The 144,179-nt window shown below is 38.1% G+C and overlaps 4 protein-coding genes across 6 annotated transcripts; 2 read left to right on the top strand and 2 right to left on the bottom strand.

Moving 5' to 3' along the window:
• Positions 1–23,059: 23,059 nt before the first annotated feature.
• Positions 23,060–63,212, top strand: LOC134535865 (adenosine receptor A2b-like). 2 transcript variants are annotated; one of them, XM_063375206.1, is made up of 5 exons: positions 23,060–23,517; positions 26,700–26,952; positions 28,977–31,227; positions 57,557–57,674; positions 62,130–63,212. In XM_063375206.1, exons 1-3 carry the CDS (start codon positions 23,075–23,077, stop codon positions 29,334–29,336), a joined length of 1,056 nt encoding a protein of 351 aa, XP_063231276.1. In that variant the 5' UTR covers positions 23,060–23,074; the 3' UTR covers positions 29,337–31,227; positions 57,557–57,674; positions 62,130–63,212. The 2 variants fall into 2 exon arrangements, with proteins under 2 accessions (XP_063231276.1, XP_063231275.1); XM_063375205.1 differs by lacking the exons at positions 57,557–57,674; positions 62,130–63,212 and having other exon boundaries at positions 28,947–30,155.
• LOC134535864 (SWI/SNF-related matrix-associated actin-dependent regulator of chromatin subfamily B member 1) lies at positions 51,556–72,602 on the bottom strand. The gene is made up of 9 exons (XM_063375204.1): positions 72,484–72,602; positions 69,788–69,893; positions 67,807–67,936; positions 58,971–59,105; positions 57,537–57,664; positions 55,815–55,981; positions 54,312–54,502; positions 53,445–53,576; positions 51,556–52,350 (listed from the first exon to the last, which is right to left on the bottom strand). Exons 1-9 carry the CDS (start codon positions 72,562–72,564, stop codon positions 52,311–52,313), a joined length of 1,110 nt encoding a protein of 369 aa, XP_063231274.1. The 5' UTR covers positions 72,565–72,602; the 3' UTR covers positions 51,556–52,310.
• An 11,251-nt stretch (positions 72,603–83,853) lies between these two features.
• Positions 83,854–118,411, top strand: LOC134535863 (ribosome quality control complex subunit NEMF homolog). Its single transcript, XM_063375203.1, has 17 exons — positions 83,854–84,164; positions 89,862–90,033; positions 91,022–91,224; positions 93,522–93,658; positions 94,368–94,531; positions 96,075–96,278; positions 97,923–98,209; positions 99,973–100,062; positions 100,940–101,136; positions 102,070–102,250; positions 104,869–105,063; positions 108,665–108,804; positions 112,294–112,501; positions 114,346–114,518; positions 114,677–114,822; positions 116,899–117,185; positions 118,053–118,411. Exons 1-17 carry the CDS (start codon positions 84,109–84,111, stop codon positions 118,249–118,251), a joined length of 3,039 nt encoding a protein of 1,012 aa, XP_063231273.1. The 5' UTR covers positions 83,854–84,108; the 3' UTR covers positions 118,252–118,411.
• Positions 118,412–120,836: 2,425 nt separating this feature from the next.
• Positions 120,837–133,269, bottom strand: LOC134535862 (uncharacterized). Of its 2 annotated transcripts, XM_063375201.1 has the most exons (7): positions 132,979–133,269; positions 130,900–130,997; positions 129,725–129,884; positions 126,402–126,576; positions 124,151–124,177; positions 122,233–122,431; positions 120,837–121,226 (listed from the first exon to the last, which is right to left on the bottom strand). In XM_063375201.1, the coding sequence occupies exons 2-7, from the start codon at positions 130,992–130,994 to the stop codon at positions 121,073–121,075; spliced, it is 810 nt and encodes a 269-aa protein (XP_063231271.1). In that variant the 5' UTR covers positions 130,995–130,997; positions 132,979–133,269; the 3' UTR covers positions 120,837–121,072. The 2 variants fall into 2 exon arrangements, with proteins under 2 accessions (XP_063231271.1, XP_063231272.1); XM_063375202.1 differs by lacking the exon at positions 124,151–124,177.
• Positions 133,270–144,179: the final 10,910 nt, after the last annotated feature.

Here is a 144,179-nt window from a genome sequence, read left to right as displayed (position 1 = left end):
TCCGTAACGAGAAAAATTCATGTGTTCTCATGATGCATATCAACCCTTATAATACGAAAATCAAACACGAAATTTAACGTAGAATTATTTAATATAATTCAACTAAGCAGTCATACTTCTCGGGTGTACATTTGTTTTGTATAAAAAGTCAGATATTTTAAGACTATTATGTGAAGGTCATATTGAAAATAAAGAGCATTTGAGCATACTGCAGTTGATATTACCAGTAAAGAGCGCCACGATGCAATAAGCTCAAGTTTGCCAACTTATATTTATTTTCAGAAAGTAAGTGGCTTTTTATTCTAGGTTTTACTCTAAATGACTACGTCATTGCTGGGTCTCCAAAGAGAATAAGATCGATAGTTGTAGCCAGGAGTGACCACGTCTGCATAGCACGGTAACCAGTTGAAGCCGATTTTTTTTCCAACTTGTTTCCTGCGCTTTGTTGATAAAGACGACCAAAAACATTAAATGAACTGTAGTATTTGCATCTAGGAAACCGTTTTAAATGACTTGTTTTATTATATGAAAGTGCCTGTTTAAAGACGGAGATTCAAATTCATGCTCACTAACCATCATCAGACGATATCGAGCACAGTTTCCGCGAGGTTTTGAGCGTCACAATATGGCGATGTCTAGGTTAGAAAGTTACTTCAACTACGTCACAGCATGCCATCTCCTGACAACTCCTTATCCCATGGTTATAGCGTTCAGTCGCGACTCTTCACCTTCTTTTCTAAGGTGTTTGGAACGAGAAGCCAAAGATGTACATCAAGTTCTGTCCCTGCCCGAACACGCCCGAATATTCACCTTCGGCCAACCTCGGGATTTGTTTTATTTTTGCGCAGGAAAAATGAATTCAAATATTAAAAGTGATCGGTTAGGTTAGCTACATTAAAACACTTTAAAACACTATGGACGGTTAGTTAAGTTAGTATAGCTACATTAAAATAAACAGAGAAATATAAATATATATAAATAAACCCGAGGTTGGCCGAAGGTGAATATTCGGGCGTGTTCGGGCAAGGACAGAACTCGATGTACATATAAAGCTGGGTTCACAATTAAAAAAATTAAGCGAGTGCATAGCAAGCCATGCACACGACCTGTGCACACGACCTGTGCGAACTGCGAAATCGGTTCATAATTGAATTATTACCGTTAATTTCAGCCAATGAAATTTCGCGAACTATGCGACATCTATCAGCAGTGTTAGTATATAAACATATTAACTTTCAAAATAACGGTAATACTATTATTATCTCGACATTTTCTTACCACAATATGGATAATAAATATAAACATATTTCTAGTCCCGCCAAAAAGCACCCTGCTCTTCTCTCATTGGCTGTTGTGCCATGCGTACGCGACCGAAATAAAATATATTCATTTCACTCCTATGCGCACGACCTCGCTCCCATGCACACGACCAACTTTCTGCTATTGTGAATCGTTAGGTTAGGAAACATGGCGTTCATATCCTATGCACACGACCTACTGTTACTGTTACTGTTATTTTTTCAATTGTGAACCCAGCCTAAGGCTTCCCGTTTGGAACCGTAACAGATTTTCAGTACCCGGAATTTCGGTGCTGTCTTCAACGGAACCGATAATTCCCGGCAACTTCGGTACTAGGTAGTTTTTTTTTTTTTTTATTAATGGGGCAGCAGTCGGTGATTGAACTAGTACTGTAGTAGTTCGTTTTGTAAGTTTAAACAAGTTTTGAAGTAAAAAAAGATATACTTTGTCATAATATATTTTTATTGCAAAATAAATTATTTACTAACGTGAACAAATCACTGTATTCTCAGCCTTGCTTTGGAAAGAAGAAAAAAACATTCAAACAAATGACCGTTTTAATGCATGCAAAATCACAGGAACATTAACTTAAAATAACATTTCTTCTTTTAATAACAAACTTGAAATAAAAAAATCAAGGAATATTAGCGCAACAACCACACGCACCACACACACACACGGCAGTCCGGACACCGACTGCTGACAGAAAAAGCGTTTGCCCGCAAAGATTACCCCGTCACATGAGAGAAGCAAATGAAAGTAACCTTAACGTGCAATAGAAAACGATTTTTTTTTTTTTTTTTGCTTTCGATGTCGAGTTCCTTCCGGGAATCGATTTTAAATCGATTTTTAACCGTATCTGAAGTCCCGGTCCTGAGCCCTGTTCCTTTGCCGTGCGGAGCGCTGTATCACGGACACCCCCCCCCCACCCCCCTCCAGGCACGCGCAGCCCTGCAGCCCCCCCCCCCCCCCCCACCCTCCCAGGTCTGTGGAGGACGCCGGGGCCTTTCGGAACACGGTCCTTTCGTTTGGCGGGGGAGGGCTGGCAGGCCTGCGGGACGGTTGACGCCGGATATCGGAACTCGCGGTCGATAGAGGACAGGGGACGCGGCTGGTCCTCGCTGGCCCGGCGCGTGAATATTCATGCGCGGCGACGTTATTAGCGGCGACTTGGACCTCCCTCCGACCGTGGCGACTAGGCACGGAAAATTATACAAAAATTTGATGATCCACAAACACCGCACTTAGCGGTGTAACATCCTAAATTATTATGCTTCCAATATTTATTGAGTTTGCACTTTTATTTAAAACAATCATTATATAACCACATTTAATGTTTAAAAAAAATGTTGTCTATCTCTCAATTCTTTATTTTCCTTATTTAATTATTTTTATGAACTTAAAAAAACAAAGTTTTATGTCAGTCCTAGCCTGTACTGAAATCACTAAATCACGCGGTATTCAGTTTTGTACTAATCGCGCGTATGTGTCAAAACTCTTTATATTTTTTTTGTAAATCGTTTTTAAAAATATAAAAAAATTATGTTCCCAGTTTTCCAGACCAATGAAATATTCAGGCTCTTGTTGTTTTGGGAAACCTGACATTTTATTGATTTAATAAATGCTGTACCAGAAATAAAGAAATTTAAGGCAATTGTTGCATTCGAATGGTTCATCCAAAACTGTACACGCCATGATTTAATGCTTTCAGTGTATGCTAGGGCTGAAATTAAAATTTGTTTTAAGTTAATAAAAAATTACATTTTGTAAAAAAAATCACATTCAATAAACAATTAAATATGGTATTATTATGAATTTATTTCAAACCATGTGCAAAAATACAAAAAAAAATTTGAAGCAAAATATTTTTTACTCGATCACACATAAGATGTTGGTCAATTCATTTCTTTGTAATTGCTATTATTTGAGGTTTTTTCCCGTAAATCTATCACGATAACTCACATACAATTTATGCTTCGTCTCAAATTATCTTCAAAAATGTATACTAATTAATTTCTGATAACGGTAAAATACTATGCAAGTGTTTATAATTCTGATCAATTGCGAGATCCTTGTACGGTTACACAAATAAAGTTTAACAAACACCAGGGGGAGAAAATTTGTTACCCAACAACTAATGCAAGAGAGCTGTAAAAATAAATTTTCAGGATTAAAAATCTTTTAGCTGAAGTTGATAGCAACCAACTCGGTGAAACAGTCTGAGCAAGCTTACAGGGATAAAAGTGGCAGACCTGCGGTGTTCGAAGAAAAACTTAGCGATGGTCGAGTCAGTAATTTGTTTGTAGAAGCAGGTTTTGCTGCAGTGCCAACAACACGGCAAACGTCCAAATAATTTTTTTAATTTCATGTTGGTAACGGGGCAAAGCTCGTGCTGTACGTATCTCCGACGGCGCTTTTGCAAAAGAAGGCTCAACAGTATTTAGGTTATGTTTATCTTTCAAGTTGGATAGCAATTATGATTTAAAGTCATAACACAGATCTCGATAGAGCGAGCGAAGTGACGTTCTGGTGAAACACTGGAGTCGCTGTCGGTAGGACCTGGGTTTGAATCCCGGGCCAGATAGCCTGATTATTTTTTTTAAATTTATCCGTGGTTTTCCGAAATCACGCAAGGAAAAAAATCCGGGATAGTGTGTATCAATAGGACGTTGGTTCTTTGAACTACGACGTACAGTGTATTCGTCTGTGTTGACTTTGTTGTTGACGAAACTCAAAACAAATCAGCAATGTGTTTTTTTTATCTATTTAGTTGTAAAAAAAATTATTTGTTGTGTTGATTCTTATGAATTTAATTTTGTAAGTAGTATCAAGTGTATTAGACGGGGAGGGGAGTAAAAAAAGGAGGAAATTGTAAGGAGGGGACAGCAAAGTGATGCATTCTACAGTTGTGTGTGTGTGATTTGTAAAGACCTGCAAAATTCGCGGATTCATTCGGTGATAGGCTAGAATTTAAACACATATACCTCTTAGATAATTTTGCTATTGGCTTACAGTTCATCTGGACGAATCTCAACCAGTTATAAACCCTCAACCAAAGAAGGATCGAATCACAGACAAACCAGCTGAGACGACTTCCAAGTCGGCAGCCAATGAACTTGCGTTATTATCCCGAGTGTACAGGGGTATGTGCAGTCTATCCTGAAGGCCATCGAAACCGCGAATTTTGCAGGTCTCTAGTGATTTGGTATGGGAGAGGGAGCTACCCGTAAAATACAAGCAAGTGTTGTACAATACTTACTATATGTCCATAGTCTTTTATGGAGCAGAGACGCTGGGAAGATCAGAGCAATAGGTATGAAGTGTATGAGGAGCGAGCTGGCAGTTACGAGCCGAGACAGGATCAGGAATGAGATGGTACAAGCAAGAGCAGGAGTACAGGATCATTGGATGGGATCATTAAAAAAGCAAGAATGAGATGGTATGGCCATGTACAGAGAATGTGCAAAGAAAGGCTGCCTAGGAAAATGATGGAGTTGAATTACACTGAAAGATGGCCCCTAAAGAAGACCAAGGAGAAGGTGGGAAGAGCAGACAGTTAAAGGAGTGTAGAAGAGAGGAGAAGATTGGAATAAATTTAAGGATGAGTAACGTTGGAGGGATGGAGGAAGATAATCCGGCCGCAGATGGAAGCAGTTGGTAATGATGATGATTAATGTTGTTCACATGTTACTAGTGTCGTGTTTTAATATAAATATGTGGTATCTTCAGGGGTCATTCTAAAAGTAAGTAACTTTTTCATGTGAGGAGCCAGGCAGTTCTATTCCCCCCCCTCCCCCTTCACGGTCGTATCATGGACCACACTGTTCCTTCGCGCCAGTCTGACGCTAACAGAGAGCCGCATCCGTCGTTTACTGTCCATAGTGGGACTCTGAAATGTGTGACAAAATTTTAAGATTCCGCCAGGTGTGATGTTCGTAGTGTAATGCGCTGTTTTTGAATGCGAAAAAAAAAATCGTCCTCTCCATCGAAATTTACAGACAGACAACCGAGGTTTGTGGTATTTGCAATGAATGAAGCTTCAGTGCGATCATGGCGCATCATGTTTAATGGCGGGATAATGGATATTCGTGATGAACAACACTCGATTCAACCTTCAGTTGTAAGTGACCATTTCAAATCAAGGATTGATGTAAATAAATTCAACTGGATAGACGTTTCACTGTGGATGCGCTCAGTTCGTTCTTTCCTGGAATTTCAATAACAGTTCAAACACGGTGACTTGATACTCAGAAAGCAAAGCAAATGTGGTGATACCTGATACGCTATAGCAAATGTTTAGCTTTGTATGGTGACTATGTAGAAAAACTTTTTGTTTTCGAATGACGCTCGTATATCATTTTATGTTTTAAAACAATAAACGCTTTTTTAATTGGAACTTCTAAACATAGATACTTTATCAGTGGAAAAAAAAATTTATTTATCGTGTGGTTTTAATTTTTTTCTAGTGCTGACATAGTTTCAATTTAAATTTTACGTTTGGTCACTTTCTGTTTTTACAATCCTTTAACATGAATAATAATAATAATTGCAATGTCGAAATCCCATGTTTCTCTGAAGAACTTTAGCTACATCAATATGATAGTATATGATGATGTTTTTATTTACTTAACGTTTTATAAAACTTTTCTTTGCATTTTTAAAACTTTTCCAATATACTTGGAAAGAATTCATACACTGAAAACAAAAATAAATTATTGTTTTACATAATACAAAGCCTATGAATTATAATAGTACCGTGAATACTAGAAAGCCTCAACTTAGGATTAGTGAATTGTACTTTATATTGTAATAGACATAATTGTGTACTATTTGGGTGCATTGCGCTGCATTTCGTGTCGTGCCTTGCATGTCGTTGTAAAAAAAAATGTGGTGCATAGAGTTCCTTCCGGTGCAATTTATATTTTATCGCTATTCACGCTATTTATCATGTCTCTAGTGCTAAGTAACGAAAATATCGAACTATAGAAACCCTAAAAAAAAAAAAAATTAAAAAAAATGGAATGAGGCAAACGCCAGCATCAAGGTCGTTAGAACGATAAAAGGTGGTGATATGTTACTGGAGCATTGAACGGTATGAACTAGCGGGAGAGCTCACGTGTCTCGGCAAAGTCAGCCACGTTTTGCTACTTGCGCAACATTCCTGTCAGGAACCATGTCCGGATTGCCTTGATGGTAGGCTGGTGATCTGAACATTTTTTTTTCTTTTTTGGTTTCATTAATTATGCTTGACTCGTTGCTAAACTATTTTACATTTGTTGACGTTTCCTTTTTTGAAGTGAAACATATTTAGGTGCGATGACAGTAAAATTTCAAGGCCGAATTTTAATGCAAATTTTTCGTGAAACATTGTTGTGAAGCGTTTCTGGCACGAAAAGATCAGAGAGTAGCTACTTGGCCAAAGAGATATAAAGCGAGCACTATGATATATACGTTGCTGGGCTCGTTTTCGTTCTCCTCTTTGTGCGATGATTCGCCCCCCCCTCCCCCCCAATAGAACCAGTTTCACTTCTATCGCGTGTATTGAGTTACGCGCGTTTTTTGTAGGTGTGCAACGTATTTCGGACTATACGAATTCACACCCGCGCGTTTACCCTGGAATCGAACCCAGAACCCTTCACACCGAAAGCTGACGTGCGTCTGATTGGTCGGCTCCCCCACAGACCCTAAGGCGCGTTCTACAATTTCACCGAAACTGAGACGGATCACGTAAACGGAGAGTAATCTCCCGGAACTATCGCGTCTGCTGCTTCCACAATGCACTGAAACGTAACAAGCGGCAACCAATAATATTGTATTTCATGGTTACGAAATATTAGTTTCACTATAAAATATATAATGATTCGAGATCATAGCACGGGAAGAATTTACATACATAATAAAAATAAACGACATATTTCTAATAGAACACTAGTTATTCTTGTACATGAAACAATTTTTAACGTATTTAAATCACAAACAAACATGGCTACCGTCGCAGCCAAGTGCTCTGCTTCTATTGGTCGCACGGAGCTACGTAAACGGAAGAGCTGAGCTCCGCCGAGCTAATCCGTACGGTTCCGTCTCCGTCTGCGTGCTATTGTAGAACGGGCCTGAGAATATTAACAGAGATCATAGAGGACAAAAAACCATTGTAAAAATTACCGGAATAAACAAAAAAAAAGTCAATCTAAAAAAAGGAATACACCCAAACAATTCACGTTGTTGTAAGAAGGCAATGTTCCGTTAAGTGCACGCATGTATGCATGCCCGCAACAATATTTCCGTTGTTCCGTAAGTTGTTTTTGAAACCGTGAGGGAAATTGCTACGGTGCACTCGTTCGGCGGTTATTTGTTTTTATTCCAAGTCACCTAACTACACACTTGCACTTGTTGAGTACACATTTGACTATTTATTAACGAACTAACATATCACCACATTTAGGCTACCTAACACAAACAATGATTTTTTTTCTCGCGTCTTTTAAGGGTTTTATTTCTGTACATTTTAACACTTTCGTTTGTTGTTCTGTTACAAATAGTTTCAATACAATTTTACTAAGTGTAAAATGTCACGCAAGTAATATGAATTAAAACACCCGTTATATTGCACTCGGTGAATATTTTTGTTTTACGTGTTTTTGGCCCAACAACCAATTCAAGGGAGGTATGGTGTTGAAATAAACAGAATTAGATCCTGGATGATAGTAGTGATGAGGAAAATGAAAAACCAACACGGCGTTCGAGATGGATATCCTTCAGAAGCACGTGGTTGGCTGGAAGCCGAATGACGTGGCGCTCACACTTGGGGTTGCGGAACTCCCGTCTGCGGCGCACCGTGCGCGCGAACGCACGAACGCGGTGAACGGAACCCGGCGAGAATATGCCTGCGCTGCAGATACACGCCGGGATATATACGCGACGTTCTGCACGGACTCTCTGTCCGACGATAAGGGAGGCGGTCCGCGGGCCCAGCGTCTGCTATAGCGCGGCGCGATACGTCAGTCTCGTCTATCCGGCCCTCCTCCCCCTCCAATCCGCTCTTCTGAATGATGGTTCGTGATGTCACCAAGTAGTCTCTCTTCCCTCCCTCCATTCCATTGCGTCAGCACGAGGATAGAGAGTCCCGCTGCACGCATATCTGCAGTGTATAACGACACAATGCGTGCAAATTTGTGTGACTCTATGTTCAGCACCAGGAAGAAATTAAAACCCTGGCTTTGGACGCGATTTGCGTCAAATAATTTTATTAAAAATACTGCCCCTTTTTCGTTTAAATTTATTAAACATCGAATACTGTAAATTTTCCCTTTGGCTTTGTGAATTTTGGTTAGCACCATCCGCTACAGATGGCGGTACCGTGATCACGCATTTCCGTTCCACGCGACTTCCGTTGCATTCACGAAATTACTCCCCACCAAAGTCACCTGGAAAAAAAAAACCGACTGCCACTTTATTTATTTGTCGATTCACCAGGTTGTTTTGGCATCGAAAGATTTCGCAAATCCTTTCACGAGTAATCTTACTGAAATCCTTTTAAAAAAAGTTGTTGAATCCAAAGGTCAGGAAATTGAACATGATTAATTTACATTATGAGTTACGTAAGGCGCTTTTACCATTTTCTTGGAAGATCTGCCACAAAGTGAAAGGGGGAAAAAACGGGTAAATTTGGTTTGATGATAAAGAATCTTATCTCTGAACCAAATCAAGAGGGAGGTAAGAAACGAAAATTTAAATCAAATTATCCTTTAGTAAAAGCTGCATCGCTAAAGGACATATCCTTACTGTTCGAAAACAGCCAATAGTTATTTGTAAGCATTTATTTCATTTACTGTGGAGATACTTCAGCTGTGTGAGGGAATATTCACTACTGACATAATTTGTGTTAAGGCAATTAATACTACAGTATCAATCGCTTGGATAAAAAAATTTCTTTTTTTCTATACTACCTAATGGCTGGCATACGTTACAATGCCTAAATATATTTTTTTGTAATTTGTTTGAAGTAGATACACATAACAAGCAGCTATCTCTCTCTAATTCTCTATCTAAATCTCTATGTATATCTCTATCTGTATACATACCTCTCTCTAACTCTCTTTATCTCTCTCTTTATATATACACACTTCTCTATATCTATATCTCCCTATATCTCTCTCCTCTACATAGCTATATTTATCTATATATTTCTATACCTCTATATATGTCATCAAAATATTAATAATCTATTTTTTTTACCTATCTAAATTTTATTTTTATTTTTACAAGTCACAGGTGTAACATAGGTATATAAAACCACGCGCGTATTCGAATGCAACATTGTGTCAAAATTTCAAAGCTATCGGTGAAGAACTTTCGGAGATGTAAGATTTTGAACGAACAAACATTATATATGGTGTCCTGCAAGTTAGAGCGGCGCAACCTATGGGCTCTATGGAGTCGTCATTCTCGATGTAATAATTTGACGCAGGAAGGTTTAGGGTGGGGTATCACTTCCGCGCTTGTTTCCATGGTTACGACACGCCTTCGTATTATGTTTACTTATTCCTGCCTCCGTGTGCGGCATAAATTACCCCGACGCGACGCTGAGTAAACTCTCTCCTCGCGCCTTTTGTTTTATTAGCCATCCAAACGAAGTTGAGTTCGGTGCACCTACAATATAGCAGTGCGGTGTCGGCGGTAACTTTTCCATTTCCTATCCGAACAGAGATGTTCCTATGAAATAACAGCTACAGTATTTGTGAAATTTGTACATTTACAATAAAACAACTGTACCACTACAAAAATAGTGCTCGCAGCAATACTGGGTTCGGATGTACGATTTGTGTTGTCCCAGTACCTCCAATAGTTAAAAGTTATTTGTGAAACTTTCTCTGAATAGTTTTCCCGCATAATAAAACAAAATAAAGTCAAAATTACTGAATATCCGATTATCTTTTACATGGTTTGAAAAAATTATGCTCGAATAAAAATCAATCGAAATATAAAAAAATATATGCGCCAGTTTTCGATAGAAATACTCAGTATTATCTCGAAAAATGCATTTTATACGTGCAAAATTTATCATAGCCATGAATTGTACAATGTTACAATATCTATATTCTAGTATTACAAACTATTTCTTGGTAACTGGTTTCCAAAATAAATATTTTGTTAAAGCACATACATTTTTTTTCTGTGCAGGTTATTTATATAGAAAAGACGGACAGTCTGCAGGCATAACACTCTCGCACAGCTCATAATTCATGCCCCTCCTCATGAGTACGCCATTGCCGCACCTCGAATAAAAAATAATAATTTTTAATATTAACTTAGATAAAACCAAACTACTAACCGGTTCAACTAATATTAACGGGAATAAATACAAACCAAAGACACTATCTTTGATTGAACAGTTTTATAGGACCTTTAAAATAGAATATATATATATTTTTTAAAAAAAAACCAATACCGCGTCAGTATAATGGCAAAGATGAATAAAGAAACACTGGATTAAGACCCGAAAGTGAACGGAAGCGTCAATAATGCAGCAGCCGTTGCCTTCAATATTATCGGGAAAACGTGGTCGCAAATCACTTAAAAAAAAGGTCTTGATTCAAAAACCAAAATCGTGTTTCGAACAATCCTGTTCGAGTTGCGAAACGTACAAAATTTCTCATCCCCGCGCTACGCGATCTAGGGACAGACAAACTTATCTATTTTATTAATTTCCTATTTTGGAAATTATTTTTCTCTTTGGGTATAGTTTGGTACCGTTTGAGATAATCACATAAAATAGACTAAATTAATTCTCGCGTTACTTTCTAAATATTTCTAAATATTGTTTTGATCAGCTAATTTTGAGTCGAATTATTTCGTCAGATAAACATATTTTTTATGTTTAATTTTCTTTACATATATAATTTTATAACGGCATAAATATATAATATGTGATTATTTTAAAATACCAGACGGACACTTCAGTGTTATTTATTTACTATTTTAATTTACCGCTATGTCAGGAGATGGGTCGTGGCTTAGACATCAGTTTAAACACAAAATTGTCATAAACTACATCCGGATTGGTTTATCTTAAAACTTTACGGGATTATGTCGTCACAGTGTAGTTCAGTCGTCAGTGCACGAAAAGAAATAAAAATTTACATTTTTTGTTTTTATTTTGTGTCTATTTTTGCGTCATTTACACATATGCAGCAAGTTTTTCAAGATGTAAGAATACTGCAGTTTTTGTGTTATATTTACAACATATATCATTACAAAAATCACACAAAATTTTCAGCTTTTTATTTTTAATGCAAAATATCTGCAAAATAAGAGTAATGTTTGTGTAATATAAAGCGATACATTAATTCAAAGTATATAGACTTTTTAATTCATATTTAAATCTATATAAGCTAATAGAGATAAAAATAATACTAAATATTAGAGAAAACTCATTTGAATGATCCAGCCATTGATTAAATTCACACTAAATGTATTCAAGGTTCGATGTTAACATACATTTACAAGAAGTTTTAAATTCTGTCACCGTCAATGAAATTAATTCCAACTACATAGCTATTTTCATCATGAAGGTATTAAGTTACTATTTACACTGATGCAATTTATTTTTACTATTCTGATATTCAGAATGTTTTGAAGACGAAAAATTACTATACCAAAAAATAATTATATGCTTAGCTATCATGGGCAATGATTTTTTATTAAAAATAAATAAATATGTATGTATGCAATATTTTTTAACGCAGTCTGGGGCCCAATGGTGTCCATTACCCATGCACTTGAATTTTTTTGTTCTCGATGGATGAGCAAATTTAGACCCACGCCGTATAATTGGATTATGGACTTGAGCAGCGGCCGTGGTCAAATGCGCCTGCAATTAAACTGCTGTGCTTCCAGTTAGCTGGGAGCCTGCGGTGAACTGCAGATGTAGCGAACATCCGCGCGGCCGACAACAAATGCTAATTGCGTGATTATCGGGAGGTAACTTTGGCGAATAAATAAAAGTTTCGTTAAGCCTCGTTTGCTTCACTGTTTGCGTTCGGCAGCGCACAGGTAACAGTTACCCAGGTAACAGCGCCGCAACTGAGATATCTCGTTAAGCCCAGAAAATTATTTTGTAGCGTTCCTTAAAAGGGGGGGAGGGAGGGAGATAAGAACTGAAAGACACCGTATTAGTTTCAGCGGCATTTTATCTTTCAACAGCTTTTGTTATATGCAAAAATAAATTAAATATTGAACACCAATTTCTTCACAAGGAAAACTATTTGTAGTAGCCGGACACCTTTAGGTTATAAACTATGCTTTAACGAAGCCAAAATTACACATCTGATCGATACAAAACTTTTATGGCCTTAAAACTGTTGACACAAAGATAGCGTATCTCTCTTAAAATTTAATGTAATTAATGACCTGTTCATTATCTGGAAAATTTTCCCTCTCGTTTTCTAACAGCTCTTATGAACTTAATATATGTATATATATACATAGCAAAAGCACCAAAGATTCTAGAGGAGTATATACACAATTCATTATTATATTCATGCGTCAGTATGATAAATGTTCGAACAATTTCTCACAGTAAACCTTTATGCACTTTGACCAGCGAGATGAGTAGTCAAATGCACGGTTTTTAATTTCTGCTGTTTCTTTAATTGATACACAGAAAAGTGAATAAATGCGTACGTTTGAAAAAGTTATTTCTATAGAATGTAATGAAATTGCTCTCTTGAATTTTTGAACAACTATCTCTGAAGCAAATAAATGTTTCACTTGTTATTTGTTGAAACTATCCCTCCAAAAATAATCAATAATCGCGCACAAGCAAATTTTGTGTGACCCCGAAAAAAACAGCTAAGGATCCCGCCCGTATTTTTGAGGCGAGGTGATAAGGTCGAAGCTCACTGGTGCCTCTAGCGCGTTTATCACCTCTAAGTGCAAGACTGTTTACTGGCGCGCACTCTTCTCATCGTGCAAAGGTGAGCTATGAGTAGAGACCCGGAAAATTCGCGGGTTCATTTCGTGTTATGCTAAAATTCAAATAATTATACCTTAGTGCTGCTTATGTCATTGGTTCACTGTTAATCTGGAGGACTGAGGGCCAATTAGAGACCCTCACTCATAGAAGTGTCGAATCACAGGCCACCCAGTCGAGACGACTCGTAAGTCAGCAGCCAATGAACAGTTGGCATTTGCCCGAGTGTGTAGAGGATATTGGAGTCCATCCTGGAGGTCATTGAACCCGCGAATTTTCCGGGTCTCTAGCTATGAGTTAGGAAATTATATGGCGGGGAAATGAAAATGAGGTTGTAATGCGATTCCCTTGAGTGCTTTCAAGAACATAGTATGGGTGTTTCATGACTAAACATTAGCCAGTTTCACTATTCTCAAACAACAGTTTAAAAACTAAACATGATAACAGAACTACTCATTCGCCCTCAGCGTATTCTTAAATGCTTTTTTCGTAAACAGGCACCACTCTGATATCTTCAACAGTTTTAAAATCGCTTGGCTTCTTCTGAAGCTCCGCATACCGTGAGTGTGCCAACGTAGGCACAATTGAATCCACCAGTTTTCGATTCGTAAGCCAATGTTTCAACCATGAGCAGAAGACTAAAGTAGGAGTATACCATTATTAGTCTACGGCTCGAGCAGCGCGAACAGCTGAACGTGAATGCTGGAACCCTAGCCTCTAGGAGCGTATGTTGTCCGCCTTGCGTGACCGACACGCTGGTTGCGTGTCTGTTTTGCGTCAGGGGAATAGCGACGCGACGCGCCATTTCCCGTCAGGAAGGCAGTACTCACACTCCAGCACTTCGTAATGTAGTGTCAGTGGACAGTATGTGTGTTGGTTGGGGGGTCGTGAACGTCGGTTTACAATAAAAAAAGATATATTCCTTTTATTTAAATTTTTCTTCAACTGAATGACACAATCCATTGTGAATCAAGATCCACACCAGTCATATTCGGTAGAAACTTTCCCTCCTACGTTTATTCCCACGTAAGAAACGCTACGAATAAAACCACACTATCACGCCCATTTTAGTTGCGGTGCGGTTCATCCTAACACCGTTTCAGCTAGTGAGAAGTCCGCGTGTCTTTACAGCATTGGAGCGCGTACATGACTCTGGAGATGGTTCATTCGCACGTGGCGATCCGAATTCACGCCTGAATTTATGATCTGCAATTGCTCGCACGAATATGAATGCGAGCGATCACCAACCCCCGTTAGCACAGTCGGATGTGCGCCGGCTTACTGTGCGAAGGGTTTCTGAGTTCGGGTCTCGGGTAAGACTTGGGCGTGAATTTGCATCGCCTAAATTCGTTGCATGAATATGTGTCTAATTCAGTAAAACTGTCATATTAAAAAAAAAATTAAGTATCAATAGAAAAGTAAGAGTATCGTTGAATTTTTGATAATGAGAATTTATAAAAAGAAGTCACACATTTAAAAATAAGTTTGTAATTATTTAAAAAAATGCTAAGTGGCGCAGTGGTGGGACTGGACTTGCATTCCAGGTTCGCTTCCCGCTCCGGCCACCCTGTGTTCCGTTTCCCGTGATTGGTTTCCCGATATGACTTCCGGCAAATGGTGGTGGTGTTCTCTAACGACCTCAATGTTGGCGAGACGTAAACAAAAAATGAGTTTAGTGGAGGGTATGGCCAATAATATCACAGCCGGAGGGGTAAATAAGGCAGGTGACAGATGTGAATAGGGTAGGAGAGAGAGAGTGTAGGTGGTGTGTCCTATGTCTCGGCGAAAGTGGTGGGATTCAGTAAGCTGGTAGCCCCCCTTAAAGGAGGGACCTGTCGCCATTTATAATCGATTGACCTCACCGGGTTCGAAACGAAAAACTCCAATGTACATAAAGTAAGTGTGCTTTTAAATTATTTTTTTTTTAATTTAGGTATAACAAAAATATAATTTTATAAATTTTAAATTTTTCTGATTTTCATGCTGCTATTTACTTCTTCACGTAGCATTTCGTCCATTTGTTAATATTCACGCAATTACACACGTACACGCGAAGATGCACTGCACTACCTCTCTTCCGCGAATCGAACCTGTGAGTGCAGAGACCTTTTTCACACGAATATTCCGAATATGTATATATATATATATATATATATATATATATATATATATATATATATATATAAACTAAATTAATTAACTGAAAATTATTTCAGCCTCAAAATGTCATTTCTATTGACTTTTAAATAAATCTAATTAAGTTTTATTTTTAAGTTTTTAGGCTTAAAGATTATTTCTAAGATATTATTTACAATTAAAAATAATTTTTCTAGATGTCAGGGCTTTAATATAAATAGTATTTTTAACGCATCCCACTGATTAAACTCCATTTTGAAAACGACTGTTTTTATTGAAATACAATTTTTTATCCTCGTGTGAACACTATGCGGATGAACTCAAGCGGTTGCCAGTTTATACTCGAAGGGGTTTTTTCTCGACCAGTTGTTTAGATGTTAGATTTCGAATAATTTACTTAGTTCATTATTAAGACAAGCTTAGCACTCCGAGAAAAGCAATCGAAAGAATAATTAGTCAAAAAAAGGTGCTGAAGTCTAGCCGCGGTGGCAGAAACCCACAATGTGACACCAACATTTCAGGCGTTTTTTTTTTTTTTTGTACTTTGGTACCAGGACAAATGTCACACATATACACTCAAACAAGTGGGTATCTATTGCGCATTGGCTGATAAAACATCCGGATAGCATGTGGTCGGGTCATTTGAACGTAATGTTTTTTATTGGGTTTCTTGTTGTTTTTTTTTCAGGGCGTATCAAAAACCCCTGCGGTCCAATGAGAACGCACAATTTAGCGTACAGTGGTGTGTATCACAGCCCCTTTCCAAATAATAACGCAAAAATTTGCTTCATCTCTGATTTTGAGTTAAGTGGTCACGTGTTTTCATGGCTGCACCAAAGAAAGCTACGCGCGCGAGGCAAGTGGAGGTTGTAGATCCACCTTTAACCCCGGAGTCTAAAGCTCATTTCTAAGTTCAATCACATATATTTTTTTTTATATGTGAAAACCTATCTCACTTTAGAAACAACAGCCTCCGTGCCATCCGGTGTTGCTCGGGGTCGGTGGACTGCAACGCTCGTAAGGGGAGAGCTGATTGGTTCTTCCTCCCTTCTCCCTTCGATCGCCGTCCAACCGTTCCGCTTCATACATATGTAATGGCGTCTGTGGTGGCCTGCGCGCTTGTTTGGCGCTGAGCTTGGGCTTGTTTGTTTGTTTGTGGCAACATGTTGGGCGTGGGGGGCTATCACCCATCCCTCTCTTATATGTATACGGGGGGAGGGGGGAAACGGGAGTGATACTAAAAAATAAATTACTCCAGGTCATAAGCTGCCATTGAAGACGACCCGATATTTTTTTTGTATGAACGTTTAATTATTTTTTTTTGCATATTTGAGTTATACTCTCTGATATAAATTATATTGGTATGACGTCAGATATGCGTTCAGATAGCCTTTCACTTGGCTATGAACATATATGAATGTCTTACCATTTACCTGGCAGGTATTCCATATCACTTGAAACCACTTCCCCTCCTCACAACAGGAATAGCAATTCGAACCTGGGTCCACCACTGGGCCAGCGCTGGACTGAAACTTGGCCAGGCTACGATGTCCCCCGCTGGTGGCAACAGTGACAGATGTATGTACGTGTACCTGTACACACGTATAGCCCAGTGATTAGGAATGCATACAGATGGAGCATGAATCACTTTTTCCTCCCTTTTTTTCTGATTTTCACATACCAATTAGCCGGACTTTTTTAAAAATATTTGTATCATCTGTTCTAGCCTGCTTTTATAAACGACGGTAGTTAAGCTGTTCGGAAGAAAATTAGATCAAAATACTACTAGTTATTATGTTTTTTTTATATATTTCAAAGTAAAAAAAAATAATAATACAAATATGAATTGATATTTCCCTCCACTTTAACCTCCTGGTACAGCTTATACATTTGTAAACAAACGGCCGCCATATTGGTGCGTTTAGTACGCCTAAGTCCCCCTCCCCTTTTTTCCTTCACCCCCGCCCTCATCAATAATCAGACCTTATATTCCATCTGCATGTTTCACTCATCTCTGGTGTAGCCTCGCGTCACGTACATGCGTGCCCCTGACATAGAGATTGGCCCCACGGGGGGGGGGGGGGGGTGAGATGAGAACCCCCGGATGTTCCCTGCTTGCGGCCAACGTGGTGGTACGCTGCCGTGGGAAGATGTGTTTTCTCGGAGTGTTCCCGCCGAAAAATGTCATTGCAGGACTGCCACAAAGGTTAGGTTAGGTAATGTTAGCACACAAATTCATTCAGTTGTTTTTTTTCATTTTACTCCTGTGGCCCCTCCCAGCAGCAACATTTTTCGGCGTCACTGTATTTCGTCGTTGTGGTACACAGCAGTTTTCTAGCTGTCAGCGTTGCGGTCAATTTGGCATTCGGCGTTATTGTACGTTCGGCGTTGTGGTATTTCGGCGTTGTGGTAACGACCCTTCCCGTCTACCCTTGACCCAAGTGAGTCCGTCAATGCCCCGGTCACCTCTCCGCACCCCTCGCCGATGTCAGCGAGAAGAGCCCTTGTTCAATCATTCAATCATTCAATCATTCGTCTAGCGTTTCCCCTTCTCAAAAGGAAGCCGCCTGGCCGGGACCACGAGATCTAAAAGCGCCAAGGGCGACATTGGCTCGCGTATCACCCGCCTTTTAGCCTCTATGCGCCACGCGCCGAACAAGCCTGCCGTCTTCGCGTATCAGCGGGGACCCTTCCTTCGGAACATTTCACATTAACGCTCCCTGTAATTCCCTGTACTGTTTACAATGCCGTTTACAGAAGTTTTCATACCTAAAACCTGTCCGTTCAAACTTCCGAATAATCATAAAATAAAAAATATATATATAAAACCCAACTCTTATACACAAACGTAACGCGCACGTATGCATTCAGTAAACAGACACCGACAGTGCCCGCAAGAAAATTAAATAATCAGCTCATGTTGTGGTACCGAGCCTTAAGGTGGACTAGGCATCTTTTTTTGTTATAATTATATTTTTTAACTATTTATTCCAGTTTTATTTTGCATGTAAATGCGTAAGTTATGTCTTCGAGACATTTTACACATTGTTAGAAACACATATTTACTAACAGGCTATAGCCTTCAAGGATCCGCGAGGAAAAAAACTTATAAATATAAAAATAAAATAATATAAATTATTTCACGTGGGCGACTACAACTATCGTGATAGTCACACCAGTTCACGAGTCTTGACTTCAACAAGTAGCCAAAGCTAAGAAATATGTCATATTGAGCAATTTTTTATATATTTATTTATTTAACTCTGAAGCTTTTTTTTTTGCAAGCGGTATCAATTTCTTTGAAGTTACAATATGGCGAGGCCTGATTCCCCTTAAATCCCCTTAAAAGCAGCTCGGCCAGTTGCGACGCTTGGACGTACCACGCAGGAAGCTGTGCGGGGAAGCGGAAGAGTAAACAAAGGATGAAAAGCGCCATCAAATAACGCCGTTAACGCACAGTTCCATTATCCTCGAGGGAGCCGAGACCACTGCCTTGGAGGAGAAGGGGAGGGGGGGGGAGGAGAGTCGCTCGTGTTCGCGGCGCCCACGCCTGCTCTGTTGCGACACTGCGACGCTCGGGACATCCGACAGCCATCCAATCCGAGTCAGCCGCCCGAACAAAGCTGGTTTCACAATCACGGAACAACACCTCGTGAGCGCGACCTTGTACGGCATCGGTCCACGGGTCAATTCTTAGGCACGGATATGTCAGTGGAGAAATATATTATGGTTGTCGTTTCCCCGAACAGCTGACCAAGCAGCCTGTGATCACTTTTTCGGCATATTGTTGCGAACGCAGACAGGACCGCGACGCGCGCCAGGTTCGGAGCTGGCTGGCGGCCCCGCACGGCCGCTGACGTCACGCGCCGTGTCACGTGCGGTCCACTGACGTGAGGCATGCCACGCGCGCCTCGCCGGATTATAAGGGTCTCGATACCCCCCCCCCTCCTCCCCAAAGCTCCCCACGCATCGTCCTTCCTCGGCGCTGTTATCTATCGCTGAGCGGCCTGGGGAATTCCGCGGGCCGCCGCGCGAAGTGGCACGAATAAAATCCGCCTTTCTGGACTTTTCGGGCGTCGGGTCGGCCCGGGATGATGCGACTAGTCACAGCTGCTCTCGTTGGTTCTGGAAAGACGACCCACTGGTATCAAAGGGTGACGCGTGGGTTCCGAGCGATATCCGAGAGTTCCGGAGGGTTTCGCGAGTGAAGGGGAGTGCGCCATCGCGGCGAACAGGTTGAGAGACCCCACTAGGTGAGTGGCGCGATGCGGAGCGACGGGATATAGAGAGTGCGACTGAGTGGCGCGAGACTGTGTGTGTGGACAGGTGCGAGGTAAGGGGCAAACCACTGTTGAGCATAGCTTCAGTGAGGAGTGTGAACTGCGGAACTTGACCGACATCGAGGGACTTGTGAATAAACATTCGTGATGGGACATTATTTATGTACAATTATTTATTAGTACTGTAAATATTAGTAATATATATAACTGTAATAAAATTTAATTGAGTTATCCCTTAACGAACCCAGCTCTCCCCGCATAGACCGAAACAATATTAATTAATTTGACTCATGATGGAATTGTTCACTAAAAACTGTACATAAACTTACCTTGAAATCTACATTTCAGTATTTTTGTTTACATTTTTCGTGTGTCCCTTTTTGCACATTAATTCCAATAAGTTTTTATTTAAGCAGGAATTAACTTCTCAGCATATTATTTCGACAATTTCTTGCCATCCTTTATGATAAATGAATATAGAAATTTCTGAACCCCTGCTAAAATTGTGATTACTCTGCTACCTCCGCCTGTTTTGTCGTGCTTCCTTATTATAAATAATATATATATATATATTCATATCTCTCCCACGCACATGACCGTTACTATGCATAGCTGTGAACCAGCAGGTTCAAAATGTAATAAAAAAATATGACAGCCATGACGTCACAACCCTACACCAAAAAGCGGACCCGACACCTAGCCCTGCACCCAGGACTCAGTACCAGGAGAGGCTATTTTATACTACTTACACAAGGAATGTAACAACGTAGTTCGTGATTTTTTGTTTAATTTTATATGTACAGAATATTATAGGGTCTACATATTTTGTTCCGCCAACGACTATAAACTCAATAGTTTGATCAATACTCTTTATCATATCTTATCACAGAATTTTCTATCAAATTTACACCCATGCCTTTGGGACCACCGCAAACTGGTGTATATTTTACTACGTCGTCGACGACGACTCGTAACAAACGTAAGAAACTGACGGTCGTGCAAGTCGCAAGACGTCACCAACCCTACAACTTGAAATATAAAAAAAAAAATTAAAAAACATAGAAAACAAATTTCTTACCGTGGCTTCTTTTGTAAATTAATTCGTGTCTATCAAGAAAACATATTAAATAGTAAATAATTTGAAATATAGTGATATATTGTTTCACTGTTGGAAAGTTTAACAAGTTGAAACCTAATATGTATAATAGAAACACCTCCGTGGCCTTCAAAGCACATAACGTCTTTAAAGGTTTCCGGAACACATTTCTCTTCAAATATGAAACGCGAAAACGCAAGCCAAAATGCAAGAAATAGATAATTGCTTTGCTTTTTTTTTTGTCTTGCGTAGTTTATAAACAACTGAAATGAGAAATATTCAATTTTAAAATGTTTTCATGTTTACAATAAAGACACACTGATTGTACGGCTGCCTAGCACTGATTCCTTGAACTCGCTTTAACATTCAAGTTCTCAAAACAAACAAAGCTGAATTTATGGCAGCAATCTCTAAATTACACAGGTAAATACTTTAGCCTTACAAGAAATACCTTTTAACGACAATAGTATTGTAAGACTATCAAAAGTGTACAGAAAATTAAATATCAATAGGTACATAAATTATGCTTACGCATAGCCAACAGCAACGTATCATAATATTACAAAATTACTATTTAGGGTCAATGCTAGGCTGCTCTAACAAAATAAAATTTTAGTACAGATTATTACTGGCGAGCTACATTGCTACTGTACGTTACCCCCGCCGACCATGCTCTTTAGAGAACTTGGTAGCTCGCCTCTGGCTTGTGCTGGATGCTCAGGACTACCGGAGACTTAGAGTAGGGGGCGCGAGTTGTCTCTGCTGCTATCCCGACGGACTGGGGTACTCGCGGGTGTCGCTGGCGGCGGCAAGCTAGCTGGCCAGCTAGCCTGGTGTGTCCTGGGGCCGACTCGCTCTCTAGCTCCCAGGTCGCCTCGATACCCGGGTCTTAGCAGCGGCTCCCTTGGCACAGTTGCCGCAGCTTCCTCTTAGGTCAACACTGCCGTACCACTCGTTGCACAGTTACTCGTTACTCACTGCCGGAAGGGGGGGGGGGTAACCTCAACCTCGGTTCCGGGAATGTCTGTTTGCCGCCACACAAGTCCAACACCGCCACTGCCTTCTTCTGCCCTCGCTGCTTCTTGCCTTCTCCTTTTGCTTATAGCGAACACCACTCTCCCTTATTGACACGAGGAATTTCCAGTCACCCCTTGCGTGTTCTTGCGTGCTCATGTAAGCCGTGCGTTTACCGCGCGAAAGGTATCGTCCAGCGGACTACCTTGGTAATTGTTTTTAACAAGACCCGTGCCTAGCCTGTGTTTAATCCTCGACGTTGCTGACGTCGGACAGGCTGGCAGCGACGGAGTCGGGTCTTGTCTTTCTGAGCGAAAGTTCCTTCCACGCGTTTGATTTCAAACTCACAGTTTCCGGGGATTTTTCTTTTTCGACGTTTTTATTTTGTGAGTGCCGCGTGGGTCACATATGCATCAAGCTTCGTGACTGGAACCAGGCACTTTGACATGAGCGCGTCTTCCGCGCTGCTGTTAACCTTACGTCTGCTAACAAAAGTAACAAGGGGAGAAGGAACACTATAACATTTCTTGCATAGTTTATACAACCGGTCGTAGTATCGGAATAAAGAGGTGTAATAGTGAAGCGAATGTATGTTGACACCTCAGTGGGCAGGCAGTGTCTGCATTACCCAGCGAGGTCTAACTTATGTTCGTTATGACTCATTCTCTAAAGAATTAAGGGGTGGAGCGAGATAAATAAATCCAAATAAACCTTATTTAATTCAACACATTGCCATCGATTGGACATAGGATACATAAGACGATAATGGATTACATGAGACTGCAAAAATATGAATATTTAAATGAATGTTATGTAGATATATAATACTATTATTCCTTCAATTAATATTAGGAATAAGATAAATGATAATCATAAGGATTTTAGTTTTAGTCATTCTTAAAAATAAACAGAATTCTGGAAACCCAAGCGATTACACAGGGATATATCCAGAAGCTTTTGAATTTGAGGGGAGGAAAACTCTCATGCTCAGAAACAAAGGCTTTTCCTGTTTTCCCAGCCAATCAATGTTAACCTCGAACGTGTACGTACTTTGCTTTAAGAAGATCAACATTTGAAGACTATGTTGTTATAGTTAAAGCACGGCCCGCGGTGGGTGTGTAGGTGTGTAGGTGCTGTGTCTGTGCGCAGAGGCGGAGAGGCGAGGCGGCCCACGTGCGGCGGAGATGCGGCGATGAGCGCATGGCGAGCAACGCCACGGCGGCGGGGGCGGCGGTGACGCGCCCCGGCGCCGACCCCCACCAGCCGGAGGCGGCGCCCATGGCGACGGCCGGCGCCGTGCTGCTCGTGTTCGTGCTGGCGCCCGTCATCCTGTGCGGCAACGCGCTGGTGCTCGCCGCCGTGTACCGCTACAAGCGGCTGCGCACGCCCTCCAACTACCTGCTGTCGTCGCTGGCCGCGTCCGACCTGGGCACCGGGGTGTTCCTGCCGCTCGGCATGTACCTGGAGCTGTCCGGCGGCCCGGGCGCCGCCACCTCGCTGTGCCTGGCGCCCTACTGCGTCGCCATCTGCCTCTGCAGCGCCTCCGTGCTCGTCATGGCAGCCATCGCGGTGGACCGCTTCACCTCGCTGGCGCAGCCGCTGCGCTACAACAACCTCATCACGCACACGTCCGTCGAGCGCTACCTGGTCGCCTTCTGGCTGTACGCCCTGGCCGTCGGCTTCTCGCCCCTCGTCTACAACGAGTGCTTCGCGCAGCCCAGGTGCGTGCCGCCAGCGACCCTGGGTGTGTGGAGTGTACCTTCGTTTAGTAGCATCTAGCGGCGTGGAGTGTAAAATAGCTCGAGAGCAATGCAGGAGATGGTCTCGCGCTTCGCCAGTACTAATTAGCCAGAGTTTCCCTACACTTACTATTTGGAATCACTTCCACCTCGATCCCACATGCTCATAATACCAGAGAGGACACGCCCTAATTTTACTTTACAGCATCATTCATAAATCACTCCAGGCAATTGCCGGTGTTTCAGCAGATGGTATGTTGGGACGTAGTTGAAGTCATTTTTTTTTAACCTCGCCACCGCCATATTATCACACCCTAAACATTGCAAAAAATAGGTTTGACTACGTCTGATGATGGTTAGTAAGTATGAATTAGAATGTCAGTCGTCAGGCACAGTGGCATTCTTAAAATACAGTTATTTAAAACTGTTTTTCCAATGCTACCAATACACTTTGGTCGATGTTCTGGACGTCTGAAGCACGTAGCGCAGACCAAAGAGGTTCACCCAGTTTCCATGCGATATTGCAGACACGGCCAGAGACATAACTAGAGGGAGGAGGACAGGGTTTGTGATCCGAGCGCCGCATTTTAGGGGTGCGATAAACTGGCAATATAATATTTACTATAAATATTTTACTTCAACATTGTGGTGTTATAACACAAAATAATAAGGGTGGCAGATTAACTGAATTATTTATATTGAAAAATACATACATTTATGTGTCGTATATTTAAAAACTGGTATTTTTTGCGAACTATACAACTATCAATGAATTCAAAATGAAATGACTGCAAATAAATGTATTTTAATAACTTCTTAGTTGATCACAAATATATTTGTAATAGTGTAGTGGAATTAATATATGGTAGGTAGCTATAGGAGGTGTTGTGGTAAAGGTTTTGGTTTGAGTCGTTGATTTGATTTAAACAAAGGATGCCAAGATGAGTTCTTGCCCCGTGTAGAAACTAGTATAGTTACGTCCCTGGACACTGCATCCTGCTGATTTTAGATAGTTTTTGGGTGCATCATCAACATCAGCTTGATAGCATCAAAACACATAATGGTCTAACGTCAAGCTAGATTAAGTTGATGCAGGTCGTACTCCGCCAGAAGTGTGTGGAAACGTGACGGATGTTACCCAGCAGGTTTTGATGGTGGTGGTGATTGCCCAGCGCAGAGCCAGCTCACATGACAGAGCATCCTCACACACACAGTGAGGCAGCCCTCAGGAAATAGCAGCCTTTTACTTACAGAGAGAGCCCTCAGGAAAGAGCAGCCTCACACTTACAGTGAGGCTTCCCTTTTGCGGAAGGCATCCTTACACACAGTGAGGCTTCTCTCAGGGGAGAACAGCCTCACACACAGAGAGGCAGTCCTCTTGGGAGAGGCACTGGTCCAGCACCCGGTGGCAACTAGAATTTTACCTCTGAAAAACCTGAGTCGACCGTTTACGTACAGTGTGTTGATTTGTGCATGGATTTTTTTTTGTGGGAGGGGGGGGGGGGTGTTCAGCACCCTCTAACAGCCAACGAGGGAGATAGAGTTCGAGAAGAATTTACGTAGCTTTAAAATAGATTTCCAAAAAAACTATTACCGTGAAATCAATTTAAACAAAAATAATTATGGAAGCTCTGTGAGACGGTGTTTGCTCTCGACGGTGGAACCTTAACCGATTTTCAGAACCAGGAATTTCGGTAATAGTCTTCAACGTAACCGAGAGTTTCCTGTAATTTCGGTACTAAGTTTTGTTTTATAAATGGATCAGCAGTCGGTGATGTATAGTAGTAACCGTTATTTTTGAACTATTAAACAATTTTTAATTACCAAAAGTAAAATGTTAAACATTTGTGTTTAAAAATTTGGGTAAGGGGAGAGGAAATTAAACAAATAATTGTTTCGACACATGCAAAATTACTGAATTATTTTTTTCTTAGAATGACATTAACTCTTTTCATTACAAACTTATAAGAAAAAAAAATGTCGTTATTTAAAGGATATTAGCGCAACAACCACAGGTGTAAACGCAGCAGTCCGAATACGGGCTGGTGCCTGAGCTCCGCCCGCAAAGATCGCCTCGCCATAGGAGAGTAGCAAATAAAAGTAACCTCGGAGCACAATCCCGGCACTCTGGTTCTGAGCCCTAGTCAGGACTGGCGTCAGAGTTTACGTGGAGTCATTCCCGTCCAAAAAAAATAAATAAACCTGTGGATGCCAGTATTTCTGAAAAGTACCAAGAAATGGCATATAATATGTCCTTGCATTTAATCGAGTCTGTCTCGAGTAATACAGTCTTTCAAAACAAATGTAAACAATGCACTATGGGACAGCGGTTGACCTCAGTATGTGACGTCACCGGGTGCGCTCCGACAGCTGCAGCGAGCAGCGGATGGTACTAGGACTTGAGCTTCGGTACGGGTCAGGGCAGTATGATATCAATGTTATGCTACAGCAGCTTGTATGGTTCGTTATTATTGCCCATGACTGATTCCTTGCTAAATCTTTCTGCGGTTGAATGCATGCATTTCTAAAGATATCACTATCCACAAAACTGTAAACACAGAAAAGCTGGTTATATTGGTAAATAAATATGCCATTAATTACAGGATTTCATTATTGTGTCATTCACATCCTGACCCCTATATTCAGGGCATAGTGTGAGTGTATGCCGCCAAAACAACCATACAGGGGGGAGCATATATCAGTATTATTTTCTAAGTAGTGGTAAAGCCAGGAGAAGAGGAGAATACTGCAGTTACGACATAGTAAAAATAACATTTTACCCAACATTTTTGCCCCTTCTTTTTTGCTGGCACATGCTCCATATCTGGCATGGAGATAGGGAATTGTTAGAAGACAGCATGATGTGACGTAGTAGAAGTCACTTTTAAACCTCGCCAATGTCATAATGTATCCGACCAAAACATTGCGGAAGTGGTGCTTGATAACGTCTGAAGATGATTAGTATATGCGAATTAGAATCTCCGTCGTTAAACGGTCACTTTTATATTTTAAAAAACTTTCCAATGTAAACACTACATTTCAGCCATATGTTTTTGGTCGTCAAACTGATATATCTAAAGGGGGAAGGGTAGGAAGGAATGCTTGCCACACATAGCGTGTGAGCGTGCAGACGCGGCCTCCCCCTGACACGTGGACTCCGCCAGGAATCACGGCTGCTCGTTCCTGTCGCTGGTCGACGCGCCGGTGCAGCTGTTCCTGTTCTGCACGGTGTACGGCCCGAGCGCCGTGGTGCTGCTCGCCTGCTACTGCTACGTGTACGTGGTGGCGCGCAGCCACGCGCGCGCCATCTACTCGGTGGAGCTGTCACTGCGCCAGCACCACGACTCTCACTCGCGCTACGGCCTCACGCTCGCCATCACCGTGGGGCTCTTCCTCTGTCTCTGGCTGCCCTTCCAGGTGAGAGACAGTTCCCAGACCGACGACCATCCACTTGAACCATTAAACTAAACATTCAGTAATTATATCCTTCACCAATAAAACTAAACAACATACTTTACGAAATGTGCAGCTGGGATATGGCATGCCCGAGAGTGATGGAGTGGAGGTCTCACTACAGTATGTCCATAAAAGAATGTCCCAGTTATTAATTTTAATGGAGTCAACTGTAAGCATTGTAGTTTTTTTTTTTTTGTTTGTGTGTTCAAGTTTACAATTAAAGAGTAACCCAAAATGTTTTACATGAGCGCATGCGCGGGTATATGCTTTGTTGTTTTCTCGCTCTCGGTGCCACCTTCGCAAAATGGCGACTCCTGAGCGTAAAGCATTTTGTGTTGCTGCAGTTTCCTAATGGTGAATCTGTAATTTCAGCCCTCCCCATTGGAATCTCTTTGTACGATAGTGGTTGAACGTCGAAGTTCCTGACCGTTGGATTGGTCTTAATGGTCGAAATGCCAGAGCTCTTTTTCGCTGGCCTCCACGTTCACCTGACATAACACCATGTGATTTTTTTTCATATGTGGCTTTATAAAAGATTGTATCTAAGTTACATCGCTACCTAATGATTTTCCAGAGTTGAGACATAGAGTTAAAGAGGTTGTTGTTTACATTACTCTAGACGTGTTAATTAAAGAGTGGGAAGAATCGTACTTTAGGTTGGATGTAGGTACATATTGAACATTTGTAAGAAAAAAGTAAAAAACTATGTTAGTTTACCTTCAATTTTGATGTATGATTTGTTGTAAATAGTCTCAATTAAACTGTTATAATATACTATTGTAACTTTGAAAAAAGATATCTTATATACATATATATTTTTTATGTCTCTCCTTGCTTGTAGTCTGTTATCATAACTTTCTTCCGGGTAGATCTTCTTGTACAAAGTTACAGTTGCCACGACTGTAAACATGATATGAGCATGTCGCATAACTTAAGGTTTCCAGACTTGTAATTTTAGTCCTGCTATCAGTGTAAATCCACGCATCAAAAAGTCTTTAAATGTAACCTCTGTTTCCCGATATCTGCTCAGCACTCTTCTCAAAGATAGGTAACCTTTGCTGGTGGGTTTTTGTGAAGTAGGTAACAATAATTATTTCCTTGCCGATGTATGCATTACATACAGATCTCATTTAGGAACTTCTTTGCCAGCTATTATTCCAAAATATAAAAATTAATGTTAGAATAAAGGATCTTCTTAATTAGGGGTTGATGTCTCATCAACATCAAGGTCATTAGAGACTGACAGAGGCCATGATATGATAATGGTGCATAAACAGAATGACTGAGATGGGGCAAAGAGAATACCCAAAGAAACCCACTTGCTCATGGAAACATTTCCCACAACTCCTACTAGCAAACGTTTTTGGAGCAACTTTCATTTCGTTCAGCATGTATCTCAGAACTAACTATACAGATTGTTAGAAAATTGCTGGACATTTATGGGTGGCAGGGAATGCACAATACAATCTAGTTTTTGTTAAAGTATGTACTTATGTCCGGAAATGCAACCCTGCAAAATTATAGGCATAAACAGTAGAATGCAAATTTGTATTTGGCAGGCTTCAGGGGACTACTCCACTAGATGAGAGGATGCATGATCACAGCACCATGAAGATTAAAACCCTTCAGTGGAAAACTGGCATAAATATTTAGGGTTAGCCATACACAATATAGCAACCAGCTGTCTGGTGTACACAACTCTTCATGGATTAAAACTCTTGAGTATTAGGCAGTTGCTGGTTTAAACGTATGGAGGTCTTCCTATTCGGTTAAAGCACACTGCTACTGCTGCAATTCCTTTCGCCTCCCCATACACCATTTTCACATCGACCATCTCTGTGAATGTAAATTCTGCCATGTTATTGCTGTTTGCCATATGTTTAATTGTAGCAAGTACATACTAAAAATCAAAATAATGCTAATTGCCTAAAGCCAAACCATCCATGGCCAAACAGGCGCTGACTGTTGGCCATGCGTGCCCCCAGGTGTGCATGCTGCTCGACGTGTTCCGCGGCTCGAACCTCCTGCGCAGCTGGTCGGGCATCTACCTGTCGCTGCCCATCTTCGCGAGCAGCGCCCTCAACCCCTGGGTGTACGGCTACCGCAACTCGGAGGTGCGGCTGTCGGTGCAGCGGCTGCTCGACGACCTGCTGTCCCGCCTGGGGTTCGCCTCGCCGCGTTACAACTGCCCGGACCTGCTCACCACCAACTACGACCACGCCGAGATGAACAGCTTCGCGTCCAACGTCCGCCTGTGCGCCGTCTCGCCCAACAGGACTACCCTGCTGCTGTTGCCGTCGAGGAACGAGACGGCCGAAGGCGAGCACACCCAGGAGTTGGACTGATCTCTCGGCCACGACCTTGTGTTGTGGCCAGGGCTATTCGTAACACCACGCAAGATTCAGAAACATTTTGCTGTTTCTGTGGCTACTAATGAAGACATTAGTGTTGAACCTCCTTCTTTGCCATCGAGGAACGAGATGGTGAAGGTGAGTAGTAGGAATGAACCTCATTCCCCTTCATCATCTGAATGCCCAGCCACTACCTTGTGTCGTGCCAAAGACTCCTCACACAACACATTTGACTTTCAGTAATATTTTCCAAAATTTAACTTTACTTTAGTGAAACATTGTAATGAATCTTCAATGTTACAGTAACACATCTGAAAGATAAGTGCTGTATGGGGCTTAGTTTGATAGTGAACAGCTTAGTATTGAACCTCTTGCTGTCCGTCTAGGACAAGTAGTAGACAGAAATCAATTGTCGCTATATTTCTGATCGGTTTTATACACAGCTGTAAGCTACTTTTCAATAATATCTTTTCATCCAAAATCCTACAAATTACTTTGAAGATTGGCATACACGTGTTACAACTCCAGGTCTTCCAAACATAACCTTACATCACACCAAGGACTTCTGGTTGTTGGTTGGTTTGTAGGATAGGTACTAGACTTTTCAATGAACACGTATACAGCCAAATGCCAGTAACGTAAGAGGGTGATCATTGCAATTGTGGTTAAAATGTAAGCCAGTATTCTAAAATGGAAATGGTTTTAAATCAACAGAGCACCCTAAAAAAAACTAAGGTGTTAAATTTACTTAAAATCACCTAATTATAATTTATCTTGAATATTTTACAGCAATAAATAGGAAGAAATCTGTATGGAGCGTGAAATACAGTACTATTTTATTGCTTTAGAGTTAAAACATTGCTTGTACCCGATAAACAGAGGTAAGGTATGGCGATTGACCAATAAAACAATGTCATCTAATATATTGCATGTAACCTTTATGAATCATAAAGAAAGATACTCAGTTTTAGATTTAGTTGTTCTGACAACTAATTTATTGTTCACAATTCTGAATCATCCCCACACCCTCTACTTCCTTTAATCCAAAATGCATCAATCACATCAATCAGCCAGTCTTCCACTGCTTTCACTAGTGATTGCCACTTTACCACTCACACATGCTGGTTAATTCTTTCATTGCTAACTAGCATGTAATTTGAATTATTTTGACATGTCAGTCAGAAAGTCAGGAGTTTGCTATGCTCCCACAGATGCTCAGCTGCTATTGTCACCAACAAGTCACGCTTTTTTGGGAAGGGTCATGGGTTAAACCAAAGCTCCACGACACAACCCAAATTTATGAGCATTGAGTATGTACCCAACTGTTTCACAACTCACTATAACAGGTTATAAGTCCTGTAGCCTTATGGCTGTTCACATAACCTTATGGCATAAAACCCTGCTGAATTATAATAGTTGGAACCCCGCCATCTCCGTGGAGAGATAAAGCAGACTGATCAGCGCACACTTGACAGAATGATTCTCTGATGACAGCAATCAGGGTACAGAAGCAGCACAGAACTCAAAATTCAAACCCTAAAAATTTTTTTCCTGTCTGGGGAACTCTTCGACCCAGTTGGGAATTGTACCGAGAAATTGGGTGAATATAGTCTAAGAGGTCATGAGGGACAAAATATTTCCAAAACATTAAATGTACAGCTGTACTTTTTAATATAGAGATATCATAACAGTATTTTTTTATTTCTGTAAATGTTTAAGTCTTTTAAACTATATAGACAACGTAATTATTTATGTTTAGGTTGGCAACAAAAGAATCAGCTCTTTATAGTAGCCATTTGTATAACTTGAACATTGTTTGTTAATTTGAGCAGGTGGTTTAGCACATCTTTTTGATGAATGCATTGTAGATTTTATTTATTGTTTGGTAAGTAAATTTAAATCTTAAATTTGTGTCACATTGATAATTTTCATAGCAGCGTTTAGAAAAACTTGCATTTTTTGTACTTACAGAGGGGTGAATGGGGACAGTGTAAAACTATAAAATTTCGAAGTTGGAATGGAATGTCTTTAGTTTAATCGCGTTAAATAAGCTTGTATGTAGTAGTAACAAATTTTTAAATACAGTTAATTGCTTAACAGTACAATTTTTATTTATTTTTGTAAAGTTATTCTAGTTTAGAAACAACATACAACAATGGGTCGGACATACAGGAGTGAACCCACGTAAAAAAAACATGCACCGATTGACCATGACCGAGTGACACATGCTGTTTCGGCAGTAAAAGAAGGCATGTCAGTAAGGGCAGCTGCTAAGGCTGATGGTTTATCAAAGTCTGCCCTTCAATGGTACTGTGCAAAGCTAAGAAATCTACAGATTCGAACAAAAGGTGGCCAGACAGCCTCACCTTCAGGTATGGAAAAAGATATTGTCAAAGTAATTGTAAAATGTTCGGTTAGGGGTAGGTATCCACTAAGTACTTTTGATACCAGTTGTTTTATAAAGATTCATCTGGATCGAGAAGAGAAGAATATTCCAAAATTTAGAACCAACCTTCCAAGTTGTGATTGGGTTCTGAGCTTTTTGAAAAGGAACAAAGAGGTACTCTCCCAAAGAATTTTAATGAATGGTGCTCTGCGTAAGGCTATAAACTGATTTCAACGCATTCCAGCTTACAATTCACGACCATCAATACAATTGTTACTGTGAAAATACTAGAGATAGCAGCACCATCACAAATATTGAACCACACTTCTTATTTTCTTAAATATTTTTTAAATTGTGATTATTTCTTTTGACTATTAATGTGCACAAAAAGTATTCCAAGATAGTTTCACTATCGTAAAGTTTCATTTGACTCGCCAACACGCTTTGTACATGCCCCAGTGATCATAAAAGTGACTATATACGAGTTAATGTCACCAAACGCAGGTCTGCCATCTGCACAAAATCAACGAAAAAGTGAGCTCTGCACATGTGCAGAATTTGGGCAACAGGGAATAAAGATAACCAATACATTTGTTTGATAAAACTTTGAAATAATACATAACTGTTATTAAATTAAGACTAGGTCTAAAAATATTTGATTCTTCTTAACATTAATACACAGTAAGTTGTTTGTATTCATTACACTTAATTAATGACAGTGAAAATCAGAATACTAACAACAAATTAATAAATGTTGAAAATACATTGGTTTAAGACATTAAGATTATGTGTACTTAGTATGAAAAAAATTTCTGATACTGTTTTGTACTTACATAGGTAGTGACAATTTCCCTGTCTTTTCCAGGATTTTGCAGACACTTTTACTATTCCCTGAGTTATCCCTGATCTAGATTTTTCCTGTTTGTTGGAGACCTGAAGTGTTTGCAATCTAAAATGCTAAAATGTCATGAAAGTATTCATATTAATTATGGTCACTTAAATGATATTTTACAGCTTGAAAAAAATATTTAGTACATATCTGATGGCAATCAAGCAACAAATTCAAAAAAGCCATAGTAATACAGTAGAACCTCGTTAATCCGTGACGTGCTAATTCGGGAATCAGATAATTCGGGATGATTTAAAAGTGCAGAAAAAAGCATAGAGAAGTATAAATTGTCAGCACTTAAAATTAATGTCAAGCGGGCCGGCAAACTCTGCAAGCCATCCCGTGGGCCGCCTAACTCTGCAGGATGGCACATGTACCGGTAGTTGGAAGTATGGAACAAATAATAATGGACAGTGTGTTGAAAGAATGTCATGAGAGATTAAAGAAAAATCAAGGGCGGCCGGGGTGGGAGGAGACGGAAGAAGAGCGTCCAGGGAGGGAGGGGACGGTAGAAGTGCGGCCGGGATGGGTGGGGAAGGTAGTGGGTGTGTGAAGGACTGGTAGGGCCGCAGCCAATCAGACTTTGTGGGAGAAGGGGTTTTCCCTCGGAAGGCCGCCCACCACCCGGGCAGAGTGATCACAAGAAGGGGAGAGGGATCAGTTTGCCGAGCGGATTGTGTGCATGGTCGGCTAATTTGTGTTTTGTCTACAGCCGGATATGTTTTCGCAGTTGTTCACCGTGTTCAAAAAGAAATAGTGTTCAGTAGTGAAGTGTATTTTTTTCAACAATGAGCGGTAGAAAACGTCTTGTTAATGATAGTGCAGGCCCTAGCACAAAACAGCGGCATAAAACTTTATATATCCAAGAAAAAATTGAGGTGCTAAAAAAACTAGATGCAGGATCAACTGCCAAACAGTTGAGTGAAATGTACGATGATTGTACACAGACAATTTATGACATCCGTAAAAACAAACAAAGCCTTTGTAAATTTTTTCGGAAGCCAATTCAAAGGACAGCATGAATGTTCGAAAAACAATGAAAACAGGCAAAGTGACAGATTTTGAAACAGCTCTTATGCTGTGATTTCGGCTACGGAGGAGTGAGGGCATCAGTATTACGGGTCAAATGCTTATTGAACAAGCCAAAATTTTTAATAGTGAACTTGATATGCCTACTGACTGTGACTTTTCCCAAGGCTGGCTTCAAAGATTTAAACACAGGCATGGCATTTCACAATATAGTGTATGCAGGGAAAAACTTTCGGCTGACCAGGAAGCAGCTGATAAGTTTGTAATCGACTTCAATAAATTAATTACATAATCAAAACTGACACCTGAACAGGTGTACAACGCTGATGAAACAGCATTGTACTGGAGGTGTATGCCTAAGAATACACTGGCTACTGCTTGCTGAAGACGCCTGTTGGGGAATTAAAGAATCTAAAGATCGTTTTACTCTACTCACATGTTCAAACGCTGTAGGAACACACAAACTGAAGTTGTTTGTTGTTGGCAAAAGTAATAAGCAGAGATCATTTAAAGGAATGAAGGTGTTTCCAGTTGATTACAGAGCAAGTAATAAAGCTTGAGTTAAAACAACTTTAACCACAGAATGGTTTGACAGCTTTGTAAGGCAGGCACGTCAGCACTGTAACAGCATAGGGCTGGAAAAAAACTGTAAAATTCTTCTCCTCTTGGACAACTGCTCTGCCCATTCGTGTGCTCAGACGTTAGAGAAAGATGTGTCAGTGTTGTACCTTCCGCCAAACTGCACGTCTCTAATCCAACCTCAAGATCAGGGCATTCCGAGATTACTGAAATGCAAATATTGTACAGAGTTTCTGCAAAATTTCTTAAACAGTGTAAATTCTGGGACATCTGTTCTTGAAATCATGAAGTCATACAACCTGAAAGATGTTATTTGGGCATTGGCACGAGCATGGGACAGCATACCACTCTCAACTTTAAACAATGCTTGGCACAAAAATTGGCCATCCATTGTATTTCATGAGAATGATTGTAGTGAACAAACAGAATTTAGAGGATTTAAAATCTCGCAAGAAAAAAAAATGGTTAACAATTTGTTAGAGTATGCCAAAAGTGTTGTAAACCCAGCATTTTACTAATTTACTAAGACTGTATCACACTCACGGGACGTCTTATTTCCAGCCTTGAAAGATGAAGCTTTATCACGCCACAACAAATAATGAATTTGTATGTGTTGCAAAGCCATCTTATTCAAGAGAATACCAAAACACTCGAATTAGAGGCGTATCACAGACATGTTTGCAGCGATGAACGTGCCGTCATGTTCTGGTAAGCTGACAGTGTGTGAACCTGCTCGCAGTGAAAATTCAACAGTGAAACCTGATGCAAGCACAAGTAACGTTTAATTACTATTTTATTGCATTTAATGTCAGTACATATACTTTGCGCAATGACTAACCTTGTTTTTCAAGATGCCATGCTTTTGCGTTTAGTGCAAGACAACAAGCCGAGCGAAACAAGCTGCGGACTGAAACAGAAACATCGGTGTGCGAGTGCGTTTACCTACTATGTATTGGAGAGAGATCGTGCACGAGGATAGATGGGACGCAGAGATAAGGAACCACAAGACAGCTGTGGATGGCCGTGGATGCTTGCTGACTTGATGAGTCATGTAGATAAGAATGTCGCCAGATTGTGGCGTACAGGATTGCCACACATCGGCAAGCGCGACAGCAGTGCAACAACAAAGTTGTATGTACATACAAATATAGAGCATGCGCCTGTTTTCTAGGGACAATTGCATATGAATGCACTCTTTAAGTTTGGCTAATGTCATAATCACAAACATTTGTAAATACATATTTTTTTATCCATCTGCTGCATTTGTTTTATAACTGTGCGCCAAGGCGCAGTAAGCCTAGGGAGATGTTACGTCACACGACCTTGGCCTTCAACCCAGCTGCATGCCGGTGTCTGAGAAGCTTGACTAGACCTTCCGGGCTTATAATCGCTAGTCCGTGAAATTCGGTAATCCGTGATTATCTCGGTCCCGACCATCACGAATTAACGAGGTTCTACTGTACTAAGGGTAAAGCCCTTAAGGGGCACGCCTAGTCAGGAATGTATTTATGTTAGTGATTTGCTATGATACGAGTGATGCTCACTGGTGCTTCTAGTACGGTATCACCTCAGCGCAGTGTATGAACTGGTGCAGTCTTCCTGTTGTGCAAAGGACAAATATGAAAAAGAAGCGGTAAATAGTGGAGAATTGAAGATAAAGGTGTAATACAAGGCCCTTGGGTGCTTTCAAGAATCTGTACCAGTCGTTTCATGTCAAAAAATAACTCTGCAAACATGGTTCACTCTCCTTAAAATACAGTTTAAAAATGAAATACGGAAAGAGAACTACCCATCCCACCCTCAGCGTGCTCTTAAATGCTTTTCGTAGACACCACACTGATATCTTGAGCAGTTTTTAAACCATGTGTTTATTTCTGAAGGCGGGCCCCTTAAGCCAAAGTCCGTAATGTCATAAAACTGAAATAATCAACTTGGCATGTGAGACAGAGCCTTGGCAAACGTCACCTGCCATTCAATGTTTTTCTTCTTCTTCTTTTGACTGCAAATTTTTATGTACAAATGTATTGAAAATGAAATTAGAGAAGCTTATTTGTATGTTTTATGTAAAGCGAAAACTCAAAAAAAAAAAAAAAAAAACTTATACATAGTTACTAGAGACAAGATTTTAAGGTATTGTTTTCAGACCGATTTTGTTTTCAAAACAGGCAATTTCAGTGTTAATGGTTTCATTTTTCATGAAGTCTGTTTATTGAAAAAAGTTAGAATATTACTGAACAAATATGACAAATGTTCCATTATACTAATTTCTCCAAAGATGTCATTTTGACGGATATTTGATGGACTTTTACAACATAATGACATGTAATTAACATATTCAGAACAAATCAAATATATGTTAATTATTTTCATGTTTGGAAAATGTACTATCATCATAATGTAAAAATGAGTAACAGTTGCAAGATTGAAAAGAAGTAAATGTTCTCCAATTTATTTGTACAATTTGTTGTACAAATTTTATGCTAAAACTTTAGTTGAATTTAATTTTTAAATAATATGTATATTTGTGTTTATAGTTCGGTTTTTATTGAAATTGCTGATTAGTTTCATGATTTTAATTGCAATTTGGTGCTTTGTTGGTGAATTAAGATTAATTTCGGTGTTATATGGTGTTCTCCTATATGCTTTTGGTGTTATTTCAGTTTTATTGTCATTCACCATATAATCTTGTCTCTAGTAATTAATTACCATGACTCAATGAGAAGGCTCTGGAAAATAGTACAGTAGGCAAAATATTTTGAAGTTTTGAGTTATTATACATAGCTATTCTCTGACACTTTCAAATAATTATTTGGAATTGCAAACTCAAAACTGAAAATTTCTTTACGTACACCTCAATGTTTCACAGCCCCTAAATTATTCAAGAAATAATTTTAATTACGTATATACATAGGATATGTTAAAAAAGAAACCAAATTTTGGTTATAACATTATTGCTCATTGTACAAAATGTTAAGCACTGTTCCCCTCAACATAGTCTCCTCCACATGCAATACAAGGTTCCCAACATTTCTCCCATTTTTTGAAAGCCTCCTGAAACACACTCTTTGGGATGGAGTGCAGTTCTCTTTTCGCATTGTTCTGAATCCTTCTCTATGGTTTGGAAACGACATACTTTCAATGTGGTTTTAAGTTTGGTAAACAGGGTTAAGGTCTTCTGAGACTAGGTCTGGAAGAAAAGGGGCACGACGGGAGAGCGATGTTTTGCCAGATAGTTGTGGACAAGGAGTGTGCATTGTCATGATGCAACATCCAAGTCTGGTTACCCCACAATTCAGGTCTCTTCCTGCGCACAGCATGCCTCTAACGCACTAGAATTCACTAGTAGTCTTCCTTGTTTACCATCTGACCATGTGGTACAAAGTCCTGATGAACAATGCCTCTGCAGTCAAAAATCACTACCCACATCACCTTCACCTTTGACTGGCTCATGCGCGCCTTTTTTGGACTAGGAGACCCTTTGCCCACCAACTGCAACGACTGCGCCTTCGTTTCAACAACATAGCCATAAACCCACATCTCATCACCTGTTGATCTTAAGGAAGTTTTCATTGGCAGTGTCAATTAGTTCCTGGCCGATTTCAACACGGGTCTGTTTCTGATAGTTAGTCAACAAATGTGGCACCAATTTTGCACTTAAACGATGCATGTCAAGTTTTGTCACGCAAAATTTGATGGCATGATCCTACGCTGATGCCCACTTCGTCCGCAACTTCTCGAACAGATAAGCGACGATTTCCACGAATAGCAGTACGAACTCTCTCGACATGGTGTTGATTTGGAAGGTCTTCTAGTCTTGGAATTGTCACTGACCGACATTCTGCCGAGTTCAAAACGCTTAAATCACTCATAGCACTGTGTGTGACTCATACAGTCCTTCACGTATGCTTGGCTAAGTAATTGAAATGTCTCTGAAAATTTTTTGCCAAGTTTGTAGCAAAATTTTACACACACAAATTCACATTGTTCTTCACACTCTTTCATTGTCACTTTGGCACTAATCCGACAAACGACTTGTGTACGTGCTCACTTCAGCGTAACTCGCCAACTAATGGTCATAGCGAAATGCAGCAAATAGTAGTTTGTGTTAACCTGCCAATAGGTACGCTCAGTAACTGCAGTGCTCTCCCTCTGCCAGTTGGCGCCCTGTTTCAAATTTTTTTTAAAAAACACATTTCATACTCATCTGACTTTGATAAATATAAGATAACAAGCAGCATACATCCCATGACAAAATTTGCCACAGAAGACAAAATTCAATGCTAATTTATTAAAAAATTCAAAGAAAAAAAATCATCCTTAAAAAAAATAGCATGAAAATGCAATAACCCAACAATAGTCTTAAATAGCTACCATATTTTTTCATGTAAACATTGAAACCTTCATAAACACACAGCATTTTCCAACTATGCTACCATGGCACAAAAAAAATTCAATTTTGACTTTCGTAGCACGATTCTTGCATAGCTAAAACAACATGTTAACATCGCATTGCCACCAACGATACTAGCAGCAGAACCAACAACACTGCCCACCTACGACCATAGTTTCATAAACAGCAAGAGCATTGTGACAGTTACATGCAATATATGCCATATGATGCAAGGATGATCAAATTATTTGTTAGGTATTCATAAACCATTATTTCCAAATTCATGTTTGCATACACATAATCCATCTAAAAAAAAAGATTTCTACAAAGATAAAAGTTTCATATCACGTATACAAGTTAATCCCTTGATCCTGAATGCATGATCCTGTGTAAATTGATCCTGTGGTACATGATGCTTGCTGTTTTAATTAAACGTGTCAAAAGATCCTGAACATAATGAAAACTTGTGATGTAAAAATCAGGGTTGGCACGTTAAAAATTAATGTTTAAAACAATATGTTCAAAATTGTTTTAAACAATACACTCTGAATAAAACAAGTTTAAAACACAATGTTTAAAACATTCTGTTCTAAACATGTTTTTTATATGTATTTTAAAAGTTTAATTTCTTACGAAAACGAAAACTGCACATTGACATTTTCATCGCAAGCATCACTGTCTCATTGTAAGTCACCAATTGTGATAAATATCCAGACTAGGATGAGAAGTTTTGAAGTGAAACACATTCCTCACGTAAACATAAAATACCAGCACTGCTTGGGGTCAAACCAGTCATACCTTTTAGGGTACCAGTTCCACTAAGTTCATCTAACCTAATTAAAATTTGTTTTTGTTAGTTAAGTGCACTGAAAACAGTTACAAGTTTGGCAGCCTTCTCTGTTCCTAGCCGGTTCCTTACAGTACTATGCACAAACCCGAATGTGGAGAAAAAAAGTTCAGTACCAGCTGACGAAGCCACTGCACTGTGTAACTGATGTGCCAGGTTCAGAGTTGCATGATGAGTACTTTTCTCCAAAGCCATCCACCATACTAGAGGTTTAATCTTTTTTAATGTTACAGGACTGAATAAGTAGCCTACTCCTTGAAAGGTGAACTTTTTGCCTTGTACGTACTTAATAATATCCGGAATGGCTACAGTCAGGGAAAACCGGGCAATGTCTGGGAATTCCATATTCAAAAATGTGTAGCAATATACCTTACACCTGATGGGACTTCTGCTGAAACCATATGTGCAAAACATATTGTGGTGGTTTTGATTAAAATTAATATTAAAAACAAAACAAAAGTTTAAAATTTAAAAACTCTTTAAAACATGACAAACTGTTTAAAACAAAAAAAAAACAGTTTAAAACAATAAAAAACATGTTTTTTGATTTTTTTAAAAAAAACTGTTTTTTTCCCAACCCTTGTAAAAATGTATTACACAATCATAAGTTGAATGCAAAAATAAATTCCGCAAACTTTTCACGATTAGTTTGTATTGTGATATTTTTGTTTTGTCCCGGATCTCTCAACGTACTCAATTAAAACAGCACGAAATGTATCACAAGATAAATTATACAGGATCATGCCATCAGGATCAAGGAATTAACTTGGATTTGTGATGCAGAACAATTACCCCTAAAAATAATTTTCAAAATGTTTGAACAACAAAAAATTTATCTTACAGGAAAATGTTGAAATGATTATTCCCATATAGTATTAACAGTTGTTTAAATTAAATTAAAAATCTGAATGGGGAACTTATAGGTAAGTCACTATGTTACAATTGCATAAATACCAAATCATAACAAACATTTTATCATTAAGAACCTTATATTACTGTAGTGATATGTAACTGAACTCTTTGTCACAGAAATAACTATTTCTAATGATAGTTAAAACTATTGTGGGCTAAGTGAAAAAAAAAATGCATCTTCACAAATGGAAAGTTCAAGTTTGGTGATTACACACCTACATACATGTTAATTAGACACAGTTTATGTAAGAATTAAGTAATGCATTAATGAAAAACTATAGAACTATCATTTTAAATGTATGACTGAAAAGTATTTTGCTACGTTGAAACTGTCAAAAAAGTTGATCTCATAAATGTGATTATTAAATTTTCTTATCTGAATTGTACTATGTAGTGATTTATATTCATGTGTGTAAAAGACAATAATCCATACCTAAGTGAAATGCAACTAGCTTTTAGCTATACAATTATAGAATAATATGAAACACTTGCTCTTGAATATAAATACTTTTTTTGAGAACTCAAAACAAAATACTTTTATATACAAAACCACATGTCACATCAATAATTTTCAACCAAAGTATAGAATAAAAATATGCACCAAAATTGTAATCAACATTTATATTGGAATGCAAAATACTGACTGATAATGTTACAGAAAAACAAAATATTTTCTATAGTGAAGTTGTGCGAATTATTCAAACAGTAAATGTTAAGCAAGTTCTTATTTATAATCCTAAAATACAAAATTAGTAATTGTATAAAATGTAGCAACATAACACAAATTGGGCAGGATATAACCTTTTTTACTTTTTTAGTAAACAAAATATGTCTATGCTTAGCATGTTTCTGCCAGTTTGAAGCATCACTGTAAAGTAAATTTATGTTATGGAGTATCTCAAGGTTCTTAGAAATGTATCTTTACTAAGAAAAATTTATTAAAGGGTAAAATTCTATGTATTAAGTCAGGTGCTAAATTTTTAAACTTATTATGTAAGAGGGTTTTACTATACTTATATGAATATAAGATGCTCTAAATTCTAAGAATCACCACTATTTTATTGCTTTGTTTCTGTAAAAAAAAAAAAATGTAAATGCACTTCAATTGAAACACAATTTTTTTAAGAGATTGAGTGTTATTTTTGGTGCATTTGTTCCCCTACATAGTATTTCATTAGCCCCACATTGCTGCCAATCAGATTTTGGTTAGAATTTCAATGGCCAACCATGTTTTTCCTGAAACACACAAATCCCCCCCCCCCCCCCTCCTCTTTTCTCAAACAAAAAGTAATTCCTATATCTGTCCCTACACATTATTATTTTGTTATCTTGTTGTAAAACACAATGATCACTCTCAGCATTTCTATAACGCCTGGAATAAATAGTATTAGGAAATAAATTCAAATAAATCTAAGCATTTAACTTTAAAATATGCATGAAAGACATGAAACTAAAACCACATCATGCTTAAGGAAGTACAAACCAAACATGTCATTAGTTAATGAAATTTTAGTTATAGTAAAAAAAACACTGGTGTTAATAGACTGTTTTTTTTTTTTTGTGATAATCAAAGCTGTTATAAATAGCAACCATTCTAGTCATTGTACTACCTCGGCTAATGATGTTGATATTGACTACATAATAGTTGTATTAGAAGTAACTTACATGCATGTTGCAGTCCTAGACATCTGTAGTAAAAAATACATTTTACATTTTTATTTTATTAAATAAAAAATATTTTATTTCAAAACGTGGAAAATATAATACTGCCCAGTTTGCATCTCTGTGGCTGAAAGTATCCAAATGGTTAAGAAAATATACTTCTGATCCTGAAAATGTGCCAAGAGAAAACTTTAAACTTCAAACAAACATTACTTTTTTGTATTTACTGTAATGGAGGGTGAGTTTTAAGATGTTAACTTTTTTTTAATTTTGCCAGGAGAGTAATAGTGATCAAATTGAATCTTGTGCTATCTAAGTACATAGTATATTCATTCAGAGTTCGTAGGTACTCTAATATAATTTTTCTGTGAAAACTTCATTCATGCCATAATAAAATAAATCTTAAGTATACAAGTGAACAAACTGAGATGTACAATTATTGAGATTAAACTCTGATGCACACAAATTTATTACTAAGATTTTCTTTAAAATAAAAAAAAAGCTATCTCATGCAGAACATTATCTTAAATTCGAAGTGTCTCGTATTCAGGTTTGGTTTTTACTGAAAATTATTCTTTATTGGGAGACATCTTAGGTTTAAAGGTGTATTTTGTTGGAGAATGTCTTCAATTTAGTCCAAAAATACACTGGACATAGCAACAATGGTTTAGGATTGCTCCTCTTATTTGAATCTCATATCTTAACTCAAGAATCGAATCACTAGTATCAAAGAGTCAAGTCAATCAAGTACAAATTTACAGCCAAATTCAGGCATTGTGAGTACTAAATTTACAGTACCTAACCATTTATTGGAACTGTGCATTCAGAATGCTCATCTCAAATTACTGGATGTGACATAAAATACAGTGTTGAAACATAATTTAGGAAATCATTTTCCTGTATTAAAAATTATTTGGAGAGGTTTAGTTGAAAGCAAACATACAAAATAGTTATATAAAAAAAGCAAACAAGTTTTTCAGTACTCGCCAGGGATGTGTAACAGTTAACCTCGGCAACAAGCAAATTCATGTGTCCTCATGTTGCAACTCATAATATGAAACTTGGACACAAAATTTAATTTAGAATTATTTAAAATAATGCTGAACGCGATAGACATATGCAAATTGTGTTCCCGACAACATTTCTTAAACGCGAATCACGTGTAGTTTCTGCACCCGTCTCTAGAATTCGCTGCCGGAGCAGCTACGTCGACTATCAAATCATTCCATTTGCAGATAAAAATTTTAAACTACATCGTAATGCAACTGCTCCGATAAACGCATAAAAAGACTTGAAAAAATACTAAATTCCTGCTTTGGACATTATTTTCGACATGGAACTTTTTTAGAATATTGTCCATCTTATTAAATTTTATGAAACGGTTAGCGCTATAAAGTTTCCCTTTGGCCTTTAGAACTTTACATTGCGCTATCCGCCACAGATAGCAGCACCGTTCATAAAACATTTCCGTTCCTTGACTTCAGTCACATTCACTGAATTACTCCAACCAAATGCTGTATACTGAGAGCTAAGATGTTACATATAAAAATGTAAATATATTAATGCTTTCTGATCACAATTTTCAATAATATTTTGATCAAGAGAGATAGGAATAAAAAGATGATGTAGTGATTTGAACATTTTGTAAGCAGTAAAAATTTTTTTTATCATTAAATATTGAGGATTGTCCTTCGTTAAGGCAGATATTAAATATTCAGAGATTTTTAAACAGTGTCTATTCGCAGTACTATTACAGTTGTAGTCATTCCCAAAAAATTAATTCAATACTAAACGCTAGGGGCAAGATTATGTGGTGCATTGCGATAAAGCCGAAATAACACTTAAAAGCATATCAATACATCATGGAGCACCAAAATGCAAAAAATACCATGATATAAATCAGCACATTTAATCAAAACTCAACTCATATTTCAAAAACCTAATATTTTAATATATTAAATTCAATGAATGTAAGTTCTTTAGCATGAAGTTATGTAGTACCAAAATGTAGGCCTACATACTAAAATTTTGCTTTTTTTAATAATGAAACTGTTATTGGTAACTAATTTTCACATTACACCATTGGTACATTTTTCAAACATGCATATACTTGCTTATTTGTTTTTATTGTTCCCAGATATACTTATTACAAATTATTACATTATGTAAGTGCATCAGGTATCAATAAAATTGACACAGTTTTGGTGAAGTAAGTATTATTGAACAATTAAATTTTAAATGTTGTATTTTTTTTTAAATTGCACTATCTATGAATTATGAGAGTTCATAAAAACAAAACAATACCAAAAAAGTCTCTTATTTTTAAAAATGAAACTGGCCTAAAAATAAAACCATAAAATCTTCTCTATACTAAAAACGAAAAAAAATTTTTTTTAATTATCTATATATAATTATGACCTAAAGAACCTTTAAAACCAAATATAGCATATTTCCATTCCTCTCTCTTCCTGTTAACACACAGTTCATACAATAAACTAATTAACGGTAAACTGAATATATGAAAATTTTGATCACATGTATTTTATTTATTTATTTATTTTTTTTTTTTTAATTTTTAAACCTTAAATACAATTACCCTTATGTATAACTTTGGTTGTTTCATGAGTAGCTTTTATATACAAAAAACAATGTAACACTGGCACTAAAAATTGCCTCTTAAATATTATTATGTCTATGCATCAGAGAAAATGGCGCAGATATTATAAAATCCTTGAATAGTGAAATATACATAATTATAATTAACTATGATCTTTCTCTCACTGTCATGTTATGTTCCTTTCAGGCTGTTACACAAGTCATTCAAACATCACTTATGTGAGAGAGAAAAAAGCAGAGCTATAATTTGGTGAAAGTACTCATGAGCAACTTATATAGCTTGTAAAAATGTGCACTGTATATGTAGGAAGTGTATACAAATATGTATACATATACTGTAAAATATTACCTTGAAGACTAAAAAAACATTAGTGATTATATTAATTTGGTAATAAAGTTGTAAATATATTTACAGAATTTTTAATTAATAGTCAAGAAATCATGGCTATGTGTCTAGATAAAAAACATGTGTAGTTTCAAGTGTTTTTCTACAACTTATTTTTCGCTATGACATCATAAGGAACAATACAGTTAAACGTCAGTTATGCTTACAAACATACGAGAGTGTTTCTATAGGTAACCACAGTGTTTTACAGGCCTAAATAACATAAAGTTCTTACGTACTTTATACGTAGAATATTGTTTTCTCAAAGTTGTGTAACAGTTTTGAAAAAAAAAAAAAAATAGTGTGTGTTATGTTTTAATTAAGTTTATACAAATGGTAATAGTATTTATGTAATACTTGTATGATTTGGAAAAAAAAAAAAAAGTTTTGTAATTGTAGTTATTAACTAGGCAAGGATTAATATCCTTAAAATGGTTATATGTGGGAATGTTATTTACTATTTATATTTATTTTCATATCTATGTGATTATAACATGATTGTAAAGTAACTCTATCCATTTGTATTATAATAAAGTTTGTTTTCAAATTATAGTTCTATATAAAGGTCCTCGAAATTCATATCATATAAGTTCCCACGTCTTAATTCAAACACAGTATTTAGATGCAGAAGGGTCGCACGCACTCTCTTCCTCTCTCTCTCTCTCTCTGGCTGGTTTATTTTTAGATTTCTCCTCTTGCCGGGGTCACTTACCGGTGGCTGGATAGCCTCGCAACAGGCACAGGGCAGATGTAGGTTAATGGCGCAGTTCATGATGCTTACACACACTGCTCAGATATTTTAATTAGGGATGTGCGAAAGTGACTTTTTCCACACGAAATGAAAGTGAAAGAAAATTTATCAAGTTTCGCGAAAGTGAAACGAAAATGAATTTTTCTATGAGATAAATATATTTTTAACGAAAGTTAAGAGAAATTTTTTAATTAACAAAGAAAAAAGTGCCCCAAAATTTGCTCTTCAGTAATAAATTCTATTACATAAATCATTTTGGTACCTTTTGATATATATATATATATATATATATATATATATATATATATATATATATATATATATATATATATATATATTATTTAATATAATCAACATCCGCCCTAGACCACACAACATAGCCCCATGTCACTTGTAAATTTCAAGAATCAATCCAGATCTTTCAGCGCACAGACTATTTCCTTTACAGTCGTAATGTCGCAGTCTATGATAATATATTTATCACGTGCATGGTACTGATGAAAAAACACGTGACTACTGCGGAACGGCCGCCATCTTGCACCACTGTCACACATGGCTAGCTCAGGAAGCTGTAGACCAGGCAAGGGACATGGTCAAAACAAAACATAACAAATGGTTGCTGCCAAGTGGTCATTACACACAGTGACTTGTTGACCTTTTTGTCTAATTGGCTGTATATTATGAGGATTTTATATGCCAGTCAGAGTATGTAAAATTTAAATAAAGCAGACGACAATGTTTTTGTTTGGCTGTGCGCGAATAAAAGTAGGTACGTTCTTTGTTTATGTGTATACGGTAAATACTAAATACTGTACTAACAGTTCTGGAATGTATGTTTTACGAATATAGTACCTACACTACTGTTTGAAAGCAAATGAATCAGGTAATTTTTCAAATATTGCATGATTTTGTTTTGATACCTAGGCCTACTGTAATCACGGTTGAATTTTGTTTACTTTATCTGCCATGTTTGTTCAAATTATGATTTTACTGTATTTTCATTAATGTGAGTTTTTTTTTCATCACCACGTAAATTAATCTTAATGGAAATCTTTTTTCTAATTAATGTCTTTATATGATTTGCATTTGTTATTACATTATTAGTAATAACAAGCAAATCATATAAAGACATTACAGTAGAATCTCAGTGCTAATTACTTACAGGTACCTCAAGTTTTTGTACTTAGTACTGAAACATGCATACATATCTTTACAAAGAGAAAAAAAATATATAAAAAATTGCTACAGGAGAGCCGCAATGCCATATGTATTAGCAACTGCGACTTGCTTTTTTCCCCTTGTCTAGTTCTCTGAGTATATCCACTTTTTCCTTAAGCGTGAATTGCTTTCGTTTCTTTTTATCTCCAGGATCATTCATATTGTAGCACAAATACAATGCGGTGTCTAAATAACGTAACCTGAAAATAAACTCAACAATAACAATAAACAATCCCGGCACAGACATCAAACAGTATTTTTAGCGTAGCGTAACACTTTTGTCTAAATAATTAATACTTCTCTCAAACTTCCGTCTTTCGATGTATCGAATGGTGTTGTGTTGCTCACGTCGCATACTACGTACGGTATAATCTATGGTTGTGCGCGCAACTGTTTGTTAACTTTGTTTTGAGAATTTAGAGGTTAGAAAATACGTTGCGGTGGTATTTGCAGAGCTGCCAACCATTACGGATTTTCCGTAATTATTACGGATTTTAACCCCGAATTACGGAATTACGGAACATCGCTGGTTTATTACGGAAACGAGGCTTTGTGCTGCGAGGTACCGGAGAAAATTCCGTTTCTGCTGTGCTTGTTTCGTGAACGCAGTTTGAATACATTAGTGATGGGTCGTTCGTTAACGATTCGTTCAAAAAGAACGAATCTTTGAGAGAACGAAATCTTGCGATTCGTTCGCGATGTAAAGATCCGGCTCTTTGAGAGCCGGTACCTTGAAAGATTCGGAAGAACGAAAACGCGGAGAGAACGAGAGAACGAGAGAACGAGATGAGAGAACCGGCCACGCGCCCGGTCTGATTCGTTCGTGAAATGATTCATGACGTCAGGAGTCTGAAGAATTAGTAATCACAGCGTGCGCATGTTCACATGAGCAAACGATAACTGATCAAATAAAATAGGGTAACATGAAAAGTATCTATACTTGAAAATGTCAACTGTTAAGTAGTGGTTTAAAATTGATTTTTCACATTCACATACACAAATTAGGAAGGAAAAAAAAACCATATGAATTAAAAATAACAGGGAAAGTAACTACAAATGTTCACACTTACCATTTTTGGGTTAATTAATGTACTTAATTTGTTTCTCTTCATACTGAATCGCAGTAGTAGTATTAAATTTTTGTCTTTTTTTCTGTAAATGTGTTGGTCTACATGTAAACACTTTACTGTCACTAAAGTGTAAATAGCTTATATATTAATATTTGTAACTTAAAAAGTAATAAAATATAAATAATCTTGTTTCATATACGCAACTGTGATTCACTGGCTACGGAAAACAATGTTCAAATTCAAATACAAAAACACGTACATAATACTCTAAAGGATGAACGAGTTACGACACCTGATAAAAGAGCCAGATCCCATACACAGAAAAGAACGAATTGACCGAGATGACCGAATCGTTCTGAACGAATCATTTCACGGAACTGATCCAAAAGAACCGACTCGGTCAAAAGAACCGTTCTGCCCATCACTAGAATACATCGCTTGGTTGCACAAATAACGGAACTAGTAAGTGTGCGCATGTACGATGTACTGTCGAAATAAGTAAATTAATTCTTGTGTTTTCAAATAATAATGGGATGGTATTACGTCCGTTGTACGATACAACTAGTACATATTCTCAGACTTATCGTTTGAAGGCTACTTAAATCACGATAATTTTTGTACGGTACTTTGGCTAACCTGTGTTGTTAATTTATTTCTTGAAAGCCATTTTTTTTTTCATCATAGTGTTTTTGTCGTGTCTACAGACGTGAAATTTTTTTATGTTTTTCGATAGTGTTGTGTTCTTCAGTGCCGGTTTTAGAAATGAAGCGTGTGACAGAATAATGTGTATCTGGAAAAAAAAAAAAACACGCAAGTCTTCAGAGCTTTCGACTTAAATATTCAAAAGAATGGCCATGCTTGTCGTTTTCAAATGTTTGGAACGCCACGGTTTTGTAATGTATGCACGTGTGACTTTTCGATTGCACATGGTGGAAGGGATGACTGTAGACGGCATATTGAATCATAGAAACATGCAGAACATTTTAAAGCCATGACGAGCAATAAATCTACTATATCTTCGTTTTTTCGCTACATCTGAAGAAACGAAAGTAACGAACGCAGTTATTGTTTACAAGTCCTTGTGTTTGTCTTGTTTGTTTACATGACATTTCTTATCCAACCAGGATAAAAAAAGCAAATAAAAAGACAGTTGCTTTAAAGTTTAACTTTGAATTGAAGATTCAAAATATCCAGTAAAATTATTAATATTTCTTACATATTCAGATGATTGTATTGTTCAAATAGATTTTTTTTATTCATTAATTTGCATTGTATTCATATTTTTCTTTTTCTTTTGCATATTATTGTCCTTGTTTTATCTTGAGTGTGTGTTATAATGCCCCAGGAAAAATTTATCGTGCATGATTTACGCGTACTTTTTTCATATACCTAATTGCCATTACTGATGGGTGTGATTTGAGGTTGGCAGCTCTGTATTTGTGTATCTTTGTTCTACTACATTAATCATTTAGCTGGAAATTTATTTACCAGTTTAAGTACATTTTGGTGTAGTAATGCCACGCTACTAGTAGAATTTTTACGTTATAGTGAAAATATGATACTTTAAACTGAAACCGTTTTGCATGGCGAAGATACGATTTTTGGCGGGGACTTAAAAAAAATTCGTTAAGTGAAATATACTTTATAATAAGGTACGTTATTGTACCGGTATTCTACTGTACATTTTTATTAAATTACGAGTTCTTTTTCAACTAGAACAAACGGAACTTCGGTAAGCTATTGAACTTTCGTTTGGCTCGAAATATTTCGCTAAAAACGAACTTCGACAGATGAAATTCTTACCGAAATCGAAAATGAAAGTAGCAAAATTTCGATTTCGGTATCGGTATACCGAACATTCTCACAACCCTAATTTTAATCAAAAAAATTTATATTTACTCCTGACATATTTATTAAAAACCAACACAGGCTAGTTAAGTTATTTAAGCATATAGTCAACCATAAAAGAGCAATGTAATTTTTTTTTTTTTTTACTCAAAATTGACATTTTCGAGTATTGATCGCAGTACATTTTATTAAACAAAAAGTCTGCATAAAATCTGCGACCCATATGCAGGTAAAACGATAATTTTTTTTGAAACAGCAAGTTCCCAAATCATTCAACTGCCTGTGGAGTAAATGTAAAATTTGAGAATAATTGCATTAAGCTTCCATATGGTGTTGCCTATATGTTGAGGCAATGCTTCACATGCAGTGTTAAATGTTTATTTTATTATTGCATTTTTTTTTTAATAGTTTTAAAAAGGACCTACAGAAACAAATTTGTACTTGGCACTCAGCAGTTGAAGCAAGCACAGATGATGATGAACTTATTGTGTATTTACCACAGTTTGATTACCCTCTTTTATCGCATAATCGTCGCACCCATATTTTAGGGCGTCAAAACTTGAATTAAAAAACTTCTCGCGTAAACGTGGCGTGTTTTTTTTGGTCCCTCTATTAGATTCCGAGAGCTTTGTGTAGGTATCTTTTCTGTATAAAACTGTGTATTTTAAAGTAGAAATCTAATATTTATTAAGAAAAAACTATTTTACTTATTTAATTAACGGAAATAGGAAGCTGTCTGATGTGTAAATTTTCTTTTAAAGACGTTTTTAAACGTTATAACTTTTATCTGTTCGTCATGTGTCGTCGTGGTGTACCGCTTATAAAACTGTAGCGAGCGCTAGTTGGCATCATTCATGTTTGGTTATGTTGCTTCCCGTATAGAGCGCGCACACGTAGTCAAGTGCACTCTTTCGTGGTAAATGTGTACTATGATAGTTACGCGTTAGTTCACGTCACATATTCAAGTGGCTTCCATTCGGGTCACAGATTTTGTTTTTCTATTTAAAGTTGAAGAAAGGTTTTTGTTGTATGAATTATAAATTGTTTGGCGTGCTCTTGTATACACTTTTTTTTTAATTAACATACTTTCCATGAACGGGTTTTGTTTTTATGAATAACGTTACCAAACAAAAAAAATTAAGCATAATCGTCGCACCCCTACTTTTCAAACTTAATTTTGGTATAAAATGTGCTACGATTATGCGAGAAAACACGGTAAGTCAGGCAAAAATATTAACAGGGAATCTTACTTTATACAAATAGCAACATGTATTTGGGGGACAATATTTACTACATAACACAAAACAAATCGTTATTAATGGAACATTTAAGCAAATTTCCTAGATAAAAAATTAATGACTTGAAAATACAGTATGTCCATAAAAGAATGTCCCAGTTATAAAAACTTTAACTGTATTTTCAGATTCCTGTAAGGTGTTTTACATTTAGTAACAGTACAACAAAGTACCGTACTTGATTATATAGTTCAAAACAGGTGGGTTTTTCCCCCCCTTCTTTCAGATATCTTGTAATGAGATTCCAAAGTATATTTCCTATCATACATCCAAGCGCATGACAGTGATGGCAATATGATGATATTTTGCAAACACAATGATCACCAGGACAAAATATCTTACCAAAGTATTTTATAATTTTGACTTGCAAATTGTGATTCACTTTACAGGGTAAACATATTTGTACCTAACAAAAAAAAACCTTTTAAACTATCTTAAAAGATTAACTACAGGTTTGCATAAACTATCAGTCAACTTCCACTTCCTAGAAAAATACTGATTAGTGATTAGTTGATTACATGGCGAAACACAATCACAATACCAAGGATGAAGAATTTCTGGCAGGCTACACCAAAAAGCTGCAGTATTAATCTATTGAAAATGCAGCACAGTAGAAATTAAGACCTCAAATTTTGGCTCAACATTATAATATGTATTTAAAAAAAAATAATAATAATAATGTATAAAATGGATTCACTGTATGTTTTACATAAATAAGGTAATCTGGAAAAGATACTAATAAATTAAAATAACATTCAATTTCACACTATCATCACGTGTTACATTCAGGTGAAGTAAATTCACAATTACTTATGTGTTTTAAAGACATCAAGATTCAACCAAAGGCTTTCACCCCATGATGCAAGCATTCAGAACTTAACTAACACTACCAAACCTTAGTACATAAGGTCATGACTCCACGTTAACAGCAAGTGGAATGAATTTGTTCACTCGGACTCTTGACAGCTAAACTGTGACACACACATCACTGATCACACCTGTTCCAACTTAATTACCTATGTCAATGCTTTTCAGCATAGAACTGTACGTATCTTCTCACAGAGTTGTGGTTCCATGTTCCTCAAGCATAATTACCAACCAGGTGTAGTGTTTGCAAGTCGACGCATGCGCCTGGAACAAAAAAAAAAATGTTTTTTCGTCCTGCGCCAAATCAAAATGCCTTGCAATTTTCACGGTTCTTTTTTAAAACAAAACTTTTTATTAGAGATAGGCTATTCAAATACTTTAATACAGTCGAAGTTCAATATTGCAAACCTGAAGTGATCATAATTTGGCACTTTGCAATAACAAGGTTTGTAATAACCAAACTAACACAAAATTAAATCACAACTGTTATAAAATTTATAAATCTAATTTTCTACTGCACCAAAAGTAATTTTTTAAGGATAGTAAAACACATTTTTACAATTACACCTGTGGTTCAAAAAATTTATCTTCTTCTGTATTACACTTAGGATTAAAGAAAGAAGAATACTTATTAAAAGACAAACTACCATCATTTTGAAAGAATAATATTTCTAAGTTTTTTTCCCCAACCTACAATGAACCAAAGCAATATAGCATCAGTTTTTTATTAGTTAAAAATTCACATTGTTCCTTTGCATTATTCTGGGATATTTTTATCAACCATAATTTACTAAATGTAGTTGTTCACCCTTGGAACAAAAATAACTTTGTATTACATAATAACAAATTAAACAAATTACTTAGCACTATAACTCCTCCATAATTTCTAGGGAGAGTAAAAACCCTTTTTATTAATGAGAGTTTTGTTTTAACGGGGTTTGTATTAATGAGGTTTCACTGAACCATCAAATCTTTAATACTATTCAAAATACCTCATATTCTAAATAAAATATTAAAAGAAAAAAATTTGAGGAGAATCTGTACATAAGACGTCAAAGAAATTTTTGTATTAGCAACCAGCTAAAATGCTTACAAATCTCTGGGAGTGATTGTTTAGTACTGCTGTGAACATTGACACAAGAAGATTTGTTTGTTTCCTAAAAATGTACATATGATTCTTATTTTAAAAGTAAAAACATAATGGTTCATAACATTAGATTAAGATTCAATGCACTTGATTATGAATCAAATTAATGATTTTGATTTGAGAAAAAGTGGTTAGATTCATCAGAATTTTAAAATTTCTAATTTTGGCATGGCAAAATAAAAATAAACATGCTCTTTCTAAGACAGGGTACCTAGTGTTTCTATCTTGATCCCTTATCTTCTTTTCCATTTCCGCATCTGTAAGTGTTTCGAGAAATGGAGCCCATTGATCGGCTTCGGACGGAGGTCGAAATGGCACATCAACCGTTGGTAAAGGTGCCTCACTAAAAAAAAAAAAAAAAATTACCAATGTTATGGTCAATACTACATCAGACAGTAGTCACTTTGGCAAACTGTAAATCCTTAAAAAAACAACATGCCATGCCATCAATATTTAATAAGGAATTTTAAAAAAAAAATTACATTGTGAATGTTTGCAAGTGAAAAAAAAAATTATTTTTCTGGGTATCAACAAACAGCAATAAACACCTAGGTATTGACATAAAAAACAAATAACAACAGTACATAAAAAAAAACATGCATTAATAACGATATACATAGTGCAATCCCTTATTCACATGCCATCATTTTCAATATAATACAGCATTTTCAAACCATTCCTATCTGGATGTTTGAAAGTCAATGAATGTCGTTATTTTCGGACAAAAAAATTGTGCCAAAGTGCATGCATCAGAAAAAAAAAATTGTTTCATTGCATTATTATAATTCATAAATGCTTACTCATTTTTTTATTATTATTATGAATGTATTTTTTTTTTAAGATCATTTATGAAAAATTATATTACTCAATTACTGTAAAAACGTAGCATGAAAATTGTACTCCTATTTTAGTGGAGTAAGTATAGTTAGTATTACAAAAAAAAATAGCTTTTATTTAAAAAAAAAAAAAAAAAAAAAAACAAGAAAATCGAAATCTACTGGATTAAAAATGAAATGGGATTGGAAACAAGACCGCGGAATCTCGCCCCCAGTCACAGCGAGGGCCGGCGGTCGGTCACCTGAAGGCGTAGGTGCGCTGGTGCCAGCTCAGCTGGCCGCGCACGCTGTAGGCGATGGCCGTCACAAACTCCCCGCCCAGCCCCAGCTCCGCGCACAGCTTCATGGCGAACGCCTCCGGGTGGTTCTCCTTCTCGCTCATGTCCCACTCCACCTGGTCCACCAGCGAGGTGTTCCCCACGTGGATGTTGAGCTGCGCACGTCACCACCGAGCGATGATCACTTCCACCAGGGGCGCAACAACAGGGGGGGGTCAAGGGTATTTTGCTTCCCCTGTGAAACCTTGAAGTGGGGGCAAACGGGGGCAAAGAAAGTGCTGTGTAATCAAATTTTAGATTAAAACTGCTTAAATAGCACCATTTTCCACCTTGAAATACAAATTTTCCCGGGGGAGTACCCCCCCCCCCCCCGGACCCCCCCTACCGCTTCAATAGGGGGGATCGATGATTCTTTATAAAAAGGTATATTTCCACGACCCTTCACAGCGTAAAAAAAAAAAAGGAAAAAAATCAAGTTTAAATGCAGATGGAAAAGTAACTATGCAGTAAAATAAATATATTACGGCCCTGCTAAATTTTTCTATTCAATAAAATTCGAGGTATTAGTGATTTTTCAGCAGTAACTGCTGTGTGACTAATAAACAAATTGTATCATAATAACTTAAACTTATAAAGTATTTATTAACGGCGAAGGACAGTCGTATAAGCCCATAAAAATATTTATTTTACCGAGAATGGACTATACAACCTGGCTTTTGCCGCACGCGGTGTGGGAGGGGAGGAGGATGCTGACAAGATAACATGACAGCTGAGACGGCTTTTCGTGCGATAGTGAACGTGCCGAGCTCGGCTAGACACTGGCGCGTGGACAGTCTAGAGGGGTGGTACCTATCTACTTTTAGCCGTCTTTTGTATGCCTGCCTGCTTACAGTACAGCTCTCGCCAAGATAAACGTGAACACATAGCACCCAACAAAGTGTAACAGACTTGTTTTTCAGCCTATTTTACTCAAATTTTCGACTTTCTCTGTTCAAAATTTTCACGGTTACTCAAAAAACGGTCGTATAAACGGAATGGACGCATCAGAGGGGGGTCGCATCGGCGGGATTCTACTGTACACACAAAGTTGTGCTGTCCCAATGTGAATTGAGAACGTCTGTGTGTTCGTTTGAATAATCGACAGGAGTCGGATTGCCAGGAGCGGTTCGCGAGAAAATTGTTTGGCACTGGAAACCCCATCCCAATCAGGAGTACTAGTGGCTCGCAAATGCACACATTCCTTCAGATAACACATGGCAATAACGGGTGTCCTTTCCCCTGCCCCCCCCCCCCTTTTCCCCACACCCGGCGAACACTGCTGCCTGTGGTAACGAGTCTCCTACCAAACATGATTACTAATGCTCTACAGCATAGCTATATCACAACAGTGTCCTGGAACCGAGCCCTTGAGTGTGACTCTTGAGATCCAAAGAACCCGCAGACGTATCGTTAAAGAGCAACCACTACCTTGATGATGACCCGCTGGTCGCAACTCTCTTCGATGATGCTGTCAGTCGGAAAGCCTTCGATCTGCTGGCGGATGGCCTGCGCTATCGCCGGCACAAACGTCAAGGGGTTCAAATCCAGGTCGTCGCACAACACCTCGGCAAACTGCTCTGGTGTTATCAGGTTCTCTGAAGTCATAATAATGCACACTGAACAGCACGGAAAAATGAAACATGAAAGAATGATGTATTATTTATGATTTTTTGATGAAAAATTTTAGCTTCTAATTAACAAAGATGTGCAGTCAAGACATTTTAAATTCATATCCAACTATAGCGCAACTAGTTTTTGGATGACAATATTTTTATAAGCTAGTGCTAATACTGTAAAACAAAATGATACATGGAAAAAACTAAATTTGAAAGTGTAAATATTTATTGTTGGATTATTACTATACCTAATGTTAGTTTTCTATAACAAAAAACAAAAAAAAGTGTCAAATGGATAAGTATGAAATTGCATTAGGAATAAAATGGGTTCTAATATAACATTCTTAAGTTATAAATGATTAACTCGAATTTGTAGTTTCCCTCATTTACTAAAAATTTTATTTATTGAGCTTACAAACCTGGAATTTTTTCATTTCTGGACTTCCATTTTTTCTTTTCCCATAAAGCACCACTCATAATTGACATTTTTTTTTTGTTAACTGCAGAAAGTTGTGTAAACCATTCAAGTATTTATTCTTTTAGCTACTGGTAAATAGTACACTTAATGAAACAAAATGGTACTATTTATATGATAAAAAAAATTATTTTCAAAATTAGAAAACACTTAAAACTTATACTGCAGGTGTATCTCATTAGTTACACATTGTTTGATGTTTAAGCTTTTCTTGCAGGAAAAAAAAGTAGAGGTTTTATATGCTCTTGCAGAGAATGGTTTTACACAGGACATGCTTGCCTTTTGAAATCTATATATAAATTATAATGTAAATGTTTGTTAGTTTCTAAATATTAAATCTCCGAAAATTCTTCACTGACTGCTTTGAAATTTTGACACAGATACAGATAGGTAAAGACTCAAAGAGATATGTACATAAATGAATGGTGTTATGTTCGTCTTGTTTTGTAAAGATAAAGACATAGATAGGAAGATATAGACATAGAGATAGAGCGAAGGATGTATATAGATATGTAGTGAGATGTAGAGAGATATCAATAGGGAGATAGACTGTTATAGATAGAAACATAGATATGTAGAGAGAGAGTGATATGGAGAGACATGGGTAAGAGATAGAGATATATTTTATATAGAGAGAAATATATTGAGATATAAAGAGCAAGAGATAAAGAGAGATATAGAGAGATATGCTTTGTGTATGTGTACCTACTTCAAACAAAGTACAAAAAAATTGAAAGATGCATAGCAATTAGCAAGTAAATTAATAAATACCTAAGTATATAACAATCCCTCTGTTTTTACCAAAGGATGCTACTAAAAATTAAAATAATGTGCTTTGCTACCAAAAACTTACACTGCGCTCTGTATCACACCAGTGGGAAGGGTAGGTAAGTAATTTAAGTTGGGAAGTTATGTTTGTGAAATGAAAAATGGCAGAGTTAAGTATGGTAGCAATTAAAAAACCAACAAACTTGGGTAAAGATGAAAGATCGTTGAAAGCACATCAGCACTCACACTGTATAATTCTAGATTTAGCAACCCTGTAATAATGCAACTCACCATTTTTGTTCCACGTGAAGGTGTCTCTCAACTTCTGCCCTTCGATCTCCATGTCCAAACGAATGGGAACTAACACCTCCACTTGGGAAGCATTTTCAAGAATGGAGTTTGGGTCAGTGTCGTCAAAACTGCAGAAAGGTAAAACAACATAGGGGCGCTAATCTCACCGTAACACCTATCTTAATATCAATTATCAGCATTTTCCCTGATCCAAAAAAAATATATCTACCTATACAAATAACTCAGCGAGACCCAGTGGGTTGCTCTGAGTAGAAAGAAAAAAATCTTAAATGGAAACTACATGTTGAAGAGAAATCTTAGCTCGAAAATGCAGTACAATGATATTTAAAGCAAGTAATAAGATGATCTATAGTAAGAAAAATACAAATGAAAGTTGGTTGTAGAGATGTACCAGTGTAATCATTTGATATCTTTAACTGCCAATATTCCCAATTTTTTTTTAATTTCCAATATAATAGTTTCCAACTGGTGCTTGAAAAATAGATACTCATGAAAAAAGTACAATAATTTTATCCATTCAGGTGTCACCCATAATTCTATTTACCTGTTTATAGTTCCAAAGCCATGTTTCAATTCCAATATATACTGCAATTTAAGTCTATGCTTGAATGTTGTGTTTGTACCACAAATTCTTTCAGTAAGTAATTATATTAAGGTATTTCTTTTTACTTTAATATATTGAATTTATGGAGACTTGCACTGTAAATTTACAAAAAAATATTGAATCAGTTTTGTATGGTCATAGAATCTGTAAAAGGAACGTATTGGTAAATGGATTGTATCAGTTGTTATCCGTAAAAACTCATTACACTTATCAAAAATGTACCCATTAAATGTAAAATGTAACCTGTAGAGAAATAAAAACTGACAGTAGCGATAAACTCTGACAAACTCCGGCAGCCGAGGTCAACCCCAATCGAGCAGCTGCATTGGTGCCGGATTGCAGAGTATGCCAGGCTAAAGACCTTTAAGTGTATAAGGATATTTCCGAATACAGTAAACTCCCTATTATCCGCGCATGCTACGAAAAAATACAGCAAATATGTACTAAATCTGTATTTTATTACATGTGAGCAAATTTGAACTCTACTGACGAGTGTATTGCGTGCAGTATACAGTAAAACGTCACAAGCCTTCTCGGATCTCACGCATTAGGCTGGCATGCGTAGTTATTCAGTAAAATACAAAAATTTTAGCATCATTAAAATTTTTTTTACTGTTGATTGTAACGTTTACTGTACATACATTTTTAGATTTTTAAGTTGAAATTAATGTTTCCTTTTTTTTGTTCCCCATTTTCGGCTCTTTGCGGATTATCCGCGATTTTCACTATCCGCGGTGGCCCTGCCACTTAATTTTGCGGATAATCGGGAGTGTACTGTATCTATTTAAGGAAGGGAAACAAGAGCTCACCACAAAGGGAATGTTCGGACCTTCTTGTTGTTCACCCTGTTCCTGTTGATGGGCGTGGCCTGGGGCACGGCGTCCAGGTGGGAGCTGTTCGGGAGGGAGGGCACCCAGGGCATGCTCTTCTTCGTCTTGCCTTCCCTGCGCTCGCGGGCAAGAACACACATCGTAACTACCTGGGTTGGGACGAAACCGAAACAGCACAGAAAAGTACGCCCATGCACCATATATAGAGACCCGGAAAATTCGCTGGTTCATTTTGTGTTATGCTAAAATTCAAATATTTATACCTTAGTGCTGCTTCTGTCATTGGTCCACTGTTAATCTGGAGGACTGAGGGCCAATTAGAGACACTCCACTCATAGAAGTGTCGAATCACACAGGCCACCCAGTCGAGACGACTCGCGAGTCAGCAGCCAATGAACAGTTGGCATTTGCCCGAGTGTGTAGAGGATATTGGAGTCTATCCTGGAGGTCATTGAACCCGCGAATTTTCCGGGTCTCTAACCATATAACACCCCAATTTTTACACATGAAATAAAACCATTTATCAGCTCTCCTACATTTATTCCACCTTATCACGAATCATCTTGTAGATAACAAGTGTTCAAAAAACAAAAAAGTTCAATATTTTACAAAACTAGTGCATAATAACAACAGTCTTATGTATCAAACACTTATAAAAAAAAACTATTTCTAATTGCTTTACAGCTCAGCTTCTCTTAAATTAACAAAATTATTTAAGAAAATTTCAAACTGCTCAACTTTATAATCAAAATTTAAATCTAGTTTAATCATAGCAAAAATTATATCGCAACTTTTCATTTAAAAATCATATTTAGCTGCATTTAGTTTCGTAGCATATGGAATCAAAATAGAAAACTAATCATCACCCTTTTTTTACCTCACATGTTGAAAAACAGATTTCACACAATCTGAACCAGAATAAAAAAAAAGAAATCCCCTAGGGTATTTTGTATGCTGCGATGCGCTTTGTTTTTTCAATTATTTCCTGAGTGAGGCCGATAGTGCCACCCAGGGAAGAAACACCTCTATGCTCAACTCACACACACTTCCTGCACTTAAAGACCAATAATCTCCAAAAATATTAAAACATTTGAAAATATTTTTCAAGCTAAAATTTCAATACAAATGATTCATTAGTAATCACCCTGAAGTCATTTCTGATGTAGAATTGTAGTTTTTTCTAGTGCAATTAAAAATTTTTCTTTTACAAAAATAATGCCCTTTACACTTTGCAGCCAGTATGCTAACCTACCTTTCTTTTCATCCACTAAAACATACATGAAAAATTATCATGGCCTCAAACATGGTGGTTTCGGGCATATAAGATGACGGTGCATGTAACACGAGGTGAGCTTTTCACTCAAGAGGATTGGAAAATAAACTTGCACCTCCACATGACATGAGACCACTGGTCTGGGGCACGGAAGAAACACAGACTTTGCTGGCAGCCACGACGGAAGATGGAAAGAGTAATTTGCATTTTTTTTTTGCAAACGCACCTTAGCAAAAAGATGAGCAATTGTGGAAGTAGAAGTCTGCCAATATTTTAAAAAAAATATATTTGAAATTTGTTAATAGTTAGATATTCAATTTTACATTTCAAAAATAACAACTTTTTAAATTATTCATTACCAATAGATAAACTTAGTGGTACTCATTCACACAAACCTTAATTTTTAAAAAATGTCAAAGTCTGGTACTTCTTGATAGAATTTTGCACACTTGATGTTCAAAATTAGATGAAAGCTATGTCTACATCAGATTTTGAAAGAAAGAAAAATATCCCTCTTTCCTACCCCTTAAGGGGCCTCCCTAGTAAAAATTTTTAGTGCATTGGGCCACTGGCCATGTGCTACAGCCAGTGGTTGGGCAGGGCGATATACCTGAGCCTGTCGCCTGCGCCGCGGTGGAGGGGGGAGAGGGTGTTTCAGCGAGGGGGGCGGAATAATGGGAGGGTTGGAGGGGAAGGCTCTTTTGTCATTGTGTGGAGTCCAGTTGCTGCTCATACCTGCGTTATCTGCGAACAAGATCGTGGCAAGAAAGGTGACTGTTTTTCCCTTTCGCTACATTCAACCAAAATATAATGTTCTCATATTGCCTTGCTTGCTTCCTGGCAGTGTTTATTAACTTGAAACATTAAATTAGTGTTGCGATCCAGTCCATATCCATGAAATGCAAACAGTCATCAATTCTGTTTAAAACATTTATTTATAATTTTTAATTAATGTTCTACATAATTAACAGATTTACATACATTACAAAAAACGCTGTCACCAAAAATTGATGCGTTAGCTTGTGTTTTCAGAAAAAAATTTGTAAAAATTATATAATTAAAAAATTTATAACATTATACTTTGTAACTGACATTTGTGTGATGAATGGTTTTGCACGAACAGTTACGCTTTCATTCACCGCGACCGCGACGAGAAATCATGTCTTACTAATAGATTGAGTAATAAAACTGGGAATAAAATGATGAAAATAATATTAAATATTTTTACTCTTAGACACAAATCAACTTTTGAAATCGCAATAACAACAAACAAATTTTTAACTTACTTCCTGAAGAAAAAGTGCATGTCAAACTCACTTTAAAATTCTGTAGAGAAAAAAATGTCAGGAACAAACAAGTGTTCCCACCAACGACACATCGTCAAATTTGTATTCTAGGGTTCACGTCGTATTTAGTTACACTAAATATTACTGCATATTATTATTTTATGGCACTTATTACATGTTTAACATTTTATTTTTTTGCATTTTTTTTTAATGACTTTAACGTTGCACAATATGATGAATAAATATACACGAATAAACTGGAATCCCGTTCCGAGTTACATACAGACTGTTTACGAGCAGTGTAAATTTCTTAGCTGTTGCAACAGTGGCCTACAGGTGGATTCAGACTGCAGGCTTAGTCAGTCATGCTGAATCCACCTGAGTTCAGATTTTATTGAAGACAAGCGCGGGTGGTATGGAAGAACTCAGTGTGCACTGACTGTTGTGCTCAAGGTGTCAGTGAAGTGTATAGCTGGAATCACGGGCGAAAATCTGTAGGATTCCCATGAGACCTGCGGAAAAACGTGAAGATTTTGCAAATGCAAGCGGGCCCCCTCAAATTTTTTTTTTTTATTTCAGGGAGGTTCGGGCCACCCTGAGATTCTCCACTCCTCCCGGAATCTACGCATGCAGCTGGAATTAATTTTTAGCCGAGTACTTCATTTGGTGCTGTATTTAGGCTGTCAAAGAAGATACGAAATATGGCTGCTTTGATAATTGACAACCCCTTTTTATTGTAAAATAGTACCCTTCTACAACGAAATCCCTAAATATACCACCACTACTGTTGGGGATTTTCTATACAAACTATCAAAATAATTTCGGTTTCGTCACTGTCACTAGCTGTTATTGTATCATACGAAAACATGTATGTTTTGTGTATTAATTTACGGTATTCATCTCTGTCATGTATGTTGCCTACATCGATAGGTATTCTTTGGCAGCTCGATGTGGAAACATTAGAACACGTTTGCGCTAACACGACTTATTTTTACATAAGAGTGACATTGCGCACTGAAAAAAGTTGCAGGTCAGTAACGCAATACGTATTGGTAAAAATATTACATAGTTTGAACATTTTCTGGAGCACAACATTCACTTTGGGTAGTGCTAAGCTACTTGATAGGTACACTTTAACTGCTTTAAAAGTGGTAACTTAAAAAAATTGGTTGTCTGTAAAGTTGGTTTACGGACGATAGTTTAACGTGACAACGTCATAACAAAACATTGATGAATATGATTGCATACTTTTATGAATAAAATTGAATCATTTTTATTTTAATAATAAAACAATAAATACTTGAAATTATACTAGTAATCAGATTTTTAAAATGCAAGAATAATCAACCTTTATTGCCGAAATTGTTGTTGTAATAAGCAATGAAAACCACATTAACTTTTCACTTCACTTTATATACAGTCGACGAAACAGTTCACGTGTAGATGACTTGTAATTAATTTTAAAAACTGGCGTTTAGCTAATAAGTTTAAATATAATTATGAACAAGTTTTCATATAAAAAATTGGTTGTCTGTAAAGTCGGTTTACGGGCGATAGTTTAATGTGACGTCATAACAAAACATTGATGAAATGATTGCATACTTTTATGAATAAAATTGAATCATTTTTATTGAATTATCACTATTTTGTATGGATACAACAAAGGAGTGAAATGAAATGTACAATTTAATTGATAAATTTACTTTTATTTGTACTCAATAATTCAAATATGTTTATTACTTTAACGAAGAGATTATTTTAACTATAACTTTTATACATGTTTGCTATTTAACTTCTTCCAATCTGTGTTATTCTGTTAAGGATAAGACGATGATAGGAAAAGTAGAAAACGAATGGGAGTGTTTCAAGGATGATGTGAAGGAAAATGGCTTACCCAACACCAAGATGCAGTCAAAAATAATATATTTGCGCCACGGACTCTGCAGCAATGCTAGGAGGAACGGGTTAGCAAAGAGCAATGAAAATGTTACATTAAAATGCATGCAAACAGAATTACGCCACGGACTCTGTCGCAATGCTAGGAGGTTCAGGTTGGCAAAGAGCAATATAAAATTAGTGTAACGGGACACAGTGAAACGGGACAATGTGCGTAACGGGACACTTTAGTGCGTGCAGCCGGCGTTAATCGATTTATTAGACATCACGTCAAAAAAATGTACATGGAAGCAGACTCAGCCATATGTTTATTGCTGTTGTATTTGTCATAAACCTACTACGTTCAATACGGCCTGTAAGTAGAACCCTTTTTTTTTACGACTTGTGTACAAGCTGTGGTTGTAAAGCGAATTTATATTCTTAGTTAACTAACGTCTATCATAACATATTTGGAATAAGGCTACCTTAATTTTTTTTCTAGATTGCTATATTGTTATATCTATAAGTATTACTACAACGGAAATATCTGGAAATAAAAATCAAGGAAAAAAGCATGAAAGATAAAGGATTATTTTTTTTTTCAACAACAAATAATTTATGGTTTAACTGCTTTGTGTATTATATAAAAACAGAACAAGCTTTAAAAAATTTTAAATATGTTTTGATTATCCGTTATAGTTATGTTTTGTTTTAACTCATAAATATTTAAGTTGATTGTCAACGTCACGAGTGTACAATAATTTATTTCACACCGCTCCGAGTTGCAGGTAAAGTAACAGGCGTGAAATTTGATCAGAAGCACGTTCTACTTATTCATGCCCTTTAATTGGGCGTGACGGACCATGTGCAAAATATGTAACAATTATAAGTAAGTGAAGTATTAAAAAATAAAGAACTTGAATGCAAAATAATGCATCTAACAAAAATTATTTGCAAGGTTCTTTCGTGGATGTTGTAATGTATGGGCAATATTTACTTAATTTTGGTTATTGGATAAATTAATTGTGGTTAGTACAGTTTTAATAATTTTGTATAATTGCTGTACAAAATTTATTTCCTGCCCTTATTAATTAATCGAGCTGTAGAAATAAGTTTATCTGAAAATTTACGTCATCTTTATTAAACATTCCCACTATTTATATTTTTGACGTGACGTCTAATAAATCGATGAACGCCGGCTGCACGCAAGAAAAAGTGTCCCGTAACGCACATTGTCCCACTACGGATGTGTCCTGTTATGCTCATTGTACGCATGTGTGGAATCTCTCTTCCACTCAATTGGAACAACCATCGATTTGACTTTCAAACATATTTTCGTCGTTTGAATTATTAATATTATGTAATTTAACGATTGTCCACCGATTTTCAACACAATCGGTACGGTTATTAATTTCCCGCCTACCACTATAAGAAATAAACATGGGGGACTACATACGTTTTTAATACTTCCACCTCACAAAACAAAATTTTTATATATATATATATATATATATATATATATATATATATATATATATATATATATATAACATCTGAAACAATCGTTTCCAATATGGCATCGTGGCCGTGCGGTTAGCATCGCTGACTAAGGTTGACGGATCGAATCCCGGCTTGTACTTGCAAAAATAAATACGGCGCGCGCGACACTACAAAAGTAATAAATATATTTGGATTAATAAGTGCAAATAAAAGTAAATTTATCAAATTAAATGTAGATTTCATTTCACTCCTTCTTTGTATCCATACAAAATAGTGATAATTCAATAAAAATGATTCAATTTTATTCATAAAAGTATGCAGAGGTAGATTTTATCATACAAAAAATACAAAATTTTTTAAAAAATCTCTTCCTCAAAGAATATAATATTTTTAATGCCTAAATGGTTTGGTTGCAAAAACCTATTATGGCTCAGTCTCAGGCCGAATATGATATGTCATTTTCTTTTGGATCAATCATTTCATCAATGTTTTGTTATGACGTCACGTTAAACTATCATCCGTAAACCGACTTTACAGACAACCAATTTTTTAACTTCAAATGGTTTTTGAATTTTGTAATTAATAACGTACCAATCATAACTACATATGTGAACGATCGGTCACTGACCCCATCTTCTATCCTCCTCGTGACTCCTGCACCAGGAGGAACATTTATATACTTCTGACTAGCTTATTTAATATAGAACTTCCCTAGTTTTTATTTTTTAATTATCATTCCATGAACATTTTTAAAACAGTGCAGACCATCAGATATCTATCTAACCAAAAAGCATAGCAAAATGACATTTAGATTTCAAAATACGATTTTTCTTTTAATTTAAGATAAATTTTATATAAACCTACATTTTTAAGTATCAAAACTTTTGTAAATAGTTAACCAATTGGTTAATACCAGTATAAAAAATTTCCCCGGCGTTGTAAGATGTGTAAAATCATTTTGGAAAACTAAAATAATTTTAAAAAATATTGGGTAGTATAATAATTGTTTTTTTTTTAATTTTTATTAAAAATTGAAGGAAAAACAATGAAGTGTATTTTCATGATAAAAGTTAAATATAAATTTGGCGAATTAGCTAGCGAGACTGTAAAGCCACCAATAAATAGTTTGTACAACTTTCAATGTGTTGATTGATCAGTTTCAATACTTTATTTCGTAAAACATGATCTAGTATTGTAAGCTTTAGGATATTTGTAGTTTAAACAAAATCAATGTTTTAGAGATACACGAATATAGTCACAGAGTAAGTCGAGCACATGGTACTGTGGCGAGGCACACTAAAAGCAATTCTGAGAATTTCTTTCGGTCACGGGATTATCTTTTACCGTTGCGGGTTGTGGGTTGTCTCCCTCTCACGCACGCACGCACGCACGCACGCACACACAGGTAGCCTGCCTCCCCTCCGGGCACGGATTCCCCCACCACGCTACCTGAGCTGTGGGCTGCGAGCTGGCTTCGCCGAGCGGCAATGGAAAACTTTCAGGATTTGCAGCAAATGCGGAAAAGAAATCTCGGAATTTAAAGTGATTACTATATGTTTTAAATACATGAATTTCTTCAGAGAAAAATTATCTTTTTGCCTAGACTTCTACTTTTTTTCTGTCATTCTCCTAAGCAGTATAAAATGGCCCCAAAGTTGGACAAGTTGGTAATTTTTTATTTCATATTTTGATAGAAAAAACAAAAATGTAAACGTATACAGACAATTCGTGTAGTATCTTCTCGTGGGTGAAAAATTTTCAGATTCGTAGTGTCGATTAATAAAGTCCCATCATTATTTAAAAAACATAGTGTTCCGCTAACTTCTGATGCTACTAGGGAGGCCCCTTAACCCATTCAATGCCAAAACCTATTGCATGTTTTATTGCATGTGGCCACATGTTGTTTTAATTATTTAAATAAAAACATTTAAAAATGGCATTTCGTATTTATAGCTAATAATATTTTTAAAAAATGTTTGGTTGGTTGTTGAATTCAAGCTAGGAAAAATTTTGCACAATTGACCTTGGAACAGAATAAGAGGAAAAAAAATAAAACTACCTGATCCCATAAAAAAAAAAGGCTCTTCATATGTGTAAAGCCTGACCAACACAGAGTACTTCAGCTAGTTCGTTATAAAAATAACTCTTCACTATTATCCCACATGCAACAGCAGCATAAGTACCACCAGGTGTGAGAACTCCAAGCTACAGACATAAGTACCACATCATAAAACAACCTTTCATACTAAAGAAAAAGTAGCTTTAGCTCTTCAAAATCACACAAAATTCTTGCCTTATAACTTATACACCATTAATTTTGTGACCAATGCCTAAATTTTTTATTTTTTAATTGGGTGGCATGTAAATTAAATTAATAATGAAAAATTGTACCAGTACATTTTTGGGATTAGGTAAATTTCCAGACTAATTGTTTCAAAAACAAAAAACTGAAAAGTGAAACAAAGAAAAATACTTAAAACTGGAAGATCATATTCCATAATTTGACAGTTTACTGCACTTTAATTTATGTTCTGCATTTTGCTTATTCTTTTAGAGCTACCATACAAGTAGCATTTAGGAAAATAATCACCTATGTACATTACTTAATTAAAAGTTACTAAATATAATTTATATTCAAATTAAAACACACAGAGCAATGGTTTACTCAATAACATGTTATTGGGGAAAGAACTACAGAATAATACGAAACAAACTACCTATATGAATAAAGTACAGGATGGATAGCCAGCAATTAGTCCGACAACAAAGGTGACTAAAATGGCCTAAAAAAAAGAAGTTAGTATATATTTCTACATCTTTACTGGTAAAAAAATACGTACAAGCTGCTAACTAAAAAGAAACCCGACTAATTATCTTTTACCTTGGCACCGGAGGCTCTGAAGAATGTACAGATACCGCCTTGTACTTCTCATCGTTTCCATCTATGATATCCTCGACTTCAGATGCCCTCAAAAGAGATACACTCGATGCTAAAACGTGTTGACTTAAGCCTTCAAAAAAAATCAAACAAAAGTAACACTCTAATAAAGTCAACATATTAGTTACATTAAATTAAACCTATATAACAATGTATGTCCAAAAAATATATTAACAAGGGTATGTTTATAGGTAAGTGTCATATTTGTTGAACAAACAGAGTTCATAAAAATAAAACAACAACGAAATCTACTGTTTTAAAAAGAATTTGTCCTAAAAATAAAATCATAAAATCTCTTCTCTATCAATAGTATACCAAATAAGAATGTTAATGTTATCAACCTGTGTAATATCAATCTCGCAAAAATGGGTGCCAACTGCTGTGTACTGCAATCTAAGCATGAGACACTCTATAATGAAGGACCACGACATGGTACGCCATAAGTCTTAATTATAAATATTTGCCTCACTCTTTACACACAGCAGAAAACATGAAACCACATATATGGCAACGAAATGTACTAATAACAATATATTTAATGCTTAAATAATAGAACATCCTAATAAATTATCCTAAATAAAACCCTAATATGGTGCGGGGAAGTCAAGCCTTTGTAACAATAAAAATTCCTTTAAAATTATATATTAAAATTAAACTTTTTTTTAGGGAATTAAAGAATATATACTTAAACGCAGGAAATAAATACTTAAAAGTTAACTACACACGTACTTTGTAATGATAATCCGCAATAATAGTTTTAACTTCCAGAAATGTTGAAAAAAATATGCACTACTAGTACTGTACACCTGAAATTAATTCTGTTTATGATTATGTTTTTTTTTCTTTAATTTATTTAACATTGCTTCTCGGATTAAAATTTAGTACAATATGTGTTTCCTATCACAATCATGAACGTTCAAGAATTTTTTTACTGTAAGATACATAGGACTATATTAATCTGAGATTTTGGGACAATCCTAATGTTGAGCGAATTTTTTATTCAAGACTGTTTTCGGACATAGTACAGCAAACTTTCAGAACGCAACCAAAACAGCAGCAAACAGAAACCAGTTGATGCTTTCTTCAGGTTACATGCAAAACCATAATTTAAAGGAATGCCTGGAGCTAAGAGTGATTGGCTGCAAACAATCATTTTCTTGTGTCCAATTACTGTTAGTTACAATAATGTATATATTTTTGAATAGCTTAAGATAAAGTAAGTAGGCTAATAAGCTCTTGGTTCGCGTTCTACGACTTCTGCTACCAAACGGTAACTTGGCGTTCTTGTTGCCAGAAGCAGTAAACAAATATCCTAATATGACAATATGGGAAACTCTGACTAATTAGCATTGGCAAAGTGCGAGACACTTTACCATATTGCTTTCTTGCTATTTTCCACTCCACGCAACTAGATGCCACTATTTGTAACTAGTCTACACACTTTATAGACACATATTGTACGCTGCCAATTTACCATATTGCCTCTATTACAATATTTGGCAATACTCAAGTTACTTCAATTAAGTATTTCTACTGATAATGTTGGGCATGACTATAACTTCAGTACCTGGATGCTACACCGCTTACACCCACTTGGGAGGTGAGGGTGGGTGGAAATTACAAATTCAATACTAGATTTCGTAATGTAGAAATTAAGTTACACATAAAACAAAAAAAATTTGTAAATTGAAAATGGCATCTCTTAAAAACAGTCAATACTAAAATTAAAAGGAATGTGTATTCATATTATTAAGATATAGCCTAATTTAAAATCTGCATGATATTCATGTCAAAATGAAAATTATTTAAATTAACGGTGAATCATGTAAGTTATCAAACAAAATTTTTTAAGTGTAATATCTATTTTTGTTAACGTAAATCAGTGCCGTATATAGAACAGCTGCAGCTCCGACACTACACACACCCAGTTCCACAAGTTTCTTCCGTTCCTCGTTGGTGATGCTTCGCCTGAACATTCCAGGGTACTTCTTGTACAAGGAGCCACGGAACAACCGCAGGTAGTTGCCCACCTGTGCACAGATAGAATTATTATATTTCTATAGTGGGCCTTACGTGCTACCCACGTTGCAAGGATAATAGGGACTCACGCATTGTGGCGCCCGTCAAAATACTTATTACAATTTAGGTTCTTGAAATATCACAATGAGCAGTAAGAGAATTTAGAAAATAAAGGACTATACTAACATATTCCCGGTTTTTAAGTTCTTTTCATAGTGGTATCTAACCCACAACAACCGACAAATCTTACGATATTGCACTAGTTATAATGTACGAGCCTACACGTTTTGTACCTCAGAGGAGGGTAGGCCAAGGAGGTGACCCTCCCTACTATGGAAGGGAGTTGAAAGTGTTGAAAAGGAAATGTAGGAGGCTGCATGCGAGGGCAAGGAAGCTTGGGGGAGAGGAGATAGAGGCGGAAATGAAGGCGCTTGGGAAGGAACTAGGGAGGAAATCGCGGGAAGCAAGGGATGCTTACATGGAACAGCTGATGGGGGAAGGGGGGACGGTAAATGGGGCGGAGCTCTACAGATACATAAGAAGAGTGAAGGGTGAGGAGGGAATAGGGGTTCTCAGAGGAGGAGGGGGGCAGGAATATACAGAGGACAGGGAAAAGGCAGACTTACTGCAGGAGCAATATCTGGCAGTATTTACAAAGGAGGAGGCATGGGAGGGTAAAGAGGACGACAGTTTAATGGGCAGGAAGGCCTTTGAGCTGCGACTGACAGATGTAATTAAGGTGATCAGGAGGTTGAAAGGGAGAAAGGCAGCTGGGCCAGATGGTATAGGGAATAGTCATTTGAAGTTGGGTGATAGGGAGATTGGGAAGTACCTGTTGGAGGTTTTCAAGCAGTCTCTGGAGGAGGGGAAACTACCAATGGAATGGAAGGAGGCAGTGGTAGTTCCCATCTACAAGGGGGGAAATGATAAGGCGGAGCCAGGAAGTTACAGGCCGGTCAGTTTGACGTCCTGTGTAGGAAAAGTGATGGAGAGGTTGGTAGGAAGGTACGTAAAGGGGGAAATGGAAGATCTGGGGTGGGTGGATAACAGGCAGCATGGATTCAGGATGGGGTTCTCATGCGAGACCCAGATGGCTGGGCTGTTGGAAGACCTGGTGGAAGCGGTGGACGGGGGGAAGCAGATAGATGCAATCTTTATAGATTTTGAAAAGGCGTTTGATAAGGTCCCCCATAGGAGGTTAATGGAAAAGGTTGAGTTGCTGGTGAGGGATGGAAGGGTGGTAAACTGGGTGGGTGATTTCCTGAGGAATAGAAGACAAAGAGTGAGAGTGGGTGAGGAAAGCTCCGAGGAGGGGGAAGTGACGTCGGGGGTGCCACAGGGGAGTGTGCTGGGGCCTCTGTTGTTCACAATTATGATAAACGATCTGGGGGAGGGCATGAAAGCCAGATGGAGGCTATTTGCAGATGACTGTGTAGTGTATGAGGTTGTGGGGGAAGGGGGATGTTTAACAGAGGACTTGATAAGGTTGGAGCAATGGACGGAGAAAAATGGAATGTCCTTGAATGTTGGTAAGACAAAAGTTGTCAGATTTACAAAGAGGAGGAAAGTCACACGAAATGTATATTACTGGAAGGGGCAGGAGATAAGAGAGGCAGCAGGATATAAGTACCTGGGGGTGACACTGAAAAATGACCTAGGATGGGCGGAGCACATAGAGGGGGTGGTCAGGAGGGGAAGGCAGGCGCTGGGGTTGCTTGGTAGGACCCTGCAGGGAGCTGGGAGGAGGACAAAGGAGAAGGCATACTCCACATTGGTCAGGCCAATGTTGGAGTATGCGGCGGCGGTCTGGGACCCCTACCTGGTGACTGAGGTGAAGGAGCTGGAAGGGGTGCAGCGCAGAGCGGCTAGGTGGGTGATGGGAATGTGGAGAAGGAGGGAGGGGCAGGATGGGAAACTGCATAGCCCAACGGAAATGATTAAGGAGTTGGGGTGGGAAACGTTACAGAGGAGAAGAAGAGTGGAAAGGTTGGTCAGGATGTTCAAGGTGCTGAAGGGGGAAGGGGGATGGGGGCAATTGGGAAGCAAAGTACATAGAGGGGAGTACAGAGGACGAAGAGACCACAGATGTAAGCTCCAGAGGGTGTGGAGGCGGACAGAGAGAGGGCGGAACACCTTCCTGGTGAGGACGGGGAGGGAGTGGAATGGGCTGGGGGAGGAAATGGTGGAGGTCAGGGATGGGAGGGAGCTGAGGAGAAAGCTGATGGAGGGGGGGGGGGGGAGAGGGGAGTGAGTGGGAGTTCTTGCCACCGGGTGAAAGCCCAATTGCAGGTTAAGTAATAATAAGGAGGTGTGCGACATCGAGTCCCTGGTGGAGAGAGAGAACCTAACGACCTGTTAAAACAGTCAACTAAGTCTTCTTAAGAATTGGTTAAATAATATGTTAAGGAATATTTAAAAATTATGTTTTAAAAATGTTTCTCAGTAAGTGGTTTTCATTACAAATTATAAACAAATATATATAACTTTCTCAAACGATAACCAAGAACCAAAGAAGCATAACTTCAGGGATATAGATTAAAACTAGCCTATTATTAAGGACAAAAGAATATCAATAAAATAATAATAAATACAATTATATACCTCAGAACCAATACAGTAATATTCTCCATTTTCTTCAATTTGAAAACTAATCGGCTTATCACCATACGTTCGAAGAGCCATTTTTGTTTTGTTTACTAATATCACAACTTGCAAAGACATAACAGTATGACAATGTAAAAACCCATAGTTCTTTCATTTTAAGGTACCGTTATATAAAATAGATGAATACGAAATAGGTTTAAATTCTGATTTATGATGGTTTGAGAACTACTCACAAAAATTCAATTAAATACCACGTTCATTTTCAGCTATTACTAATAAGATCTCTATTAAGTTATCTATAAACACTGTTGTTTAACAGCTATGAAATATTTTATCTCACGCTCGTGAGAAACATGTATTAGAAGAAATTATTATTTTCAATAAAATACCGCAGTCCCGGTTTAATCAATTTGTTTCCATATTTTTGAAGGGGAAAGAGTGAAATCGTAATATATATTTTTTTAACGAACAGGAACTAATTGTGTTATTATCACTATTGACGTCGTACCGACGCTACCCTTAAGCCGGTTTCACCCGATCAGTGGCAGGTTGCCCTTTCGGAGCGCATCCTCTCCAAACCCCGGACGAGTCAAGTGAGAGCTCCGCCACGGGACCTAATTCGATGCATAACTTATAAACATAATATAAGTACAATGATCAGTCCCGTTAATTTCAATCACCACCAACACTTTAATTACTTAGTTAATCAATGCGCATCAGTGTAATTACGTGTAAACAACAGTCGTCCACTGACTTATATTTTCAAACAGTTACTTGCTAGTTTGTCATATATCAAGCCCTCAGCAATTAGTTTCCAGATACTAATTTGTAATTAAGTACCTGGAACGATTTTTTTACTTAAACTTATAGTTGTAAGGTGATATAAGTGTCTTGGCGCGCGGCGCGGGGTGGTGGGGGTAGCCCGGAAGCTACCCCGCGCGGCGGCCATCTTCCGGCAGTCTTCTCCAAGCTCAGGCCCGGGGCGCAACTAACGTTCCGTGAGCGGCCATCATCTTTGAATTCAACGATCACTCATTCTGCCATGTGAGTAATTACCCCAAAACTTCCTTTTATTAGCTGCCCACGTGTCCCCGAGCCCTTTTTCCGCGGATCCGGGACTATCCCGACCGGCTTAAAGAGCATCGAGTGCAACTGCGCCACTGGCTCCACTTGCGGTACTGGCCGTCTCCAGTGAACTTTTTAATTAACATGTCGTGCAAATGCCTGCCGGTATCACGAGCGAATAATTTGTAACGCCAAGCTTCGTAACGCCATCACGCGACCCCCCATGGTAACATACGGCACTGGCCGCCTCCAGTGAACTTTTAACCCGCAAGACTGCCGCGGAGTTAGATCGTAGCGTAATAATTAATTAGTGTTTTCATTGGGTAACCCGGAACTTGTACCGTGTACCAACGTAACTTGTCATTCGTGAGTAACGACTAATAAAGTTACTCAGAAACGTCCCCGTGTGTAATTTCAGTGTTCTTGTAATCCCATCAGCCAGGCATGCAACCCCCTATATTGCTTAGGGCGTATCCAGCACCAACACAGTAAGTTCGTCGTCATCGTAAGCCGACTTATCTAGCGGACCACGCTGGGGCAGAAAGAACCCACGATTCATCTCATGGTCTAGTTCAGGCTAGCCTGGCGCCCACCGGACATTCAATCCACATACACGTCACTGCAACCCGCTAGATATTCCCCCTCAGCTCCCACAGAGAGACGGGCGGCGGCAAATGGCGCCCCTGCGTGGTGCGTGACAAGAAAAACGAAATCAGAAAAATTCGAAAAATTCGCAGGAAAAGTAGGAAATTACGACGGAGAACGACCATTTTTAGAAAGCGAAGGGCGAATAGTCGCGGGCGTGACGTGGAAGGCAGACAAAGGTTTTTCCACCCCCCACCCCCTCAAGATTCAACATTCCAGCAGGACGTGCGACGCGGGCGGGCGACGTCACACTACCCCCACTCCGCGGCGACCGTTTCGCTCTCTGCTTTGTGCGGTGTTCCGGGCATTCCTCCTGCCCACCGTTCGTTCTCGCTCTTCGCTTCACACAGCCGGCGCGGCAGCCCCTTCCACCGACGATTTGGATCGGCGCGCGCAGCTCCAGCTGCCACCATTATCGGCCTCTGTTATATGCGACAGTCCGGGCACCTAGCTCGCGACCCGGCGTAGCGCGCACGCGGACACGCAACAAAACAGGCACGTACAGTGCGTGTCATCACACGGCCACGCATACGAGACGAAAGTTACGTGTTAACACTAGACATCATGTCATACCAGGGCGGCGGATTACCGGCTAATATGGATTTATTAACCGGACCGGAACCCGCCTGGGTACAATTCCTAAGTGGAAAGGGGAAAACGGAACCCACGACACAAGTTAACAACGGACTCACCGCGCCCGGAGCGACGGCTGTTTGCCCAGCGGCAAATCACGCCGAACACGTGCCCCAGTTACAAGACACCACGCGGTACATACCTGACTGGGCCACGGTGACCACACTCGCACGACCGAGCACTGGCCAGGCGATGTCGCTACCCGAATTCGGAGGGGCCCCACACGAGGACCCAAGCATGTTTCTCGAACAATGCACATCGCGGCTAACGCATAATGGCACACACCCTGCCGAATGGGCGGAGAGGGCCAGCGGGCAGCTACGCGGCGCGGCGCGGACTTGGTGGACCAGGTGGGGGCGCTTCGGAATGCCGTGGTCCGAATTCGCCGACAGCTTTACGCACCGGTTCGATACCGGATGCCCACTCATAGACTGCTCGGCGCAGTTTTATGGGGTTAGACAGCGAGAGGGTGAAGATGCGGAGGCATTCGTAGCCAATAAGATCAGGCTGTTTCGGCGAATTTCGCCTAACCAGGATCCCGCCCAAGCACTGCCAGTCGTGACCAAACTGCTTAGGGACGACCTACAGCCATTCATGCGGCTATACCAAACCACGTCCGTCGTGGACTATGCTCGACAAGCACAGGCCACGGAAAACAACCTCGGCGCCGGGAACCAGCGTCATCAGGCGTCCACGACCCCGCGACGACCTTCGATACTACCCCCACCGCCTCAGGCGACGCAAGATGTTCGCGGGCACGAGGAGCAGTCACGCGGGACAGCCGGACGAGCGCCAGACGTTAGGGTAACCGAAGCCCGGGCCCCCCAGTGCAGGTTAGGTTGCCCGCGCGGCACGTTCCATTGGCACAACGACTGCCCCCGGAGGAACGACTCACCCGGCCCACCGCCACCCACAGCACGACCGGACCCGCCCCCGCAGCGACAGACACCCCCGTTCGCCCCCACCATGTCGGGAAACGGGCCCCGGGGGGACCATTACTGAGTCCCCCGGCCGTGGCACCAGCTGTCCCGCCGAGCGCCCATCAACCCCTACCGACCCTGGGGCAACTGCACAGCCTGCCCGCCGGTCTTATGCGTGTGCTCGTGGAGGTCAACGGACACCCAGCCACCGCACTGATCGACACCGGAGCAAGTGCGGTCTTCGTGCGCCCCAACCTGGTGCCGCCTGGCACAATGCACCCGGAGCAGGGCGAACTACGCCTGGCCACCACCGCCCACACCGGACGGATGATCGGCCGCGCGGATATCAAGGTAAGCCTACGGGAGCTCGACACCAGGGTAAAGGCCATTGTAGTGCAGGATCTGAACGAGGAGGTCGTGCTGGGCATGCCGTGGTTAATTGACCAGGACGCCGTGCTTGAGCTACGTCATGCCCGACTCAACCTGGGCCGGACGGAACGCTACGTGGCTTACGCTATGGGACAGACGCCCGTGCCGGAAGGCACCATCACGACGTTAGCCGACATCCGTCATAATGTCCCTCCACAACACCAGGCCGACATAAACCGAGTGCTGTCGGGACGACCGGGCGTCTTCATGACAACAGGCCCGTTGAGACGCACCACGGTGGCAGAACACCGTATCCCGACCACCTCTGATCAACCAGTGTACGACCCACCACGAGGTTATGGTTTCCACGAACAGCGAGCCATCCGAGAACAAGTCACTGAGATGCTACTGAGCGGCGTTATCGAGCCATCACACAGTGCCTACAACTCCTGTGTCGTTCTGGCCTCCAAGAAGGACGGTACGAACCGGTTCTGCGTCGACTTCCGCCCCCTGAACGCCGTCACTGTTAGTGCCCCGCCCCCTCAAATCAGCGTCGAGGCCGCCGTGGCCGGACTGGGGAAAGCGTGTGTATTCAGCACGCTAGACTTAAAGTCCGGTTACTGGCAGGTGCCGATACGGCGCGAGGACCGGGAAAAAACGGCGTTCACGGTACCCGACGGACGCCGATTCCAGTTCCGAGCCATGCCCTTCGGACTGAAGTGCGCCCCAGCCACCTTCCAGACCATGATGACCAGGGTCCTGGAGGGCTACATCGGGGAGTTCGCCCTGGCATACTTAGATGACGTCATCGTGTTCTCGGAGTCGTGGGAGGACCACTGTCGACATCTGGCGCTGGTGATGGAGAGACTGGCCACCAATCACTTGACCGCTAATCCCGCAAAGTGCCACATTGGGGCGACCGAAGTCGATTTTCTGGGACACATAGTTAGCGAGGACGGCAACAGGCCACAACCGGGTCATCTCCGGCAGATAGCTGAAGCGGAAGTGCCACGCACGCGCAAACGGCTACAGCAATTCGTCGGTCTTATCAACTGGCTGCGAAACTATATACCTAATTTTTCGCAACGGATCGCGCCGCTTACAGACTTGTTGTCGCCCCAGACTCGTTATCGATGGACCCCGCCCGCCCAACTGGCCTTCGACGAGATAAAACAGGAGTTCACCCGATGCCACACACTAGCGCGCATAGACCCTGACCGGCCCTTGGTCCTACAGACCGACGCCAGCGCCCTCGGAACCGGCGCTGTACTGTTCCAGGTCGACGACCAAGGGGAGCGGCAAATAGTGGACTATGCTAGCGCTAAGTTTGGGGCAGCCGAAACACGCTACCACAGCAACGAACAGGAATGTCTCGCCGTCGTGTGGGCGATTAAGAAGTACCGCCCACACCTGGAGGGCCGTCCGTTTACGCTCCGCACGGACAACCGCTGCCTCACCTGGCTGCATACCATGCAGGGGCGGAAGGGGAAACTGATCCGCTGGGCACTGCTCCTACAGTCCTTCGACTTCGTCGTTGAGCACGTGCCCGGCGTCGAGAACCAGCTCCCCGACCTGCTCTCCCGTGAACCCGACACCAGCGAAGGGGTGGTGGATGACCACGACTGGGAAGACGTCCTGCCCCCAGACTACGCCACGGCACGAGGCGCCCAACAACCCGCCTACGCTCAGAACATCGTAGGCGAGGCCACGGACGACGCGCCTCCGAACACGGCCGCCGACGTAGACCGCCGCGTCTTAGAGGCCCAACAGCGATCTCCTGATGCCCACCGCCGTCGGCAATCGGCCGAGAGAGTGGGGCAGACGACCTGGCTCCTCCAAGGGGACAGGATAATGAATAGGTCTCCCGACCCGACGGGAACATGGAGGACCTACGTGCCACCGGAGGCCCGCGAGGCCGTGTTGCTGTTTCACCATGACCACGACCTCGCGGGACATCCGGGGGCAGATCAGACCCACCGGGCCATCGGGCAGTACTACCACTGGCCCGGGGTAGCTCGGGACGTCCGTGAATACATCAAGGGGTGCGAGGTCTGCCAGCAGCGCAAGGCTCGGCGTGGGGACGGGGTGCAACAACAACAACCCCGCCTACCGTCGACGCCATTCCAGACCATCGCCCTCGACGTGATGGGGCCCTACCCGCGCTCACCACGTGGCAAACGGTTCCTGATCGTCATCACGGACATGTTCACCAGGTGGACCGAGGCCTACCCCTGCGGCAACTCCCGGGCGGCAACCATCATCGGCCTACTGACCCGCGAGTTCCTTCCTCGTTGGGGCTACCCCCAATCCGCACTGACGGACAACGGCAGCCAGTTCCTGGGTGCACGTTGGAGGGACTGGTGTCGTGAGGCCCACATCGACCACCACACGACGCCCTCCTACCATCCAAGGGCGAACCCCACTGAGCGCCGGAACCAAGAGCTCAAGATCCAGCTACGACTCCGCCTCGGGGACGATCATGCTCAGTGGGACAGCCACGTCGCCGACGCGCTCTTCTGCGTCCGGAGGCGCGTGAACGCCGCCACCGGCATGACACCTGCGGAGATGGTACAGGGCCACAACCTCCCTCTGCCCGGCGAGTGGGCCACCCACGGCGTCCCCCACCCCGAGGAGCGAGGGGGAGAACGCGACCAACGGCGCACAGCTGAACATGATGCCGCCCGGCAACAGCAGGAACAGTATACCCAACATATCACCCCCCAGACCACCAGGGCACCACCCCCTCTACGGACGGGAGACCTGGTGTTCGTGCGGGTCCACCCGCTGTCCACCGCCCCGCGGAATTACTGCGCCGGACTCGCACCCCGTTGGCGGGGGCCCTACGTTGTCCAACGCCGCGTGGGAGCGACCTCGTACCGGATCAACCTGGGTGGTCGCCATGTCCGGAAAATTCATCGAGACGACCTCCGGCTAGCGGCCGTACCGGGTGCCCCGCCGCCCGATGGAGCGGATGACGACGGCCCAGTGGAACCCCGAGACGACGATGAAACAACTCCGGCCACCATGAGCCCGACGCCGCATGGGATGGGCCCCGCGGACGAGCCCCACCCCAACCCAAATGGAACCCCGGACCAGGCCGTTACCCCTCAAGGGGCTCAACGGGGCACCACGCGCCCCAAGAGGCTCTGCTTCGCCCCCACGACGGCAGGCGAAGAAGGCCACGGAGCTGGGCCCGCGTCTCAGAGGGGCGAGGGGTCGCCTGGCGAGAGAGTAGACCGCCCCCGCCGAAGACGACGCCGCCCTGCTCGGCGTCGGGGCTGTGTCCCCGACCGCGCCCCCGACGGGAATATGACGAGTCCCACAGGCGAAGTCCGCGTGACACGCCCAAGCGACGGCCCGGGAACCAGCACGGACAATCGGCTCGGCACGTCCGGCCCCGGGACGCCAACGCCCGGGACCCCCCCATCCGACCCGGCCACGGTCTTCATGGGCCCCGACGGGGATTCCAGCCGGAGCACGAATAGGCCACGACGGGAGCGCCACCCTCCGACGTGGCTCCAGGACTATGTGCTCGACGACGGCGAGCCAGGCGCCGCAACGCCGCCGCCCGATCCGGCAGCCACTGTCGCGTCGCCCCGCAGCGAACCCGCCGGACGTGAACACTCCCCAAACCGGGAGAGCTCCATCGCCCACGACGTGGCCCTACAAGGGGGAACGGACCGGGATTGGTCAGGCCAGTGTCGAATTACGGAGGCGACGCCGTCGGAGCTCAGGGACCTTGACGGGAACATGTCCGACGCGAACCCCGTCATCACGGAACCAGACGAGCCACTAAGCATTGCTACGGGAAGGCCACGACGGGAGCGCCACCCGCCGACGTGGCTCCAGGACTATGTGCTAGACGACAGCGAGCCGTGCGTCGCGACGCCGCCTCCCGGCCCAGCTGACATCGCAGGGATTGGGGCGGCGTCCCCATGCGCCGCGATGCTGCCTCCCGGCCCCGCTGCCTTCGCAGGGACTGAGGCAGCGTCCCCGTGCGCCACCGCTTCGTTCATCGCGACGCCGCCTCCCGGCCCAGCTGACATCGCAGGGATTGGGGCGGCGTCCCCATGCGCCGCGATGCTGCCTCCCGGCCCCGCTGCCTTCGCAGGGACTGAGGCAGCGTCCCCGTGCGCCACCGCTTCGTTCATCGCGACGCCGCCTCCCGGCCCAGCTGACATCGCAGGGATTGGGGCGGCGTCCCCATGCGCCGCGATGCTGCCTCCCGGCCCCGCTGCCTTCGCAGGGACTGAGGCAGCGTCCCCGTGCGCCAACGCTTCGTTCATCGCGACGCCGCCTCCCGGCCCAGCTGACATCGCAGGGATTGGGGCGGCGTCCCCATGCGCCGCGATGCTGCCTCCCGGCCCCGCTGCCTTCGCAGGGACTGAGGCAGCGTCCCCGTGCGCCACCGCTTCGTTCATCGCGACGCCGCCTCCCGGCCCAGCTGACATCGCAGGGATTGGGGCGGCGTCCCCATGCGCCGCGATGTTGCCTCCCGGCCCCGCTGCCTTCGCAGGGACTGAGGCAGCGTCCCCGTGCGCCAACGCTTCGTTCATCGCGACGCCGCCTCCCGGCCCAGCTGACATCGCAGGGATTGGGGCGGCGTCCCCATGCGCCGCCATATCTATGCAGCACACGTTCAAGTGCTGTATTTGGCTGAAGATACCAAGTGACGTCGGAGACTAATCGGCAAAACCGGGCTTCTCTAGGGGGGGGCGTTTGACGTCGTACCGACGCTACCCTTAAGCCGGTTTCACCCGATCAGTGGCAGGTTGCCCTTTCGGAGCGCATCCTCTCCAAACCCCGGACGAGTCAAGTGAGAGCTCCGCCACGGGACCTAATTCGATGCATAACTTATAAACATAATATAAGTACAATGATCAGTCCCGTTAATTTCAATCACCACCAACACTTTAATTACTTAGTTAATCAATGCGCATCAGTGTAATTACGTGTAAACAACAGTCGTCCACTGACTTATATTTTCAAACAGTTACTTGCTAGTTTGTCATATATCAAGCCCTCAGCAATTAGTTTCCAGATACTAATTTGTAATTAAGTACCTGGAACGATTTTTTTACTTAAACTTATAGTTGTAAGGTGATATAAGTGTCTTGGCGCGCGGCGCGGGGTGGTGGGGGTAGCCCGGAAGCTACCCCGCGCGGCGGCCATCTTCCGGCAGTCTTCTCCAAGCTCAGGCCCGGGGCGCAACTAACGTTCCGTGAGCGGCCATCATCTTTGAATTCAACGATCACTCATTCTGCCATGTGAGTAATTACCCCAAAACTTCCTTTTATTAGCTGCCCACGTGTCCCCGAGCCCTTTTTCCGCGGATCCGGGACTATCCCGACCGGCTTAAAGAGCATCGAGTGCAACTGCGCCACTGGCTCCACTTGCGGTACTGGCCGTCTCCAGTGAACTTTTTAATTAACATGTCGTGCAAATGCCTGCCGGTATCACGAGCGAATAATTTGTAACGCCAAGCTTCGTAACGCCATCACGCGACCCCCCATGGTAACATACGGCACTGGCCGCCTCCAGTGAACTTTTAACCCGCAAGACTGCCGCGGAGTTAGATCGTAGCGTAATAATTAATTAGTGTTTTCATTGGGTAACCCGGAACTTGTACCGTGTACCAACGTAACTTGTCATTCGTGAGTAACGACTAATAAAGTTACTCAGAAACGTCCCCGTGTGTAATTTCAGTGTTCTTGTAATCCCATCAGCCAGGCATGCAACCCCCTATATTGCTTAGGGCGTATCCAGCACCAACACAGTAAGTTCGTCGTCATCGTAAGCCGACTTATCTAGCGGACCACGCTGGGGCAGAAAGAACCCACGATTCATCTCATGGTCTAGTTCAGGCTAGCCTGGCGCCCACCGGACATTCAATCCACATACACGTCACTGCAACCCGCTAGATATTCCCCCTCAGCTCCCACAGAGAGACGGGCGGCGGCACTATATGAGTCTTACAACCTTTAAATATAATTTTCCTGGCTGTTATTTATGAAACATTTGAATTACATATATTAAAGATAGATTCTGGAATGAGAAGTATTCAATACAATTGAGAGAAGGTTTAAAATGTGATATAATTTTTTTGTTTCCAGTGGTAACAAGAGTTGCTTGAGAAGGGGGATTCAAATTAGTTTGGATCACAGTAATATTTCATTAAACTGACGTCGACCCAAGTGTCTCCTCGGCTCCTTCAGGCCGTTATGCCTCGTCAACGTCCTCCATTGTGTCCCCAGTGGAGTGCGACGGCCAGGGACGCACCCGCGTGCGCCCTAGCGGGCTAGTGAGCTAATTGTGCAAGAGTTGATTTTGTGTTTTTGTATATTTTTGTGTATATTTTTCAAATGGTCGCGGGCCTCAACGTATGTAAATATTGTGTATAATTTATTAACTCTATAAACTAGTTGCAATTAATGTTCGTTAACTGTGATGATTCTGTGTGTCTGCAAGGATGTAGTATGTAATTGCAGCCTGGCGCACCGCGAGACGGAGCTCTCTCTCACGCCGGCCGTTTCAACCTCCCCTCCCCGCAACCCGCAGGCGCCGGCCCGCGGGCTAGCGGGGAGAGTCAGTCGTGTTCAGGGCTCGAACGAGGACGGTCGAGTACGCCGCTCCACGCAGCTCGCGAGGCGCGTACCCGGAGCTCGTGGCCTCTTCTCGTTTTGCAGTTCACGAGTACGGCAGTCAAGCTGCCTCCGCGAGTCATTCGCCGTGTTACGGAGTTTACGAGTCGTCTAGTGACATTACCAGTCGAGTACGGCAGTCAAGCTGCCTCCGCGAGTCAATCGCCGCATTACGGAGTTTACGAGTCGTCTAGTGACATTGCCAGCCGAGTACGGCAGTCAAGCTGCCTCCGCGAGTCATTCGCCGCGTTACTGAGTTTAGGAGTCTCCGAGAGACGTATATCGCAGAGAATTCCGGACCATACGTTACGTAACAGGACGCACGCGCACCGCACTTCTTCGTGGTGTAACGTAACGAGACTAATACTACGTGTAAGCGGCATTGGTGCCGGGACGTCATAGCGGACCTTACGGTGTTAAGTGAGTCTGGGTCGCCGTGGGAGGGGAGCAGGCTCCGCGGTGATTTCGCCAGGCTGCGACAGGGTCATAAACCGTTAATAAAGGCCCTCCAGGTCCCGCAGTTCCCGGTCCCGGCCACGTTGGCCTGGACCCACTCTCCGCAGAGCAGTACGGGCATAACTGAAAATTCACGCAAGCAGGGAACCGGGGGCCTCAAGCCGAGGGACGTCAAAACAAATTATTGTTTGAAAAACTAAATTGTTCTATTTCTCGAAAATATGAATGTCACCAGTAGGTAGCACTGCATTAAACCTTTTTCTGACCTAAGATGGATTGAAACCTGCTTCTAGCCTCGTGCAGGGCAACATTTATTAAAACTGTTGATTATTCGTTACCTATCATGGTTGGGTTTGGACACATGCAATATGGCCTGTGATTTAGGTTAATATTGTATCTCAGTAAAGTATTGCTCATTCGCTATCTTACCAAAATGTCTTGGAATGCCACCCTTAATGCATTAAGGTCCTTAAAAACATGGCTGAAATATAAAAAACTGCACAGTGTTGGACTTGGCACAGGTACCAAATTTTTATGGCCCATAAACATTTATACAGCTTGTAAAACATAATATTTTTTATTTTCTACTGAGGGACTGAGTTGTTAGTCTATAGGAGTAATGCTCGTTGGTCTATGTATTGTATCTATGATGTTTGTTGTCATTAATGCATATTTAACCCTGATTTAACCTACGTTTCTTGAATGCGTTTTAGTTGTGTGTATTTATTTAAACAGTTTTGATTATTGGTAAACATGAAAACTAGATTTAATACATACGATTTAGCATGTTGCGTGACAGAGCTGCAGAGGTGTGTTCATTGTTTTAACCTACGTTTCTTGAATGCGTTTTAGTTTGTGTGTATTTATTTAAACAGTTTTGATTATTGGTAAACATGAAAACTAGATTTAATACATACGATTTAGCATGTTGCGTGACAGAGCTGCAGAGGTGTGTTCATTGTTTCAATATTAAAATTATGGTATATTTGTTTAAAGTTAGTATCTTTGTGCATTGGTGCAGAGCCATTTCAGCAGATTACCATTGATTATGATAAGGTGTTGATAATTTATCATGTGGAAGTTTTTCAGTTAGACTTTGTGTGGATTTATTTAGTGAATTACAGGTTTTAATTTTTTTTTAAAGGCATAAGAATGGTGGAAAAACAAAATCAGTTGTGTAGCATTAGTGTGTATCTTAGGATTATATTGGATGTAACTATTTTTATGTAAATAACTGTATTTACTTATTCATACTATTCATTTTGGTATGCCCACACACATTTTTAAATTGTATTTAATGTTAAAATTTAAACAAATCAAATAGAACTTTTGGTTGAAAAAATTTTTATTTAAAAATTAATAACATTAAGCTATTTTGCAAGGTCAATTCTTGCGTCACAGCATTTTTGTAAATAAATTAATAAAATTCGAAAAATATATATACACACACACACACACACACACACACACACACACACACACACACACACACACACACACACACACACACATACAAACATACACAACATACACACACTAGAACCTCGATAATCCGAGCTGGATGGGACTGGGGCCAACTCGGATTATCAGAACCTCGGATTATTGGAAATACGAATAAAAACACGAAAAATCAATTTCTAATACATATGTCGATGTTTTAATAAAAAGAAAATACAAACATATTGAAAGGCAGAATAGAAATATATACATAATTATTTTTTTAAATCATCTATTATTGTTTTTTGTTTTTTTAATGCTCCTCGCTTCTCAGCTGCTCGTGTGCTCCACTTCTTAAATACATTACGTCATTTGGCGTGATATCATCTTGCTGCTCCACGTATTCGAGTGCCTTTTCTAAGCGTAGAAACCCATCTGCATTTTTTTGTTGGTTTCTTCTTCCTCTTGTTCGTCTTTTTCGGTGTCCTCATCCCGGTTGTTGACCATTTCAATCATTTTCTCATCCGTCAATTCTTCAATTTCATCACTGTCTAACCACTTCTTAACCTCTTCAGCACTGGATTCCATTTCGCAGCCAGGGATTGCCACCATTAAATTCAATAGAGTCATATTATCACAGTCATCTTCAACTGTTTCTTCTTCTTCACTTTGTGAAACTCTCGGTTTTATAAGTTTTGACCAGGATTTCTGTATAGTTTCCTGTTTAATTTCTGACCACGCATCAACTAACCAATAGATAACGTCTTTCATATTAACTGTTTTTAGCATATCTACTAATGAAATTTCTTCTTCTTGCAAAATATATGTCATAAGCATGCGTCTGTACTTTTTCTTTATTGTCGCAATGACGCCTTGGTCCATAGGTTGAATGAGGCTAGTCACATTTGGGGGCAGGAAAACAGTTTTAATTTCATCACTTGAAAGCTCTTCTACGTTTGGATGGGATGGAGCGTTGTCAATAACCAACAGTGCTTTTCTCGGTAATTGTCGTTCTTTTAAAAAAGTTTCTACTGAAGGAACAAATTCCTCGAAGAACCAATTTTTAAAAATGGTCGTATTCATCCACGAGTTCTTTTGATTTTTGTATGCGACGGGTAGTGCGTTCATATTTAAATTTTTAGAAGCTCTAGGTTTTTTTTGACTTTCCTATCACCAAGGGACGAAGCTTATGTGTCCCAGAGGCATTGGAACATGGTAGAACAGTAATTCGTTCCTTGCTCTTTTTATGCCCAGGAGCGGAAATTTTGTCTTTGGATGCTAGACTCTTGTCAGGTAGCATTTTAAAATTTAACCCAGTCTCGTTACAGTTATATAATTGATCATGTGTGTAGCCCCCTTCTTCGATCATGCTTTGAAATTTTTGAACGTAGTTTTCAGCACCAGCAGCATCAGCTGAAAGCTTTTCTCCTGTGATATGCAATTGCCGCACACCGTATCTTTTTTTTCCATTTATCCAGCCATCCTTTACTGGCATTAAAATTGCTTTCACCTTCTTGTAATTTATTACGAAAATACTGCGCTTTTTCTTGTAACATAGGCCCAGAAAGAGGGACACCTTTTTGCTGCTGTGCTAAAAACCATGAAAACAAAGCTTCACTTGTTTTTTCGTACTCACTTTTTTTCATACGAGATCTGGATGTTGTAGCCTGAGAAAGATTTTTTTGAGTTTGCCATAACTCCAATTTCTGTCTGTTGCGCCTCCAGTCACCCACAGTAACAGCACTCACTCCTAAATCACGCGCAATTGTTTTTAGTGGCTCACCTTTATCAACCCGCGTCAGCGCTTATAATTTATCACTTAATGATATTTCAGTATGTATTCTTTTACTCATACTGGTTCGTAATAGAACTGGGACGTAACTACATAGATGTGCTCACGGCGAAGAACTTATGGGAACTAAAAATTGCCCTCTGGAGGGAACGCGGGGAAGTGACGAGGGGGCGGAGGATATAGGCCTACGGAGAAAAGGGGTTTCCCCCAATGTTCTAAAAATAGATTCTTGCGACTTCTGACAGGGATGGGCCGCTACCTGCTATGTACAGTCACTTACCCAACTCACCCCATCGGGCCTTCCTCCTCAATGTAGCCCTGGCCGTCCCTACGTGTATGTGTGTTTGCAAAATTCGTATTTTTTTCTTTCTCATAACCCCCGAAACTGACTCGGATTATTGGGAACTCGGATTATCGGAGCTCGGATTATCGAGACCCTAGTGTATATAATAATTATGTTTTTCTGTGAACAGCATTTCTTAATTCCTTCTGGTTTCTGAGAAATTACCGTTTGTAGTTCACATTAGTTAGCCTATGCAATGAAGCTGCCATTGCCTTGCTGTGCTTTAATTACATTGCTGATCCTGTGGTTTTCCATATTATTACGATTTACTGCGGGTTCTTAAAGGATAGCCCAATTAAATATTTTATTACACTACACAGTTTTATTGATAGCCACTATTTATGTCACTTACAATTAATCTTCTAAAATGGCAAATATCAATTGCACTTAAAAATAATGTTGCTTCCTCAGTCGCTCGTTTCTTACAATCCACACACCTCGCTGGGCCGCACCTCTGGCGCACCTCTCGCCGCAGCACCCCTCGTGGATCTCTGCCGCGGGACTCCGTCCCCTCACTCCGCCGCCGCCGTCGCACTTCCCCTTCGCCGAGATCCCACTCGACGCCTCGCTCGGAACTCCGCCGTGCCCGCGACACTATAACCCGGAACTGAACTCTTCGCCCTGGAACCTTCGTCCAGGGACTTCGCCGCTCTATCGCCCGGAAACTCCGCCATGGGAAAGCTCCCGACTTCACTGAACTCACTCCCTGCCCTGGAACCTTCGTCCAAGGACTTCGCCCCTCTGCCGCACCCGCTGCACTATCGCCCCGAGAACTCCGCCGCGGGAGAACTCCCGACAGAACTCTGACTCAATCCTCCTGCTGATGCCGACGTCCTCTTTTTATATATCAGCCGCCATTTCTGGATCTCACGAGCGCGGCTGGGGCCAGTCGCGTCATTCCGCGCCGACCCGACGGCAGAAATCTCTCGAAACACATGTCGGCGGCTCGCGTAACTCTGCAGCTGTCAGGTTTCGGATGTCAAACTAACAGCGCCGCGCGGGGAGCTGAGGGTTGGAGGGAAGGGAAGCGGCGACCCAGGTGCGCACGGCACATCTCATGTTACGGCGGCATGTGATGCAGCCCAGCTAGTTCTGCACCTGCGCGTGATGTGGCCTTGCTCACGTTCGTAACAATATGTAAGAACGTGTATATTTTGTACTTGGTTATTGTAATGCAATGAAACGTAAATACTAACTAATTACATGATTCCAGACTATTCTAGATCGAGATACAATAACAATACTGATGACACTACAAAGAAGCTGTTGCTTACATCATTACTACCACCTTCCTTTTTTAGGGACAAGCCCGGAAATATAGGAATTATGGGCGGGGAACTAAAACAATTATTTTTCACACATTTTTTTTTTAATACTATATTTTCCAGGTACTGTAAACTAGAATATAGTTCCACCTGCTCTAAGTATTCTATTTTGCAATGAAAATTTTTCATATTCAATGAAATAATGTCTGGTAGACATTAAAACTTATGGTGGTTTCAGAAAAATCAACAGTGTACCCTATTTATTATAATAATTCATTTTACTGGAAAATAAAAGTTGCATAAAACATGGTAAATTATGAGAAATAAAATACCAGTATCCCAAATAGGGTTGACCAGGTGAAATTATTCTCCATCAGAATACTGAGAAAATATCTCTAAAATTCTTACTTTCAATAAATGTCATGCCAGTATCACAAAATATAGTTGAACTGGTGGGATTGTATTCTAGTTCAAAATACCAAAAAAAATTTGTATTGAAAAGTCTCACTTTCAAAAAATTAAATACCCGGTATCACATAATGGTGGGTGACACTGTATCCTATTTCATGATGCCGCGAAGAATATTACCGAGATATTCCACATTTTTACTGGTATCGCGAAATAGAGTTTAGAGAGTGGGACTGTATTCTACTTTACGATACCAATAAAAATACTGTTAAGAATTTTAATTACTGTAATTATTTAAATCTCTGTATCCTATAATAGACTAGTCCGGGTGGACCTATTTTCTATTTCACAATACCACAAAATTTGAATGACGTAAGAATTTTATCTTCGATGCACTTCAGAATCAACAAAATAAATGTTGTTATCAACTGTATTGTATGGCTCTACTTAGGCCTAAATGTATCTATATAGAATGTTTGCAAATTGCAGGGCATAAATTTAATGGGTGGCAGGTATTTCCAAAACAAGAAATTTTTGTTAAAGATCATATGTCTGGAAACAAAATCCTGCAAAGTTACAGGTGCTAACAGTAACCCATAAATTTTAATTTGGCAGACTTCAGGAGATAATTGTTCCATATCACGTAGCCTATCCAAGTTTATCCCTTTATTCTGATGGCTTGATCATGTATATACATTGATCCAGTGGTAAATGATGCTTGCTGTTTTAATTTAGTACATGGAAAGATCCTGGCCACAAAAAAACTTTTATATCATAGTACAAACAAATAGTCAGGTCTTGTGGAAATTTTTTTCATTTGTATTCAACTTACGAATGATTCATTATTATAGCTCAAGTTTTATACCCAGAATTTTTCAATATACTGTTCATTGCGAACTTAGCACCTGGACTGCTCATATGTGCACAGGGTCTCAATTCAGTTCAAACTTTCGAGCTGGACTGATCATGTGTGTGGGCCTTTGCAATTGAACTTTGGGAGCCTGAGGTTAATATTTTTTATACTTTTTACTTTTAACCATAAGATATGATCAGGCAGCATCAGAAAAAGAAACTCTATAAGTTCCAAAAGTCATAACATTGATTTTAGTAATCCTGGAGTCTTAATAACAATATTTTCATCAATATATTAATACTTTTTTTTATGAAATCATTTTTGTCTATAGATACTTTACGTGTTTAAAAATTCTGAATGATCATGGATTAGATCATAGATCAGAAAACCTGTAAAAATTTTATATTTTATTTGGGGTTGATATAGCATTAAAAAGTTACCACTTATCAAATTATTGATTTTAATTACTCCTAACTTGTTGTGCAAATGTTTTATTTTTTCCATATGTTTCCAACCTTTGAGAGCATGAGATTGTTTTAATTTTTCAGGCTGATCGGCATGCGAGTGGCACAGGTATACGATATTGACCACAAAACATACCTCATAAGATTACAGAAACCAGAAGAGAAGGCAGTTCTGTTGTTGGAGTCAGGTGTTCGAATCCACACCACAGCATTTGAGTGGCCGAAGAATGTTGCACCATCTGGATTTAGTATGAAGGTAATGTGTAATAGAGAAGGCAGTATCACAGTTATGTTCTTACCTAAATACTTTCACTTTGAAGGGATGGTTGGAAAATGTTATTACTGTACGATCATGAAACATTTTGCGAACACTACCTAAGTCAAGTTAGTAATGGCTTGGCTAGGGGCATTTTTGTGTTAGTGAGGCAAATTAAATACCTAAGGGTGATGGTTGGTGTTTTAAGGATTTGGTATTGTATAACAGTTTTAATACCTAAATAAAATTTTGAAACAACTATTTTCACCATTTTTACACCTCGGGAAAATAAATTTGTAAATGTGGAACGGAAAAATGTAATTACTGACCCATTATTTCCTAAAATGATTTAATGGCCTCAGAAGTCACACACGAGTAATGATGCATGAGCATTGAGTTGGTATGCAAGTGGGTTGGAGCCCACCTTAACCATGAAAGTCCTGTAAATCATAAGCAATGCTGGGTTCTTGAGCTAGAAAAATAAAAATTTAGAAATCCCTATGTATAATTTAATCAATGAGACATTTTGAAGATAATCGCAAATGACACCCACTCATTTATTCATAGTGTACATATTACACATCCAAACAACCTTTTTATTTTTGTTTGTACAATAATTAATTCCATAGTCCATTTAATTATGACAGAAACCATAAGGCTATGGAATAAGTCATTTTTTTTTACAAAGATTCATTTCCATATAAATAAGCTCATTAAATATAAATAAACCATAACAAAAATATAATTAAAAGAAAGACATAAAGAAACTGAGATAATCATTGAGGCGTACATACAGCAATATTTACAAAGTTTTCTACAATTCCTTTAAATACGTTATGTTGTATGTTTTAAATATTCTACATGGTGCAGTCTGAAACAATTCAGATGTGCTGATTTCTAGGTGCTTTGTATGATAGAAATCATACAAATCTATTGATATTATGATACAGTTGTGATGGTGCAACTGTGCGAGTGTGCATGCGTGCAGATGCGGAAGCACCTGCGCAACAAGCGGCTGGAGAGCGCGCGGCAGCTCGGCACGGACCGCATCGTCGACCTGCAGTTCGGCTCGGGCGAGGCCGCGTACCACGTGGTGCTGGAGCTGTACGACCGCGGCAACATTGTCCTCACCGACTGCCAGCTCACCATCCTGAACATCCTGCGCCCGCACACGGAGGGAGAGCAAGTCAGGTGGCCGCTTCCCGTGAACCTGCTATCGTTAAGAGGCCACTCCAGTGTTTCAGGGCCATTACACAACCCGCGTTAACTTCATAAGGTTCAATGCTATTTTCATTTCGCTTGTAACTAATTAACTAATATAGATTTTGAAATGATGCTTGCTTGATATGTAAGGCAACGTTGCTCTTATCAAAGCCCCTTTCTTCAAAAACGTGCATAAATTATTTTTTTATACTAATCTTCACTAATATGCATAAGTGTATTGTCTAGGTTTGAACCATAATTTATGCACGTTTTTGAAGAACGGGGCTTTGATAAGAGCATCGTTGCCTTACATATCAAGCAAGCATCATTTCGAAATCTATATTAGTTAATTAGTTATAAGCAAAATGAAAATAGCATTGAATCTTATGAGATTAACGCGGGTTGCGTAGTGCCCCTGAAACACTGGAGTGGCCTCTTAAGTTACTTTCGAAACCATCCTCTCAAGTACTATTCGCGCAGCTTATTTTTTGTCATCTTAACTTTCTCGTCATTGACATTAATTTTTCTGGCTATTTCTTCAAATTTATGATATCCACTCATTTTTATGTTTCTTTGTTTCTCACCAGATTTTCACTTAAGTGTTATCTAATAGCAGTAAACAATAATGCAGATGATGTTAGTTATGATCGCTTCAGTGGCATTTTGCAGTCCATCAATAATGTTTGGTAAACGTCAAGTGTCAAAATTTGTACCCAAATAACAAATGCAAAAGAGCTGTAGTGATGAATATAAAGGAATAGCCCTTAAATCAAAGTAATGTCAATAAAAATGGAGTAACCCACTTGGCGAATGGAAAGCAAACCTAACCACACATTAGTTATTTAATAAAGTTGGTTACTTAAAAAAAAAAAAATAATCAAATGATGGCACTCCGTTTGCTTGTATGAATGCTAAATATTAATATTAGGCAATGTTATTTTATAATTTTTATTTAATGATGTTATAAATAGGACCCAATTGGTTAATCACTGACTCAGTTCGAACATTACAAACATGAAACAACTATTTTTTTCTTCAATTCTGTATTTTATAAAATAAATATTGATACAGCTTCATCAAGATCAATATTCACAATTTGATTCTACTTCGCATATATTTTAAACATTCAATTTGATATTCACTTTGCATAAAAAAACTAGTATTCCCACAGGCCTAGACCAAACGTAACCAAGTGTTTCATTAGTATTGCATGCAGAAGTTATCTTGTAATCCATTTCAGTTTACAGTGAAAGTTATTCTATACCCTTTAGCAGCATTTGTATCCTTTTTCTTTAGCATGGAATCCTAACTATATAGGTATTTGTGTAATTTTTACTTTTTTTTACACTTTATTATTTAAAAAAAAATTGTGAGTTTAAATTTTTGCAATGTGAATAAGTATAAAATTATAATAAAATTAACAAATATATATTCAGTAATGCATATTTCAGTAATGCAGTAAAGGCTCTTCCATTTGGGAACATAGCTGTGTCAAATGACTGATTTTGCTGGTTTTTATTACATTAATATAGTTTGAATGTACGTAATTAAAAATACAGTACAATTATACTTAAAATAATTTATAATCAACTGTTTTAGGACAAGAAAAAATACACATGAGCATTACTGTTTAAAAAAACCTCTGATATCATGTTTGAAAAAGTCATTGACTTTGCTTGGTACATAATATTTTTAATTTTTAAATTATACTCTTTTGTAATAGTTCTTCACCCCCCTCCTTAAATTCTTGTAGCACGCCTACAAAGGCTTCATGACCTTCCCTAGAGTATTATAAAGATCTTATTCAATTCATGGTGTAAAAGGAATATTTAACTCCATGGTTGGGTAGTAGGTATGCATCTCTTATTTGTTACACTTTTTTACATTGATGTGATTTTTCACGAAAATTTGCTGATTTATTTTTATTTTTCTGATAAGTTCTGTTCTGGACATGCTTATTACTATTTATTTTATAAGTGCATCAAGTGTGTCAAGATGACACTATTTTGGTAAAATAAAAATAAGTGGTAAGAATGATTTTAGAATCATTTTTTTTAATAATATACTTTTTATACAATAACACTAAAAAAATTACGTTTAAAAACAAAATTTACCTAAAAATAAAATGATAAAATTTTTTCCTTAATGATGTGTTTTTAAGCCTCTCACGTACATCATTCTGAACTTAGCTATGTTGAGAATGAAAATATATAGTTTTGGGATGCATGCCAGGAACTAAGGTAATCTCCTAGTTCAGGAATTTACACTCCAGATCATGTTTGTAGATTTGCAGTGAGAGAGAAATACCCGACTGACAGAGCTCGTCAGAAATCTGGAGCACCGGCCGCTGAAGACTTGCAGAAAATATTTTCCTCTGCAAAACCAGGAGAAGGACTGAAAAAAATCTTGAACCCTCATCTTGGTGAGTAGGAAAATATGTATATGTTTTTGTTTGTGTGTATACATATGCCCTTAGATGTTTCTGGGCCGCATGGATGCCACACTGAAGGTATCAGGGTGTCCACATACATATATGTACACACACGCGCGCACATAGTTTTTGCTTAGGACTGAGAGGGAATGATACGGGGTTTACACTGATAGTAGATGAAAGACGTCCCCAGAGGTGATAGTTCTGTTGTTCCAGCCAACCTGAACAAGGTGTGAGGTGGGGTGATATGGAGTAGAACATTGAGGGAATCCATTGTATCCCAAGAAAACTCACCGGCCCAATGTGCCGTCCGCCACATTTTCCTCCTGATAAAATGTGGTTGTGACTCCCCTGGGACTCAAACTATTTTTGCCTCTGTGGGAGGCGAGAGATATGTCCATTAACCCCCCCCCCCCCCCCCATGCCCCTCACTACTCCTCATTCTCTGGTAAGTGGGATTTCCCTGTCTCCTGAGTGGGCATGATATGTTTTAATTTTTGTAATATTATTTATATAAAGAGTGGAGTTCTTAGGCCTGTAAGCAATGTTACTAGGCTTCTGTGAATAAACTCATTCTCAGTGATGATGTGCATATAACAATGTATGTATAAATAAATAAATAGCAAAAAAAAAAAGTCAGCATGGTGGATGAAGTGGAGCCTTGTGGGTGATGTGTAATGGGACTGCCGTGTGTCTCCAGAGTACGGTCCCGCCATCATAGACCACGTGCTGCTGAAGGCGGGATTCCCACCAAACTGCAAGCTGGGCAAGGGCTTCGACCCGCAACAGGACATGCCCCGCCTTTGTGCCGCGATGGAGATGGCTGAAGATCTCATGTCCCAGGCAGCGAAACAAGCATCCAAAGTTAGTGCTGCCTTGTCGTTTTTTTGGTGTCTGTTTGTTCCTACCTTTTACAAGGGGAGGGTCCGAGTCGGGGCTCCCCGATTCGGCTTAAACCGTGCGAGTAGAAGCAGGTAGGTGCCCCTCTCAGCATCCTGAAATATCTCGCCTGAGTGGGCCCTTCTTCAGCCCTATACCGCTACATCTTTACAGACATTTAATTGTTTATTTTATTTACAATAATGTTGTATTACTATTAATGAATATTGTGAATTTTTAAGTTGCGTGGAAACCAAACACACGAAGCACGTGGAACATATTAATTTTTGTCAAAATATTTTATGTTGATGCTATCTACCTGTCAAAGAAGTTACCTTTTGTTCATGTACGTAGTCTGCATTCTTTGCAACGTTGAAAATTTACCTGATCATTACTGGACTCCATTATTTTGTGGTAATATTTTTTTTCCTGGTTTTAACTGTCTTGTTTCAATACAAATTTTAATTATGAAAGAAATTCAGGCAAACAAAAACTGTTTACAATCAATGATGGCTACATATTTTAAGTGGCAAGAAATATTTACCCTTTAATTATGATAATTACCAGTATTGACTATTATACTGTGATTATTACGTGGTTAAAATTTGGACATGACTTATGACTTCTACTTAACTCTAACTTCTACTTAAAGCTTTAACAGTCGTTACCGAGCAAGATGGTGCTATGGTAAAATGTTGGACTTGCATCCAGTATGATTCTGGGTTGAATCCTGGTCCGGCCATCCAATTTTCTATTTTTCATTTTGTCTCAAAATCCCTCCAGACAAATGTTGTCTTATCATAGGCCGATTCCTTCTCTGAATTGTGTGTCCCTTCTTAGTGTTCTTGATAATGAACTGAAAAATAAATAAATAAATTTACCTGTCATTGATAGATTTTATGGTTTTCTTTTTAGGCCAATTTGGTTTTTAAATATAAACTTTTGATATTATTATTTTTATTTCAATAATTTTTTCTGTCATTAAAAAATTTGTATTATTCAATAAATACAACTACGTAACTTTAAACTGGTCCGAAATACCTATTTCACCAATATAGTGTAATGTTGATTTGTTTTGTGAAGTATATTTAGCTTTTTGTACTAAAATAATTTGTAATAATTTTATATTGGGCGGTATTACTCGGACCAAAAAAATAAATAGGCAAGCATTTGTGTGTTTGAAAAATGTACAAATGATAGTTAAGTAAAAATGAGTTAATTTGGGACAAAATCAAACAAATTTAGATAACATTTTCTAATATAATTGGCTCATATGTATATATTAGTACAAAATTTGTTCTAATTAAATAACATTCATTGAATTAAATTTATGGAAAAAATTATATATATTTTTTAGTTTAGTGTGTATTTGCTTGTATTACTGTGTTGCATAGTAAATTGACATGTGTTTGGTGCTATTGTGGATTTATCTCATTTCATCACGAAATCTTGTTCCTAATGACAAATAATTGTTTCATGGTCATCATTACTGAACATATTTTCAACTTGCAATTATTTTTGAGCACAGGGTTACATCATCCAGAAGAAAGAGAAGCGGCCACGTCCAGATGGCACTGAAGAGGACTTCTTCTCGAATCAAGAGTTCCACCCAATGGTGTTTGAGCAGCACTCGAGCCAGCCATTCCAGGAATTCCCGAGCTTCGATGCAGCGGTTGACGAGTTCTTCTCTCAGATGGAAAGTCAGAAGATTGACATGAAAACTTTGCAGATAGTGAGTGTACATTGTATTAAATTTTAGCGTTAAGATTGTGCATTGCCTTTACTGCTTATTCATGTTTATCAAGCAATGTTGTAGGTTTGATGTAAAGTGTTGAAAAATGGGACTTACGACTGCTAATTAATGAAGAAATTTAGCCAACTGGGTTTTTAGAATTATAACATGAAAATCATGTAACTTAAAAAGCTACATATTAACAATATAGTGTGTAATCATTAAATACTAATGAGATAAAAAAATTGCTGAGAAGGCTTAAGTTGCTCATTTGCTATGTTAAACCCTTGGTTTGTTGAAATGTCTTTTTGCAGTTGGGATATGCACCATTGCATAGAAATTTGTCTGGCTGACTTACAAAATATGTAACTATGAAGATAAGATTAATTATTGTTAACCCTCTACTGCATACTGTGACACATATGGCATAAAGCAGTTTAGATTTTTTTCTCCACAAACGAAATTTACTCCAGGACAGCAGCTGCATGGGGTTCCATATGTGGCACAAGCTACAGAAACCATTTTTGGCAGCCCCTGAAGATCATTTCATAAACAAAAATATAATTGTTTTGTGTATATTACCTATTGTTAATTAATATTATTTACTGGACGAAAATGTTCAGTTGTAGATATTTTTACATTACATTATTTTTATTTTCCGATAACTGCATATTGTGACTTACATGCCACAATTCAATTTTATTAAGTAAAATATTTAAAAATTAAGTTTAAAATTTTCAAAATATTTATGCTGTAAATGATAATATATATTTTTTCCATAAAGATAAAAACAATTCATGCAGTAGAGGGTTAATCACCAGTTACACATTTTATTTGGGTCTTGGTTTGCTGCCCCTAACAAATGTTTTCCAATGGCATAAATCCATAATTTATCACTGGAAAAACCTAATCCTAACTTCTCTGCAGGGTCACTCCTCCCACTCTGGTTTGAGTTCACCGTCATTCATGTTTGGCTTTCGCTTCTTGTAAATAAAGTTGATGCTTTTTATTATTTTCATAACTTTTCATTTTGAGTATCGAACCATTGGTGAGCCCGAGGTGTCCTTGAAGCTTGAAACAACTTAATTTTTTGTCCTTTAATTTACATATAATTTATATATTTTTGGCCACCTTAAAATTTGAGGTAACTACTACCTTCTTAAACTCATCGGTTTGAGCCATGCCGGTGTGTTGGAATCAAAACCACGACTCTTGCCACGTTAGCCTTCGATGATCCTAAAGAATAATTGCGAAATCTGGTGAGTGTGAGTTAGTTGGGTACGGTTCTCCTTAACTTATTTGCATCCACTCACTTTAATGTTAGACATACCATGGAATCCATAAACTTTTTTATATATTACTATTATTCAAGTTATTTTCTATTTTCATTAAATTTTTATTCTTTAAATAAAATTTTAAAAATAGTTTTAAGTTTCACGATAATATACCTTTGTTATAACAATACTAGCTACTCTGAGGGGTTATTTTCATTCTAAAGGGATTTTTTTTTCAAGTTTTTTGGGCAGATTAGCCATTTTGCGTACCAGTACGCCACTATGGTGTTATCGGCCAGAAAAACCAGCTGCGTACTAGCACGCTTGTAGATGCAAATGGGTTAAGCTTCGTCCGGCTGATTGTTCGCAGGAGAAGGACGCGGTGAAGAAGCTGGAGAATGTACGCAAGGACCACGACCAGCGGCTGGTGGCGCTGGGCGCGGCCCAGGCGGAGGACGTGCGGGCGGCGGAGCTGATCACGCGCAACCGCGAGCTGGTGGACAACGCGGTCCTGGCCGTGCGCAGTGCCCTGGCCAACCAGCTGGCCTGGCCCGACATCCAGAACCTGGTGGACGAGGCGCGGGGCCGGGGGGACCCCGTGGCCGCCCGCATCGCCCGGCTCAAGCTGGCCGTCAACAGCATCGTCCTGCAGCTCAGGTGCGCCCGCTCACCAGGGCGTTGATGCGTGTATTTATGTTCCCTGTGGACTCCAAAACTGCTGGACCGATCTTGATGAAATTTTCAGGCAATCTTCAGATTAGCCCAGTGGGTGATCCTGTTAAGTTTTTTTTGTAATTTTGTGCATATCTTCAACACAAATTTAAAGAAATTAGCTTTTTTATTATTATTATTTTTTACATTCACAATTAAAAGTGATAGTAGGGTCACTAGTTAGTTATAAAAGGCCAGGGATTGTTTTAAAGATGAAACATAAATAATTTATAGATATATATATAGTAGGGCTGGGACAGATCCCACTTTTTTTTCTCAAAAAAAAAAACAGGAACGTGTCTTTCCTGAAACGTTGGGGGCAGTAAATTGCTTTTTCGTGTTCCCCAATTTCCATTTGCCAAACTAATTGCTAAAAGAACTATTTTTTTTTTTCAAAGAAACCACTGCAAGCTAACCTGATTCAATACATGCACGTATTAATTTAAAAATGCACTGTCTTAAACAAGCATTTTGGGCATTTGAAACATGCTCTAAATAATCAGAGGTATTTCACTACTGTCACAAAATGGTTCTCAAACGTATCTTGCCCATTATTGAAAATACAAATTATAAATTTGAGTCATACAGTGAAACCTCGTATTTGCGTTCTCATATCGGTATTAATGTTTTCCCGCAATTAAAATTTTCTTTAGGTCTCATTTATGTGTTATTAATTTCCCTCAAATTACATTAAGGAAATTGCCTTTTTTTCCGCTATTAAAGTCTCGTATGTAACTTTATTTTGCACCTGTTTCTGGCACCAACATAATTTGGAAATTATGTTTCAAAAAATTAAATTGGTGGTACCATTGTGAAGAAGTGACCGAAACTCTTTGTCAGAATTATGTAATGGAGAACATTGTGATAATGTTGGGTGAAGAAGAAGAAATTAACAATAAATTTCAGGAAATCTTTTATTTCGACAACAATATAACCTCAGAAATTCATACTCTTTTCACTTGCAGCATCCAAACTTCTTTTAAGATTTACCTCTTTTGTGCAATGTCAGACCAGAGCTAGTCAGATACATAGTCCCAAACTTAGCAAGCGTTTTTATTTGAAAGGGAAAGGGGAAAAAAATTTCCATTCTAGTACAGTAAATATATTTAACACAAATATTTTCATTTTATTGACTTTCATTAAAGGACTTTTATAATATTAGTGAAAATGAATGTTCTGAGTGTTTTGCTATTGATTGCACTACCAAATTTTTGAATAACTGTAATATTAAAAATTAAAATACGTATCTTGTCTTTCAGACCTTTCATTTAATTGGGAATGTGCATGTGTGATGCTATTTTCCTTTTGCTTTGCAATTTTTAGTTTGTTGCTTGATAGTATATTGTTTAGTAATTTACATCCTTGTACTTGCTACAAGGTAGTGGTTAGAAATGGTACATATAACTATCAGTGGAACAAATGTAAAAAACTTGTTTTGGTTAGTTAAAAAAATTTAATTTGTGTAACTTATGACTGTGGGCTAGGCTAAAAAATAATATTAACAAAAAAAACTTAAATTCTAGAGATAGAAATATTTAAAAATTATGTCCAAATTTTTTAAATACCATAACTCATTTTCATAATGCAAGAACATTTTTCCCCACAAATGCTGATTGGGGAATGTTTGTAAAATTAAGTAATTCATTCACCTTTGTTTCAGTTTATCTTCAACTGAGAAATGTTTGTGAATGTGAATAATATTTTTCCAGTGATCCGTATGCCGAAGATGATACGTCCGACATTGAGCCTATGCTGGTAGACATTGATCTTGATCTTACTGCCTATGCAAATGCACGAAAGTAAGTGTGTGGTTAATAATATGTAGGGGCCTGTTCTATTCGAATTTAGGAATTGGGTACGCTTTCAGAATTAGCGTTTCATCTTATTCTTAAAATTTTGTTCTTCATTGCACATAATCTAAAGTTACGTGCATTTTTAATTGATTTTATTACATTTTTTCAAAGAAAATCACTTATTAGTCTTTTTTAAGTATTTTCTTGCTGCTAATATTTAATATTAATATCCTCTTATTTAATATTTTATTTTTTCCCAATTGAGAAAACAATTTACAACTTTTTTTTACTGTACATACTAGTTTGTTTTAAGTAGACATGTGAATGTGTGCTTACTAAATTTGGTATAATTTAAGTAATTTTTCAGTGTCCTACTTCTCTTACTTGTTTGTAAATGGTCGTACAATTCTTCAATTTGCCTCCTTCCCTGCACAATTCAGAGGAACCTCTTATTTCCTTTTTCTCTATAAGGATGAATATACAATTGCAAATTTAGCACCTGTAGTTCCTCTTGAGAGTTTTATACTCTTCTCCATTTAATTTATTCCTGTGGGTGGAATTTTTCATGGTTTTCAATTCGTGCAAGGTAACTTGTTACAAAAACAGGTCGTGTGAGTGATAGTGGCCAGTGCGAAGGCTAATTGTTTTGTCAGCAGCCTCAACAAAGGATAACTGACAAGCCCTTTTGTTGGTTTTTTTGTCTGCAGTCTGTTGAACACTGAAGTTGAAATTGCTAACTTTTATTCATGGAGGAATAAAGAAAGTGTTAAGTTTTGCAGTTCGATGGTAATTCAAATTGTGTATGTCACTAATTGTGTGTAGAAGGAAATTATAAAATTATTACCTCATTTGTCATTATTAAATGTATTTATTTATGGGTTAGGTACTACGATAAGAAGAGAACCGCCGCCAAGAAGCAGCAGAAGACCGTGGAATCTCAGGGCAAAGCGTTGAAATCTGCCGAGAAGAAAACCAAGCAGACGCTTAAGGAAGTCCAGGTTATATCCAGCATTAACAAAGCCAGAAAGGTTTATTGGTTTGAAAAATTCTTCTGGTTCATCAGTTCGGAGAATTACTTAGGTGAGTGTCATCCTTGGTCCTGATTCGTACGAGCAGGTCTTTGTCTTTTACCCAGGTGTTTCATCTCCTACACCAGAGCAATTAAGATTTGATTCCTTTCTGTGGCGCTCCTCAGATTGTTTGGCAGTAGGAAACATGGCGGATGTTACCGCGAGCACTCTGGTTTTCTTAACAAATTCATTCTGTCGAAGCTCCACTTTCATATCGTCACAGGTGTGACATGTAAACAGCCTCAAAGATTGTGAACCCACTTAATGTGTTTATAGTAATTATTTAAACAAATTTCCATCATTCCTACTTATGGGTAATTAGAGTTAGATGCCGACAAACTGTAAATTTTTCGAACTCATTAACATGACCCTTAAAACTGAACAAAACCCACTTGTACAGTTTGATTCCGTTTAGAAATTTCCATCTTTGCCCAGCACTACTGACTTGGTATATTTTTGACACGTATGCAAAATTTGCTGATATATTTTTTATTGATCCAAGCAATTTTTTTTTCTAAATGTGATTATTACAAATTATTTTATTTTAAAAAAGTGGCATAGGTTACACTTAAAAATTACACTATTTTGTTGAAAAAAGTATTGATAATTGAATTTAATACTGAAATATTTAGTTTTAAAAAAGAAATTGTTGTAAATGTAACTTTAAAATTACATCTTGATTTTTTTTATTCATATTAATATTATTGAAAATACTAATGAAAAAGTGACAGAAATAAATTAAAAATTGAAAATATGTTAGCACCAGAAATGACTTTAAAAAACAAAATGAAATATTTTTTTCCAATTTTAACATTTGAGTAATTTTATATATTTAAGTACGTTACTTAAAAAATAAAAAGAATAATAGGTACCTAAACTGGTCAAAATTAGAACCATAAGATCCTTGGCTCTCTGACCTTGCGAGTGTTATCTTATGTTGAAGTGATCGGTGGGCGCGACCAGCAGCAGAACGAGCTGATTGTGAAGCGGTACATGAAGGCCGGGGACATCTACGTTCATGCGGACATCTCGGGAGCAAGTAGCGTCACCATTAAAAACCCGTCCGGTGAGCCCGTTCCGCCCAAGACGCTGAACGAGGCTGGAGTCATGGCTGTGTGTTACAGGTACTCCTTTATCGCTCGTTATCTTTTATAATTGCATTAAGGTTATTAAATAAAAATGTTTGAAAATAAATTTTTTTGCTAGTTTAGTTATGTAGTGTGGTTTCTAGCCCATGTATTTTTCGCGAAATAATCTGATCGCTCATTAGACTGCAATAAGGTATGTCTATGCTATTGATTGTTCCTTTGTAATGGTGGCTGTCTGAAAGAGAAGCCTTTGCCAATTTAAGCTGGGCCATTCAGGTTGCATTTGCTTCTGCAGTGAATAGCTAAGATTGGTGTGTTGAGAGTAGACATGTACCTGAAATAAATCCAACCAACCACTAAACAGAAACAATGTTACAAAGTTTTAACACATAATTGGTTTGAATCTTTTCACGAAAAGTACATGGCCCTACGTATACGATGACACAGCATATAATATACATATAATACATTCTATCAGTTTTTCTTGAAATTTCATTTACTTCGTTACTTGGGCCTGGTTATTTACTAACAAAAGTTTACATAGTTTTACATTCAGTAATTACATTTTTATGCTTAATGTTAACAATTTGGTTCTAGAAATATTTCAAGATATGCTCATTGCTTCTTTTTTTATAAAATGTTATGATTGGTTTTATTTAGTGGTGCACCGATGCGGATACCGATGAATCGTAATCAGCGATTATGGGTACTTACCGATTAATCGTAATCGGCGATTATCTTAACGATTACTTTGCCGATTATTTACGTCCCGGCGTAAAGTAGGTTTTTACCGTGTACTATTTTGTTACACATTTTAGGACGAAATACGGTAATATTTGTATATATTACAAAATTCATCTAACTCCGTCATATCATAATTACAGATATTTCGTTAAGTTTAATAAATCTCATTGCCTCTAACAATAAAAAATAAATTTTTCCTACACGTTTATTTACGTTTTGTCTTTTGTTTAGTGGCCTTGTACACTACCTATAGCCAGAGACGTAAAATAGATGGCACGCAATCAAAATACCACAAACAGTTGCAGTGGATTCTATGACAATCGATCTTTTCGAGTCGTAGTAGCGGTTAAAAATCGTGGTCCCGATACCTTCTAGTTTTTATCACTGCGTTTTACAAACTCGTTATAGGCGTCTTTGGTAACATTATCCGTTTGTTATTTGTATGTGACGTGAAAAGTGAAAAAGTATTTATAATTTTATATATTCAGTCAACATAAATAAAATCACATGTGCTAGAATTGGTTTTTAGTCATTTTTATATAATTATAGTGAGATGGCGAGTAGGGAGAAAAAAAAGTGAAGTGTGGAAACATGTTTCTATAAACTCAAGTGAACAAAATAAAGCAGCATGTTTACATTGTTAAACGGTAATAATTTCTTGATGCAACCTTATGTGATAGTCAATAATAATGCTAGTTTTCCGCAACAAAAACTTACCCATTGTAAATTACAATTATTAGACTGTAGTTCAAGTTGTTTACAATAACAAATATAAATAGAAGTTAATTTAATTTACACTTTGCAATGACTTAATAGTGTATTTGATATATTTTTATACTGTTATTATAACCGTATTCTCAATTTTACCTAATCTTGTTATTAAATTCACATGGGAATAAAAATTTTTGTGTGCATTATTACACTTAAAAAAATTTCTTCATTATAATCGGTAACTGAATCGGTATCTGCCGATTATTGCTCTCATAATCGGTAATCGAATCGGTAATCGGTAAAGTCATATCGGTGCACCACTAGTTTTATTTATTTTTTAGTGTTACATTAACTGTAACTATTTAACCAGTACTGCAATACATTTTTGTATAGTGCACAACAGTGATTTACTTACTGTAGGTATGAAGGGATTTGGCAAAGTGGTAAGACATTCGACTCACATTCCAGTGGATCTAGGCTTGAATCCTGGTCTGGCCATTTTGATTTGGGATTTTTCGATTGTTTTCCCAAAATCACGGATGTTCCGATTCCCAATATCTCTGGTCTGTATCGTTTGTGTAACTATTAGTGATGGACCAATGTAACCATTTTAGTATCGGTTTCGGCCAATATTCCCAATTTTATGAAATTACTTTATAATTTTTTCCAACCGATAAGTAAAAAATTGATACCCATTAAAAAAGTACGATAATAATAATTCATTCAGGTTTCACTCATTTATATTTATGCATTTACAAAGTCGTAGGCATCTTTTACTCCAATTTTTCTGTAATTTAAGGCTATTCTTAAATGTTTAGTTTGTAAATTAATCAAAGGCATAATGTTTATGGTTCTATTCACAAAATTTATGCTGTAAAAACCTTTTTTGTCATTCACGAAAAATCCTTATAATAAATCATTATATTAAGGTACTAACATTTACCTTAAAAATATTGAATATCTAGAGACTTGCACTGTAAAAATTTTCAAAATGTATCACGAATCAGTTTTGTATTGGTTATCAGATCTGTTCAAGAAATTAATCATTAATTAGATTGGTGTAGGTTTTTATTCATATCGCCCATCACTAGTAACTGTCTCTAGTAATCTTACTGTCAATGCGACGTTAAGTCCATATAAAATAAATTAATTTCAAAAATCTGTAACTTTAAAGTTTTCTGTGTCTTTTTATTCCGCAGCGTAGCCTGGGAAGCGAAGGTTTTGACGAGCGCTTGGTGGGTGCATAGCGACCAAGTGTCGAAAACCGCCCCAACAGGAGAGTACCTCACCACTGGCAGTTTCATGATCCGAGGGAAGAAGAACTACCTCTTGCCGTCACACCTCATCATGGGCTTTGGATTCCTGTTCCGTCTGGCTGACGAGTCTGCTTTCAGGTGCCTGTCGTTTACATTTATTAGACTTGTTTTGTTTCTTCAAATTTTGGGGCACATTGAGAAATACTGGAGTTCGGAAGAATTCTCGAGCTCATCTTAAAATAAATTAAGATGCTCTTATAGTGATAATAGTTTAAGCTTACTTTGACATCTGAAAATTTGTATGTACCAGTTGTTCATAGTCATGTTTAATTAGTCTTCAGGAAAGAGAATATGGCATAGTTACTAACACTTAGGGTGCTGCCTACTTAATATTACACGGCAATGATCTTTCTGACAATCTGAAGGTGTAATGTAGCATTGCCTGATTGCAATACAGTTATACATATGTAGGGACTGTAGAAAATTAGCATTTATTTCCCCCAAAATTAGCATCAATTAATTTATAAATTAGCATCTATTGTAAAATTATTTTTATCATGTTAATTATAAAAAAACTAATATTTAAAATTAATATAGTTTTAAAAAATGTATTCATTTACGTACACAATTAAAAATACTAACAAATAATGTTCACTTATATTTTGTATAAAAAAATTTTTTTAATAACACTTTAGGTTAAACCACAAAATAATTTAAATGCTTATTTTGCTTTAAGAATTAGTAGTGCAATATAATAAAAAATATTGTTTTCATCCTGTGTGTCAAACCATACACATTTTGTCCAAACGACAACAGAATCACTAGCAAAGTTGGTGAACGTGTTGTGCTTATGTATTTACTAATAATAAGCTTTCTTAACTGACAATAATATGTTCAAAAGTCAAATTATACATGTGCGGGACGATCTGTGAAGTATAAATATGTGTTGTTAGTTTGTTAATAGAGGATAAAATCAGATCCCTGAAAGTCTAAGCTATTAGTAGGGACCCTTTTATTTCGTGAATGGTTTATTCACGAAATTTTTATACAAGCATATAGGGTCTAGATACCAACAATTTATGTTATTTTTATGGTGTTACAAACCGTTTTTGCGTCGCGAAATTTCACGAAATTTGCCATTTTTCTCGTTTAGCGTGAAATCGGGCTAAATTCCTCTCTTTCACGAAATTTCGCACGAAATAGTCCCTTTAAATTCACTATTTTTAAGATTTGCGCAAGAATATGTTTACAAGTCAATGATAAAACTCCACACTACACGAAAATATTTTACAGAACAACGCAAATCATTTTTTCACTTTATAATTTGATAATATAAATAACTTCATATTTTAACGCCCTCTGGTTAAAGAGACGGGTTTATTACGTTTATTTACCGAACAATAACACAACTGTTACGTTTCCATTCGTTGGCCAACGGGTTTCTTAACGGCCATAGCAAGCCATAGACAAGAAATTACATAAACACTTTATCATAGCGACGCCATGTTGAATTTTATAATTTTTCGCTGTGAATCTACTTTTTTTTTTTCAAAACCCATTTATACGGGGGAAAAAGTCTGAATTTTCTAGAACATTCACAATATATCTGAAGTCAATACCGAATTACGGTAATTTACAAAAAGAACATTAATTTTACCAACATGGCGTCCTTCTATACAAAATGACGTCCTGATGAATTTGTGAACAAAACTTACACACTTTATCTCGTCTTCTCTGAGACGTTCGTAGAAACAGATTTATCATCTTTGGCTCAGAAACTCCGGGCTTGTTTGTTTTGAAGTTGCTTATTGTTGAATACGCACTTTTTATATATTTTTTTAAATTGGAAAGTGGATTTAAGTGTTACTCTTGAATTTATATGTTCATACATTTATCTGAAACAGTAATTTATCTAGTATTTTGCCCTTGAATGAAGCATGTAATTTAAACAACAGTTATACAATTGCAATTTGCCATATCTAAACGCGTTACAAGCGTTTAAATCATGTCGAAAATTGTATCAATTCACAACCGTCAGCAGGAATTTGCAACTGACGGATTTTATGTATTTGATGCAAAGAAAAAAATAATAATGTGCAAATTTTGCAACTTCCCAACAAGGGTTTATAGTATTAATATTACAATTTTAAATGTGCAAATGTTCAAGTGTTTAAAATAGCAAGATGTTTTCAATATTATCTCATAATGAAAGTTAAAATTTAACAGTTAAGTTATTTTCACTTTTCCTGTATTCTTTTTTTCCCCCCATAAATGTACTACATGTTAAGTGAAACAAATTTTATTTACCGCTTTATTAAAATTTTTGACTTTTTACACAGCTTCTGTTTTTTTTTTATACCGCTCTTACCAGGTTTTTTACACTGCTTTCACTAGTTTTTTTGCACAGCTATTGGTAGTTTTTATTTACCATTTTTCAGGGTCCCTAGCTATTAGTTGTTTCTTTATAATTCCAAATGATAAATTAGTGCAATTTAACATGCTGGGTATAAAAAAATTTATCCTGTTTTTGTAAGTGCAGCTATGTAACAAGCAGTTTGAAGTATTTACGTATGTAATTTTAAAACTAAATACCTTATGTTGTAATGTAGTTTCCAATTATATCACTTAATCTGCTCATTAAAGGATTAAAATTTAAAATTAACATTTTATGCTTGTTTAGCTGAAACTGTCTATGGGCTGTATATTAATGGCTGATAATCCTTTTAGAGTGGTTAATCATTTGCATGTTTATTTAAGCAATTTTTTTTTTTTTAAATTTATTATGCCATTTTAAATTATTTGTTTGCACAATAAAATAGTTCATGAAAATAAAGTGACTAAAAATCACAAATTAAATTGTTATTCAGGCTTTATGGATTACATATGTATATATGTCTCACACCATATCTTATTAAATTTACAAAAACAAAAAAAGTATAGTTGCGTTGCATATACTTAAACCACTCATTAAAAAGATTACTTATGTTACTAAAAGATGATCCTTCTGAAAGAACATATTTTTGTACAAATTATCAGGTAGTCATGCTGCAAATATGCTGCACAAAAATTGTCATTTACAAACTTTCAAAAATAAGTTACCAAGTACGAACACAATCATTTGTAATGTTCTGAAAAATTTCCCATATAGACTGGAAAACCTGGAAAAGTCTGTGAATTTCGGATTCAGAAGTTTGTAGCAACCATGTTTAGGGGAAGGATCGACCAGCTTCAATTCCAAAACAATTAAACTTTATATCCTTTGATAACATTGGAATCAATGGAATTGGACAATTCCAGAATCGGAATCAACTCAACACTAATTTTTAATCCAGTAGCCAATTCCACTCTAGAAAATGAAATGATTTACATAATTGAAGTATATTCAGTTTTCTTGAAAGGAAAATAGTAATAATACTGCCTCAATTTCTAGCATTTCTACAGCTGTCAGCAAGCAATTTGCAAATCGCATGTTTTAAAAAAAAAAAAAATGAATTCTATGCTATTTTTCATGCACAAATTTATATTTTATCATAAAACTAGAGGCTGTTCAGCTAATTAATTATTTTCTAATTCAAACTCATCTGTAAGAACAAATAAAAAAAAAGACTCAAAAGTAAATAAAACCTTAACTAACCCATTACTATGAATTTTCCTAAATGCCGGTATTTATAACTTTTGTTGCATGTAGCTAAAAATGTTTGGCACCAAAGTTAACAGGCTTGAGTGGTTATGCTTGCAGGCATAAAGACGAGCGGAAGGTTCGCACAATTGAAGATGACGCAGTCTCCATGCAGAGTTCCAATGATCTGTCAGCCTTGTTGGAACAAGATGAAGAGATTGAACTGGACGACACTGACGAAGAGCATGTGGAGCAGAATGGTTCGCTATTGGTTATTATTAGGGCTGTGCGGTTCTGGTTTTTATTGTTTGAATCAGTTTTACATCAAGAACCTCCGTTCTCTGTTATGGTTTCGGTTTACGTATACAGAAAAAATAATTTTGGGTGCTACACTTAATATACGTGAATGAGGTTTGATGGGTCATTATTTGTTTATTAAAAACAATTCAAAAACACAGTAAGAGGAGTACATTCTTTGCATTAGCCTTAAAATTTATTTTAAGTATTTTTGAGCTAACTTCAAACCAGGAAATAGGTTAAGCCCAATCGATGCTAATCAAAATCCTTACAGCGCTGATACATTCTCATTTTCTGGTTCAGCAATTTTAGCTTTAATTTATATATTTTTCTGAAAAATTTAAATGTTTTTTGTTCTTAGTAGTCTACAGTTTTAATGTTCAGTAGAATCCCGCTGATGCGACCCCTCACGGTTCCCGGAAAAACGGACTTATAAACGGAATGGTCGCAATAGAGAATTCGGGCCAATTGCACCCCCCCCCCCCCCCCCCCCCAACCCAAAAAAAAATCCAAATACATAAAATACTCGCGCTAAATGAATTCGTGTCACGCTAGTTCGGCTATGCTGGCCGGCTGGTTGTTATTTTCTTTCAAAACGTGGCGAAGGAACTTGTGTGGATCAGGTAGAAAATATTTGGCTATAAACGAAAGATATAAGAACAATGCTATCCTGAAATGCTGTGACATGTTTTTTGAGTAGATAATCACAGCGACAAGACAGACAGGATGCGCTCCCGCCCTTGCCGTCAGCGATGTTTATTTTGACAGCTGTAGAAATTATCTTTTCCACGTCCCTTCACAGCGTAAAAAAAAAAAGAAAGAAAAAAACACGGAATGCAGATGGAAAAGTAACTATGCAGTAAAATAAATATATTTACGGCCCTGCTAAATTTTTCTATTCAATAAAATTCGAGGTATTAGTGATTTTTCAGCAGAAACTGCTGTGTGACTAATAAACAAATTGTATCATAATAACTTAAACTTATAAAGTATTTATTAACGGCGAAGGACAGTCGTATAAGCCCATAAAAATATTTATTTTACTGAGAATGGACTATACAACCTGGCTTTTGTCGCACGCGGTGTGGGAGGGGAGGAGGATGCTGACAGTTTCTCACGCAGAAGGTTGAAATAAGGGAGGGAATGTGTTGAAATGTTAGTTGGTAAAGGAGGGGGGGGGGGGGTTGTTTTTACAATGTCTGTGGCTCTGGGAGGGATGAGCCTTGAAGAATTAGCAGGGGATGGGAGAGGTAAGTGTCGCGTCGCGTCGCGTCACGTCACGTCACGTCACGTCACTATGACGTCAAGCCGCCGGGCGGGTAAGATAACATGACAGCTGAGACGGCTTTTCGTGCGATAGTGGTGGCGCCGAGCTCGGCTAGACACTGCCGCGTGGACAGTCTTGAGGGGTGGTATCTATTTTTAGCCGTCTTTTGTATGCCTGCCTGCTTACAGTACAGCACCCGCCAGTGATGCACCGATTATGCAGCCGGTTAATCGGCAACTGCGATTATTGACCCAATGCCGATTAATCGTAATCGGCAATTACCAGGTTAGGTTATAACCGATTGCCGATTATTTTAAAATTTGTTGCTGAAAGCCATATGACTTGAAAGAAAAGAAAATACATTTAAAGTTTAATCCTTAATAAGTTCTTGAATTGAAACTACAAACGGCTGAAATCTCTTAACGAATATGACCGTGGAAGGTAGGGAATGTCAACATCTCGGAGTGTACATAGATACACTCACCTAATAATATTTGCTTGTTTCTTGAATTGTGCTCGTACATACATAACTGCCCCGTATTACTATTTACAGTATTTGCCCCTTTCAATTCATTTACTTACTGTACAATTTATCCTGTTAAGTTAACGTTGTGAATGGTATTATTGTCACAATATTTACCATGGCCACAGCCAAATCACACACTTGATTTCTTCGCCCAAAATATTTAGTTAAGAAAATAAATGCATTTTTAAAGCTGTCACAATTCACAATATGGCATATGTTACTTATATTAGTAAATGTAAGTCTGAAAAAAAAAATTGGACATGGTATTGTAGAAACGATGCGCCTAACTAATATTCACTGCGTATCGTATGTCGGCCATGTTTGTTATGTATGATGTGAGGTTGGAACGAACAACGCACAAATACACAATAGCGCCATCGGTTCACATTCCACTGCCGCTACATAATTCCCTTTCTCAAAGGATTGAGAAAAGTAGGCTCACGTGATGCTAATTAGTAATTAATAAACTGAAATGGTGATTATTTGGCATTTTTTTAAATTTATTTTTTACTTTTTAGTCATTAACGGGAGTTACTAAAATAAAATACCAAATTGCAACCATAATGTTTGCACAAGTGACAATCAGAATTGAAGTTGGCAACACTGCAATAGTAAGTCATGAATATTGAACACTGCAGTTTTTTTTCCGTAGACAATGCCCATTAACGTAAACACATTGTAGTTTAGCTTTGTATTTTGATTGTTGATCAACATAATGACGTCTTCAAGATCGAAAACTACATATCCTAGTGCAGTAATACATAAAAATCTGATTACAGTATTTCAATAAAAAGGCGTTCAAGTAGGAATATTTAGTAAAAGACTTTGTTTTTTTATTTCAACTTTACGCAAAAACTGATAATCAGTAATCGTAATCGATAATTGCAATTATTAGTGTAATAATCGGTAATTGTAATCGGCAAAGTATAATCGGTGCATCACTAGCACCCGCCATGATAAACGTGAACACACAGCCCCCAACAAAGTGTAACAGACTTGTTTTTCAGCCTATTTTACTCAAATTTTCGACTTTCTCTGCTAAAATTTTTGACTGTTTCTCAAAAAACGGTTGTATAAATGGAATGGACGCATCAGAGCGGTGTCGCATCGGCGGGATTCTATTGTAATTTGTTTTCTAATGCAATATTTTTTGCTTGCTTGCTTTGTTTATATTGTATGCACTTTTTCATAAATGATAATATGGAATTTGATTTTTTAAGACTACCTCAAATCTTAGTCTAGTTATCAAGAGTCAAAAATAAAATTATAGATAAACATAATTGCTTTTAAGTCTTGAAATAACATACATTCGATCCAATAATTTTAATTTATAGAAACTTATTTAAAAGTTTCAAATATAATTACTTTCTTTTACTGTCAAAATATTTCCCTGAAATGCTAAACAAACATTCCCAGAAGCACTGTAACAAACAAAAAATTTTGAATACTAAAGATTTTACGGTATTTGTGAATTTAATTTGCTTATCCATATTTATAACAAAATTACAGTAGTCAATGGTTAGTGTTTTTATAATTGTAATATATGAACAGTGAACATAAACTTAAGGAATAGTTTTATATATCCATGTGAATACATGAAATCATGTCAATATATGGATGGCTGTTGCTGTAGTGATGAATTGTGATGATTGTTTCCAGAAGCTGCAAAAGATGAAGCTGTAGAAAAAAATGCAGAAAACCCTGAGCTCTCAGATCCAAAAGAACCACAAGATAAAGAGGATGGTAGTGAAAGCAGTGATAGTCAAAGTGCTAACGAAGAGAGCAGTGATGAAGATGGCAGTGAGAACCCAAAAAAGGTCCACTTCCCAGACACTGAAGTGAAAATAGCTGTTGACAGTAGCAACCAGTGAGTGTTAAACTGTATTATTTTCTATCAATGTTGTGTATAAGCATTTATGTCTTATCGGTACTGTACATCTGCTTAAATTTAATAATATTAGGTAACGATAAAAAAAATTTTTGTCGCTCTCACATTTCTTAATAGATAGGTCTAGTGTCCCCTCAGCACTAAAGTTTTCAGACAACACATCCATTCATAATCAGGTAAGTTTCATTCATTCCTGTTAACTTGTAATACTATAGGTAGGCTAAAAGACTCATTTTTTTTATTCTCAAATGTGTGAAGCTTTTAATTTCTAGAGTAAAAACCTTTTTTCTTTTCATTTTTTTATTTTTTTTTATTCTCCTTCAGCTTTATTATGCAAAATGAAGTAAGAAACCATTGCAGAATCATTAAACTACCTTGTTTTCATGTCTGTAATATTGTGTTTCGTTCTAGTTTGGCCCGGCCAGGCAGCATAGTAGGTTACAATTCCTTAAAACACTAATTTTATTATAGTTTTCTGGAATTTTTTGGTTAATTCTTTCTACCAAAATTTTGGATGAGCTGTTCAAGGAATAAAAGAGTTCTTAAGATGATTAAAATAAATGGGTTTTTAAAAAAAAAAATTTTTTTTATTCTTTGCCAAGGTGTGGTATCTAACAACTTATATACCAAATACAGTTCCAGATGATTCTTCATACCCACTAAACAACTTGTTGCTCAATCTCAAAAAAAGAAATATATTAATTATTATATCAAGTCCTTTAGTTAACATTTTTTTTTTAACTAAGGTTAGAATTGGCCAAAGACTATATGCCACCGAGGGGGAGGGATTACTGTTGCCTAGGCTAACATCGATGCTTGGGGTCAGTTTTCTAGTTGCTTTTACCGAAATATGTATTAAAAAAAAGGTTATTTTTGGCCTGATCCTGACCAACAGACATTACATTATCCTTCTCCAAGTCACATTACAATTCGAGTTTGAGTTAGTGATGACGAACGTGACTGCATGTGGTGACAATTGAGCCATAACTGGTTGAACTACATAGTTAACTTCCCTTATAGGTAGAACAGTAGGAGGCAACTTAATGGGCCAACTAACTAATCCCAGCAAACATTATCTTTTGGGAATGGACCATACCCTCCAGTTTCAAGGTCAGCTGGATATGACAATAATTCCATGAGTTTCTGGAGAGACACATAACACCAGGATGTAGTGACTTCCTAGTTGCATGGTGATGCACTTATGTGTGTGGGTTTACCAATAGCAATTCTAAGAAATAACCAGAAAATAACTCTCGGGCAGGCATAGGGTGTCACGCCCTCATCTTTCTTTCTTTCCTTCTGAGACATTAGGTTCTAGAAAAGTTTAAGCAATGTCAACCAGAAATCCAGTACTTTAATTGATAAAAAATGTAATTTATTAACATGTTAGTTCAACTGATCAAAATCAAAACTTAAAACTTTGTCATACAATAATTAACCAAACAGTTGAAACATAGCTCAAATTTGGTGTTAACAAAAAAAAGTACGTACCATCTTTTGGAATATCTGAAAACAAAAACCTAAGGTCTTTTTTTTTTATTAATTTACTTAACAAAAATATGACCATTGAAGTATCAAATATATTCAGCTTCATCTTTAAAAGGGAGCAGAGTTACTGTAATGCTTCAGTTGTGTGAAGTTTGTTCCTGTCATTTAAGCACAAACCTATGATATAAAGGCTACTGGGCAAGTATCACAAAGCCCATTGGAGGTCCTGTTTTATTTTAAGTCCACGCACAACCCAAACATGAGACTTATTACACCGTGTTCTGCAGTGGTATTTTGAGCATTATTAAAGGTAGTGTTTCATGCTTTGTTTTCAGAATAGTCCTCAAAACAAAATCCACTTCTCTTATGAAGTCGTCTGTCCAAGATACTTCCGAACATGTAGTTTACCTGGGTGATGATAAGCCCGTTATCTTGAAGCCGTCAGCTAATTTAAAGCAGAAGAAGCCAGCAAACAAAGCTCATGGAAGTCATAAAAATACACATACAGGTATGTGCTGGAATCTGGGGTTAATAAAGAGTGCTTTATCTGCTTTAGATGTTACATCAAGTTTACAGTTGACAAATTTTTGTACAGTGTTTCTTTCGTTTGTAGATAAAGTGATTGCAGGGAATAAATTATGTAATTTTGCTTTTTATTTTATGTAGAGGAAGAGCAGACAAAACAAGCAAATAAGGATGATTCAAAGAGCAGTAATTTGAAACGTGGTCAGAAAAGTAAACTCAAGAAAATCAAAGAGAAGTATAAAGATCAAGATGAAGATGAAAGGAAATTGATCATGGATATTTTGCAGGTTGGTATCGATCAAGTTGGTTATACGTATTAAAGAAAATAGTTTTATTTTTTGTTTGTTTGGACATCCTGCATTTGAGCTGTATCAAGCCAAGTTTGCTTCAAGATTCTACTTGTGTGAACATCACAAACCTTGGATGTTAACACAATGAATCTATTTGGTTCTCATGGTGTTAAAAAATCTTAAATATTTTATTTTATAATTTTTTTTTTTCTGTAGAAGAATTACTATAAAAGGATTTAGTCATTACTCATTGCACATATATACATATCTAAACTATACTATATGTAAAATTAATAATATTAGTTGGTATATGTTAAATAATGTTGGTAAAAGTTATTTTAAGGAGGTATGTTTATATATAATTATATAAAATGCTAAAATAAATTTTCTGCAGTTAGACAATGAAAATAATTTCTACAAAGCTGATAGTGAATTGACAGGATACTTCCATTCATTTCCAGTTTCCTATTTTAATTTCTTGTTTAGGACTAATGGTACTGAAACTAATGTGGAACTGCTCTACTACACTCGGACACATGCTCGCTCATGGGCAAATATAATTTATGGAGTGAGTGTGCTTTAAGACTGGGTACTCTGAGGAACCACTACTGTGGAACTGTTGGACCTACAAAAAGCATTCAATTTTTTTTAGATTTTATCCTTTCATCTTGTATTTGTATTCCTTAAATTATTTTGAATTAGAAAATTAAATACCCAAAAAATGCAAATAATTTCCAAGTATAATAATGCAAACCAAAGTTTTTTGCTTTTAAAATTTTCAAGCGCTGTATTAAAGATCCATATATTTACATTTTATTAATATTTCTCGTGCCGAAAGCTGATTAGGATAGCCAAGGTAAATCTACAGCAATCTACTGTGCTGCCCTCTTTGTATTATTATCTTGCGAACCAGATGCATCAGACAAGTAAATGGGGGATGCTGTTACAGAAATAATATCCGAGAGCAAGGTTGGCCAACACCATCTGACAGAGCAGATAGATGAGTGACGTTCTGGAAGGACCCTTATAGTCTTAAAGGGGTTCATTAAATTTGTTCAAAGTTCACTATGTGCATTTTTTGGGTCACGTCATCTAAAACCTCTCCTTGTGTAAAATATTGATTGTATGGAAAGTGAATGATATTGTTTGGGGATATTGATAATGATTAGAATATCGTAATTAACAAACTTTAATTTATTCTAGTTAACTAACTTATTTTATTTTTTTGACATTATACTTTCTATTTTTTTTGGATGTAATACTTGCATATACAAAAAAACTTGCTGTTTCGGTGAGAAACTAACCTATAGTAGAACAAATGATGGGAAAACACAGCCACACATCCGATGATGGTGACAGACTCGATTCAACTGGCCACACATTCAACAGCCGCTAGGAGTGCTCAGATTGTGACGCCAGATTCAAAATGTCCTTATTTACAACTCATATAAAGATATGTCTGTGCAATGATCATTGCCTTGATGGTTGTTTCTTCAATGTTTTATCACTGTGCTTGCGTTTCGGAGGAATTCTGTGTGAATCCTGGCGTGATCAATCTGATTTAGGTATTCCATGGTCAATTTCTTCCGTAGTTCTCTGAGTTGAGGTTTGTGTGATTTTGCTTTCAACATGATGTTTTAACCGCGAAAAAAGTTTGGAAAAAAATAATAAAAAATACAGTCTTGAGTGATCTGATTGTGTTCTTGGTACAGTTAAAGGTCTTTACGCCGACATTCTGTGGTTCTGTACATTCTGTCGCATGGCACCAATCGAGCGGCTCGCATTCAGATGATTTTATTTTTGGGTTGATTCTGGCTGTTGATCTCGGCCGCTTCGGACGTTCTTATTTTGCCCGGAGTTTTTTTATTACTGTCGGTTTTCATTTTGGTGCAATGTTTCCTGTTTTCTGTTGCGTTACATTTATTATTTTCACACTTAGTATTCCAGTTAAAGCTACACAGGCGTTAGATAATCTGGCAGAATCTCTATCCAAGCATGGCCGTGCTGAGTTAAAGGTCTGGCTGTGTTTGTGGTGTGTGAGCTGTTGAAGTGGGCGACCGTGCCGTGTCTCAGGCGGGCAGCGGGAAGGAGACGAGGAAGAGCAAGAAGGTGAAGGAGCAGCTGAGGAGCAAGAGCTCCGTGGCGAAGGGGGACAAGAAGGCGGCCGGGCCCCGGCCGAAGCCGGCCCAGCCGCGTGCAGAGGGGGTTGACCCCGACGAGGGGGAGGGGGCGGAGGAGGAGGTGACGGTCAACACGGACACGGACATGCTGGACCTGCTGACCGCCGTGCCCGTGCCGGAGGACGAGCTGCTGTTCGCCGTCCCCGTCATCGCGCCCTACAACGTCCTGCTCGGCTACAAGTGAGTTCCAGCACAGCCTTGAGTCCTGCCACACTAAGCCCTGATTGTTACCATCATTCAGCATATTTCACCCCACCATTGCTGAGGAACAAGGTTATAAAATTCATTGCCACATTTAAAAAAAAAATTGAATTTCTCTTATCCATCTTTACTAAATTGTGTAGGAATAAAATTAAAAAATGTAAATGCAAAATAAAAAAAAATTAATATCTGTAACATCTTAAATTTATATTATTGAGGTAGTTTTTGCTATAAAGAATTTTTTTGTAACATTAAACTCTTGGTGCTTTGATTCCAATGCCTGTTTAAAATTTCGAAAGACTCTAATAAGAATATCATAATATTAAAGCGAGAGTGGGGAAAAAGATCTTTTTGTATATTATTAGACACATGTCGAAAATTCGTGATTTAAAAATAACTTTTACATGGTTTTGTGCAATAGTGATGGATATTTAACGTTAGTAGTTGCAAATACTAAAAAAAAAAAATGTAAACAAAGTAATTTTTTTAGTATATTTGGGGCTCTTTTTGCAGTGGTTGTAAACTACTTATTGTTTGCAAGAACGTCAATAGTTAAATGAGTTTATATTCGAATACTTCTTCACTATGCTTAAAAAACAATTCATTATTTTATTTTTTTTTAAATCGAATACAAATAAAAATTATTTGTTTTGATTTACGAAGTTATGAACGTTTGCACAGGCGATTTCACAAAAAAAATTGTTACTCAGATACCCTGCTGAATTGTTTCTCTTGCTGTTGTATAAATTCTGGGTCGCACCGGCTTGAACCAAACAGTCCCGTAGTGGCACATAGTGGTTGTCAGCGAGGCTCCGGCACGGACACGCGCGGGCGATGCTGTGGCAGGTACAAGGTGAAGCTGACACCAGGCACGGGCAAGAGGGGCAAAGCGGCCCGCACGGCCGTCAACATGTTCCTGAAGGAGCGCGGGGCGACGCAGCGCGAGAGGGACCTGCTGCGCAGCGTCAAGGACGAGACGCTGGCCCGCAACCTGCCGGGCAAGGTCAAGCTGTCCGCGCCCCAGTTGAAGAAGCTGCACAAGTAGCCCGCCGTCGTCACGTTGTGATTCACGCGCTTGTTACCTGCAGTATGTGTGTAAATAACTGTGTATATACCACTTTTATTGTTGCTTTGTTGATTGTAGATAAAAACAAAATATTTATACTTGAATTTTTTCCCGGGAATAAATTTTCTGATAAAAGTTACACGTGCGAACAATTTTATTACTAGGTGTTTTACCTATTTGTATGCATGTTCTTTCAAATCGTTGGGTACTGATTACTTAACACTAAAGTCATATACAGTATGCATTTTTTGTAACTGTTATACTGCTGTAGTCTATAGTTTTAATTTTTAATATTTTAAGCTTTTAAGTCTTAGGACCATGTAATTTGCCTTTGTGCATAATTTTTTATTAACATTAATAATAATTAAAGCTGGCTCAATTACTTTATTTAAGTACAGTAGAATCTCGTTATAGCGAGCACGGTAATAGCGAGAACACGGCTATAACGAGGTATTTTTGAGGAATTTACGGCGTGATCGCTTGTAGCGCGCTTTTGTTGTTTGTCTGCTTTTCTCCACCCCTCTCGCTCGCCACTAGACATCTTGCCGTTGACGCGTCACATTCTTCAGCCGTGCAGTCGGCACCTAAGTGCGTGGCTTAAAAATAGAATCACATCCTTTATTTCTTTTTTCAAACTTCCGTTAGTTATCTGTGCCGTGTGTAGACAAACTTTGAGATTGGAAGAGAAACAACGTAAGAAAGTCTTTTTTTTACAAATTAGAAATATGTATGTTTTTGTTTTTATAATCGCGTATTTTCACGTTTTTTTTTGGTTAAAAGAGATAATATTAAAAAGCCGCTCTAATGAGATGTAATTGTTTCTTGGTTAACAAAAACTATTAATTATCAAATATTGTTAATTGTTTATATTCTATTTATTATTATTTACGCGACGTCATACTGTACGCGTACGCAATACGACTGGATTCGTTGCTGCAACATAGCATGTTATGCGGTATCAGAAGTAACGAGTAACGTAACGATAGTAACGAGTATTAATTGTTATAGTAACGAATACATACGGTTACGCATTTTTTCGTTACTTTTACACCTCTAGTCGGCACTACCGTATTTATTTCCGAATCGCTAGGGCAGTTTTCTTGTAACTTTTGTTTTGGTCAGTTGTTGGGGTATCTGTCCGAGAAAGGGGTGATGATGGTTTGAGTTTAATCCCAAATTTATTTTCTAAAAAAGTTGACAGGTTTCTTTAAATGAAAAAAGTATAGTTTTCCAGCGACTATTTCGTTTGAGGCGTACGTGCGTTGCCGCAGCCGCACTCCTGCTTTTTTGTAAGGAATTAAATCGTCGCGCTACACTAGCACCACCTGTTTGCAACATCCCGAACCAACATGGCCGCCAGCAGACAGCCCGCGTCGACGATAGATAGCAGGACAATGCTGCGTCGGCCGCTTGCTGAGATGCTATACTTACGTGGCTTGGTAGGGTATTCTGGTTATTTTGACGTAATCGGTGATCGCATCCGTACTTATAGGGTATAGTTTTAAAGAGAATTCACACATCTGCTCACAGAAATTAAGATTTCGTTAATATAACCTGTTATTTTCCAATTATACAGGTTTAAACACAATTTTTATGCTATTTTCGGTTAATTTTTATTTTTTGGGGGCCAAAATTTGTCCAATTCGGTTATAGCGAGGACACGGTTATAGCGAGGATCAAACCCGGAACCGTGACACCTCGCTATAACGGGACTCTAGTGTATTTCGATAACCAACAGAGGTCAGTGTCTGGCTAAAAATGTTGCTAATTGGAATAGACGATAAAGTTGTTGCTGTATGCTTAATAGCACTGAAATACTCATTTATTTAACAGTGTAATTTGAAAACTGAGTAAGTTTTTTGTGATTGTGGAAAAAGTTGGTAAGTCCTGTTTCTTGAAGTCTGGTGTTTTTTAATATCTAGGGTAAAGTAAAAGATTCCTGCGTCAAGAAGATGTCGAAGTGCTAAGCACATTTCTTATTATGCTTTCTGACTTCTTCCATATATAGAAATTGTTAACCTTACCCTAGATGTGACAAAAACACCATACTTCAAGAAACAGGGTTTACAACTTTTTCCACAAACCCAACAACATACGAGGTACATATATAAGTATCCAAGAACTTACAATCAGAATCACCCAAATTGGAAGTTTTAAAATGTTTTCTATAGTATTCAGTTGATACTATGTACGTTTGTACTCCTATTCATGGGTATTATTTGTTTCATTTTTTCCACGCCCAATTACTGCACATCAGGTAGTAGTTTGATTTGAACATTTCTCGTACTTCTAGGTGACCTGGGTATAATTTTTTTTTGAATGGTTGAAAGTTTAAATTTTATTGGATGTGAAATATTAAAGCCATGAATGGAAGCCACATAGGACTATAGTATGTCATATAACCACATGTAGTCAGGAGCATACGTAGAATTTAATTTTTTTTGTTGGCGGGTGCGGGGGGGAGAGAGGGAAGGTAGATAAAACTACAATGCCCACTGTTTGCTTTCAATAAGTATATACTATTATTTTTAAACTACATAGGCATGGCTAAAAAAAAACCACAATTTTCTTACAAAATAAACTTTATTTAAATACTGTTTGTACATACATGTATTGACAAATTCTAACATGATCATCCTGATAGCATAAAGAGTATTTCATCAGAATGAGCAGAAAGTGCCAAAATCCTCACGTAGGCCCCTCATATCTTGCTAATTAAGCTCGTGGGTGACTGTTTCACTTAATGAAAGCTGGAGCTCACGGGTGGGCCGGCCGGCCGGCCGGCCAGGGACGACACAGTTCACTCGGGCAGGATGCTCTTCAGCGCGATGTAGACGGTGTCCTTGTTGAACGGGCACTTGGGGAACGTCGCCCCGCAGTTGGCGCCCTGCTGACCCATCTCCAGGGCCTGCTTCAGACTGGAGCCGTCCAGCATCACTGACAGCATCGTGTTTCTGGAACACAGACCGGCGTTTACACGCACGGCTCTGCAGAGCTGACTTGGGTTCTTAAACATCTTGTCTCTCTTTAATGAAATTAGAAATTTGGCAGGATTGGGGCGAATAATTCTGTAGCCATGTGCTCATTTTACGAGGCAAGGTGTTTGCACCTAAATATGCCAGGATTCATGACTAGGGATACCAGTAAACGAAAAAATAAAATTGACCAATCAATAGCGGTGTTAAAACAAAGCAGAAGTGGTGCAAAAAGTCTGTACTAAAACATAAAATTTATGTTAGTTCTAAAATTTGGTACCAATGTTCAATACAATATGTTTCTCTCTTCCCCCCACTATTCGCAAAAATGTCAAGTTCCAATTCAAGATTCATGAGAACTTACCGTGCTCCGTAGCATTTATGTACATGCTATCTTGGAGGCTCCATCTTAATTCTGTGTGTATAGAATTACAGTGCATAACTAACCCTTATCACTAGGGACACCTGTATTTCGTGAATATATTTTGTGTCTAGGTACATCGCAAAACACCGTAGTTTTTTTCTTGTAGTTATTGGCTGTGGTCGGCGAGAGGTGTTTTCCCGCACTTGACGGGGCCAATGGGAATGTGGATATCATACTGCTGCACGCACACGATTCGCCATTACTCTAAGAAAAAGCTACAGTGTTTTGTGACATACCTTGACACGAAATGTATTCGCAAAATACAGGTGTCCCTACTTATCACATTACGTTTGTAAATATAAAAAAAATAAATAAACATATACTCCCAGAATAATTTAAGAAATAACTTTGATTCATGTCTGAATTGGTGTATTCTTAGTTGTAATTTTACTCCCCCCCCCCCCCCCCCCCCCCCCCAAACTTCCTTTTCATGTCCCATCTTGATGGCTCCGTCTGGAAGCTGTAGCTTCTATTTATTTGAAAATTCAGAGATGGCCACTTTGTGGTCGGTGCTCTCCGAGAGCAAACGTAGGTGGACGCGTGCGAAAGCGGGAAGCCCACCTGGTGACCGTGTCGACGATGGAGTCGAGGCTCGTGGCCGACCCCTCGGCCACCTTGTGGGTCGCGGACTTGACGTATGAGCACACTGCCCGCTGCATGCACGACGTGGAGTCGATGTTGTGCTTCGACAGGGCGTCATCCACTTGGGTCAGGAGGCGCATGACGCCCGAAGTGATGTTGGTGGGCGCGCTCTCCTCGCCTGCAACACAAGGCGCGATCCCCCGTCACGCTCAGGACTGGCCAAAGCTCCGTACTTCATTTGTAAGCTGAGACAAAGCAAATATTGCAACAAAAAAAAAAAAAATTCAGTTTGAAAAGTTTGGCACAATTTTTTTAGTTGTACTCTTAACAGATATTACTAAGATATGAACATTACTATGAGCTAATTTAAGATTTATAATTATAGTCATTATTATCATTATTTCAGCACTCGTGCACCTGTCTTGAACACATCAAAATTGCGTAGTATTTTTTTTATATAGAACATATCAATGAATTCACCGTACTATTATTTTTAAAGGTAGGGAGAGTTAAGGTCCTAAGCCAAAATATATTGATATATTTGAATTTTACAAATATAAAATAAATATTTTTATTTTTTTGAAGCTTTGGCCATTCCTACCTAGGTATGTATGTTGTGTGGTCGCTTGTGCTCTTAAAAGATTGTACCACTGTGTTAAAAATAAATATTTGTGTCTTGTTACTCGAGATAGTGTTAATCTCAATGTGGTGGAGCTGACATACCCAAGGCCTAGACTTGTAGTTTCCCATTTTCCAGCCAGATTAGGGGGTCAAGCAGTGACGGACTGCTTTTGGTAGGGGAAGCAGAGATACCCAGTGGAAACCCACGACTTGGCACATTCCAGCATGTTTCTGTACTCACGAAGACCAGGATCGCTTTGGCTAGGGATGTATGGGCTAACTACATTTTACTACATATTATCAGCATTTGGTTGTTCAATGCAGTGTAGCTCATGCTGTCATTAAAGAGTTTGGAATCACATTCATGAAGCATGTAGTTTTTTTGATGTCCAATTTAAATTTTAAAAGGTTGAGCATTCTTACTGCTAACCAACTGATATATGTTGATGGTGATGGGGTTATGATCTAGCTACCATCCATCAGCCCACAAACTTGTCGTTAATAGTTAAGGTTTGGTCACTAATGCCATGTTGGTGATTTCATTTTCTTGTCATTATTACTATTTGAGGGCTTTTATAAATATTGATAAGTATTGTGCTTTTAAGCAAATACTTAGTATGTATTAATACATTTAAGTATATCTTATTGCTATAATATTATTAAATACATATCTCAGTCCGTTGGTTTTTCATATTTCATACTAGGTAGATATGTTATCCTTATTATATTATTCTTTAAATTTTATATTACTAAATTTTGAAACTGACCTACCAATAAAAAATACAATTTCATTAATTTAAAAATGTCTCTGTTTTTGCTTTTAAATACTAAATAAATTTTGTTGCAAGTACAATGTAGAGATAAATTATCAAAAAATCATTCACCAGGTTAAATAATTTTTTAAATAAGCAGCTGAAATTTTCATATTTTTTTTAATGTTTGGTTAAATTGACAGTGTGTAACGTGTTTATCCTACCCCAATATGCTTGCTTTTTTCGGCAACTGCATTGTATGGTTTTCTGTTAACGTTCTAGGTATAATGTGTACGGAGTTAAGAATTCTTTCTTGTCTTCTGCTATACAAACATTTATGCCCACTTTTATATCCATGGGTATAACAGAATGTATTGCAGAAAATGGGTATTGTGTGGGGCTGGCTTTAGGAACTAAATTTCAAGCCAGTATTAGATCTTGTTTGTCAGGTTTATCTGACTAACATTTTTCAGTTAAAAAACTAAGTTGGTGCAGGATTGCCAAAGTTGTGTAATGTTACGTACCAAGAGGCTGAAGATCTCTGGGTTGACCTGTAAAAAGACGGAAGGAAAACAGGTATTCCGATCCAAAAATTTCAATGAAAAAGAAAAAAGAAAACTAAACATTTCTTCAACACACATTACTGTATTAAATGGTAATAATGGTAGATTCCAAACATGTAGCTGTTTAACGCGAACATAAGTCACACGTGTCACTGCAGCACTGCAGCAATTAGAAAAATCTTTTTACTTATCTCATGGTGTGTGTAATTTTTGTTTAGGTGTTCTGTATTCAGGTAAATAAATATAATTAAATATAAATAGAAATAATTATTTATATATATGTTTTCCTTATGTGCTTTTGTACCTATGCAAATGTTGTTAACATAATTTGAATGTGAATGAGTTGCATCATAGAAGGTGTGGACTCAGACATTTAGACAAGAACATGTCATAGTAATTCTGGGCCTATATTTTGCAAAGGATGGAAGATGGTAACTTACAGAAGATAGAATAATACGGCTCTAATCTTTGCCCTCTCTTTGGCTGGTAGGAATAGAGCAAGGTGTGTTTTTATCCATGAGCGAGTAAGTTTGGTATGACTGCTATTATGCGAATTATTGAAGCCGAAGCCACACAGAAGGCTACGCTATGTTAACTATGTTCGCGATGTCGGAGAGACGCATGCCGTGGGATTCCAGTGATGATTCCGACAATGATAATATTCTGCTGGCGCTCTGTATGTAAACTTAAAAAGAAATGGGTTCATGAAGATGATATAAAAAAAATAATAATAATTTAAAGAATTTCATAGCAGTTTCTTGTGAGGACAAAACCAAAATAATGGATTATTTAAAAATAAATACAACTTAGTTTGATAGCATTCCCTTGATATCAAATCCCTGGCATTGTTCTGCATATATTGCGTCATATGTTCTTCCATCTACATATTTATTCCATGAACATGATAGTTTCGTAAATCTTCAATACTTTTCCATCTACAAGACCATCTATAAAAAGCCCAGCCCAGAAGTACAGCACTATTTCACGCGAAAACAGATGTTTTTTGGTTATCTGATGCACGTGCGCAAAGTCAGCGACGTTTAGAAAAATAGCCGTGAACCAAACACCTGGTGACCGCCAACATAGAGAACACAGCGAACACAGCTTGGTATAGCCAGTGACTCCTGAGATGCAGCTGGCAATATTTTACTTGCGTAGCAAACACAGCGCCCTGTGTGGTCGAAGCTTAATTAGGTAATTTAATCTTGATTAACACGAGAAAGTTTTTTACCAAAGATTCCGGGCCTCTGTCACACTCATGTGGTGGGTATGAAGGGTTTGGTTTCAACATCCCAGCGTAACTTCAGTTTATGGGCATCGAGACTATATCCAAGTGGTTCAATGCCCATCCTGTCATCTCAAACCTCTATGCATAATCTTTTGATTTAAGATTTTTTTACGATAAAATAATTTATATTAAATTGATCAAAAAACAGGCACTTTCAGAACATTAAAAAAATTAGCAAGCATTTGTGTTTTAAAAGTGATTCAATAAGAGATGCACAATATAAAAAATTAAATTAATTTTTCTGATCCATGCACTTTAGTACAATTTTATGTCCATAAATGACATTCCTTGAATTTAAAACCTGATGATATTACTATTTTGTGATTTGAATTAAGTTTAGGTTAACTTCTGCTTAATTCCATGATATAACTTGCATTTCTGTGCAATTATGTGTATTAACTTGCATTTCAGTGTTATGTGGTGTTTGACTTTTTTTTTTTTGTTTTATTTCGGTTTTATCACAATTCGCCATATAATCTTGTCCCTAATAATGTGTTAACAAAATGAGCTGTATATTCGTATTGAAATGGTATAATGCATAGAATTACTTTATCTATTTTTATATCTGGCCATATATTTCTCTGGAATACGACAGGACACACTTTTGACACCTAGAAAATCACTGACTTAGAAGAACTACTAATACAAGCGAACGTATCATAAATTGAAGTGCATCTTAAATTTGTAACTGAGCGTTTTCTTTTAGAGAAACTTGATCAAAAGAGAACCAATTGCATCTTTGAATCAATGGTGGTTTATCTTTGCTTGAAATACAGTTTATATTGATTTGTTTAAAATTAGCTTGTAGATTTGGTTGTTTGCGAAACATTTATTTAGAGGCATTGGCAAAACCGTTATTGTCCGGTGCTACTTGCGAACTAGGTGTCGCCCACGAGTCGTTGCGGGGAGTTGCGCGGTACTCACTGCGACCGTATCCGCCGTAGCCCCCGTACGTGTGGTAGCCCTCGTGCACGGGCTTCTCGACCACGGTCAGCAGCTTGGGGATGATGAGCACTGCCCCCAGGCCGATGAGGGCGCCCAGCACCACGCCCCCCAGGTCGATCTTCAGACCGCCCGTCTGCACCCCGGTGCCGTAGCCCTGCAACCCGTCACCGGGCACACTCCAGTCACAAGCAAGTCACCAGTCGCACAGAAGATCCTTGAAGCCCCGAAGGCTCTTACGTGCTTATTATCAATGCTTTTCAAGTCGAAGTGAAGAAGAAATACTTTCAAACCATATCAAAGCTCGGATCTAACTTTTGTACCATGCACTGCAATTTAAAATAAATTTATACAATATTTTTTAAGTTCAATATATGTTTTATCAAAATAATAAATAAAATACTTATAATTATTTAATTAAATATATACTATCCCTGGATAGTTATATTTTGTATTGAAACATACATACATATATATATATATATATATATATATATATATATATATATATATATATATATAGTTAATTGTACAAAACCTGAAATAATAGGCATTTCTATCTACATGAATGTGTTTTAACACTATATTTAACTAGTATAATACACTGCAAAATGCAGTCGCAGATTAAGAACATTAATTTTCTGATGTGTGTTGATCTAACAATTTTTTTACTTACAGAATAAAACTCATGATCGTTACTGTTTGTTCCATTCAAACACTAAATGCTTTGCACATTACTACATACGTCTACTACGTTTGGGGAAAAAATTTTGTTTAGGACATTTGGTTATTTAACCATACAATACAAGGAAATTTTATTTTTTATGGTAGTGAAATGCAACCATTATATTATTTAATTTTTTTAATTATTTTGAGGTCCTAATTTGAATGTTTGTTCAAAAATATAATTCTATAGATTTATAAAAAAACAAAAAAAAATAATTAAGGGATATAATTTCATAGCTTAAACCAACAACCAAAAAAATTAGAACGTTAAATAATGTTGAATAATTTTATTGGCTAGATTTTTTTAAATATGAGCTAATTAAATTTTTGAAATACTTATTGAATCTAGGAAACAAAATTATATATTTTTTTCTCCTCAATATTTCTGATCAGTATTTCTTTATCAATAAGTATTCTTAATTTTACATTAATGCTGTGCGCGAAGCTGGTTGCAAACACCTTGGGAACCAAAACTTTAAATACTATTAAAAGGTAATTTTTATATTTAATAAACATATTTTTAATTACACCATAAAATTAATACTTAAACCTTAGAAACATGTCACATTTATACTTCTTCCGTATCCTACTAGCAGATTACATATCATTCATTTTATCTCCATTACTCTGGTTTCCGCCAGTTAACTACTACAAGAGTACACAACAAACCCCCTTAAGGACACTTCTAAATAGCAAATAATCATTTGTTGTACTTGCCCAATATATGCACTAATGTGAATTTGATTACTATACAGATGTCCATAAAAGAATGTTTCAGTTATACATTTTTAGAGTATCAACTGTAAGCATTGTAGAGTTTTGGTTCAAGGTCATAATTGAAAAGTAACTTGAACAGGTTTAGATAAGCATATATGCGTGAGTACAGCTTTGTTGTTCTCTTGCTTGCAGCGCCATCTATGCAAAAATGGCGACCCCTGAGCATTAACCATTTTGTGTTCTGCAAATTGCTAAGAGTTAATCTGTAATTTAATCCCTCCCCATTGGAATCTCTTTGTCACTGTCCCTGACCATTGGATTGGTCGTAATGGTTGAGATGACAGAGCTCTTTATTGCTAGCCTTCATGTTCACCTGACATAACACCATGCAATTTTTTCCTTTAGGGCTTTATCAAAGATTGTGTCTACGTTCCGCCGCTACGTAATGATTTGCCAGAGTTAAGACACAGAATTGAAGAGGCTATTGCTTCCATTACTCCGCAAGTGTGGGAAGAATTGGAATTTAGGTTGGATGTGTGCCATATAACTAAAAATGCACATATTGAACGTTTGTATGAAAAACTAGATTCACCATCAATTTTATGTATGATTTGTTGTAAATAGTCTAAAATGTTCTTTTATAAAATATCCTTGAAACTGGGACATTCTTTTATGAACACCCTATAGTTCTCTCCCTTCTCATGTCAGTGAACAAAATATTCTTGTGGCTTAAGAAAAACAGCAGAACTGATAAAACAATTGAACATACATATAAGGTCTCAATGGGTATTTTTTTTATAGCAACACAAAGTTTATAGCTATAATTTAAATAGTTTCTTATTATACCAAACATTGATATTGGCTTTCCAGAAAAGTTGTGCTTGTGAGATTTGAGAAAGGCTTTTTAAAATTATTCTTATTATGGATTATTATACTGTTATTATAAATTGTAATTTGTATTGCATAAGCTAGTTTTGAAGGGTGTAAAACCATATACTTTTTTTTATACACCTGGCACATCTGGTTTTCCTTCCCTTTATGTACCTTGAACATCCCGATAATCAGTACTTGTGGAAGACCAGGGGAGCAAAACCTATCAAGGGATGAGTTAATGTTACTCAAACATTAAATTAATATATTTTATTTATGGGATCAAGTTTAAAGTCAAAACTCAAGTTGGTTTTCACTCTCAGTCCTTTGTAATCACTAGCCCCAGTTTCTGCTGAATGGGCTGCAAAGTGCTCAACACAGAACCCAACACCCAAAGGAAATCTTATGCAGTATACTTATAGCATCCAGGAAACATTTACAACTATGATGTGATTTTGCAAAAATCATCTAAACTTCTGTATACGTTATAGGGGAGAATTCTTTGAGAGCATTTTGAGCCAAAATTAAAGCAAGTGAAAAAAATTTTTTTTTTTAATTTGCCTGGTTCTGGAACTCTTTGGCCAAGCCTTGTGTTCGGAAAATAGGCTTAAGGTATTTAATGAAAATGCCATTATTTTTAGTTTTTGTTCAAAACAATTTGTTTATATTACAAATTTACCGAGCACTTCCAAAAATGGTTGCTTTTTAAGAAACTCTTTTTGATTATTGAGAGAGTTGTTGCTGCAGTGATAACACCTGGACTCTCATTTTAAACGACCCGAGTTGAAATACCAGTACGGCCTTCGTGACTTTTGTTTTCCACAATTTCCCAAAAATTGCTAGGATAGTTCCTGACAATGGAAAAAAATATTTTTTTCTTCTTCTTTATTTGCCACTATAACGGGACTTACTGTCAAGGGTAAGAATGTTTATATAAACATGACTCCAAATACGTAGTCGCAGAAACCACAAAGTATTCACGCATTGTTCACCTGTCCAGAGCCGCCGTAGGAGATGAAACCAAACTTGGGTTCTTTCGTGAGCTCTTTGCCGTGAGCGACCGCGCCTGTTTCAATCTCGCTTCTCACCAGCCGGCCAGGCAGGTTCTCTGGGTCCGCCTGCTGCTCGCTCAGGTACGTGGGAACGAAGCCTCTGCAACATCCCCACGCCATATCCTCTTAGGCTATGCACACGGAGAACCACCATCATGACAGTAAGGTAACATGGATTGGCATACAGAGTATTGATTTCTCTTGGAGTAGGCCTACCTGGAAATGCAGTTATCCTACACCCATTTCCTCCATGGAAGTTTATGTTATGCGGCCGTGTGAATATCCAATGGTTATGTCGAATAATTACTGTAATTAATTTTTTAAACTCATAATTTTTTTTTTAAACTCAAAATCAATTAAACAAAAAGTTTTAAAATAAACTTATGTTCAAGTACCTAATAAACATCAGTTAACTTTATATGTAATTATGTACTAAACTAGTTGAGAGTCATTTACATTCTTCTCTTAGGTAAAAAAAATGAATACTTAAGCCATTCCAGTAATTACAAATTTTTTTTTAATAATGAAATTGTACAGACTATTCTCTTGATACAAGATGCTGAGGAATTTTCAGTGAGTTCGATTTTAAGCCAGACCTCCAATGTTTGACAAATAATGATGTGAGGTAATCATAAAATAGAAGGTGATAATTACTAATCCATAAATTTTAAAGTTAAAATGTCTGTTACTCAATCACCTATTTGGCTTTAAACAGATTTGGAAAAAATTTGAAACAGAGGTAGCCCTTACACTGAATTCACAAATATGTAGGCTCCATATTTTATGAAATTTCACCCCTACAAGAGGGAAAATAGGTTGGATACAGTCTTATTAAAGAAACTCATAATTGGTTCACCACTAATCATTAATTATAAACATACAGACAGTGGGTGTTCTCTTTTTCCGCGAAGCAAAACCCTATCATTCTGGTCCTACTACTTACCAATTAAAAGATAACTGTGAAAATAAGATTTTTGTGTAATCACAACTTTAGTACTAAATAGATTCTGATAAAATTTAGATTAGTGATAGCAATATACTGTATTAATGCATATGCTATTTATGTCATTACGAAATTCCATTTTTTTAGGAGGGTGTAGGGGGATAATTCTTACCCTGTTACATCGTATTTTTTGGGTACTGCATGGCAGACGATGCTGAAAAGCACTAACAGCAGCAGTGATGTGGTTGACAAAATTTGGCTCTTCATTATCTGCAAGAAAACATATGTATCACTGATTTACGTGGTGCAAGATATGGCTACATGAGACCTGCACCACAAACCCTGACATACGTGATGTTTGCTTGACTTAATATTATTATTATCCTATTCAGTAGAGTTATTCTAGTTGATTATTTGATAGTTTTAAGTTTATAGTTACTTAACAATTTGTTAGAAAGATTTAAATATTGTGTTAATTTTTATTAAATAAGACTTCCTAAATTAATATTGTTCCTTTTTGAAAGACTGATTACATTTAAAGAATAAATATAAATGATAAACTGTGAGTAATTTTTGTTAATTATATTTTTTTTTTTAGATTTGGTACAATTTAGGGTTCTGGTGGTACAGTTTAAGATACTGGTTGCGTTAATTGGGTCGAATGACAACCTTACATAAATAATTATTTTGTACCAGTTCCGACTATGCTACAATACCAACATATTAATATTATCTAGCTACTGAATCAAGCTACATTATGAGTCATATATCATTTTTATAGCTTGATAAGATTCGGTGATATGTGTCATTAAAACAAAAGTGGTTCAATATAGGTTACGCTCCCCTACATATCCCCCCTTCTTTTAACGTGTTCCCATTTGATCGCTAGCGCATGCACTGGAGTGGCGTCGCCGCTGACGCACTCTCCTCTTCGACCGGTTCCCCCACCACGTACCTAACTATTCCCCTCATGCTATCGGAATTTTCGTAACGATCTAAAATTGTAGTCCCGTCAGCAAAGTAGTTTCACTTCAAAAATAATAAAACTTGTTATAATAATCGATGGAATACAAAGTTTTAGCCTTTCAAATTATCTTAATATATACGATATCTGCCTTGACGAAGGCAACATTTCCATTCTAAATGTTAAAAAAATATATATAACTAAAAAAAACTTTGGAAAAATTATGAATTATTTCGGTTCCTATATCTTCCTCATTAAACGTAAATTAATACAGGAGTGGATTATTTAGGGTGTAAAGACTCATCGACGTTGTGGTGATTAAGTAGATGATGGTTGGGGGGAAAAAAAGGGGGGAGGGGGTGTGAAATGAGCAGAAGCGAAAGCAGAATTTCATTTCGGGCGGGATTGAATCACTTTGCTTTCAATTTGTTGGTGGGAATTATATATATATATATATATATATATATATATATATATATATATATATATATATATAATATTTTTTGACGTGACAACGTCTAATAAATCGATGAACGCCGGCTGCACGCACGAAAAAGTGTCCCGTTACGCACGATGTCCCGTTACGCTGTGTCCCGTTACGCACGATGTCCCGTTACGCTGTGTCCCGTTACGCTCATTGTACGCTTGCGCCGCATCTATCTCTCTTCCACTCGACTGTTTATAAAGTGAAGTGAAAAGTTAATGTGGTTTTCATTGCTTATTACAACAACAATTTCGGCAATAAAGATTAATTATTCTTGCATTTTGAAAATCTGATTACTAGTATAATTTCAAGTATTTATTCTTTTATTATTAAAATAAAAACGATTCAATTTTATTCATAAAGTATGCAATCATTTCATCAATGTTTTGTTATGACATTGTCACGTTAAACTATCGTCCGTAAACCGACTTTACAGACAACCAATTTTTTTGTTTTCGTGGAGAGGGTGTTGGAGCGAACACCCCCCCCCCCTTCCTTCCTTTTTATGCGTTCACCCGCGACGTGCTTAATTTTCCAGAATTAAATTAGATTATACCTATACTTAAAGATAATATTCTGAAATTTTTAAAAATATTTTGTACCAAAAAAATACACGTGATTTATTGGGTGGGGGGGGGGGGGGTAGTCTGAAACCTCACCACAAATCACTAGGGGGGAGGGGGGGGGGTTAAAAATTTTCTAAAAAAAACATCACGTGATTAATGGACGACCCCTTAGGAAAAAAAAACTCCGGGCCTGACAGACGCGCGTCTGGAGACGACGTCACGACGGCAGCAACTCACCGCGGGGGACGCCTGGCTGACGGTGCGTGGGCAGGCGGTCTCGTCGTCCGGGCCGGAGGCTCTGGTGTGTGGTAGTCCTCGTCCCGGGGCTTATATGCCGTCCCCGCCGTCTCGCCGCGCCGCCGGGGAGGACAATTCTATTGTCGCCGGCGACGGGCGACACTTTCCCTCCAAGTCCCCCGGGACAGCGTCCACGCACCGGAGACTCTCTTCCTGGTGCGTCTTCGCGGGCAGCCTTCTTCTCCACAGACGAGAGAGCCAAACTCCCGGTCGTTAGGGACCGGAAAAATTCGCGGGTTCAATGACCTCTAGGATGAACTTTATAGTTCTACGTACACTCGGTCAAATGTCGCCCTCTCGTTGGCTGCTGTCTTGTGAAGGTTTTCCCAATGTAGCGGCCTGTGATTCGACACATCTTCGGTTTGAGTGTTTCTCATTGGCCCAGAGTCATCCAGGTGGGTTGTGAGCCAATAGCAGAGGCAGCACTGAAGTATAACTACTTATTTGAATTTCAGGCCGTCGTGAAATGAATCCGCGAATTTTTTCCGGTCTCTACCGATCGTGCATCTTCGGTTTTGTTCATTGTAAATAAATTTGGCGGTGTTGATAAAAGGATACTAATGGTCAATTAGGTTAGGTTAGCTACATTATAAATACTTAAAAAAAATTGTGGACGGTTGATTTGGTTAGGATAGTTACATTAAAGATACGGGAAAAAAAACATGAACTTCGGGGAACTTCGGGTTTTGACTCTCTCGTCTGTGAAAAGAAGGCTTCATGGTCCCACCAGAAGGTCACTGCCCTGGACTTGCGCGCAGCGCACAGCCGAGATGCTTCGTTTAGTTGGAAGTATCACGCAGACTATTATTCAGATACAAACGTTTACGTATATTTGATTTAATAAAATTAGAACCTCTTGTGTCCCCAGGAAAGAATCATAAAAAAAAAAGGCCCTTTTGACACTGAAAGGTTCAAGGTTTAGACGAAATGGAGATATGGTAGGTTTTTTTTTTTTTTTTTTTTTTTTTTTTTTAAGTTATACTTCTTTAGGTGCGTTATGAAAAACATAAAAATGACGAGAGTGAACTTTTACGATGCGCGCGCACCATGAAACGAAAATTTCACAGAATGAAAAAAAAAAGCTACATACAAATAAAAATTATATATATATATGTTCTTTTTAATCTTATAGGTACTTCAGTGATTGATATTGAATACTGGTCCATATAATTAAAAAAAAAAAAAAAACACTTATTCATTGCGAATATTAGTGATGTAAAATTGTGTTTATAAACTTTTTCAAGTGGATTTTCAAGATTACATATTTATGTAGGTAATTGAGGCTATGTTTCCATATGTATAACGATGTCAGGTTGCTTGTTATCTTCCATTGTCGCTGGCAGGGAGTGTCTGTGGAAGGTTTAGTAGTCTTCTGGCCATTTTCATGGGAGTTTTTGTGAGGTTGTGTTCCCGTATGTATAATTTATTTGCATTATAAAATATCACATTATTTTATAAATAAATTATATTAATAAATTATAATGACCATTTAGCATATTTATTGCTTTTTATTATTAAATAAATTTACTATCATTATTTTACTAAATACAATTATTAATTTTATACATTTGTTGATATTGAGTTTTAAGTAGTTATTTTATTTTTTAAATTTTATTGATTTTATTATTTTATTTATAAATTATTTGCATGCAAAATTAGTTTTTATTCTACCAAGTAAGTATAAATGCTAACGCTATAACTTCGAACACGCGTACATAAGTCTACGCACAAGTTTTTTTTATCAGTCATATGTATACAGTAATTTTCCTCTTATTTTGAACGTCAAGTGTGCAAAATAATAATTATTAAGTACCGTAATTCTTTTTTATGGGTTGGAAAAGAAGGATGTGGTGTGTTTAGTTTTCGAAATCTCATGTAGAAAGTCGCCTTATTCTTGCTTTGAAACTTAAGAATGTAAAATTTCATCAAGCTCTGAGTAAAACTGTTTATTTTTATAATAATTACAAACCCACAGACACTATCGTAGAGCTCAGCGTCATGTCGAGAACAGTTGATAAGCCAGTAAATGAAGGTTGTGAATAAAAATATAAGTCTTGTTTTTGAGTAATAGGTATTTGTTCCAAGGTTTTAAAATCACAACCGGCGTCATGTTATTAGATACTGTGACAACACATATTCGTGTTTTACTTAGTGATATATATATTTTTGCTATAAAATCCTGAATAACACTAATATTAATTACAATTAAAAATAAAATTTTCTATAATTTTCAAAAAAAAAAATCCTTGTACGACGTTTTGGCAAAAAAAGTACAATGCTAACTTAGCCATTTATTTTGAGGATAACTCATTTAAGCAATGTTTTTAACATGTAACAATATTCACCGTATCTTAAAACAATATATATACCTTATATATTTTTTTTGCAAAAGACCACATTTTTAATCAATTTCCAGCTCTAAAATACATACCTAATATTTAAAAACTCAGCGATCAAATTCAATTAGTGTGTGCGAGATAGATGTGAGGATATTTAACGTAAGTTAGAGTGAAACAGATAGTGAAATTCATAATTAAAATAAGCATTTACTGATTTTTTTTTTAATTATTTGAAAGTAAATGTTCCAAATTTTTTTCATCGGACTCAACGCACTTATAGTAATTTGAAAGCTCCAAACAAGTGTAGTGGAGTTTCTGTTGGACAATAAATAACAACGTTTTTTATCTTGAAATATTTCTAACAATTATTATTTACCAGCGTAAATATAAAATTTACTTTGTCTATCTTTAACTTTCCTTATCGTACACAAAAGACTGCCTGCAAAACTTAAGTCCTATCCAAATCTAATCACTGAATTTGGTGTTCCATCGCAAAAAGTAAGTCTGCGCGAGCCTCATAGCAAATTCAAAAATTAAATTACTGTCTCATAACGGACCTTCTTCCTGCAGTCAAATGGCACTAGCTATGCGATAGGCGCAGACCACGTTTGCATTTATGGTCACAGTAACGTTTGCAGACTTTGGATTTTTTTTTTTAAATTTAAATTGTGGGGTTTGAAAAGTTATACATTCGGTGACGGGGGTGGAAAAGGGGGGGGGGGGGGTCAAAATGATTTGCCATCGGACACTCAGTCTCTCAATGGCCCTGTCACAGAGACACGGTGATCTGTGCTAACTTGATGATTTCTGGTGCCATTTTTCAGTGAACTGGTGGGTAACCTTGGATATTTACGGGGGGGGGGGGGGGGGGGGGGAAGAGAGGGGTAAACGAGATCAAGAATGGCTGGGCTGGCACCATCGTAGAAGTTTAACGCCGCCAAATTGATTTATTTATTTTGAAAATTGACAAAAAAATTGCAGTTAAGACGTATTATTTAATTTTAAGGCTTGACAAACCACAATTACCTGTGTCTGGACTCTGGTTGAAGTGGACATTCGTGACCCAGGGTAAGTATGACCACTACAGCCGCATTTTCCTCCGGAAAGCCACGTGCTGGAGACCGTTAGTTGGTTAGTTAGCGTTAAAAAGCTTCGAAAGATATAATGCATGCCCTGGATGTCAATTATTAAAAAATACTATTTTTTTTCTCCAAATCTAAGTGCAAGTTAAAAATAATATATATTTTTCTGAAAGAAATTGAATTCTCAACACGAAGTGGCCCGTAAAATTTCCTAGACCTAAGTTTTTTAGTTCTGTGAACCATTTAATTTTACATATTCGCACAGGAAAAAAAACAACCTAAAATGTAACTTTGGTACCTAGCTAATTATACAAAATGTAGGCTATGGTATATATCTATGTTGTTGTATATTTTTAATTTTGTGAAATTAGAGCTGCACTGTAAGAATATACAGTAAAATTATTATCATTTACGAAGAGTGGTTTGTAGTTTCTGATAACTTGATCTCCGCACGCCGGATTCCGAATTTCGAGTTGTAAACCGGGTGAAAATTCAATATATGTAATACTGGAAGATGATTCTTGTGAATGCATGTTAAAATTAAGTAAATTAAATGCCCTTAATCTTCCATAGATAGCCAGAAATGTACGGAGATAGTTGGATTATATGTGACTAATGTTTTTCGTAAATTTGTCGTAAAATTTTAAGATTGCGCTCAAAACAGCGAGGCTTCTAAGCCTGCGTTTTAGCCGCGTCAAAAATGAATTCACCGACGTATGGGTCGCGATTGCAGTCTCCATCATCAGCGTAACAGTCTCCTACTGTTGATCTGATGATGGCGACTGCCATGTCTATCGAAACGTCGGTTAACTCTTCGTTTAAACGCGGCTAAAACCCACCACAGACCTAGAAACCTAAGTAAACGGCCCAAGGCCGTAGCCAGGATCTCGACTAAGTATCGATCACAACTAAGTATTCTTTATAATGGAATTTTCGGAATTTTAAAATGAAAATTGTTTGGTACACTAAAATCTAAGAGGATAGTAGAATTTCAGTAGTTTACTCCGTTTAAACATAGAATTTTTAAGTTATTATTTTTTGAAAATAAAACTGGACATTTTATATTTTGTTTATTTTATTTAATTGTTTTTATACTGCGTTTCAAAACAGTTGTTAGATTTAGTTACGAAAAGTCCTAAATACAAACATATTAATGTTAATAAATACATGCAACACACATGTCAAGTTTGTATGAAGGACATACACATGTGCAAACTGGCATGAACTAGAGATTGTACTTGGAAACAGAATTCCTGTCGTTAATGTGTATGAGGGCTGTAATATGGAGGAGATACACTAAAGTTGCCCACTAAAGATTACAATAATATTTCCAAAATATCTTTGTAACCTTATGTAACTGGATTGCTGTAATTTTCTATTTCTGTTTTCGCATGTTCCTCCCCCCCCCTTTTTTTTTCTTTTAAATTCTGTAAGTGAGGGGTCCGGATCAGAGATTATGTAAATATAAAGATGGAGCATAATGTCCTATTCTCGACGAGGGGGGTGCAGCCGAAAGGGGAGGGGGATTTCAGTGTACTACACGTATCAATATGGCGACCGTTTGTTTACAAACGTATCAGCTGTATCTGTATTTGAGGTTAAATTGGAGGAACTCATATCATTACATTTGTATTATGAAGATTCGTTTTGAACTTTTCCTATATTTAAAAATATTAACCAGTGACATTTTGATCTAATTTTCTTCCGAGCAGCATAACTGTAGTCGTTAATAAAAGTAGGCTAGAACAGCTGGTACAAATATAAACAAACGCCCTCCATATTGGTATGTGAAAATCAGGAGAAAAAAAAATATGGGTTAATAAAACGGCTTCACGTCTGACGGCTAATGCTCTATGTGCATCCTTTCCTATTCTCCCCCTTGATCAGTCACCGATATGGCCTCAAAGGCTCTAGATCCTCATTAAGTTGGACAGCGCTCGAGAAGAACATGACGCGCGACCGACCGCCTTCGGGCACATCCGCCGCCGCTCGGATGCGGGCGCACCGCGTGACTCACGCGGACACGGATACAGACGCGGACGTGCTGCAGGGACTCGTGCAAACGCACTGACGAGCGAGTCCGCAAGGCCAAACTCGACTCTTTGGCCATGCCTGTAGGCACGCTATTTTTTTTTTTTTGGACTTGTAACATCTTAGCACTCGGTATATGGTATTTGGTGAGGGTGATTTCGTGTGAATGGAACGGAAATGTGTAACCAAGGTGCTGACGAAAAGCCGCGGTTTAGTATTTTTTTAAAGTTTTTGTTTTATTATTTTATCGGATCCGTTTGATTATAAAGTTTGAAAATTTGCTCTACAAATCGAATGATTCGATAGTCGACGTAGCTGCTCCGGTAGTGAATTCTTAAGGCGGGTTTCGAAACTATAATTCTACGTTAAATTATATGTCCTAGTTTCGTGTCATAAGTTTACTTGCAACACGAGAACACGCTAATTTGCTCGTTACCGAAGTTAGATGTTCTATATCTCTGGCGAGTACAGGAAGACATAAAAAAAAGTGTTTAAATTGTGTTACGTTTGTCCAGATAGGTACCTACTGCATTATGCCATATATTCTTCGTAAACACTAATTCATATTTGGAATGGACCTTGTTTACAGGCGATGTCATCAAGAACGTAACGAAAAGTATGGTAATAAAAAAAAAAGGTAACTCTTGTGGCGTTACAAAAAGGGAAACTATGAGGAAAATAGACGTGTAACTGAATTGCTATTTGGCGCCATGTTCGTTCCACCTGCACTTCTAAAGTGGTGAGGTTTTGTGACCGCGAAAACGTCAATTGAACATGACACGCATTATTCTGAAGCCTTTCTAACACTACTAGAAACTGAACTTTTATGTTTGTATAAATTTGAAAACACGAAACTTACACATAACCTGTAGTAGTATCACAGGTACTTTAGCTGTCATTTCACTTGCCGAAAACAGATGGCAGCAGCAGTGCCGTTAGTGGAACTACAACCAGCTTATTAATAAGTTCGTTATACAGAGTTTTTAGTTCATTCCGTCGCTGTTGAACAAATTATTTAAATTTAAAGAACTTTTTTAATATTAGTTCATACAGCAGTTAAAGCGTGTTATTTTAGTTTTTTAAATGTAATTTTATTATCGAATAAAATTGAAAGTTTGAATTATTTACGACATAACAAATATTTTAATGGAATACCAGTCACTTCCGGCATCGTAATAACAAGTTTATTTTTCTTTGAGAAACTGATTTTTTTTTTAGACGAAATTTCTAATTTTAATGGTGAGAACATTGTTAAAAGTTCCTTAGTGTGCAATGGAATGCAGTGCGGCCAGTGGCGGATTTACAAATTTTCCAGGTATAGGCTGCAAAGTTTTTGCCGCCCTTGCCTCTACAATTTTCATGTCCTAGATTAAGTTCGTTACAATCCCTTTTTGCGCGATTTTTTGTTGGCAAAATCATCGATTATATCGTCGTAAGTAATATTGTTCATTAATTCCGACTCTATGCACAAAAGTGCTAAAGCGTTTAATTTTTCTTGGCTCAAGGTCGATCTCAGATAATTTTTTACCCTTTTTAGACAAGAAAAACTTCTCTCACCCGAACAATTTGTCGCTGGTGTACATAAGGCCATACGAAGGGCTATGTCCAAGTTCGGATAAACGTTCTGCAAACTTTTTTTTCGCAGAAACGAAGATAGACTCTGTAATGATGTAAAATCTGGTTTTACCAGAATGCTTTGCGAAGATATGTGGCTTTGAAAATGTATGCATTCTTGAACCAACTCAGTCTCTAAATCATTAGGATACATTTTTTCTAAGGACAGAGCCTTTTTCGTAAGGGTTGATAATGATAACTCGCTCATTTTGGTCAGAAATGAAAATTTTTCATTGAAATTGTCGTATGCCTTCTTCCTTTTTTCTAATTCGGATACGAGTCTATCAATGATGACGAGAAATGTATTAACCCTGAAAGTATCGCTAGTATCACTCGCTGTCATACTCATTTCTTCATCGGGTGTTTCATCAGCAAATTTTTTTCTTTTCAGTTGTCTTTTTCCCAAGTCTTTTGTGTACTGCTTCGACGCACTTAATTCCATTGCCATTTCTTCGAAATACTTGAAGTTTTCTCGTTGCTCTACGAAAAACTTGCGAAGAGATTCATAAAGATCGGCTACAGTAATCAAATCTACGGTAGAAGCCTGGATTTGAACATTTACTTTGTTTATTCTTTCCAAAAAAACATTCCACACAACAACCATTAACGCTGTTTCCAGTTTTTTTAATTTTGAAAGAATTCCCATTGCTTCATTTCTTGTGACAGGCTTTTCGGTGCAGTCATTCCTGATTGTTTCCAAAGCTTTAATGACTTCGTGCCACGAATCTCTCAAACTTCTGCATGCATCCTCTCTAGCTGACCAACGTGTGAGGTTTACTCTCTTGACTGTTTTGCCTTCTCCGACTTCAGTCATCAATATCTTCCAGCGTTGTGTTGAACTTGAAAAAAAAACGTATATTTCTTGGAGCAACATGAAGAATCGACAAGCTTCTGTGCAAGATTCAGCAGTCGCAGTTGCCACTAAATTTAAAGAATGGGCAGAGCAAGGAACGAAAAAAGCAAACGGTGCTTGACTTTGAATTTTAGCCTGTAAGCCATTGTATATGCCAGACATATTTGCGGCATTGTCATACGATTGTCCACGGCAGTCTTCAATGTTCAAACCCAAGGTTTTTAGTTCCGAAGTAATGGCAGCAAACATTTCTTCAGCTTTATGTCCCACTGAGGGCAAAAACTTGAGGAATCTTTCACAGGGTTCTCCTGTTTCTAAAACATACCGAATCACGAAGGTGAGCTGGTCCACATGTGCTATATCCGGTGTTGAATCGATGATTAAGGAAAAGTATTTCTCCCTTCTTATCTCGTCTCCAATTTGCTTCAAGACTTTATGGCACATCAAAAGTATAAATTCATCACAAACGGTCTTCGATAAGTAACTGGTACTTCCGGATCCTTGATTCCCAAATCGTTCAATATGACTGGCTAAGAAAGGATCAAACTCAACTAACAGTTCCAGAATCATAAAATAATTTCCGTTGTGTGGATCACCGAACTTTTCACTTTTTCCTCTAAAAGCGAGACCTCTTGAACACAGCCGCTTCACTACAGCAACAACCCTTTTCAGAACATTTCTCCAATAAGTAATTTCTTCATCAATTTGCAAATGCAGTAAATTGTCGATTCGACCATCAATCGCACTTCTAGCTTTCAGACTAAGGATACTGGATTTATGACGCGCAGAGTTTTCATGCTGAGCTACTCGGTGTTCTGCATTTTTCCAGTCATTAAATCCTTCGTTCTCGAACTGAGTTTTATTCTCCAATGGACCGAATGCTAAACATGGTCCGCAATATACGGAACTCTTACTTTCAGAGTAAACCAGCCAATTTCGGTCCTTCACTTCATTGTTTTTCATTTTTCTTTGAAAGATACTCACTGGCAAGAAACGACGTTGATCAGCATATAGTTTTCCACTTTTAGAGAAGTCAGAAGACTTGTATTGATAAAAGCCGCATCTTGCAATAATTTCCCTTAAAGTATCGTTAATTTCCCATAAAGCTGGATCTTTGTTTTGATCTACAGTTGTTTGCTTTTGGTCATCATTTAACGATTCGGTCTGAGAGGCATCTTCAATTTTGTAGCACTCGTCGTCAAGAACATAATCATCAGTTTTTTCTTTAGTCGATAGTTCAACAGATGACAGTTGGGCAGCAGAATTAAAGTCCGTTTCATCCTTTCCAGATTGCATTGTTGAAGTTCCCGTTTTTTCTACCCAATTTTCATTTTTAAAAAAACTGTCAATTTTTGTGGTTTTTCGTATAATTTGCTCTTGTTCTTCTTTTTTTTATTTTGGCCTTCTTTTTGTACTCCGCTCCACTAAGTCGCTTTCTCCCATCACTCATTTTCACAATTTTTTCTTCAGGAACTGAAATGGAAAGGATTAAATTAACAAGTTTATTTTTCGTACACAAGCAGCGATAGGGGAGGGCAGGGTAACGTAGCCAGAGCGAGCAAAGTGGCCATTGGCTGTTACTCAGCTGGAGAGTGATGAAGTTTGGTAGCGAGGATGTGAAACATTTGTAAGAGACGCCATTAGTGTTCTGAGAGCACCCGGTCTGTTTGCAGTGAAAGTTATTTGTTTTATTAAGGTTTTACTGGTTTTACTATTTCTGATGTAACATGTAAGGTAAGTAATAATTACTGTTGATCATTATTAAATACACAGTAATGCCATAATTATTTAATATAGCCTATCCAAATTAGCATGTTTTAAACTTTAATACCACATATTAATAACTGTAGAAGATGTCTTTTTTTTTTTGCTAGTTTTTTTGTAATGGCGTCTCAGAGGGCAAAGTGGCCAGCCACCACCGCATGTTCACTTTGCCCGAACTGTATATACTTAGCTCTATTTATGTATTACTAAATAATAAAACAAACTATTGAACATTTTACATTTTTTTTTAATCTACACTGTAAATTTCTAACGTGTTTTGCAATGTGTGTGTTGTTTTCGTGTGGGGAACGACCTTACACAAAAATTTGCCAGCAGGAGAGGCTTGGCAGATAAGGTGGCAGTATCTCAAGGACGGCTCATATTTCACAAACAAGTGCAGGTGGCCGGAAATGGTATCCCGTGATTTAGTTTCCTTAAGATAAAAGAAAAATGAAAAAAAAAAATGTCATATCATTTACCCGATTAGTGCGACGGGCAAACAAAAAGCAAACATGAGTCGCTCCAATATTTACATTTTAATGGTGTTTTGATTGTACGAAAACTATATTATTGAAGGGTTATTTTATATTTTGATTTTAATTACAATATACAATTTATGTATCGTTTTATCTTAGGATGGCCACGTTACCCTGCTCACCCCTATCCTCCATTCAGAATTCACATAATAAATAGTTAACGTAAAAACGTATTTTTTTAATGCTATCACGAAAAAATTAAAATTTCTTTGCATGGTTTCCGATGAATTGTTTATTGTGAATTATTATTTCTATTTTTTGATGTTTGCTTCATTGAAAAAGACAAAATGACAAGATAACCATGAGCAATCTTTTAGAATACTATTTATAGTTAATATGAAAATGTTCTAAATTTAACGTGACCATGTTCCAAGCTTCAAAATGAAAAATATTATTGCAGGGCTTTTTCAATAAATTTATTCGTTATCGTTACAGATGCTTTATTATAATGTATTATGATTATAAAAAGTTTTTACTTACCGGTGCTGTGAAAATATTCATACAATGATACAATTCACGAAACACTTCGAAAAATAACAGTCCACACGACACACCTACGTAGAAATATCAATTCGTTATGCAATACACGCGTAAGACAACTGTGGTCCCGACTCCCGAGGTAACAGCTCTAATTGCCGCCCCACCCGCGACATGACGCGGTTCGACCCTTGAGGCGGACTAGGAGAAGGGAGGGGACAGTCTGGCGGAAGGGATAGCGGCGGAGGGAGGGCGGAGGGGCCCTTCTGACCTTGGGTAGTCACATTTTTCCCGGGACCATAGTTGTCTTGGGCGTGTAGTGCCAACCGAGGCCTTGTCCATTAAAATTCGCATTTACTGACTAGCGAACTAGCTGTTTTACTCTGGAATATGGAAGTTTGCTACACGGATTCACGGAACGTACAATGACAAGGGAGAGGGGAAA

The sequence above is a fragment of the Bacillus rossius genome, chromosome 10 (genome assembly GCF_032445375.1).
Source record: "Bacillus rossius redtenbacheri isolate Brsri chromosome 10, Brsri_v3, whole genome shotgun sequence".
Classification (NCBI taxonomy): Eukaryota; Metazoa; Arthropoda; class Insecta; order Phasmatodea; family Bacillidae; genus Bacillus; species Bacillus rossius.
The sequence above is the reverse complement of the archived record's forward strand: the minus strand, read 5'-3'. Positions and strand labels throughout refer to the sequence as shown.

What these genes read in the sequence shown, in the direction of transcription:
- LOC134535865 (XM_063375205.1), top strand. Translation starts at nt 23,075, where the DNA reads ATGGCGACGGCCGGCGCCGTGCTGCTCGTGTTCGTGCTGGCGCCCGTC. An exon ending in GAGTGCTTCGCGCAGCCCAG is followed by an intron (nt 23,518 to 26,699) that starts GTGCGTGCCGCC and finishes GGACTCCGCCAG; the next exon opens with GAATCACGGCTGCTCGTTCC. An exon ending in GTCTCTGGCTGCCCTTCCAG is followed by an intron (nt 26,953 to 28,946) that starts GTGAGAGACAGT and finishes ATGGCCAAACAG; the next exon opens with GCGCTGACTGTTGGCCATGC.
- LOC134535864 (XM_063375204.1), bottom strand. Translation starts at nt 72,564, where the DNA reads ATGGCTCTTCGAACGTATGGTGATAAGCCGATTAGTTTTCAAATTGAA. An exon ending in GTCCGAACATTCCCTTTGTG is followed by an intron (nt 57,665 to 58,970) that starts GTGAGCTCTTGT and finishes ACCTTTCTGCAG; the next exon opens with TTTTGACGACACTGACCCAA. An exon ending in CAGCGCACCTACGCCTTCAG is followed by an intron (nt 53,577 to 54,311) that starts GTGACCGACCGC and finishes TTTTTTTTTTAG; the next exon opens with TGAGGCACCTTTACCAACGG.
- LOC134535863 (XM_063375203.1), top strand. Translation starts at nt 84,109, where the DNA reads ATGAAAACTAGATTTAATACATACGATTTAGCATGTTGCGTGACAGAG. An exon ending in CAGTTCGGAGAATTACTTAG is followed by an intron (nt 101,137 to 102,069) that starts GTGAGTGTCATC and finishes CTTATGTTGAAG; the next exon opens with TGATCGGTGGGCGCGACCAG. An exon ending in TGATCATGGATATTTTGCAG is followed by an intron (nt 114,823 to 116,898) that starts GTTGGTATCGAT and finishes GCCGTGTCTCAG; the next exon opens with GCGGGCAGCGGGAAGGAGAC.
- LOC134535862 (XM_063375201.1), bottom strand. Translation starts at nt 130,994, where the DNA reads ATGAAGAGCCAAATTTTGTCAACCACATCACTGCTGCTGTTAGTGCTT. An exon ending in AAAAAATACGATGTAACAGG is followed by an intron (nt 129,885 to 130,899) that starts GTAAGAATTATC and finishes GGGATGTTGCAG; the next exon opens with AGGCTTCGTTCCCACGTACC. An exon ending in ATCGTCGACACGGTCACCAG is followed by an intron (nt 121,227 to 122,232) that starts GTGGGCTTCCCG and finishes TCTGTGTTCCAG; the next exon opens with AAACACGATGCTGTCAGTGA.